The 110,220-nt window shown below is 50.6% G+C and overlaps 4 protein-coding genes and 1 long non-coding RNA gene across 9 annotated transcripts; 3 read left to right on the top strand and 2 right to left on the bottom strand.

Moving 5' to 3' along the window:
• Window positions 1-1,665: 1,665 nt before the first annotated feature.
• Window positions 1,666-31,861, bottom strand: LOC115637632. Of its 3 annotated transcripts, XR_003997312.1 has the most exons (8): window positions 31,731-31,861; window positions 31,097-31,314; window positions 28,955-29,091; window positions 28,275-28,356; window positions 27,677-27,857; window positions 9,263-9,433; window positions 6,993-7,173; window positions 1,666-3,833 (listed from the first exon to the last, which is right to left on the bottom strand). It is a non-coding gene; the product is annotated as an uncharacterized LOC115637632 (long non-coding RNA). The 3 variants fall into 3 exon arrangements; XR_003997310.1 differs by lacking the exon at window positions 28,275-28,356; XR_003997311.1 differs by lacking the exons at window positions 1,666-3,833; window positions 28,275-28,356 and adding an exon at window positions 5,984-6,612.
• Window positions 31,397-54,994, top strand: MFSD2A (major facilitator superfamily domain containing 2A). The gene is made up of 14 exons (XM_030539086.1): window positions 31,397-31,551; window positions 34,166-34,291; window positions 36,028-36,152; window positions 44,546-44,669; window positions 45,236-45,314; window positions 46,097-46,269; window positions 46,866-46,956; window positions 48,550-48,671; window positions 49,465-49,548; window positions 50,868-50,951; window positions 51,476-51,588; window positions 52,004-52,147; window positions 52,975-53,151; window positions 54,252-54,994. The coding sequence occupies exons 1-14, from the start codon at window positions 31,462-31,464 to the stop codon at window positions 54,304-54,306; spliced, it is 1,587 nt and encodes a 528-aa protein (XP_030394946.1). The 5' UTR covers window positions 31,397-31,461; the 3' UTR covers window positions 54,307-54,994.
• Window positions 54,995-68,882: 13,888 nt separating this feature from the next.
• Window positions 68,883-86,201, top strand: CAP1 (cyclase associated actin cytoskeleton regulatory protein 1). Of its 3 annotated transcripts, none has more exons than XM_030538876.1 (13): window positions 68,883-68,955; window positions 75,740-75,852; window positions 76,366-76,466; window positions 77,161-77,238; window positions 79,689-79,832; window positions 79,932-80,017; window positions 81,559-81,664; window positions 81,787-81,964; window positions 82,680-82,870; window positions 83,108-83,231; window positions 83,340-83,422; window positions 83,957-84,100; window positions 84,859-86,201. In XM_030538876.1, exons 2-13 carry the CDS (start codon window positions 75,750-75,752, stop codon window positions 84,940-84,942), a joined length of 1,422 nt encoding a protein of 473 aa, XP_030394736.1. In that variant the 5' UTR covers window positions 68,883-68,955; window positions 75,740-75,749; the 3' UTR covers window positions 84,943-86,201. The 3 variants fall into 3 exon arrangements, with proteins under 3 accessions (XP_030394736.1, XP_030394737.1, XP_030394738.1); XM_030538877.1 differs by having other exon boundaries at window positions 68,891-68,955; window positions 75,727-75,852; XM_030538878.1 differs by having other exon boundaries at window positions 68,896-68,958; window positions 75,738-75,852.
• A 1,302-nt stretch (window positions 86,202-87,503) lies between these two features.
• On the bottom strand, window positions 87,504-97,703 carry PPT1 (palmitoyl-protein thioesterase 1). The gene is made up of 9 exons (XM_030538970.1): window positions 97,595-97,703; window positions 95,051-95,160; window positions 93,425-93,552; window positions 92,889-92,959; window positions 91,580-91,682; window positions 91,385-91,475; window positions 90,550-90,648; window positions 89,583-89,654; window positions 87,504-88,085 (listed from the first exon to the last, which is right to left on the bottom strand). The coding sequence occupies exons 1-9, from the start codon at window positions 97,692-97,694 to the stop codon at window positions 87,963-87,965; spliced, it is 897 nt and encodes a 298-aa protein (XP_030394830.1). The 5' UTR covers window positions 97,695-97,703; the 3' UTR covers window positions 87,504-87,962.
• A 1,071-nt stretch (window positions 97,704-98,774) lies between these two features.
• On the top strand, window positions 98,775-107,285 carry LOC115637585 (sodium-dependent phosphate transport protein 3-like). Its single transcript, XM_030538971.1, is given in 12 exon segments — window positions 98,775-98,822; window positions 99,738-99,895; window positions 100,941-101,146; window positions 101,499-101,732; window positions 102,013-102,100; window positions 102,537-102,623; window positions 103,525-103,643; window positions 104,806-104,967; window positions 105,343-105,475; window positions 105,563-105,704; window positions 106,142-106,238; window positions 106,773-107,285. Coding segments are annotated over 12 exon segments (1,620 nt in total). The 5' UTR covers window positions 98,775-98,784; the 3' UTR covers window positions 106,929-107,285.
• The last annotated feature ends 2,935 nt before the right edge of the window (window positions 107,286-110,220 follow it).

The following is a 110,220-nucleotide window of genomic DNA, read 5'->3' on the forward strand; positions in this document are numbered from 1 at the left end:
TATAGCCAGCAAAGCCACCTGCAAGCCTAGCAGGGCGAAATCCATCCAGAAGGGTGACTGCTAGAATACAAAGGTCTAATTCAGGGGTCCCCAACCCACTGCCCTGACCCCCTGCCGCACCCCTCATCCCTCCTGCACCCCCCATCCCAATTCCCTGCCCTGAGCCCCTGCCACACCCCTCACTCCCCTGCACGCCACACCCCAACTCCCTGTCAAGCCCCTGCCGCACCCCGATCCCCTGCCATGACCCCATGCTGCACCCCTCACCCCCTGCACCCACACCCCAACTCCCTGCCCTGAGCTCCCTGCTGCACCCCAATCCCCTGCCCTGACCCCATGCTGCACCCCTCACCCCCTGCACCCCACACCCCAACTCCCTGCCCTGAGCTCCCTGCCACACCTCTCCTGCACCCCAATCCCCTGCCCTGACCCCATGCTGCACCCCTCACCCCCTGCAGCCCACACCCCAACTCCCTGCCTTGAGTTCCCTGCCACACCCCTCATACCCCCTGCACCCCACACCCCAATTCCCTGCCCTGAGCTCCCTGCCACACCCCTCCTGCACCCTGAGCCCCTGCCCTGAGCCCCTGCCACACCCCTCATCCCTCCTGCACCCCACACCCCAACTCCCTGCCCTGAGCCCCCTGCCGCATCCCTCCTGCACCCCAATCCCCTGCCCTGACCCCCTGCCGCACCCCTCATGCCTCCTGAACCCCACACCCCAACTCCCTGCCCTGAGCCCCTGCCATACCTCTCACTCCTCCTGCACCCCACACCCCAATTCCCTACCCTGAGCCCCTGCCATACCCCTCACCCCTCCTGCACCCCACATGCCAAATCCCTGCCCTGAGCCCCCTGCCGCACCCCTCCTGCACCCCAATCCCCTGCCCTGACCCCCTGCCGCACCCCTCATGCCTCCTGAACCCCACACCCCAACTCCCTGCCCTGAGCTCCTGCCGCACCCCTCCTGCACACCAACCCCCTGCCCTGACCCCCTGCCACACCCCTCCTACACCCCCTGGGGGCAGGGAGGGGGAGGAGTTGGGGTGGGGATTTCGGGGAAGGGGTTGGAATAGGGGCAGGGAAGGGGTGGGAATAGGGGCAGGAGTGGCGCCTCATGGAAGGGGTGGAGTGGGGGCAGACCCCCATCCCCTGACATCTAAATCAAGCAAAGGCATTTCTAAATGTAACTTTTGGCAGCTTATTAAAGCTGGCCAGACCGGCTGATGAGCGACCAAGGTGGGTGGGAGACCAAGACATTCTGACCTTCAACTGATCTTCTGATCATTTACCAGCTTTACATATCTGCATTCAATGTTTGTTTCTTTCAAGCCGTAAAATTAGCACTGGATGGTTTAAAGGGAAACCATCCATTTAATGGGTAGTCAGGAAAAACAAAAAAGAAGTGGAAAGTAGTTGCAAGTTTCACACCTGCCCCAAGTCCTCCTGGCCAATTTTTGTGGTTTTACAATCACACCATCCTGTTTTTAAATTGTTTTTTACTATCCCCTGTGACTGTGTGAAAGACCCAAACAAACTAGGGAAAGTAACTGACCAGACAGGGGAATACAGTAAAATTGACGGCATGCAAAGTGCTGTCAAATGTGCAAAGTAAACACACTGACCAAAATCACTATTCTGCAAAGATCATAGGGATTCCTCGGAACAACAGGAGTTAAATACTCAATCAGAAGTGTCATTTTTAATTTGACGGTGCCCGTTAAAATGGAAAGGACAAGCTCCGCTCTAATGCACCCAATTGTGTACAGCATAATCAAGGAAACCTCTTCCTTCTCACCAGCTGGGAGTCAGTTTACAACCCCATCACTTTCAAGGCCTGTAAAATCCAACTGGCAGTTCACCCCTGAGGAGAGCAAAGGCCGGGGGAGGAGAGATTTATTTACTATGTGCTGCCTCAGAAGAACACTAAAATAGTTGTGTGTCTAGGCGATAACTTAAGGGCTTCTCAGCAGACTGACAAAAGCCCTGGGGATGGCAGCAGCTCAAACCCAGCCTTCCAAGGCAGGGAGAATCATCTCAAGATCTATTTAGTGAATCATTGGCTGTCTTCACAGATGGGTAAACTGAGGCACAGTGAGGTCAAGGGCCCATCCACACTATACTTAACAGGTGGGTGAATGCTGCCCCCGGTATTTTCAAATATGCTTTTGAATCAAACCCCCCCCCCCCCCGCATTATCCAGGAGATGTTATTCACAATCCCTTCCACGCCTGCTTTCTGAACAGCCAGCTGCGCAGAGCATGGAGCCCAAGCTGATCTGTACGGAGTGAAAGCAAACAGTGATGCAACTATGGGCGATTCACGGACACCCTGCCAGCGGAGCTGATGGAACAGAAAAGGGAGAGAAGTGAATTCAAACTGTGCACACGGCAGGTAAGAGCAATTGCTGTGCACGGGATGGGTCGCTTCACACCCAGCCATTTCCCTGCTCTCCCAGGCCAAAAGCACAGAGCCAAAGAGATGTGACTACCCCCTTTGCAACAGGGACAGTGCCCCTGTGTGCTAATTATTATCATGCCTTTGGACGGCACTCGGATTCCTCACTGATGGGTGTAATATAAATTCCTAGGCGAACAGGCTACCGAAGCATCTGCAGTAATGATGGTAGGTGACTGATAGAGACCAACAATTCAAGAGATCCCTTAGCAAATAGGATGAGATCCTGAACAGCAGTTCTTCAACACCCCCCTACACACACACACACACCCCGCCAGACCGCCAGCACCCAGATAATTATTCAAAGAAGAGATACAGCCCTGAGACCACTGAGTATCCTTCATGCATAGGGCCAGGCATGTAAAGATACATGCAGTTATTTTGTGTGAAAGCAACAAAGGGTGGGGGGGGTGAAGTCTAACAAATAAACCTTTTAGTGGGTGTGTGGATGTGTGTGTGTGTGTCTCTCTCTCAGGGAAGATCCCAAGGGGTTTTAAATCCAGAGGTACATAATTTCTTTAGAAAAGAAAAATCTCCTGTGCACATTTAATTACTTGATATCTAGCTACCTATCCTGCCCCCATCACCAGAGTCTCATACCACCACCCTCCATTGCTCCTCTACCCTCTCCCTGAGAGAATAAAAGCAGGTTTTCCTCAGCAGATCTTCCTTCTGTTTCAAAAGGTTACATCAGCCAATCGAGAGGATGGAGACACAGGCAAATAGGGAGGATCGACTCCTCCAAGGAACAGACACCCCCACACCCACCAGCCCGCAAGTCGTCCATAGTCTGAACTGTGCTCCACCACAGCCAACAAGTGAGTTGATGAGAATCACGGTCTGAGTATGGACGGGACAATCTGGAAGCAGCAGACTGAAGGTTTAAACTTCATGGAGAAGTTGGTGGTTGTGAATCAGTCGCCCCACTCTTTGCAACAGTCCACACCAGCTACAGCACATGCTTTAACCATGCTCCCTGAACTGTGCTGAGAGCGAGACCTGGGCTACAACCAAGGCTTTGGCCCCATTGAAAACACCTTTCAATGCGGGTAGGTCCTGTCTGTGCTCCAAAATGGAAGCCGGCTGTGACCACGCCCACTGTCAACGCGGTGCCCAGGAACCATTCAGTGGCAGAGCCGTGGAGTTCCCACTCCCCGTGCAAGCTGAGCTGCCCACAAACGAACCCCAATGTACTGCAGACGGTGTACTCCCAGGATGCAGCGTGGTTCCTCCTGGAAGCTCCGAGAACACAGGGTCCAAGGGGTGGCCCGGGCAGGGACAGCCCTAATCCTCATGGTTTTTAGTGGTATCCGGGAAGAGCAGCTCAAGGACTCAAAAAGAAATCGAGGGCTGACAAGGTTAAGATTGTATTTCAACTGAATGGGAAGAACAAAAATACGGGGCCTTTCAGTCCCCCCAATATAAACACGCACACACGCCCGCCCAGCCCAAACACACACTCCAAGCTACACATACACACATGAACTATACAAATATCTCAATATTAAAGCTGGGCCGAACCAACCCATCCATCCGAGCCAACCCCCTTCCCCTCCAAACGTTGGGAGAACGCCTGGCTTCTGGCCCAAAGTTTGTAGCTTGTCACTGTGTGTGTAATGAGCTGAACTTTGGGGTCTCCACTCCCTCCCCCCACTTCTATTGTGCCTCTCATCCCAAAAGACCCCAAAGCGCTTTGCAACCTATGGACAGCACCGCTGAAATGCAGCCACCTCTGGGGAGGAGAGCTCCAAGTCAACAGGCACACAGCACCTTGTACAACGTTAGGCAGAGGGGAAATATTGATCCAGGCCCCCTGAATATTCCTCCCCTTATCCCCGTCTCTGCACACACAGACAGAACTAACAACTCAGCATCACTTTGACGCTCAGCTGTTTCAAAGCTCTTCCCTCGAACAGAAACCCGGCTCACAAGACTCCCCTGCACTGATCCCTTAGGATCTGGGGGGGTTCACAGCTGCCAAAGTCCCCGCTGATGACCCAGCCCAACCACAACCTCCTGGGCACAGAGGGTTGAGTCCTGGGCTTGTCCCATGAGGCCAAAATAGGACCCTCCTGCTGGGGTTCCCCTGGGCTGCAGGCCCATCTTGGAGTTTTGTGTCTCAGGATCTGTGGTGGGAGGGTGGGGAAGGAGGTCACATTGAGATGCAAATGGTAAATCTTTATGGCCAAATGCCTTCCCCAGGGCACAATAGGGGAAGCAAGGGCCCTGGAGCTACAGCCTTTGTCCGTTGGCATGCAGGGAGCAGACTGCTGGCTGCAGAAAAGGGAACCAACAATGGCACATGAAAGAAGAGGGGCTGTTCCCCTGACCCTCCCCCTGCCTCTCCCATCCATCAGGGGAAAAGAGCAGGAGACCAGAGGAATGTGGGGCTCAGGCCCTGCTGGAGACTCCCAGAGAGACAAGTGCAGGCCAGGGCCTGAGTGAGAGGACAGGGGCTCTGTCATTGCAGCTTGAACTGGGTCAGGCCAGGTCGGAGCCAGGCTAGACGGTGCCTGGGTCCACCAATCCAGCAGCCCTGGTTTCCCTTCCCTTTGCTGCCACAACTCCTGGGGGGGAGTGGGGGGTGTCCTATGGGAGAGGTTTGGCTTTCCTGCGGGAAGCGCTGGGCTCCATGCTGGGAAGGTGGCCACAAGAGGGCTGGGTGCTGCTGCCCAAGCAGAATCCCTGCATTACAAACTGTGGGGTGGGGGGGGGGGTTGGCAGTGCCAATGGCTCGGAGGGGAGGGGGGCACCAGGAGGCCAGCAGACCAAATCCATGAAGTTTCTGGATGACCTGATCCACAATGGAAACCAGCCCTCCGGTGCTACAGCCTGGCCTCACGTCCTGCTCAGCAGGGTGTGCTGCGTATGAAAGCAAAGATTATGTTGCCTTGGGACCCAAGCAGGACGACTGAACCCCTTCCACTTGGGCAGACACTTCCAGCTCAGCACCACTCCCCGATCTCCCTCCCACCACCCCCAACCTCCCCAGGACAGACCTCTCTGTCTCTCTGCCAAGGGAGGCAGCCCAGTCAGCAGCACCCAGATGTGTGCCACTCCGCCTGCCTGGTACCCTGCCTGAACCCCAGACATGGCTCCATTTACTGGCTATGGGGGCTCCAAAAGAGAACAGTTCGTGGGTGCAGCGAGACCCCATCCAGCACAGGCCGAGGGACAGCAAAGCCCCCCCCAGAGCCCTGCCTAGAGCAAAGGGGTAGGGGGGATGGAAACAGAAATGCGCAGGGCCCAGTTCGGCTCTGACCCATGTGGACAAGAACCAGGCGGGACGCCACGGCCACCAGCAGCGTTACACAGGGGCAAGGCAGAATCCGGCCTGATGTTCTTGCCAACCCCCTTGGCAGTCTCTGAGGCCCAGAGCCGCGCGAGAGCCGCAGGGAGGCTGCAGTCAGCACGGTCTCTAGGGGCAGCCGCATTAAACACCCTAACACAGAGTCAAGGAGATTACACCCGCCCCCCCCGCCCGCCCTGCCCCAACGCCCTAGCAAGACACACGAGCTCCGCGCCCACTGCGACAGACACTAGCCCAGGCAGACGTGTAGACTGACAAATAACAGAGGCCACTTAACGTCTGTCGCCCACTGCACCTTACAACCTTTGGGCCCCGTCCTGATCCCACCAGAGTCAATGGCTCAGGATCGGCCCCTCCATACAGACTGCTGCTGAGATGCAGCCAGTGGGCCCAGCATGGCTCTGCAGGGTTATCTACCTACTCAGCAGGATGAAGGGCGGAGATCCAGAGACTCCTCCAGCTTCTCCCGTGCAGCATCCGGTCCCTCACAGGGGCCTCTGAGAGCCTCACTCTCCCCTGTTGCTTCTGCCCAGCTGAGATTTAGCTCCACCAATTCGCCAGCCCCCTTTGCTGTTGCTTCTGCAGCTGTTTCTCCGGCGGCTCGGGTCTGGATTCCAGCCTTCCTGCCGGCAGCTGCCAGGGCAGCTGTGCGCACAGCTGTGCAGGGTTTGAGCAGCAAGTCAAATGGCTTCTTTATCCGGGAGTGGGGGAAAAAATCAATAGTGACCCAGAGGCATCTCAAGCAGCGGGAGGCAGATGGCGCTGGGCTCTGGGGCTGGGCAGATCGTGTAGAATAGAGCTTAGAGGTGCTTGTTCTAGGAGGTATCAGGCTGTTCCCGGCCATACTGGAGCAGAATAGGTTGTGTGTCAGTGAGGCCTACCAGGCTGAGTGAGCCCTTCCAGCCCAGCCTGGTAATGGACAGGGAATCAGGAGACCTGGATTCAGTTCTTAGCTCTGCTACTGCTTTGCTGGGTGACCTCAGTCAAGTTGCACGCCCGCCTGTGCCTCAGTTTCCCCCTCTGTGGAATGGGAATGATGGGGGAGGGATAGCTCAGTGGTTTGAGCATTGGCCTCCTAAACCCAGGGTTGTGAGTTCAATCCTTGAGGGGGCCATTTAGGGATCTGGGGCAAAAATCTGCCTGGGGATGGATCCTGCTTTGAGCAGGGGGGTGGACTAGATACCTCCTGAGATCCCTTCCAACCCTGATATTCTATGACACTGACCTCAGTTGTGAAGCAGGCTGCCTTGCGGATGAACAGTAGGAGCTAGAGGCACAGGGCAGGTGAAAGCAGAAGGCTTCAGGCTCACACAGGCCCCCAGACAACCCAGGCCACTGGTGTCAACTGTTGCCCAGTTCACTAGAACTGGCAGACTTGTGAGGGAGACTCACCACTGGCTGGTACCCTGTGGGAATGAGCAGACGTTACAACAGGAAGCAGACAGGTAGCAGCGACAGCCTAGAATAGCCACCTCAACACACCTGCATAAAACTCTTATCGGTGGAGAACATGAGGAGTGACAGTACAGGCTGGGGTCTGGTAGCTTGCCTGATGGCTAGGCAGTATTATATTATCCCATGCCTTGCTGGAGGATCTAAAGCACTTTGCAATCTCAGCCCTTCCAGTATCCCTGGAAGAGCATGAGTATGACCCACCTTATCGATGGAGAAACTGAGGCACAGAGTTCAGTGACTTGCCCGGATTCACAGAATAAATGACCCCAGGGGCTGGAAATAGAAGCCAGGAGTCCTGGCTCCCAGGTACCTCAGCTCCACAGGACAGAGCCTGTGCATCTAAAGATACAGACCGTCTACAAAAAGAGTGGATCCTGTTCATTTTATTTAAAAAAACCCAACAACATGCAAAATGCATTTGATTTCTTTTGTATTGCAATGCGACCTAACGCTTCGGAAGGTCTCACGGCCGCTTTGTACAGACAATCTGGCCTGCGGTATTTCAGCTCACCACACCTGTCTAGTTCCCCATGCTGCAGTCAGAAGGAGGAACTCTCTCTATAGATAGCAAGCGTCCTAGGAGCAGAGAGGAGAGCCACGCCTCTTGGCGGTGGGGCGGTGGGGGGGGTCTGTTCTTGGTATTATCATCGCTGGCTCTCTCTATGACTCTGGCTAAGTGTCTGCTCTGTGCCCTGCTTTACCCAGCTCCATTTTACCTTCCCCAGAAGCAAGGCTGAGGCAGAATTCAGCAGAAACCAGGTAGCTCAGTAGATAAGGGACTGGAATTCAATAGATGTGGGCTCTATTCCCGCGTCTGTTTCTAGCCTGCTCAGTGACCACGGTCAAGTCACTTCACCTCAATTTCCCCAGCTGTAAAATGGGGCTAATGCTACTTGCCATTCAGATCTCTGGCTGGAGAGTGTTACATGGGACAGATATTCTGGGTGAGGCTTTTGTAGCACTTTTTAGCCAAGGATAAGACCTATTATATCCAGAGAACAGAATTCCTATGAACACTCTTATTGTTCTGTTAGACATCATCATTATTTAAATGATGCAAAGGCTTGGGAACTAAGGGTGTGGAGGGTGCTGTAGCACCCCCAGGTTTTACATGGGGTCCTGGCCACAAGCCCCCCTCCCCAGCCACTGGCCCTGTGCCTGGGACTCTGCACCCAGCACCCCACTCCCGGATCCACGCCTGGGGCTCTGCTCCCGTGCCCCCGGCCCTGCGGCCCACTCCCTAGGTTCTGCTCCCTGGGCCCAGCCCCCCACTCCCAGGGCTCCGCTCTCAGCCCCACGGCTGGGACTCTACTCCCAGGATCCAAGTCACCAGCTCTCCAGTCCTGGCCTTGTGCCGGCCCCCAGCCTCAGCCCCCTTACCAGCCCCCCCTCCCCCCCCCCCGAGACACAACCCTGCTCCCAGCCCCAGCTCTGGGGGATGGGGGGGCCTCAGACGGGGTAAGGGGGGACATGAGGCAAAAAGTTAAAACTGTTTTCAGCACCTCAACCATTAAAAGTGTCCCAGTACCACTGAAATGATGTGAACTCTAATTGGATCTGTCTCTTCTGGACTGCCAGGCCTCCTCCCTCAGCACTCATCCTCTCTTTGGCCTTTTATTCCAGTTCTAAATCAAAATGCGGCTCTGCGCCTCCAAGTGATTCCGCAGAAACGCCTCTGGAGGGACCTGGGCTGCCTGTCTCTCAGGAACTCCCAATCACACCCGCTCTGCTTGCAAACAACACAATTCCTCCTCCACCCTGGAGAATCAAGCTGGATTCTGCTCGCCAAACCCTGGCTTGTTTACAGCTGATCGCCCCCTTCACGGACTGGGCAGGTGGAGCAGGTTTGCCCTGTGACAGGAACTTTGTCAGCAATTTGCTTCATGCTGCACAAAAAGAAATAGGCTCCTCCGAGGCCCGGATACTTTGACCCCAAACTCCCAATGAGAGTGTGGCACCTAAATATTTTTGAGGATCTGGCTCCAGTTCACGCTTATCTCCCTTGTTGGCTCGAAGGATCAAAGAGCAAGAAACACTCACCATAGTCACTGCAAGCAGGGGATGTGGCTCTGGATCCAGCCAGGTTGCGGGTTTGTTGGGAGGAAGGGATCACATTTGCTTACAACCCCACGTCCAGAGGTGAGCACTGATTCTGGGATGCCCCATTTCAGACATGGGGCCAGATTTTCAAAGAAGCTGAGTGTAGCGGAGCTGGTGGGGGAGGAACATCAATTACAGGTGAGGGAACTTGACTATCTGGCCCCTTGTACCTGACTGGCTGCGGACGGGGAGCCACAGGTCTTGGGCTGTGCCAAATGTCAGGCACTAAGGGTCCAGATCCGCCAAGATGGGAGTCAGGCACCTAAATATCTTCACGGCTCAGGGCCTGTGCCTCAGGTTGGCCTCCCCAAAGCAGAGGCCCATGCAAGCAGAGAGCGCACCTGCAAAGTTTAGCCCGGTTCACCTTGCATAGTAGGAAGTGGTTGCTGTTAATTCGTGTGCTTGGCCACTAGGGGGCGATGCAGGGTAAGAAGCTGCTCACTTCTGGTGCACACTGAGTTCACCAGGAGGTGCTTTTATTTGAAGCTTTCCAGGGTTAATGACAGGATGAGCCCCTCCCCGCCCCCAACAGCTGCTGAGCCATCCTATCTCCTGCCAGGCATGCTGCCTGTCAAGCGCTTTTGTGCCAGGGCTAAGCCCTGGCACCTCTAGGCTTGGCAGCCCGCAGCCCCGGCACTCGCTGCTTCAGTTAGGAGTGTAAACGAATTGCTTGAGCGCTGGCACCGGGCAGAGTGCTCATGATGACTATTACCAGGCGCTCCCCTGTGCAGGCACAAGGCAGGAAGTTGCTACCCTGCAGCCAGAGATGAGATGATTTATGATGTGCATTATTGTCACGCCCAGGACCCTGGCCAAGGACCAGGACCCCATGGTGCTAGGAGCTGGACAAACATTGATCTAAAAGATGGTCTCTGCCCCAGAGAGTTTACAGTCAAAGCCCGCCTGGAGGTGTGGGAGCTCCCAGGGGGAGCTCTTAACTACAGCATTAGTGTGAAATGTGAGTTGCCCCTGGGGCAGGGAGGCAGGATTTTGTTTACAAACAGAGGCAGGATGATTAAAATAAGGATCTGGAAGTCCAGCCTGTAAAACAGGAATCCCTGGGGGGAGGGAGGTTGTTTTAGAGAGAACGCAGGGGACTCAGGAATTATACAGCCAAGCCCTCTGAGCCAAGGTTGCATTCAGAAAAGGAGGAGATTTGGGGGTGTAGGTGAAAAGAAGGGTCCCAAACCAAGGGCAGGGCTAGCAGTGGGATAGAGATGTTCCCACCTACCTGTGGTACTTACGTGGTCCCATCACCCCATCAAGCTGAGCACCTCATAAGGTCTAACCTATTTCTCCCCACAGCCCCTCGCTAAGGTAAACCAGGAGTATTACCCCCATTGTCCTGGTGGGGCACTGAGGCCTACATAGCCAAGAGGGCCAGATTTTCAGTGGTATTTAGGCACCTAGTGGGATTTTCAAAAATGCTTAGAAGGTTCAGTGCTTTGTGAATCCCACTAGATGCCCAACTGCATCTTTGGGCGCCTAACAGGCTTTGAAATGCCATCCTTAAGGCACTGGCCTGAGGTCCGACAGAAAGTCTCTGGGGGGAGTAGAACCCAAGTCTCTCAGAGCTAGTTATCTGGAAAAAAAAATCCCTAGTGTTTTCAGGTGCCTAAGTAGCCCCTGGAATCATGGTTAAAGTTGCCCCCCTCCCGAAATCTGAAATAACGTCGCTGATTGAGGTGCTCTCTCTCCTGTTATGGTCAGGGCTATATTTCAAATCGCCTGGGTTTGAATACACCCCTCTTGGTGCTTTCTCCACCTCAGTTTAGCTGTGTACAATGAAAGCCCCTGGCTGTGGTTAAGAGTAGCCTAATGGGCTGACCATACGCTGGGGAGCCAGGAGATCCTTAATTCTAATCCTGGCTCCAACCCTTCTGGCGCCTCTAAGAAGTTATTTGGGCCTAGATTCTCAAAGATATTTAGGTGCCTAACTCCCTTTGAAATCAATTTTTGAGTTAGGCGCCAAAACATCTTTGAGGATCTGGGCCGTAGGCTACAATTATCAAGTTTCTACCACCTTTGGGTGCCTCAGGTCAGGACTACACAGCAAACCTCTGCTGGCATAGCTGCGTTGGTTGGGGTATGAAGAGGTGGGGTCCCTGACTGACACAGCTGGGCCAGTAGAAATCCCTAGTGTAGACGCAGTTAGACCACCAAAACTACAATTTTGCCAGTATATCTTATTCCACTTGGAGGGGCTGGAATACTGGCAAATAGTGGAAGCAGCCCAGTTTGGCTGGTATAAACTGCGTCCACACTGGAGTACTTGGCCAGTATAGTACACCAGGGTAGCTCTGCTGGCAAAACCTTCTAATTGTAGATCTGGCCTCAGATTTTGGGGGCTCGGCTTGTAACACCTTAGAGAGGCCTGATTTGCAGAAGTGCTTTGAACACCCGCAACTCCAGCTGGCGTCAATGGCAGTGGTCGGTGCTCCGTGCCTCTGAGAACTGGGTCCCTTGAGGGGGTCTCAAAAAGGGAGACACTAATGAGCAGCGGCCACTCTTGAAAATCTTGGCCCAAACCTCCTTGCTAGATTCATGCAGGTAAAAGACTCCGTATCACTCCCCCTACCTCCGACACACACACGTAACGAATACTAGCTTTTCCAAATGCAGAAACGATCATTTTAAGTGGCAACAGCAGCTATCCGGGGCTAGTTTTGAGTTGCTCGAGTTTATCATTTCTGCATTTTTAAGAGCGGGCGCTGTACTCTTTACTAGAAGCAATGACTCGTGTGTGCTGTCAGTAAACAAGGGGGATGTTTTAATGCTTTTAATGCCCCTGTGTGCACTAGTTGTTCCGTTAATACAGAGAGCCCGATAATGGAAGGCCGGATAAACAGAGTTCTACTGTATTTAACTCAAATGCCTAACAAATACTTGCTCTTTGGTAAAGATTCAAAGTCCTGCTCATCGTTTAAGGCCTGTGAAATCTCACGACCCACTTCTCTAGGTCCTCCGAGAACTTCACTTTCCTTCCCAGGTCCCCTTTAAATGAACCTTGTGGCCAGCGCCAGTAGCCGAGAGACTCTGGCTGAAAGCGAACCCAAGGAGTGGCCATGCTGCTTTCCGCAGCCCTGTTTGACCTGCTCCCTGAGCAGCCTTGAAAGGACATGACACTGAGCAGGAGTGTGACGCTGTGTGTGCATTCCCTGGGTCAGGCTTTGTGCTGCATGCTTCCCTTGCTGGGACGGGGGCCCGGGGTAAACAAACTCTCCAGGCTCATCCCAGGAATCCCGTCACCCGGCTTTGAAAAGGAAAACAGATTGGTGGGCAGGAAGCAGCATAACCTTTGGAAAGTTGCATGATGATGTGTCTGGAGAGATAAGGGACAATGACACAACAACGCACCACAAGGCCATGTGATCAGAGAAACACAGAAGGAGCCTGCTTAGGGTGCCGCTGACTGAAGGGAATGAGCTGCTCATTGTCGACCAGCTGCTATTTTAGGGGTCTGCCCAGCAGAATTATTCCAGGCCTAAACTGTACCGGGCACTGGTTACATACAGTTCTGTGAGCAACCTAACCTGTAGCTGATTCTGCTGGGGAGCCAGATTAGAGATGGGCTCAAATAACATCAAAAGAAAACCTCACCCCTGAACCTTTCCCTGACACTCCAGCTGACCTCAGGCCCAGGTTTAGTGTCCACCCTGCCAGGGCAATGAGGTAACCAGCCCCCGAGCGCTAAAAGACTTTGCTTAGGTACTAAACACTGGCTCAGAGGGACTGACAGCCCCACGTAGCCAGAGAATGGGATTGATTTTAGAGTCTTAGTTACTTGCATTGCCCTGGACTCAGAGCGTGACCCAATTGTGCTAGGAAGTGGTGCACAGATCCATCATAAATCATCAGAAGAGACGGGCCCTGCTCTGAAAAGCGGACAGCCTAACTAGCCCAAGAGAGGGAGAAGTGAAAGAACATCCCTATTTGGCCGATGAGGAATAGAAGCCCAGAGAGATTAAGGGATTTGCCCAAGGTCACAGAGTGGCAGAGGCAGGAACTGAATGCAGCTTCCTGACGCCCAGGCCTGGCCTGCACCATACAACCACCCTCTCTCTCAGCAATGTGCACCCCAGAACCTTTCCCTTGCAGGTGGTTCTAATCCAGCCCAGATCAGCACTAGCAGTGAATGAAAACCGCCCCCCCAAGCAGCCATGAGATGGTATCAGCCCAGGTGTGGTGTCAATTGGCAGGTGTGCTCATCTCCCCAGTGCCCCCAGAGCAGGGGAGTCAAGGAGCAGATGGGCGACAGAGACAGAAATATTCCCTCTCCTACTCCCCAGAGGAGGCTGCTGCCTCTTAGTGCTGTGATTCTGCCAGCATTGCAAGCACTGCACCCGGACAGGAGTCTGCAGCGCATGCTATTTACTTACTCCGGGGTTTGTCTTGTCCAGCACCCCACAGGCTCTGGGCAGAGGCTTTAGAAGTGCAGTTAATTATTAGCGCTATTGATGCTATCAGTTCTGCTTCCTTCATCCCCAGCACATCAAACACCTTGGGGACTGTGTGGAATAGTCCTCTGGGACTCCTTCCTCGGGGCGTGTCCCCCAGCCCAGAGTTGGGCAGGAGGAGCAGGCAGCTCTCCGAACACTTGTGCCAGGCAGTGGAATGCTTTGAAGGTGCTGAAGCATCCGCTGGGGACGACAGCTTACGGATCAAGCAGCCACTTCAAAGGAACCCGCCCCGGCCCCTCTTGCCCCAGCCTCTCAGAGCTCTTCCAAACCCCAGCCCAGAGAGCCTCCCACCCAGGGCAGTGAGGACCCCTTGCCTGTTTGCAGAGCACTCAGCAGCAGGCTTTGCAAACATTGGCTAATTGATCCTCCAGGTGTGATTCACCCCAGGCCACACAGCAAGACTGGGGCTGAGCCAGGCATGGAACCCAGAAGTCTTCACTTCCGGGGTGCCCGTCCGGGGTTGGCGGCTGTCCGGCAGGACACTGGCCTAGATACAATTGGCATGGAGATTCCTAGGGTCCTCAATGCCCGGCTTCTGCCTCTGCTGATTGATGGTCCAGGCAGGATTTGGGAGCAGCTCGCACAGCGCTTCCTCTCCAGCTCGCAGGCTGGGGTAGCGCAGGGCCAGTTCTTGGGACAGGTCTCTCCCCCTTCAGTAGCACTGGCATCTCTAAAAAGCGCAGCTAACCCAAGCGGGAGGTCGAGCCGTGTGACCAAGGTCAGCCAGGGGAAAGAGCCCCGGTACAGGCAACAAGGACAGAGCATGGAAAAGTGCTGGGAGGAGGAAGGAAGGGTCCGTCGTACCGGCCTCCAGGAGGCTCTGCACAAGCCCCCTCAACGCAGCTCAGTCCTGACTTGCCGCGTCCCTTGCTGCTCCCGCTGGGCCTTCCCTCTGCACCTGAGCCCTGCCCTGCAACCTGCTTGTCAGTATAGTCTGAGCCCCATGGGCAGCTCTGCTAGGGCCCCCGGAGCTGCAGCCCATCTGCTCTTCCAGGCCAGGGTGCACCCCGCCAGCTCTGCTGGCACTCCTGGGCTGGGGAAAGGCAGGGAGGCTGGAGGGCGTTAGCCTTGAGGATGCTAGGCTAGGACGAGCCCATTAAATCCATTTCATTCGGAGCTTTTTATGCCAGGGTTTGCACAGGAGGCGAGAGGTGGTTTCGTTAGCCCAGTGCCCAGCCAGGCCCCCGAGAGCGTGAACTCCCATATGTCTTCCCTGAGCTCTGAACATTTCCCGGTGCCCTTTGGAAGGCAGCTGAGAGCCTGGAGGGACTTTGGAGCTCCTACTTGGTACTGTACAATTCTCCTACTGCTGCCTCCATCACTTCCCTGACGTGCTGCTTCTCCTTGTGCCACTCACTCATCCCCTGTGCCAGGCCCTGTTTCCTCCCTGTGTCTCATTCATCTGCCCTGCCTGGCAGAGGGACTCTTTGGCCACTGTCCTTTTCGGGTCCTGTCCCACATCACAGCCTCACACGCTGGGATGGGAGTAGGGGCAGCTCCGGGTCCATGCATTCTTCTTCCCACCCTGATCGCAAGACCAGCTCTGGGGTCTCACCACTCTGTTAATGACGGTGACAGATGAAGCCAATTTCACAGGCTATGGAACACTTTCTTTTAGCTCCTGCCTGTCAGATCCGCCCCACAAAGCAGCACAAGCTCGGGCCATAAACCAGTTTCATGGCTACGTCACAGGCCCCAGCCCTGGTGTGCTTAAAGATAGGCTCAAAGCAGGACTCCAGAACTGACCCTTCAAACTCTGGGAAGTTTCAGATCCTGATCCAGCTTTATTGGGGGGGCACAAATCCCAGCACCCCCAAATATGGGCAAAGCTGGGATCTGTATTGGACCATGGCAGCCAAGGGCTGTTTTTAGGTAGATCGGGTAAAATACATGGAGCTGGAGTTGGGGGCAGCTGCCTCTAGCCCTGGTGCTGATTTAAAGCCAGCCCAGCTAGGTGGTGACTGTGGCAGGTATTTGGGGGACAGTGTGGAATCTATTTACATTGCTCGTAGGGGGCCCCCATTGCCACAGGGCCTGAGTGACTCGCTAACTCTGATAAATCTGTCACACGGCCCCTGCGAGGTGAGGAACTGTCTGGATCCCCATTCTACAGTGAGGAAACCCAGGTCCAGAAAAGTTTCACTGACATGCCCAAGGTCACACAGGGAGTCAGTGGCAGAGCCAGGAACTGTGCTCAGATCTCCTGATCCCCAGTCTGGTGCCCTAGCCAACCGCCCGGACAGGTAGGCCATTCCAGGTCTATTAAAGAGAGTGGGAGAGGGTGGCCTGCATTCCTTACATACAGCCTCCTCTGCCGGGGACATAGCTCCCCAGGCACAATGACCCAGGCAGCATGTTCTGGGAAGACCCCTGGGACTGCCGGGAAATAGCAGGTCCAACAAGCCAGGAGGAGAGAAAACTCTCTCCATTGCTATTGGATGTTAGTGGGGAGGGAGAAGGGGTCCATGACCAGCATGCCCAGGCCCTGGCTGGCACAGGAGATGATGCTTTGCCAGAAATAATTGCACCACAGGCTGAATTATTTACTCCGTCTCTAACTGCCCCTTCTGACATGATGTCCCAGAAAGGGGTCCTTAGCCACCAAAACAAACACTGCCCAGGACAAGTGCCGGGAACTCCAGAGGCAGCCGGACTTTAGCCCTTGGGTTAGGATGACCAAACATCCTGTTGTTATCTCACCACCACCTCCACCTCCCCAGGTCTAATTTTTCACACTTGCTCTTTGCTCACTCTACCTCGGGTAGACACGGTGGAACCTCTGTGCAGCCCACCCAGTGCCATTCTGCTGGCTGCTCCCAGCCTTACCTGGGAGGGGCTGGGACAGCAATCAGCATCAGCACGGCTTCCCCCCGACGCGCTTTCTACTTCCGCATGTTGAATCTCATCTTCCTGCCTCTTTCGGACAGTTTGAGGTCTGTTTAGACTGGAAGGGACCTGTGTTTACAGCACCGAGCACTCTGCCAAGGTGCCATAAACGTAACACTGAGAATCAACGTTATTCCGTTACCGAGAGCCCCAAGGCACTTCCTTAACTTCTGCTTTCAAGTATCAGAGTCAGACTCTGCTGCCCAACCAGTTGAGCAGCCAGGATGCAGGCGTATCAGCTGGATCACACCATCAATTGCTAGGGAGCAGCCAGCAGTGCTGCTTTCCCAAGCCAATCCGCCGCCTGGCCTAGCTGCGCCTCTTTTATTTTGTCCCAGAACTCTTTGCTCATTAAAGGGGCTGTCTGGGAATTTTCCGATGAAAGGTTTTTTTTCAATCAGAAAACGCCGATTCGTCGACACCAGAATTGTTTGCAGGAAAGGGTCAGGTCTGACGAATCTCCTGATTCCAAAAAAAAAAAAAAAAGTTTCATAATTGGCATTTTCTAAGTGAAATGTTTCTTTTTTTTCAGTTCAAAACAACTTTGTTTTGAAATTTTAGTTAATTTATATTAAAAAAAAAGGATTTTTTAAAAAAAAGGTTGAAATTGAAACAAAAAAGTTTTGCTCAGTCGGATGCAATTTTTCATCAGTTTGTGAAAATGTCGAGATTTTTTGACTTTTCATCCCTATCAGGGACAGGAAAATGTTTCAAAATCTTGCTCGTTCTCACAGGACAGAAAAACCATTTCCTGCCCAGCTCCACTCATTATTCACTTCCCCTGGCCTGGGCACCACCCAGCCCTCCAGGGCTGCCAACAGATCTGTCTGGTTTCACCTACCGTGAAACAGTTGCCTCACCTCTGCTTGTGCGCTGGACTGAGACTTCCTGAAACCAGCCTCCTTGACATAATCTGGAAGCAGAGGAAAGGCACCACAGGCAAGGGGATGGATGAAATAGACACAAATACACATGGGAGGCGCAGGGTCTTCAGACAGCAAATACTGCATAGACCCTCCACCCTGCAATTCCAGATGTACCCAAATGGGGTCTGGCCACTACCAGAGCCCCTAAGTGCTGGCACTCTCATCTGTCTCAGCCTACCAGCAGGCTAAACGCTAATCACAGATGCTGTTTGGTCTGGTGGTTCGTGCATAGGGCAGTGATCCAGCAAACCTGGGTTCTACACCCCGCTCTGCTATGGCGTGATCTTGGGCAAGCTGCTTTGCCTCTATGCAGCAGCTTCCTGGGCAGCACGGCTCAGTGGTCACGTCGCACTCCCTGCCAATACCTAATGATCCAATCAGTGGATCAAATTGGGTGATGAATCCTGGTCACGGGCCACCTGAGGCACGTTGCACATAGGCAAAGCAGCAGCAGGCTCCCCATTTGTGAGCTGGAGTTAATAACCGTAGAGGTCTGAGCTTCTCGGGGGAAAGCTACGCTGTGGCCCTGATTCAGGACAGCGCTTAGAGTTCAGCCTGTGTGTAAGTGCTTTCCCTGATCTAAGCTACAGCGCTAGTCATTCATCCTGCCTGAAGCGTGACAAGACTTTCCGTGCCAAAGACTTAGGAGAACAGGCTGTGCCTAACCCTAGGGGATGTGAGAAAGATGCCCCAGAGGGTCTCACATGACACCTGACGCTGGATCAGTGTGTTAACAAATGGAGACCGTGGCACATACCGCATCTGTCTTTGACAGGTACCTGCAGTTCCTGCCTGATCCATGCTTGGCAAGCCAATAACGTACTCTTGAACCGAGCTGTGTGCTATGGCAGCTTGGCCTTGGGACATGGCGGTGGGCAGGGAAGGGTGACCAGACAACAACTGTGAAAAAACGGGACAGGGGTGGGGGGTGTAATAGGCGCCTATATAAGCAAAAGTCCCAAAAAACAGGACTGTCCCTTTAAAAATGGGACATCTGGTAATCCTAGGGCAGGGGAGCGACTGGCTGTGCACCGTTTTCACAGGGCTCTGTGGGCTGGTCCATTAGGGTTGCTTTGCACCGTACTGATGGTGCAAAACACCTTAGAAGGCCGGGGGAGGATTCTCCCACCATATAGGAACCTTCCAGGGGTGTAGGGCCTGCGGCTGGAGGAAAGACGGGTGTCCCTGCCTCTGATGATCCTCAGCTCCTAGAAGGGTCCCTTGCAGGCAAAGGCAGCCGAGCCTTGAACAGAGAAGTCCTGAGGCAGCTCTACTTTGTGCCAGGGAGCAGCCTGGCACCCCAAGGTGCTAGGATTGGCCTAGAGGAGCAATCTTTGCACCCCCTCTGCTCCCTGCATCAAGTGCAGCCTGCCCCTGGGCTCAGCTCTGCTGTGGATAATGGGGCCCACCAAGAAACAGGCCCCCACTTCCGATGCAGAAAGCAGAATAAATGTCCACAGTGCGCAGAGCAGGGGAGGAGGGAGCCACCATTCAGTGGAATTGCATTTGTCATTTCCCCATCACCCCTGGCAAAGAGCCACAGCCCAAACTCATCCTGGCAGCACTTTGTCTGGCCTCTGAGCCCCTGCCCTATCTGTGTTTGGTATGGAGCCAATCCCCTCAGGGGAGCCAATCCCAGTCTGCCCCGTCTCCCTGGGTGGAGTCAGGAGGGTGGGGAAGCATCTAACTACAGGGCTGTAGAAAGACTAGTAGTGATCTTAACCCTTCCACAGCCACACTGGGCTGTGAACAAGCCTCATGCACCAAACCAACTCCTTCTCTGTCTTCAAATCCTCCCTTGCAGCACTGCGGCTTCCTTCTCTGTGAGTTCCTTCACTACCTCCAGCTCATGTCCTGGCTGCCTTGGGCCTGAGCCGAAAGAGCACCCTCCCCCAGTGTCGCCGACTCTCACGGTATTTGGGGTTTGTTTTCAAGCCCCAGCTCCTGGATGCATGTGATCGGATGGGACTCTCAGCTTTCAGTTCAAACCAAAAAGTTTCTAGGCTTCATAGTTGCAAAGAAAAGCTTGAGAATGGGACCCAAGTGTGACCCTAACTGTTCAGAAAGGAAAAGGAACCCACCATACCTTATTTGTGAGTCATGATTTTTGTCTCATGATTTTTTATTTCTTGTGATCGGCAAAACTGAGCCTTTGACTTATGGAGATAATCAGATCAGGGTCTGAATCCAAACTAAGTGACTGTCACCTGGCTTCATAATGGCTCAAGACCCCCAGCTCCTCTGAACTACAGGGGAAATTTTGGCTCCAGATCTGAACATGGGCCTACCGTTAGGCCTATTCCTATGTTCCCAGGAGAACAAACAGAGCAGGAAGGACCAGACCAGGGAACCATCAAGTTCAGTCTCCGAAGAAGCATCAGCACCAGCTGCTTCAGATTCAGGTCTGAAACCCCTTCAATAGGCATTTATGCAATTGCAGACCTAAGAGAGAATTATTTTCTAATCCCAGGCATTTAGAGGTTGTTTTATTTCCTGAAGCAGGGACGTTTCTATCCCTTTGTACATTAGATCTGATGCAGTTGCAAATACATTAACCTGAGGGGCTGCTTCTTTGCACGGTTGGTGCTCAGTATTAATAAATGAAGCTAAGAGCGCTATCATGAGCTGACGAATCTATGTGACGCGGGAATCGCAGGAGTACAATGAGTGCAAATAATATGAGTACCCTAACACAAGGGACATTTGGTCTTCCTGCAGCACCTTCCATCCAGTGCTCATGAAGTGCTGTGCAAACACTAGTCCCTCACTGCTCTCCAGTCTCATTATCACTGCTTTATAGATGGGGAAGCTGAGGCACAAACCAGTTACGGGACTTGTCCAAGGACACAAACCAAGATCTGTGCCAGAGCAGGATTGGAACTAAGGAGAGAAAGAGATGAGCCGCGGAGGCTAAGTGATTTGACTAAGGTCAGTACCAGAGCCAGGAAAAGAACCCAAGAGTCCTGTCCCCCACTCACTAGTTCTGACCACACACCTTTTTTGTCATATTTCCCATATTTATAGTGTCAATAGTGCCCTAGGCACTTAATAGAGAGGAATGAAGACCAGGTCCCTTCCCTGAAGACCTTGCAGTCTAAACACATCCCTTACAAAAACAGATTTCTACTTATGTGGAAAATTAAACGAGTTTTAAGCAAAGGTTGCTGATTGAAGTCTGTTCAGCAGTAACAGATCATGTCAATATATTCAGTAATGTGATTTGGGGTGACACAGGACCGTGGGTACGTACAGGAGTGCAGACATATAGGTGCTTGTACAGCAGGTGTATCGTTCTGATCATGTGTAGGTCTGTAGGTGCATAGACTCAAGGTGCAGCAATTGCACCTTTGACGGTGATCCTTTGAGATCCCACTCCCTAAGCAGGGTTGGGCAGGCTCATGACCTCTTTGGGAGCCCTCCAAGGAACACTCAGATGTGGCCAAGAGGGATGCTCATGGTTCGGAAGCTGGGGCTTTTCCCCTAGACTATACTCAAGGGGTATTTGTTGGTGATCTGCTTGGTGTTGTTCTGAGTCAATTTCAAACCCACCATGACACTAGAGTGCGCTGCATGAACAGAGACATGACGATCTTTTGGATCAGATGAAAAGCCAAGGTTCTGAACACATGGTCATCAAAGAACATGCGGCACTAGAAGGGGGGTGTGAGAGATCAGGTGCACTGACCAAATGCTGCTGCACATACCCTACATGCTTGAGCTGATGAATGAAAGGTCTTTCATTGGAAACGTTCTGATTTGCCACAACTGAAACTTGGGGGGAAAAGGGTCAGTTCTGACAAATTTTTTCACTCAATTTTTGGGGAATTTTTGGATTTGTCAAAATGGCACATTTTTACAATGAAAAATCCCAGTTTTCTGGTTCAAGATGACCTTTTGCTTCAAAGTATAAACTAATTGTAGTCAAAACAAACAAACAGTGGCTGAAATCAAAATGAAATGCTTCAAAATGATTGAAGCAAAACTTTTTGCTTGACCCAAACAATTTTTTTTTCTGATCACCAGTTCATGACAATTTTTGAGATTTCAACTTTTCATCACAAATCGGGGTTGGAAAATATTTTGATATCTCAACAAATATTGTGGAACAGGAAAACCATTTCCCACCCAGCTCTATTACATACTTCAAATTCACTCTTTTGTTTCAGGTCGATAAGAGATCTCTCTCCACTTGCTGTTCTAAACAGCTGCTGAGTGTGCTGTTAGACAACTGCTTTGCTTTACCCAGGAAGCAGCGAGTGAAGAATTAACGGGACACTGCCAGTATCAACTCCAGCACACAAAGGCAGGTCTAAAACTCCTTATTAACCCTCTCCCCTCACCAGACACAACATCATCATATTAAACCAAGATAACAACTTAGTACTGAGAGATAGGTACAACACTTCCTATTGGTGGAGGGGCTGTCTACACTGATCATTAAAGACCTTAGTGCTTTGGGATCCGTTGGAATGAAAGTGACAGAACTGGGAGCAGCTGCTGCTGTTTACATGTTTAAGTTTGTAGATGCAGAGATCTGGGGTTTTGTGGTTGCTGTCAAATGTTCCAGCTGCTTGGGTGTCACTAACGAATGGTGCAATCCAAGCCCAGTGAAGGTCGCAAAAGGCAGTTCAACTTCTTACACTTGTTTATAGTCTAGGGGAAGGGATAGCTCAGTGGTTTGAGCATTGGCCTGCTAAACCCAGGGTTGTGAGCTCAGTCCTTGAGGGGGCCACTTAGGGATCTGGGGCAAAAATCAGCACTTGGTCCTGCTAGTGAAGGCAGGGGGCTGGACTCAATGACTCTTCAAGGTCCAATCTAGGAGATAGATATATCTCCTATTATTATTTATATATGATTATAATTATTAAACATACAAAATGAGGTTTCCAACTGGGTGTTAATTTAATCTATTGTGAGGCCTGGGCCTCTCTAGTCATTCAGCCAGCTCCTCAAAGGCGCTTTCCCTATTCAAGCACTGGGAGCTAGGAGGCCATGAGCCGAGTCTGCTTCCCAGGCAATGAGAGGGCTGCAGAATTCTAACCTTGACCTCTTGCAGGAACGGTATAACCTCGTCGATACTGCTCCGGCCTATTGCACCATCCATCAGCAGAGCCCAGAGCAACGCTGATGAGTTAAGTTTCATAACCCGTGGGTTTTGGATCATCCTCTTTTCGCAGCCAGTGCCACTGAAGTACTGAGCTGATAAACTGCTTGCCCAAGGTCACACAGGAAATCTGTAGCTGGGCCAAGACTGGAGTTAAAGCACAAGTCAGCAGCTAACGCATGCTTCCTCTATCAACACAGCGCATGGAACTACAAGAGCGCAGGAGGTGGCGTCAGCAGAGGGAAAAGAAAGTTCAGAAGAATAAAGTAATTTACTTTTAACAGCACATTCTAGTCCCTGGACATTAGAATCGGACCCTAGAATGTCTGACTTCTCGTCCCGATTTCTTTTGCATGCCGTGCCTCGGTTTCGCCATCTGTAAAGTAGGGATGCTATCTACCTAACCATGAAGGACAGTGCGGCGAGGGTTAATTGCTCGGTGTTTGTAAAGTGCTCTGTACCAAAGCTTGGTCTAGTGCTCCTGACTCCGGAGCCAAGACTGGATGCTCTTTGGGGCAGCGACTGTCTCTGGGTGTCTCGATAGCACCCAGGACAACGGAGCCCTGCTCTTGGCTGGAGCTTGGAAATGCTACTGCAGTACAAAGCGCCTTGAGTTGGGTACACAAAATCAGTGGCTGCTTCTGCAAAGGTTGGCCGTGGTGTATGAAGCCCCCTGGGCATCCACCCATGGGGAGGAGCAAGATTTAGTCTCGCTTGGCATACTCTTGAGTTAGGGCAAGGGAGAGACGTTGCCTATGCCCATGGCTAATGCCAGGGAGAGCTCTTGGCCTATGCCCATGGTTAAGGGGGAGGAGGAGCACACAAGGCATACACCTATAGCATGGCTGTAGTTTGGGGGATATGCGGTGGGGTGTTGCTACCCCCAAAGTGCAAGCCTTGGGCAGGTGCGGAATTTGCCTCACACACACACAACCTCATTGGCCTGGTTGGAGCTGCCCCCCACCCCCAGCCTAGAAGTCAAACTACACCTATGACCTCCGGTTTTAGGCCACAGGGAATCCCAGCCTCACCCACCCATCCTACTGCTGGAGGGAGAGTCTTCATAGCACACTGCAAGCTGGCCAGATCTCAGCACACTTCCATTCCTACTCATCACCCAGCCAGCCCCAGAGTGTGGCCTTCTCCTCCACTCGACCCTTGGACTCTTTGGGGCTCCAGCACATTCCTAGAGGGTATTTTAGATCCCACAGGGAGGTCCTGAGGTCCCTCCCAAACCTGATATTCTCTGATCTGAGCCTTCAGGAGCTTGGCTTTGACCTACTGTGCATCTCTGACACACAAAGCCCAGGCTGGTCTTTGTCCCCACGCCCCCTCCAGCGCTACACTAACAAATCTTCAGCAAATCAGACGCTGGGATCTTTGGACTCTGGTGGCCTGAGCTGAGCAGAGTTTGATTATCATGGTTCAGCGTGGCAATGTTTATACCTCCTGACACAGGGTTAGGACGCAGCAGGAGCAGCCACACAAATACCTGGCTGGTTGATAAACAAACCGCAGCCCAATCTCACCGGAGATAAACCACGCGGTTCACTGCACACATGGGCATCTGGGACAGGTGGAAGGACAAAGGGCAGCATCCCCAAGCAGAGGAGGTCAGTGTGATAAGGTGAGCTCTGCAGTGGGTTCCCAGCAACTGTCTGCTGTCCCTCCCCAGCCCCTTTTGTCCGAACCATAAGCCATTCAGCACCAGCTAAACCTAAGCAAATTTTCTAGTGACAGGTGTCAGCATTGCATCTTCTCGCTCCCAGAGCCAGCACCAATCGGGACGGCTCAGGGGGTGGAGGGAGCTTTATGCCTCTGAACATCAGACCAGGGGGCTTCCAACTGCAGCCCAGGTACCACAGGAAGGGGGCAGTAGAAATGCTTCCTAAGAATGGGGCCCAATCTCAGACCAGTCCTGCAAATGCTACTGCATACAAATGACAACCATGCTTGGATAGTCCTGCAACAAGCAACCCAGCCCCTTCAGCCTAGGCAAGAGATCCTGACAGTGGGACAGGTGCTGGAACGAGGGTTTCCATGCTCCGAGCCTGCAGGCTGAAGGATCCTATCAGGAGGAGAAAGGAGCACATGGCCGGGTGGAGAGACAACATTCCCAGGTACAAAAGGAAAGGAAGGCGCTTGGAATCCTGTCCCAGCTATAGGGTGACCAGACAGCAAGTGTGAAAAATCAGGACACTTTTTTCGGGGTGTGGGATATGGTTGCGTATAGAACACAAAGCCCCTAATATTGGTACATCTGGTCACCCCAGATGGCAACTGCAATGGCCGGCCCCAGCTCATCCCAACCTGTGCCCCACACCACTGCAGTCTATCTTAGGGTCCTTTATCTACATTCAGACGGTCCATACACCCAAACACACACAGGCTCCAGACCCACACGTGCACCCACCCGTTCACACGTATTTGCACATACACAGCTGACCCTTCCAGACAGAAGACTCCGAAGAGTCTTTTTACCTCAAGCCCTTACCCTCTGATGGCAGCGGGGTCCTGGGAGACATGAGTTTGGTGGGTCTTAGCCCGGTTCTGAGAGGCCAAGCCCAGATTGCACCATCCCAGTTAGCATGCATGGCTCCCCTTGTTACATAACTCAGCAGAGAGACTCAACGTGCCATGAAGACAGAACTCCCCTCTCAGTCCTAGAGGGGTCTCTGCACAGCAGGGATGACGCACAGGAGGGGCTGTGTGAAGGAGTCTGCAATGCCCTGCCTGTGCCATCCCCGCTCCAGAGATGAAATGGAGACGTCAACCAGTCTGGCACAATCAGTATTAATATTGTGTCATTTCTACCTCAGTAACGCCTAGACCATTATACTAGACTGTACACGCACAAGAGATGCAGCCCTTGCCCTGCTGAGATTACAGTCTAAGGCCCTGATCCTGCAATGTAATGGGCCCACTTTGATCCATCATGGACCAGGGTCTGCTGGCAGCCATCACAGAGCAGATTCTAAGGCAGGACTGCCATTGGTGCCTTTCACAAGCACAGGAATTCTACCATCACCCTCCTGTAACATCCAACAAGCTTGGGGTCTTCCCCTGGCCTACTTCAGAGGCGCCTCTGGACACACGCGCACCCTTGCTGGTCAGTCAGTCCATCCGCCTCTAGGAAATGAGATCAGCATGGAAACTGAGCCAAGCTGGGTTTAAACCCTGGGAAATCACCAGGACAAGAGAGGGGACGTAATCCCCAATTGACTTGAAAAATAAATCCTTGACCCTCATTGAAACAAAAGCATATGTGTCTGGGGAGGGAGGAGTTTTCTTCCTAGCTGCATGCTTTCTATCAGCTGAGTTCTCACAACTCAGAAACTGTATCCGCGCTGGAATGCCGGGGGAGAGCTACGGCCGCTGTGCTAAGAAAGGCCATACAACGGCCGAGTTGTTTCCCAGCAGGGCCGCAACAATATGTGACGACAGTGCAGAGAACAGCAAGTTGTTAGGACCCCAGGCAGATTCTGGAAAGGAGCAGGGTGTGTGTCAAAACTCCTCCCCCCCACCCTTACATTTTGCTGAAAGGAAGTTTGATGCTGGTGCAGCACTGGCTGGGTGGGCAGGTGTTCCCATCAGGTGTGCTGAGGAGTCTCTTCGACCCATAGGGACAGGGGATGCAAGTCTAGAGGAAGGGTGCTGAGAAGGAGGAAGAACTGGAAGCTAGAGGGAGCACAGACCGCACGATGAGTGTCACTATCTTCTTCTGTCACTGAGGCAAACCTTGGACCTTCTTGTGGACTACAAAAGGGCTATTTTCTAAATGCACCAGAGTCTCCACTTGAAGCCTTGAGGGCCCGTGCTGCAGCAAGACAGCGGAGTGAGTTCGGGAGCTGCTCGCTGTCGGATCTGAGGAAGATCACAATGCAACGTGGCCAGATCTCAGCTCAAGGGAGTTAACAGGTTTTCTTTGCTCTTGTCACTGGGCACCTGTCACGGTGATTTCCGTCCTAGCATATTTACTCTTGGCTCCTCAGCCACAGGAATGAAGCTGATGGTTCCTAGATACGTTTGGTGACTCTAAGCCTCGTGATCTGCTGCATGCAGTAGTGACAAAGCGTGACACTCACCGGACTTGTGTTGGTTCCAGCAAGCTTAGTGGACAAAAGTTTGGCTGTGGCACTAAAGCTCGATTCTTATTCCTCATTAAGCACCTGGGCCCCATTCCTTTCCTTCTCTACCAGGCCCCTCCTCGGAGGTGATCCTCCAATATGCCTTCAGCTTCCTTCTCATCCCTCATATAGGGCCCAGCTCTTCCCAAAGCACAATTATCAACAGGCCCATCGATCTTTCCTTCCCTTCCACACAGGCCACTCCTACCTTTAACTAGCTCTCTGCAGGGCATGATAGTTCTGGCAGATTCCCAGCCAACCCAGAACTGAAGCTCTGTGCACCCCCTGTGCATTGCACCCTTCAGAGGCCCCTAGAGGTGGGATCTTCACCTGAAAGTAGGCTTGAAGGAACATGAGGCTCACTGGGGGGACGAAGGGGGTTTTATGCTGGGAAGGGCGTCAGAGGGTCCAGGGAAAGCCAGAAGCTTGCTGAACAGGTCAAGGGAAGGGTCAGAGCCCTGTGGAAAGTGAGGGAGAAGAGAGTCTTTCTTCAGACTAATTTAAACATTGTAAACATTGCAGGTTTTCCTGGCTTCAGTTCAGGGTCTGGGCAGAAGTTTGGGCTGGTTATGTTTCCTGAATTAGGACAGATGGATGCACGCGGTACCAACAAATGAAGAAGGCAATATTTCCATGAGGTTTGATCTCACTGAGGCCTAGGCTGTCATGACCCACCCAGCCCACGGGGAGACATTTCATCATGTGAAGCCATGTGAAAGCAGACCAGCCCAAGCCATGTGGGACATCAGCCCAAGCCATGTGGGACATCAGCCCAAGCCATGTGAAAGCATCTGCCTGCAGACCAGCCCTTTGAGAGGAGTGGAAATGAGATTAAACTCAGGTATACGTACCAAATGCCCCCACTGCCCGGGGTCTGCAGGGAAATCGGCATAAAAACAGGTTTCAGGCAGTGTTGTCTACTGGGTAAAGCACTGGACTGGGATTCAGGAGACCTCGGTTTTATTCCTGGTTCTGCCACTGGCCTGCTGGGTGACCTTTGGCAACTCATTTCAGCTCCGTGCCCCAGTTTCCCTATATGTAAAATATAGATGATGATATTGCCTTTGTCAGATCTACTGAGGAAAGGTGCTGTATAAAAAGCTGGGCATTAATTATTACATCCATTTTCACTTCCCTCTGAAACGGGCTGGCATTTCCTAGACTGCTAAATAGAACCCAGCCCACGTCATCCTGCGATGTCCCAGGTAACTGAAATCTCCCTGTCATTCATGCTTGTCACAGGGTGATGTGTTCTGAACTAGGACGTGGCAGGAGCATTTCATAGCAGAGAATTAAGAATTTGAACTACAGTATGTTCAGAACCCCTCCCCTTCCTGCCCCGTCTCTCCTTCTCCTGACGCCTCCCACAAAAAAGAATCCCACTTCTGCACGATGACCACAATAAAAGGCTTCACAGCAGTTAAAAGGAGAACTGCAAGTGAAACGTACAGGCTTTTTGAGGAAACTCTCCATGTTTTCTGGTGGAACATTCTGGTCACGTCTTGCAATTAGCACAAATTCAACAGAACAACTGCAGGGGAAGAGGGCACAGTCATTGGCTGACGTCAAGTGGAAATTCTAGCTTTGTAGAGCTAAAAGACAGAAAGATGAACCTCCCAGGAGCCACCTGCTTAACCTCGACAGGTGCTCAGAGCACGGAACGTTATCAGCGGTGGCAGAGCAGTAATGCCCAGGGATATTACAAAGTCACGTTCTCTCCCTTTCCCAGAAATGGTTCTCCAAATTCCTACGTACAATCGGGCTGCAGCCTCACTGAGCAGGAAAGAAGCAAAAACCAGATATCATGGATGTTTTAGGGGAAATATTCCTAAAGGAGTTAATGCTTAAAATCCCTAGTTTATGACATTTGGATTCTTCCGAGTAAAAAAGAAAGCCATGTAGACATAGCCAATGCATTCGTGAGATCTAGCATGAGTGTGTTGGCTGGTGGTTAGCGAAAGGGGCTAGAATCCAGGACTCCAGGGTTCTAGTCCCAGTTTGTGAGAGGAGGCATGGGATCTGGTGGTTAGAGAAGGGGGTAGATGGGGAGTCAGGAACTGCTAGCTTCTATCCCTGATTCTGCCACACTGATTCTATGTGAAAGTCACTTAACGCCTCATTTTACTCACCAGCAAAATGGGGATAATCCATTCCAAGCTCACATGGGAGGAGGAGTGAGCAGCTGTTAGGGTTGAGGATTGTAGAACACTTGGACCGATCAGAGGATCTCACCCTAGGCATTTCTCAGGCACCATCTGTGTGACATCTAAGCACCAAGGTCAGGAAGGAGAACTGCATTATTCCATATGCAAAGATCACCCACTCTCTAGCATGCCTTGTTTTAGCCTGATGAAGTTGGTTTTAGCCCACAAAAGCTTATGCCCAAATAAATTTGTTAGTGTCTAAGGTGCCACAAGGACTCCTCGTTGTTTTTGTTGACACATTAGCACATTACTTAATTTGCTGCTGTTGGTCTATTGGGAACCTCTCCAGACCTTGTGCTTCTGCCATGGTCACTGAAGGGAGGTTTGTGCAAAAAGGTGGATCATACACCAGACATTAAAGAAGGACTGGCTCATCGGACATGTGAAAAAGCTCTCAAATGCAACATGTGACTGCAGTGCTTGGTTGCCCATGGACGCAGTTCACTTGCTAAGACAGATACGATAGCTAAGCAGCTCGGGAGCAGAGCAGATAGGTCCCAACAGATGCTGCCTTGTCCCAGGAATTCCCTATTTGCTGCTATTCTACCTTCCACAGCCAGAAAGCATTTCTCATGGGGGCTGGAAAAAGCTGGCGGATTGGCAATAGGGTAAGAAAATCCTTAACTAGGTCACAGGTTTCAATCTGGCCAGGGTGAGCTGTGTTTGAAAGTCACTTGGCATGACAAGAGAAAGCTACAGGCAGATAGAACCTGCAAACTCTGAGTATTTTGGGTAGGCTGACCAGATAGCAAAGGAGTGGGGGGTAATAGGAGCCTATAGAAGAAAAAACCCTAAATCTCAGGACTGTCGCTATAAAATCAGGACATCTGGTCACCCTAATTTAGGGGCCTCTTCTCTGTATCCTTGAGGACTTTCAGGTTCCTCTAAAATCCACAGTTTCATGTGGAGTGATCGTCCTCAGAATCTGCTCTAACGCAAATTGTCCATCGGTATCAGACAGACAGTACAGTACCAAGAGAAAGCTCTCCTTAAAATTCCCACCCATCTCTGTTCCCTATGTCATATCATCTAACAGGTGTGGGGTCACCAGTACTTCCCGGTACAGGCATGAAACCCCTACCTAGCCCTGACGAGAGCAACTGCAGGTGAGACAACTATCATTGATACTAAATTAAACCACTCCAAACCAATCCATTATCACTGCTTCTGTTCCACCTGGGATCTCTAATACCCACCCAAACAATTGCACCTGGGCCCTTCCATTGAGCCAAACCATTACAGCAGATGCACAATGTGGAAAGAGCTGCTCTGGAGAGGAATATTTTTATTTATTTGTTTTAAAGCCAAGGAGTCTTACTAAAATGTGACACTTCATAGCAGTGCCCTGTCTTCAGACCCCTTGGAGACAGGTAAGTATTAATAGCCCCATTGTACAGATAAAAGGGAACAGTTAAGTGATATGCCCAAGGCTACCCACTGTATCAGTGGCAGAGAAGGGATTAGAACTCAGGACTGCCTAGCACTCAGTGCCATACTCAATCCTTTATATCTATATACAGGTACTTACGTGGCCCCATCACTGAGGTATCTGACTTTGTGGAATGTGCTGCTGTTATGATATCGGTTGTTAGATGCCCAGAGGCCTTTCCCTTTGGTTTGCCTAGAAATGTTAACTATCCATTTAAGATTAAGTCCAAGTTTCTGGATTTATCCAAACTTTCAATTCCATAGGATGCAACAGTGGTTAGAAGAACTGAAGGAGCCATTGTTTTCATCTGCATTCTGGGTCAGAAAGAAACATCCCCCCCCCATTAAAAGAAAGTTTGGAAGTTTTCAGAACTGTCTCCCCTCCCAGGGTCTCCTACCTGGCTGATTCCCTGTTCTGTTCATTCCCTCTGAAGCACCTAGCACGGGTCACTGTCAGAGGACAGGACGCTGGGTTACATGGACCAATGGTCTGACCCAGTATGGCCTTTCTTATAACAGGTGGCTGCAGATCCTGCTTCTCCTCTCACTTAGGTGCAAACTGGGAGAAACCGGGCTGAAGTTAGTGGTGTAAATGAAAGAAGAGTCAGTCCCTGGGCCTGCATGTATATTACAACTTACAAGCAGAGCTGTACTGATGTTACGGCACTTCCAAGAAGGGCCTGTTGTCAGCTGCTCATTTACCAAACAATCTGGGCTGCAGTTTCCCACGCCGAGTGCCTGCCTGGGGATGAATATTGGGGGGGTTGCGTTGCGTTGCGTTGAGTCTGTTTTATGTGGATCTCGCCAAGGGGAACGTGGGTTGGCTGGGCCCGGGAGGCCAGGCAGGGGGTGTGTCTCTGGAAAAGGGGAGGTGATAGGGAGAGAAATTAAATGCAACCACCCCTGCCTAGAAACGGCCCATTCATTCATCCTGCCGCTGCCTGGCTCCAGCTCCGCCCAGGCCCCACGCTTGGAAGCTCCCTTGCACCAACTTTCGCGGGACCATGGCCAAAGGCAAAGGGGCGGAAAGCGCTTCGTCCACCGGGCTGCTCCAGCCCAGCCTCCTGCAGCCGGCCGAGCTGCGGCACGCCAAGGTGCGGGGCGCGCGGTCCGGTCCGGTCCGGGCAGAGCGGGCTGGAGGGAGCGATGCGGAAGCGGGGAAGGGAATCGGGGCGGGGGGGAATGAAGTTCCTCTCCGGGAGGAAGGGCCCCGGGGGACACACTGAGCCGGCCATGGGGGGAGAGCCGGCCCGGAGGATGCGGCTGGACTTACCGGTGTGGAGCGCTCCCCGGCTGGGCTGGGGGCGCCGGGTCGGATCCGAGCTGGGTCGGAACCGTGGGGAAGGGGGCCGGCCGGGGGTGCGGGAAAGCCCCGCTCGCCCTTGGCCGCACCCGGCTGGCTGGAGCTCGGGGATCGGGCGCGCCCCTGGCTCCGTCCCAAGTTCATTCATCAGAGGCCCGGGCAAACTTTTCTTAAAGGAGCCGCGTCCTTTCTCCGCCGCCGGTTCCCCCCCTGGCTGGAGGTGGGCGGGGGTCCTGGGGGAGGCACCAGGTGATCCGAGACCCTCCCCGCCAAACCGCCTCGTGGGTAGGGGGGCTTCAGGGTTGCTTGAAAACGACCCCCCCCCCCCAGCTCACATACCTGGCTCGGCTCGGCTCGGCTCCAGAGCCCCTTTGGGCTTGGGGACGGGATCGGGGCTGCGCTGGGGCCTGAGGCTCTGATCGCTGCTGGCCCGGGCTCTGGGGCTTTGTTTGAATTAAGTTTCAGTCTCTGGACAAACTCCCGGGGGAAGAGTGGGGGGGGGCTATGTTATCACCCAGCCTCTGGGTGCACCAGGGACTGGTCTGATGGGCCCCTTACAAAATAAGTGTGAGGTGATTCCCTTTCACAGCCAGAGCTGGTGTGACACCGGCCTGCTCCTACCAGCCGGGAAGCCTAGCACTAAGCACTTTATAGACCACTTGTTATCTTCCCAGAGCTCTGCACACATCATCTAATCCTTGCAACAAACACCTCTGCAAAGTAGGTAAATACGATTCCCTTGATACAAAGGGGGAAACTGAGGCACCTGCCCAAGGCCACACAGTGAATCACCATCCCAGCCTTGCCTGCTTAGCCCTGCGGACAATAGACTGCCTAGCTAGGGGTGCCAACCCTCCAGAATTGTCCTTGTGTCTCCAGGAATGCGTCCAATTGGCAACTCCATGCTGACCAGGATTGTCTGATTGTTCACTTGTATTCCCTGTCTGTCTGTTTGTCTGTTGTATCTCAGTTGGAAGCCAGGCCGTTTTGTTCCAGGTTCGTACAGCACCAGGCGCGATGAGGCCCTGGTCCAATAATAAGCTGTCTGGTAACACAATTAATAATAATGATTCCCTCCCAACTGGCCTGCTAAGGCTATTGCCAGAGTCCATGTGGTGTGTCTGTGTTGTGTAAAGTGGCGAACTAGCAACTTCATCCCCAGGAAAATTGTCGATGCATCTTCTTTTGCTCCTTGCAATGCCACTTTCCCATGGGAGAACTCTGCATGTGCCATCAAAGCTCCTGGTTTTAATTTAACCCAAATGCCCCAGGGCTCTGTCTGCCCCCTCTGTATGTTTCGATGCAGCTGTCGCTCGAATTTGGTGATGGTATCAGTTTGCAGAATTAATTTTTGACATCACGCCTGTCCGTAGCTGGCCTGGTGGCTCTCTGCTTTGTTTGCATCTCCTCCCCAGGGGACCCCGCCCCATCTCTTAGTTAAGATCCATCATTCTGAGAAGGCCGCAAAAACTGACAGGGCAGGGAGCAGGTGCCCTGGTGTGACACTCCAGATTCTGAGGCTTTCATTGAGAGGCTGAGGAATTGCACACGCATCGTCTTTCCCTTTTGCCTGCAGATCATTGTAGGTTCAGAGGCTCTGCCAGATGTGAGAAGCAAATGGAAACTGCTCTGGCTTATTCTATGTGATGGGCAAAACCAGCCCCCTGGTAGCTGTAAATCTGGAGGCGCTGAGCCTGTATGTTCACTTAAACAAGCAGTTAAATACAGTACAGACTTCTGGAGTATGAGTAGTGGGAGAAATTATTTGGATGCTGCTCGACTCTCCCTTGTATTCCAAGGCCCCTATTTAAAGTTAAGGATCTGGCTAGTTGGAGTGGATTCTGGATTGTCATCTTCTGAGAGAGAGAGACGTGAGGATGAGGGAACAAAGAGCGTGGGATGGCAGTAGGATGGATGGCCTGCCGAGCTGAATTTAAGCAGGGGATCTGAGCAGTTTGTATTCAGTGCTAGCAGGGCCTTAAAAGCCACTGAATCAGGCTGTTGAAATCTGCTCTCTGTGCTTCCCTTCCTTGGCACGTTCAGTGAGAAGCACTGATTGTTGACCATGGAAGGCAGTAAGGTCTAGTGGTAAGAACAGGGGACCGCAAGTTAAATGAGCAGAGTTTGGACGAGCTGTATATTGTCCTGGATAAGTTGACACACATTCACCGTGTCCTCGACTGTCAAAGTGAAATGCGAGGGGCTGTTCCGTTCTTCACAAGCAAAGCGGAGACCTGTGGGCAAGCGGAGCTGGAGGGCTGTTTGTAATCTCTGATGTGGTCCTAGGTTGCAGGTGGATGTGGGGGAGCGATTGAGGGAGGGGGAAGCTCCCTACACTTGGTGGTTGTTGATCTGACTGTCTAGGGCCAGGCCTAATAAGCTGCTGCCTTTCATTTCTTTTGCAGAAGGAAAGTAAAGAGAAGCTATCTGTGTGCAGCAAACTGTGCTATGCTGTTGGTGGCGCTCCCTACCAGATCACTGGCTGCGCCCTGGGATTTTTCCTGCAGATCTACCTGCTGGATGTCGCACAGGTAATTCTTTCAGCCAGGCTGGCTTGCCTGGTGCTGAGTAACCAGCCTCAGGGTAATACCTGGGGGCTCTGGATGCAAGCATGAGATTCTCTTAATTCAAAACGCATCCATTGTGATCTAGTCATCTTACGTGGCTATTTTTACTCTGACTTGATCTCGGGACACGGGGCTTAGCACGCTTAGTCTCCTGTCAGCAGATGCACAGGATGGAGAGAGATGGGGAGCGAGGTTCCCTGATGGGTTTTTCTACTGGCCCAGCAGACTGAGGGTCCCCTCTATGTATAAAGCAGAGCAGGTGCTGGATTAGAGAGATGCCCCCAGGCTGTCTGGCTTATAGATGAGGCGCTTCCTTTCCTAGGAGGTGTAGCATTGGGGGTTGCAGGTATAGGGGCTTGCCATTGCCTTAATCAGCTGACTGCTGGGAGGCAGCTGATGGTGAAAGGTGGGATTTAAATACAGGGTGCTCTTGTGATAGGTGAGTTCAGAGCTGTGAGTCATATGGAGGGAAACTCTCTCCCCCCACCCCCCAGGGCTTTCCCACACAGTAACTTTCAGTGTTGTCTTAGAATGAGTCTCAGATTAGCTCTGCTCCCAGTGCTGTCCCCCTTTCAGATGGGCTTTTAGCAGGGAGGATTTCTGTCAAAATAAATAAAGGCACTTTTCAAACTTGGGTGCCTAGAGTGAGCAGCACGACCCCTCATTTTCACACTGAAGTAGCTTGATTGGGGGAATTAGTTGCAGAGTACAGAATTCTTACTGAATGCAAACAGAGTTGAGCGCCCTGGGGGGAAAGTGACCTGAAATTCAGGTGCCTACATATGGATTTAGGTGCCAAACTTCAAGCCAGAAAATTCTGCTCTGCATTTCTAAAATGTTAGCAAATTCTCCTCCAGAAAAAAGGACGCATGGATCAGATTGGAGCGATTTCTTCAGCGGGCTTAGAGCTGGATTCACAGTTGCTAGCATTGGGGGGCAATGTCTCCTGGGTTTTTACTCCCATTTTTGCCACCGATGTCCTGTGTGACCTTGTGCACCGCTCTGTGCCTCCATTTTCTCCATCTGTAAAATGGGATAATACTGACCCTCCTCTCTGAGTGTTAACATCTAATGACATCTGTTATGCGCATGCAAAGTAGGAGCATTGGGCCTAGATGCTCTTCTGTTTCTGGTGCTGAAGGAGGATCTGGTGCTGGGATTGGTATCTGCAGAGAGCTATATATCCTGATGGGATGGCGGGTGTGGGTTGGGAAGGAAGCTGTTGCTGGCCATGCTTGTGACATGTTCTGGATGTAGCTAGGATGGAAAGGTGATGGCTTCTCCTACATCCTTGTCTCCAAATGGGATTGTGGGCAGGCTTAAGCTGACACGGGACACTGGAGGTGTTTTGTTGGTGTCTGTTGCAATGAAATTGCCAAGAGTTTAGTGTGGAATGGGTAGGATGGGATGAACTGAAATCCTACTTCCAGCTGCAGGCTGCCTCTACCAGCCCCTAGGGTAGCCAACTCAAAGAGGGGGAGAAGGGTCAGATACTCCCCTTGCCTCTGAGCCACCCTGGAAACATGTGGAGGAGGGGCCCATGTGCACCTGCTCCATTCCCAAATGCTAAAGGTCGAGGCTAAGATCTTCAGGAAAAGCTATCAGCTGGGGGAAGGGGCTTTGACAGCCTCGGAGTCATGGGGTCTCTGGCTCCTTTCCAAGGCTCTCCAAGTGAATGCTGTCCTCTTTTTCTATAACAGCTGGACCCTTTTTATGCCTCCATCATCCTCTTTGTGGGTCGAGCGTGGGATGCTATCACCGACCCCATGGTGGGTTTCTTCATCACTAAAACCCCTTGGAGCCGCCTCGGACGCCTGATGCCCTGGTAAGGGAAGCTTGTTGGACCTTGGGATTTTGAGGTTGGGGCTCAGCAAGGACTAGCTTGGGTTCCCTCGAACACAACACCAGCAGGGCCCTTCCAGGTTGGCTTTAGGATCCTGGGGGCCTTCTAGAGAGTAGAGACTCGCACTGGCTACCCTGCATTTGCCTCTTGCGCCCCACTTGGAGGCTTCAAAGAAGGGTTAATGTTCTCCCCGTGTTACATGTGGGGAACCAGAAGTGCAGAAAAGGGAAGGAACTTGCCTGAGGTCTGAGTCTGAGCTGGGAATAGATCTCAAGTCTTTGCGGTGAGTGGAATGGAACACACGCTTGGCAGTCAGCAAAAGGCTGAGTAATCTGTAGATGGCTTATAAGTTGTGAAAGATGCCTGACTGATGAGAAGAGGCCCTGGGGACAAGGAGGGAAACTCTATTATCTGGGTCTTTGGCCTTTTTGCAGCCTCCAGATAGGTGAGGGGGAAACCTTGCAGTGTGGGAATCCATGAACCCAGCAATCAATAATTAATTGGGCCTCGCTCTCCCAGAAACGACTCTAGTTCTGCCGCTGTGCTGGAGGTGCCGTGCCGTGGTTATCGACCCATGTGCAGTTGTGTCGATGGAACTCCCTGGGGTGGGGCCGGGGGCAAGGACTGGCAGTTGTGCCAAGCTCTGAGCGATAAGAGAATGCGCTTCTGGTGGGCACGCTCCTGTGGGGGCTTCTTTGATGGATCTTCAGGGTGACTTTTCTCCCTCCCCCCCCCCCCGCCCCCCGCCAGATCCCTTGTTACAGAGGTGGCCACTCCTCCCAGTGCTCCTGGGAAGGGGTAGTCTGAGCACTCAGCCAGCTCTTGATAAGTCAGACCCTTGATTATTTGTGGATTGTGGTAGTGCCCAGAGGAGATGCCAGTCATGGACAGGGCTGCCCGGGGGGGGGGGGCAAGTGGGGCAATTTGCCCTGGGCCTCGCAGGGGCCCCCACTAGAATATAGTATTCTATAGTATTGCAACTTTTTTTTTTTATGGAAGGGGCCCCTGAAATTGCTTTGCCCCAGGCCCCCTGAATCCTCTGGGTGGCCCTGGTCATGGACCGGGATTCCATTGCGCTAGGCGCTGTATGAGCACAAGGGACGGGAGGGAAATGAGATACAGGGCTAGGGGGCAGATAGAGCTTCGTAAAGTTGGCTGCGAGGGAGGGGACACGTGTCTGTAGACTGGCATGTGAATCGTCAGGCTGAAGGCACAGTGTGTTCTTTTGTCACAGTACTGGGACACGTTGTCGTTGGGGTGGGAGGAGGGGGAGGTCCCTCTGGCTTGTGTATTGATATACACACACACTCTACAGCTGGCGAGACATATAAGCTGGTACGGCTGCTTTTATCTCCCCCTGCTCTGGCAGGATGGGGGGGGCGTCCCGATGAAGGAAACGTACAGAGTTCCACCCACTGCTCATGACCGTTCGGCTGCGCTAGCAGACCCGCATGTCTGATCCACACAGTATCTGAAAACCCTGCTAGAGATCAGAGGACACCGGGGCTGTTACCATTTTAGGAACTGAATTCATGTTGGCAGTGGTGGGGGATTTTCAAGAGCTGTAGCCTGTTCTGAATCCTCTTCTGAGATGCTTTTAGCTGTATGTTCTTCTCCATAGAGCTGGTTGGGGGTGGGGAGGAGTCTGGATAGGACATCAAAGATTATTCAAACCAACCTCACCCCCATCCCAGCATGCACTGGGCCTGAATCCCCTCTCATCTGTGTAAATCAGGAGTAACTCCACTAAAGGCAATGAAAACTGGTGCTGCAAAACCCATGTCACTGAGAATAGAAACAGGTCCTCCACTTGTCACTATGGGCTGCCCATTAGACCCTACTGTCTCCAGGGGACAGAGCTGCAGGGCTTTGCTCAACTACATGTGTTGCAGGGTGTCAGGCTTGGCTTTTTGTCCAGACAGGTTTCCTGGCAAATCTGCCCTATGTTGGGAATGAAGCAGTTGGAAGGTGAGAGCTGCCTATCTCCGGAGCAGCAGGTGACATTGCAGTATTGCCCATCCCGGCCATTCAGGATGGGGTGGTGTGTATGGCGGCGGGGGGTGCAGTCAAAACTGTTTCTGATGCACCTGTTACTTCTGCAGCCAGGGTCAGTGGGTTGCAGAAAGTCACGTGATTCACAGCTGATTCTGCAGGGGGGGGGGGGAAGCAGCAACTGGAGTCGGGGCCTGAGTTGGCAGCAGCAATACGTGTGCTCTCTCCTGGCTAGATGTTCTCGCTTTGCACTTCTCTGCCCGCCCCCTTTGGCGAGCGGGACTGTAGGCACTTGCACGGACAGGATACGTCCAAGAGAAGCAGGGTGGGGAGTGGACAGGAGCAGATGGCTCAGAGGACTGAGGCCATGTCTACATCTAAAATTTTGCAGCGCTGGTTGTTACAGCTGTATTAGTACAGCTGTATAGGGCCAGCGCTGCAGAGTGGCCACACTTACAGCAACCAGCGCTGCAAGTGGTGTTAGATGTGGCCACACTGCAGCGCTGTTGGGCGGCTTCAAGGGGGGTTCCGGGACGAGAGAGCAAACCGGGAAAGGAAACCAGCTTCGCCGCGGTTTGCTCTCTCGGTCCCGGAGCCAGCCAGCAAACCGCAGGGAAGGAGACCTGCTTGCTCGGGGTTCCGGGACCGAGAGAGCAAACCGGGAACGCCGCGGTTTGCTCTCTCGGTCCCGGAGCCAGCCAGCAAACCGCAGGGAAGGAGACCTGCTTGCTCGGGGTTCCGGGACCGAGAGAGCAAACCGGGAACGCCGCGGTTTGCTCTCTCGGTCCCGGAGCCACCCAGCAAACCGCAGGGAAGGAGACCTGCTTGCTCGGGGTTCCGGGACCGAGAGAGCAAACCGGGAAAGGAAACCAGCTTCGCCGCGGTTTGCTCTCTCGGTCCCGGAACCCCGAGCAAGCAGGTCTCCTTCCCTGCGGTTTGCTGGCTGGCTCCGGGACCGAGAGAGCAAACCGCGGCGTTCCCGGTTTGCTCTCTCGGTCCCGGAACCCCGAGCAAGCAGGTCTCCTTCCCTGCGGTTTGCTGGCTGGCTCCGGGACCGAGAGAGCAAACCGCGGCGTTCCCGGTTTGCTCTCTCGGTCCCGGAACCCCGAGCAAGCAGGTCTCCTTCCCTGCGGTTTGCTGGGTGGCTCCGGGACCGAGAGAGCAAACCGGGAAAGGAAACCAGCTTGATTACCAGAGGCTTCCTCCTTCCACGGAGGTCAAGAAAAGCGCTGGTAACTGTCTACATTGGATTACCAGCGCTGGATCACCAGCGCTGGATCCTCTACACCCGAGACAAAACGGGAGTACGGCCAGCGCTGCAAACAGGGAGTTGCAGCGCTGGTGGTGCCCTGCAGATGTGTACACCTTCAAAGTTGCAGCGCTGTAACTCCCTCACCAGCGCTGCAACTTTCTGATGTAGACAAGCCCTGAGATCATGGTGAGGGGAGACAGCACCTTTCCCCTCTAGGAGCCCAGGTTCTAGTCAGCTGAAAACCGTGGCTCATTGGTCTGTTGAATGAGCCGGTTCCCAACCTGATGTCATGCAGGCAGGTATCTACTCACAGAAAACAGCAGTACAGGTCGGCAGAGAAATTAGGACGATGTCCGGGGGCTTGATCTCCACCTGCTGCCTCTCTGGGTGAGCATGGAGGCACGTTAGCCATGCAGTGTTCAGAGGCTTGGCCTGCATCTGCCCTGTGGCTAAAGAGCGAACGTCCGTCTCCAGGGTAGTCGATCTAACTCTTGGCAGCATTGCTGGATGTCAAGTAGAGAATGTGGGTGGGGGTGGAAGAGATGGGGAGGTGGAAATTAGCGGGACTGGTCCTATTCCCACAGGCGGCGGTTGCATCCGTCTGCTCCCTGGGGTTCTAATGGAAAAACGTGGTGTCCTATTTTTGTTGATCTAAACCAGGCTTCACGCATAGACCAAAAATAGTTTCCCTCCCCACTGTGTGTGTTGTGAGGTCTTAGGAATTGGAGGAATGGCTGTGAGCAAGGAGCCAGCAGCTATCTGGGTGGGCTCCAAGGCAGAGCTGGCAGAGGGCTGTTCTTTAATAGCTCTGTATTTGAACATCTAGAAATGCTTGGAGTCCTCTGGTGTGCTCCAGTCTCGTGCCTTTAAGGCTGGGCTTGGGGAGGATGGTCACAGGGGACTTAATATTCACATTACACCGAACAATACTTGCACCCTTCAAATTGTACTGGGTCTTAGACCTTGCCATCCTGCCTCATTGCTACGGCAGGAGAGCAGCTAGTTGAACATGGTGGCTTCTATTCATGGCTTTTACACGTGTTTGCTCTGTGTCATTCGGCAAGTAGCTGGGTGCCCGACTGTGCCACCTTTTGGTGACCCTAAATAGCTAGAACTATAGACAGTCCCACTGACTTAAACGGGACTCCCTGTGCACAGGCAAGGGTGGCCCAGTTGGGGCCCTCTATCACTGTGTATCTCAATTTCCCTATCTGTAAAATAGGAACGATACTTAATTTTTCATCCGTATAGACCCGAAATCTCTGCCGGGTTAGTTTGTATAACTTGCTTTTAATGAGCCCTGATCACCCGTCAGCATCCTCTTATAACCTGCTTCATAAACAAGGCACATCTACCAAGGAATTTATTGGTGACTATTCTAAATATTACCCCCAGCTGTATCCTTTTAATCTGTGGAATCAGGTCCCCTTGGTATTCTGCTGAGTGTGGTGACAAGGGGCGGTGCTTGTGTCCCCAGAACCCAGGATAAAATTGTAAGCTATACAATGGCTTGATAGTTCACTTACCAAAATTAAAAAAAAAAAAGTCCCTCTCTGGTGCCCTCTTGTTATAATTTTGGTCTCTTAAACTTGGATTTCCCATACCTTGCTCTTCTTCTGGAGGAATTTTGGGCTCCCAGCACCGCCTTTATTTAAGAGGCCCTGTTGCAAACCTCAGTTGCAGATAACTCAAGATCCTGTGTCCTATCCCCAGACCGCAGCTAGGGAAATGATTCTGCTCACGCAGAGGAAACAGTTAAAGATTAAGGGCGGGGGCGGGGGGGTGCCGCTTTCAGAGGAACATGCCATCCCGACTTGGCCAATGGGGAGGCAGGGTGTGCGGCATAGCATGGTGGAGTCTGCTTCAGATGTCTCAGTTAATTGCCACAGTCCTGCTCAGGGGTTACTAGGAGTCAATCTCCTGGCTGGAAGCTGCAGCATGAGTGTTGGCTGTGGGGTGGGAGGCAGGGTGAACTGATCTACTGATTCCTTAGCTACCCAGCCCACGCACATGACTCTATTCCCAGATGCCCAAATGGGGGGGGGGGTAGTCTGCCCAGCAGGTATCCGAAATGTACCCTTGTTTGTAACTTTGCGGCACACCCCTGCTGCACTGCTTGGGTGCCCCCTCCACAGCAGGCCTGGGAATGTGTTTGCTCCCAGAGCTTCAGATCTGCGTAAAAGTTTATGGAAATTCTGAATGACTCAACGTGCGCAAGATGTGATGGGAGAGGAGTGGCTGCTGGGCTCTGTGCTTTCCACGGCTTCCTGGCCTCGTCATCACACTCTTGCCTGCTCTCCACCCCATGGAAATGACCGACGCAGGGGAAAATGTGAATGTCGGGTCATGTATTTCTCCCCATGTGGCTGCTGTACAGTGCACTTAGGTACAGTGTCTCACACCCTGGGAGTTTAAATTTAACTCCATGTCTTGCCATGTCAATCCAGAAAGGAAAGAGACCCTTTCTCCTCTCCATACCCCAGGAAAAAATAAATCCAGATCTTCTCTCAAACTCCTCTGGGATTGTAAACGCCACGAGGCAGGGACTGTCAGTCGGTAAGGGCAAAACCTGGCCCAGTGGGGCACTGAGTCTGATGGGGGGCTTCTAGACATTCCCGCAGCCTGCGTATTTCAGTCCATTTCCCCATGGAACTGACCTAGTCTTAGCTACAGCATTCAGGGTGGGAGTCGCTTTTCTCTAAAGAAGAAACTATTCCCTTTCTTCCCCCCCCCCACATTATTGGGGGGCCATTCAGACCTTCCCAGAAAAAATGGGATGGATTAAGGTACCAGATTCCTGGGGGATTCTGCTTGTCTCTCGCCTTGTGGGTTCTTGCTGATGGTGCTGTCACAGGGATGTCCTTCCTCTGAACCAGCTTCTCCCCTGCCCCTTCCCAATCCCCTGTGGGATACAGTGATACTGAATGGAAACTGGAAAGGCCTTATCTCTGTTACTGCCTGACCTCCAATGGGCCCCGGGAGCTGTCTGTCAGTCCCTGCGGTGGAGGTGACGTATGGGTGGGGGACAAACCACTCCCTTTGCGTGATTGTGAGGTGGGAGGACCCCCCACCCATGCCTTTCTCCTGATGTGGGGAATCTCCTTTGCTCTCTCTGGGTAGGTTTACACTGGAGGGATTTTTACCTCCATTTCCTTAGTCACCAATTAACATTCGCGCCCTTGTAAAGGCTGGATGCTCCCCAAGCACTTGGTCCCAGGGACAGCAATGTGTGTGACTCAACCGAGTGAAAAGGATAAAGCTTTGGGCTGGGGCTGGTGGGCCGTGCCCAGCCTCCGAGCTGCTGCAGTAGTGCTAGTCTGCTAAGCTGACTGCAGGGTAGAGGGGAGGATTTGGGCTCTAAAACCAGCTCCCGTCTCTTGTTCTGACTAGTGGTGAGTAAACCAGCTCCCTGGAGCTCTGCTGGCGGGTACTGTAGGTGTAGGGAGTCGCTCCCAGAGCCAGACGCAGGCTTCCTGCTTTCCAGTCCACGTCCACCTCCCTCTCTCCCCACTTCGGGCCAGATCAACGGAAGGAGCCGGCTAGTCTCTGGGGTCTGAAGATGAACTTTTCCTTTGCTAACCGATGTCTGTCTCTGCTTGGGGAGATGGGCCTCATCCTGGCCTCCCTCAGGCCGGAGGCTTGATTGGTGTGTAAAATATTCCGAGATCCTTGCAGCTCTGCCCTGCTAAGACAAGCCAGACTGCTTGCTGCTCAGCCGCCAGGCGGCTAGGATGTGGAGGGAAGGTTTGCTGCCCGAACTGGTTCCTCCACCCTTGCTCCTGCATGCTGGCTAGCCAGGAAGGAGAGAAGGCTGCCAAACAATCTTTTGCACCTCCTCCTGTGCAGAGCACTGCTCGACTTAGATGAGAGCCAGGGACAGAAGGAGAAAGTAAGAATGGAGATGGTGCCCTGTCCTTTCATCTTGTACAGACAGGATGGTTAGGGCAGGATCCAGGTCCCAAGGAGTTTCAGGGGCTCTCGGACACTGATCTGCCTCTGCTGGGAAACAGTCTCCCAGCTGCATGTGCTGTTTTGTAATGGCAGCATCTAGAGTCTTAACTGGGAGCAGGGCCTCGTTGTGGGCTACAAAAGTAGGTGATGGTCCCAGAGCGCTTACAATTTAAATCATTTAAACATGTTCTGTGGGAGCAGATGGGTTCTCAGCTCCTTGCTCTGCCCCATCCCTCACCCCGTTCCAGCCCCACATCATTTCACCTCCTCCAAATAGACAAACCATTGACCTGACATCCCCTCGGCTTGTTCGCCCAGCAGCCCCATGCTGCTCCAGGCAGGGGATTTGGTCTCTGAGATCAAAGCCTTTCTCCACAAACCTCAGTCAGTGCTTTATCTCTTGGCTCTCTTCTCTCTCCCCATCTCAAATGTTCTGTGTTTTAAATTGCCCTTTTGTGGAGAGGGCCATGGGGGCTGAGATCAGGATTGCAGCACACAGTTTAGAGCAAGTAGGGGCAAGATTTAAGACCAAGCTCTTCAGAGGAGCCTAAGGGATTTAGGTGCCCAGATCCCTTTGAAATTCAGTGACAGGTGCCTAATTGCACATTGAGTCATGAGCCAGCAGTCAGGAAGGGGCATCTGCCTAGGAGGTTGGGTCCTCAGCCACAGTTCAGTGTTAGGGCATCATGGGACCAGCATCCTCCCACAGGGCTCATGTGATGTGGCATTCAGCAGTCTCTGGCTTCGGGTTAACTTGGGGTAGGGAGGTGGCGGCAAGAGGAAAGCATCAGAGGACATGATCAGTCAGGCTGGAGGACCCTGTTAGAAGCACCCATGTCCCACTCTGCCTGAAAAGCTGCTCCTGTTTGATTAGATACAGAAATTCTTAAGGGCCAATCTTCTGCGTTTCTGAGTACCCACCCCCATTAAATGGACCAGTGGTCCAGCTACTAGACCATCTTGTCTCCAGTGGTGGTCAGTGAAGGGTACATCAAAGCGAACTCCCTGATGTGATGCGCCCAGTTGCACAATATTTTTCCCAAGGGCTGGAACTGCTTCTTGGATTGGCTTGTGTCCTGCAGCTTGAGGAGCAAGGCCCTTGTATCAGCCCAGCTGCTGTGAGGGTGAATGCTTGTCGCTGTTCATGCTGATATTTTTTCTCTCTCTCATTCCCCCAAAGGATCATCTTCTCCACTCCATTCGCTGTGATCTCCTACTTCCTGGTATGGTTTGTGCCAGACATATCGAGTGGCCAAGTGATGTGGTATCTTCTCTTCTACTGCATGTTCCAGACCCTTGTGACGGTGAGTCCACCCTCCATGCACACAGCTGGACTTTATTTTTTGGGGGGGGAGGGGGGAGAAGCCAACCTTTTCTCACCTGCCCGATGGAGCCAAGGAGTGGTGCCACAATGGCAGGGTTGGCACAAGCCACCCTGAAAGGAGTGAGCGGCTGAGAGCATCCATAAAGGCTGTCCTTGGACCACCAGTGTCATCTGGGTTTCCCGCTGTCCTGATTCTACAACTCACAGACGTGCCTCTGGCCATGGGGCCAGCTTGTTGGCTGATCTGCTGCAGGGATGGGAGAGGCGAGACAAGTCATAGCTCATCTCCTCCTCCCTCCAGCATTTTGGGGGACCCCTCCAAGGCCAGTCCTGGCTGGGGTGGAGCATTACAGAGGGGAGTGAGGATAGTCTGGACCTGGATGGAATTTCCTTCCCACAAAAGAATCTTCCAGCCCACTCAACCTATGGTCTGCTGTCAGCATCTCATTGTGGTCTATAGCATGAATTCCCTTGACCTCCATGAATGTCTGTGCCCGGAAGGGTTAACTTTCTCTCTCTTCCCATCTGCCCCGTTTCTCCTTGCAGTGTTTCCATGTTCCCTATTCAGCGCTCACGATGTTCATCAGCAGGGAGCAGAGCGAACGGGATTCCGCTACCGCCTATCGTAAGAGCCCTTCCCATCTCCCTTACCATTGCAGTGTCAGTGCTTTCCCACTCCCGCAGCTTCCGTGCAGCCACAGAAGTGCATAAGCTCTGGGGGTTTGGCTGCTGGTCGCTAGGAGGCAGCAGGTTTCTCCATTACATACCCTGTCCACGACATGTGCAGGCGTGTGTGTGGGGGGAGTGTCCCCTGCTGCTGCTGCGGGATGTGTGTAAGATCTGCAGGTGCACAGCCATATGTCAAAGCATGTTTGCACATGTACACATTAGCAATGAGGATCCTGTTCTGAAAGTCTTCCAAGCTCCCTGATCCTCTCTTGCATTGCAGCTCTCTCTGATCCCACTTATTAGACTAAAGGAACCCTTGGTTTAATATCCACGTCTAACCAGCCTCATGGCATGAGTCTGTCTGGAGGGGACTCTGCCTGCTGGTACAGTAGTTTGTCCGCTGGAGAGCACAGTGGCTAGCGCAGGAGACTGGGAATCTGGAGCTCTTGGGTTCTTGACATTGAGCTGCTGTGTGGCCTGGGGCAAATCCCTTCCCCTCTCTGTGCCTGTTTTCCCTCAATGGGGATACCTTCCTCCCATAGGCTTGGAGATCTGGAGAAGCAACTGCTCTCCTCTCTGGCTGGGTGGACACAGTGTGTTACTTGATGGCTTTAACGTTAGGAATGTGTAGACATCCAGATGTTTGCCTCTGGAGGAGCAGGCATTAGCAACCGCTCTCGTCACTCTGCTGGGCCAGGGTGTTGACGCGGTAATGACCCGCCTGGATCTTCCGTTCAGGTATGACGGTGGAGGTGCTGGGCACCGTGCTGGGCACGGCCATCCAGGGGCAGATCGTGGGCCAAGTGGACACGCCGTGCATTCAGGACTCCCGCCTCTTTGGTGTCACTAACTCCTCGGTGGCCATGGAGGAGGTGAACGTTACCCGTGATGCCGGCTCCATCACAGACACGGTAGGTCTCTGGCACCCTGACCCTGCTCATCCTTCCCCTGCTCAGGGACTCTCCTCTTTCATTGCAGCCTCTCCCGCGCTGCCTCAGCTGGACTCTGGAGGCAGGAAAGCCTGTGAAAATCATGTGCTGAGTCGCTTTGCCCTGCCTCCAGAGAAATCCTGCACCCTGAGGCTGGGTCCCACTAGCTGCTGCGTAACTAAGGAATTTAGGGGTACTTATCTCCATGTGACAGATATGGAGCTAAAATATAGCAGAGCCTCGTGGATCATTGGAACTGGATTCAGTTGCAGAAGCAAATCCAGGTGCCGGTAGGGTGCATGGTCCCTTTGTTTATGGTGAGAACTGGCTGCAGAGAGGGAAGTCGATTGTTCAGGGTCCCCTGGCATTATCGGAGGTAGAGCAGGGAGCTTTGTATGCAGCCCTATAGCACAGCATAGACTCTGCCCCACCCCAATCTGTAGCGAGAGCTCCGTCCGGTTCTGCTGGCGCACGCGTGACATGGGCTGCACCATTGTCTAGAGCTCCCCGAGAGTGGCTGGTAAGAAGGGGCCTGGTGGAGCAGCCTTGCTAACTGGACCTGCATCTGTCTTGCACAGAGAAACGCCTACATGATGGCAGCGGGAGTCATTGGTGGGATCTACATACTCTGCGCCATCGTCCTGTTTCTGGGTGTGCGGGAGAAGCGAGGTGAGTGTGGGAGGTGGAGGGAGTCCCTTGCATTGGCATTTGCAATGTCCAGAGTCTAGAAGGGCTTTCCAAGCAACAGACCAAGCTGGACTCTGTGCGTGGGTCATCTCGCCTGTTTCAGAGGGGCTAGAACAATGGATCCTTAGCCACAAGTCTTTCCCCTAATCATATGGGCAGAAAGCGGGGAACAAACATGGAAATTGGGGAAATTGCAGGAGATGGGAATTCCTATTACAAGCTGTCATCATCTGCTTTAGGCAAAGCTGCACCCCGGGTCATTCTCTGGCTTTAATCAGCCGGCCAGGAGCAGATGACAATTTTTTATACTGATCTCTTTAAATGGGCCCCTTTGTGAGCCAAGTGCCTTTGAACTGAAGTCACCCAGGCCATTCAAACCTGAGCCGTGTTTAGAAGGCACGTTCTTCAAACAGCCCCTCCCCTGCCAGGCACTCTCCCTGCTATGTTAACTGAACACACCCCACGCTGGCTCCCAACCCTGCTCTTAATTCAGATCTGGGAGGGAAGTTCAGCTCCATACGAACTGGGAACGCTGCCCTTCCTGCGCTGAACCAACATGTTCCAGTATGAAGAGCAGAGACCAGGGCGCTTGTTACGCAGATGAAGCCCTGGAGGGGGTAGGGTTCCATTCAAGGGCGTAGGCTGGGGAGGGGTGTACGGTGCGAATGCAAAGGATCCTGTCCTGGGCTTGATGGGGTCTTGCCTTGGTTTCTTCACCCAGTTCAATGCCTGGATCGCAACTCTCCCTGGGAGTTGAAGTACTTGCCCCTCCCACTCCTCTTTTCCTGGTTGGTGCTGTTGTCACCTGCTTATCTGCAAAACTAGGGCGAGTGGGAGTCCAGGTTAATGTAAACCAGGATAGGTATGGAGTAGGGGTGGGGGACACACAGCTTCAGAGACCCATTTCTTGTGTGTATACCTCCATGGAAAGATTGTGTCAGTGGCAAGGTGGCACGGCTCACTGGAGAATCTCAAAGGGATCCTGTTACTGCAGGAAACCATCTAGGAGAACTTGTCTTCCTGCCCAGTATTTACCCGTGTCAGTGTTTGTCAGCCAAAGCCAGGCAGCAAATGTCTGGCCTCCAATATGCTGGCTGGACTCGGGCTATTCCATAGCTGCGATAACAATGGCATTTATGGGATTTATATCTGAGCCCAGCTGGGTTTCATCCCACTCTCCCCACGCTTAACTGGACACCCTCACTGGAGCAGTGCTCTACTGATCATGGGACAAAGGGGAGCAGAGATCTGGGTACCAGGGACTTTAGAATTTTAATCCCACCTCTGCCACTGGCTTTCTGCATAGCCTTGGGTGAATCACTTAACTGGTCGGTGCCTCCATTTCCCTATCTCTAAAATGGGGACTTGCCTCACGGGAGTGGTGAGGATGGGATGTCTCATCGTACTTGGGAAGATCACTGTTATGGGGGTTAGCGAAGGCTGGCTAATACTGAATCTCAGGGGTGCCTTTTCAATACCCAGTGTACTGCAGTAATGGACCCCCTGACCATTATAGCATTGGGACCCATTATGCCAGGCTCCCTAATCACTTGCTGATCCTGCTCTGCTCCCCAGATGCCTCTGAGCTCCAGTCGGATGAACCCATCTCTTTCTTCCGGGGGCTGAAGCTGGTGATGAAACACGGTGCCTACATCAAGCTTATTGCTGGCTTCCTCTTCACCTCCCTCGCCTTCATGGTGAGGAACTGCCTGGGGAGGGACCATGGGGGAGGAAATGCATGACTGAGGACTGTCAGATGGACTTGTAGGATAGCAAGGGATGGGTGTGTGGGGGGTCAAATACTAGACATCTGCCCAAAGGCAGATAACATCAAGGCCTGTGGCATCCCCTGCAGCTGCCGAGGTGGGCCGTCCACCCTGATTGGAGGTGAAATATGTGCTTCTTTTCACGCTGCTGGTAAATGTGGGATTGTGCCTGCTCGCTCTTTTTCCTCTGCTCGGGGCTGACAGAATCCGTATTCCATCTTCCTCCTGTCTCCAGCATCCTTCTGCCATAGTGATCTGTCCCCTTCCCAGCATGATGCGAGTGCCAGTACCTGTCCTCCTGTGACCTAGGCCTGTTAGCCCTTCTTTGACCCTGCTGCTCTGCTGGCCTGGGTCATGTTTACAGATGTGTCCGGACAATCTTTGCCCAGAGGGGGAATTCCTGAGCTGATGTGTTGAGGGCAAAGGGTGTTGAAATCTTAGACCTGTCTGCTGAGCCCCCTTGGAAGGGGTGGGGGAATTTCCCTCCCCCTACAATACACTCAAGGCCTGCCTACAGCAGCGGCTGCATTTGTACAGCCCTGAGCACATCTGTGCACTGGGTCCAGCTAGACCACTTCAGCGTTTTCCCCGTGGGGTGGGTCTGGGGGCTGCAGGGAATCCCATTTCTCTGTGGGAGGCTGTTCAATGCATTTTCCCTCTGGAAGGGGGAATCTCCCTGTTCCGGTCTGCTCTGCTGACCTCCCATGTCTGTTTCCTTCCCCAGTTGCTGGAAGGGAACTTTGCCTTGTTTTGTACCTACACCCTGAGATTCCGCAACGAATTCCAGAACATCCTCCTGGCCATCATGGTACGTATCGAGTGTGTGAGTACGTGGCACCCCTTCCCCTGACCTGCCTGCCTGGGCTAGGCAAACTGTCAGCTCTTGGAGGTAGCAAGACTGACTGTACAGAGCTGAGCACAATGGGGCCCTGATCTCCCTTGGTCCCTAGACAATACAGTAATAAACATGAATAATAATAATAATTGCTGTCCCCTTCACCTGGCTATCTCCTCCTTTCTATACTCGGGAGCCCACCGGTTGGTGGGGGCGGAGACTTGACTGTAGTGGTCTGAGAGCCTGAAGCCGAGATGGGGAGCCCCAGGTGAGAAGCAGGGTGGTGAGGGGAGATCAGGGCTGTAAGAGCCTGGCATGTGGGGGAAGGTGAGTGGAGGTTGCCTCAGGAGTGAGGGGAGGGGTAACAAGTTACTTAACGTGGCTCCAGGAAAGACACGGCCAGTTGGCAAGAACAGCGAGTCCTTTGTCTGCATTTGAAGCCGACCATGAAAGAGGGGAGAATAAAAGCCATGCAGGCCCTTTGTCAAAACCCTGCCATTTTTTTTTCTTCTTTCCATGAGAGGGGGGAAAAAAAGAGCCCTGAGTGGTGGCTGCAGGGAGGCACTGAATGGAGGGAACAGAGCAGATTGTCTGGGAACCCTTTGCACGTTGATAGAATGGGGGAGGAGGCTGGGGGAGCATTGTGGCGTGAAACACTTTGCCCTGCCAGAAGGGCAGTGAAAGAAAGAAAACCCGCCCCTGCGTCTAAGGAAATGCAAGGGCTCGAAATCAATGGAAGCAAGAGACCAATCCCATAGCTTAATGCATCTCCCTGGCCCCACGAAGACCCAGTGCCTGGTCTAACCCAGGATGTTGGTCATGTCTGGCTGTAGCCTGTTGGGTCTCTTCTGTTCGAGGCTGGCTCCCTGCAAGGCAGGGGCTGTCTTGCTTCTGAGCAGCCTGGCAAAGTTGTCACAAATGTTCATCAGACCTGGTCCAGAATAGACTCTCTTACAACACTTGCCCTCTGAGGACGAGCTGATGGGCTTTGCAAGACTGCTTCTGTAAAGGCACTGAAGCGAGTCTAGGTGGGCTTTGAGAAGGTCCTTTAGAGCCAGAATGGTCATGTGGCTGGAGCCTTGTGTGGTTGAGTGAAACACCCGAGGGGGCTCCAAACCACAGGCAAAAGAGGGTCCAAATTCATCTGTCATGCATCCAAGCCTGACCTCAGGCTGACACCCCAACCAACTCCATTCCTGCTGCATTAGAGGTTAACACCTGTCTGGTGGACAAGGCATCTATGGAGACTGGTTGGCCTGAGTCATGTGTCTTTTCCCCTCTCTCTCTTGCAGCTCTCTGCCACCTTGTCTATCCCCCTCTGGCAATGGTTCCTCATGCGCTTTGGGAAGAAAACTGCTGTGTATGTTGGGATCTCGGTGAGTAAGTCTCCTGGGGTCACAGAGAGGGGCAGAGAGTGGTTTGTTGCTGTGTGCCTCATAGGGGATCCTAGCAAGTGGAGGTGAGGAAAGACCAGAGCAGGGGATCTAAACCTCATCCCTCTAGGTAGCGGTTCCAAATAGGGTCAGGAGTGATCAGAAGTTACCACCATCACCTGACGTTCATTCACTGGCCTCTCTCTACTTCTTAGTGGTGTCACAAAGGGCACTTCTTGGTAGTCACAGCAGAGAGTCCAAGGACAGTCTGGGCCATGGAGACTGAATTATCCTCTGAGCCTGGGAAGTGGGCCCTCCAGGGCAGGGTGTTGGTGGGACAGCGTTAAAGAGGTTGCGTTACTGCTGCCTATGCTGCGGGTAGATCCTACCCTATCAGCCAGCACCTCCAAGTGCTGAAACTCACATGAGAGGGAAGATGGGGGAGGCCAATGGGTGAGGTGAGAGGGAAGATGGGGGAGGCTGCCCGGCGGGTGAGGTGACACCTCTCTTCTTTCCTGGCTCCGCAGTCTGCCATCCCCTTCCTCATCATGGTTGTCGTTCTGGAGAGTAACTTGATCGTCACCTACGTTGTGGCCATTGCAGCTGGGATCAGTGTTGCTGCTGCCTTCCTCTTGCCATGGTGAGTGTGAGGGCTCCAGGCTCAGGCAACCACAGAACTACGATCCCGCATTCTCGATCGCTGCTAGGCTGGTAGACACCTGTTGATGCACAAGCTGTGACGTCTGGGCTGATGTCTCTAGCGCTGGGCGTCGGATCCAGGATGAGGAGATTCCTGAGGTCCTGAGCCTTCTCTTGTCAGTACGCAGGGCATTGTGGGCCTTTTCAGTATGAAGGTGAACCCACAATCTATGGCCTTTTCCCAGGTCTCTGCCCCTCTGTACCATTATTGGAGCGGAAGTAACTAGAAGTCTGTAATTTGCGGGTGGGGACCTCCCATGTCTCTGCTTTGGAAGGGGAAGTGTGGGCTCCACTGAAGACTTGAAGGTCTCATTAGCCTCTGTCTGAGGCTCACACACTCTCCTCTCTTGTCTCAGGTCCATGCTGCCAGATGTCATAGACGACTTCAACCTCCAACACCCAGACTCCCGTGGCCATGAAGCTATTTTCTTCTCCTTTTATGTCTTCTTCACCAAGTTTGCCTCCGGTGTGTCTTTGGGGATCTCCACACTCAGCTTGGAGTGAGTCCTTCCAGCACATCGAGCCTGGAGGCAGGGAGGCTTGTTAGGAGAGCTGGTAGCTGAAAGGGAGAAGGAAGGCTTCTCTCAGATCCTGCAGTCTGGAGCTTCTCCATTTTTAGCTACAAGACCATGAAGGGAATTGGGATTAGATGTCCAGAGGCTGGCACTGAAGGCAGCTCCAGGCGCATCTCCCCTGCAGCTTTTGTGCTAGGAGGGAGGCTCGTTCCAAGTTCGCAGTGAATAAGCACTAAAAGGAGAAATCTTAGGAACTGGCCTTTCTCTGTGGTAGTGAATTGAAGTGCTACCTCTTGCTGTGCCAGCCCCTTGGCCAGAGCATGTCCCAGCTTTTGATTGATTTTTCTCCTCCCAACACCCCCATGAAGCAGGGCAGTGCTATTGTCCCTCTCTTACAGGCAGGGACCTGAAGCACAGATCGGCTAAGTGACTTGCTCAAAGTCACACAGGATGTCTGTGGTGAAACGAGCTCAACCTAAGCCCCAGGCTGACACTCTCATCTCTGGGCTGGCTTTCCTCCATTGCTCCATCAGGGGGATGGAACAGACTGCATAGCTGTGAGCTTCTAGACCATGATGGCTGTTGGCTTTGGGGCTGGAGGAGGAGATGCTCCTTGCTAGATGGAGGAGGGTTGATGTGATGCTAAAGCAGCGAATGCTGGCTCAGCAGTAATTTCCCTGGGAATCCTGATCTATCTCATGGCCGTTCTTCCCGAGAGGTACCTCTGGAGAGCTAGGACTGAGCTGGTGTGGAGAGAGGAGGTTGGTAATAGCCTCAGCATTTCCCTTGCTTGACAGTTCCTGTTCTCTTAGCTTTGCAGGCTATAAGACCCGGGGCTGCTCCCAGCCCGAGGAGGTGAAATTCACACTGAAGATGCTGGTATCGGCAGCCCCAGTGGGGCTGATCCTGCTGGGCCTGCTCCTGTTCAAGCTGTACCCCATCGACGAGGACAAGCGAAGGGAAAACAAGAAGGCCCTACAGAATTTAAGGTAAGGGCTGGCACGGTCCTCTCTGTGCTGCGGGGGAAGGACTGCGCTCGTTGGGTTGAGCAAGTTCCAGAAGAGAGTGATGGGGAAGGACAACAGTTCTCACTAGTACCCTGACCAGCTGCAGTGCTGGGAGAAGCTGCCCTGGCTTTGCAGGTGGCTAGTCCTTCAGCCCATAGGAGGCTGACAATCTCTCCCATGAGGATACGTACTTCCAGCTAGCCTCAGCACACCTGCAGCCCTAACGCACCACCTGCCCTTTGACGGGTGGCTGTGAGACCCTGCCACACTGCTCAGTGGCACCACCCAGCAGGTAGCATCTGAGGGCTGCAGGGTCGTAAGATGCCAGGGGCATAGCGTATCGCTAGAGGTGGAGCAGGACTCCCCCAGCCGCAGCGTTGCCTCGGGTACATTGCTGTGGGATGATAAAGTGCTGCAACGAACATAAATACACGTGGAGTGCTGTGCATTGCCGGTTTCCGTGGCTGCAGCGGTGCTGTTGCCTGGCTTTCTGCTACGGGAGCGGGCGGTTTCTGCTGCTTCCCCCAGGCCCGGCTCAGGGCTACATTTACTGATTTGGTGGAGCCTGAGAGAAGTTGGGGGGGGGGGGGGGGGGAGATTTGGCATTACAGCTGGGCCTGGGAAATGAAGCCTTTCGTTAGAAGGCCACTATTTCAATCTGCTCCAGAACAGTGTTGAGAAAGCTGTTGAGCGTTTCACAACCATTCAGTGGCCTCTGTTACACGGGGGTCGGGCCTCCATCCAGTTCCTAGTGGAAGGAAAGATGTCCACCTAGCAGAAATGGCTCTTCTGTCACGCTGCTAGTAATCTGGGCAGAGAGGCCAGCGGCTGAATGGGGCTGGAGAGGGGAACGTATAGTTCACTCCAGAGCCCAGAGACATTGGCAGCAAATGGGGAAACTGACCCGATTGTTCCCATCCTGCAGCGAAGAGGAGGGCTCCCTTCCCCATAACAATCCCTCGCTAATCTGCTCTGGCTCACTGGCCCTCGCTTTCGAGCCCAGGGCACTTTCTGCCTTGGGATACCAGCTGGAGGGAGGGGGGCCATTCCTGTCTGATGCCCACCAATCCTTTCCTTCCCAGGGAGGAGGAAAACAGCAGCGACTCGGACTCTACGGAACTCGCCAGCATCGTGTGACCCCGGCTCCCCTCCATTTACTGTTTACACACTGGGCGTCTTCGGGACCTGGACGGGGTCGCTGTCGAGTAACCCCATTACCCAGAACTCCTAGAGATGCTGGTGACGTGCTACACGGGGCTTTGTGGAACATCTGTGGTGAAAGTTACATGGGATCTGCAGGCACTGGTCTCGGGCCATCCATGGGACCCACAGAGTGCCGGTAGTGTACGTTACACAGGATCTATTCAGCACTGCACTGATGTGCCTCTTAACGAACAAACACTACGCCAGCCTGGCCCCCGCAGCGCTGTCTGCAGAACACAGCAGCCTGGTCCAGGAAGCTATTCCGCGTAACACACAGGAGACTTGTGCGTACTGTCTGCCTCTCACACACTGATTTGCCTGGTACTGCAGGCACTGAATATGGCACAGATCCTTGCAGTATTGTCTCTGGATCACTCATGGACCCGTGTGGGGCTGGTAGTGTACATTACCCTGTTAATGTGAATGAGATGAAGATTAACTCACCTGTACTATCTGTAAAATAAGGACACTAATGTAGAAAGAGCTGTTTTTTATAAAAGTCTAATTAAATAACTTAATGATGTAAATAGAAATTATGTTTTCCCTGTTTGTATATGTCTGTATGGAAACCAAGCTGGAACTATTAATATTAATTTACATAAAAGTGGGGAAATGTCACCTGGATTGATGTGATAGATTTTTTTTTCTCCCCCCCCACAGTGGCTATTGTCCTTGCAAGGACACAAGGTAGCAGAGAGTCAGAGAGTGCCAGCTCTGCTTTCCATGCAGGGCACATTGGCACCCTTCCTGTCTAGCTGGAAGACTGATTCCAGGGCAGAAATGTCAGTGAACTGGATGTATTCTCAGTTCCCTCCCAGCAGAACTGGAATCCTTTTAGATTCCCAATTCCACAGACCTGAGTCCCTCTCCTCTACTCACCCTGTAGGACTGACTTTCAGTCACAGACTCAAGGCACTGGAATGCCTTAATCCCTGGCACTTTCAGTGAGCTGTACATACACTTAACCCTTTCCCTCCTCTCTGCTCAGCACCCACACTAGAAGAACCCAACAAAACTCCAGTTCTTTTCCTCTAAAAATCAATTGGGCGGGGGGGAGATGAAATAAAGAAACTAGTTGCTGAGATTCTGAGATTCTCAAGCCCGGACTGAAAAGGGGAGAGGTGGCTGGGGACCAACAAAAAGCCACCACCACTTTTCCGTGACACTTAACAGGTAGGTGGGCCAGGCCTTGCTAGAACCTCCACCAGGCAGGTGAGGTTTCTAAACCCTTGGTTTGGGGCGGGGGCGTGAGACCCAGGGAAGGGTCCGTGCCTCACCCAAGGCCGAGGGTAGGATCTGAATGAACAGCAATAAAGCTGGAAGCCTCGGGCCTGATAAAGATGCAGGCTCTTAATGAGGGACAAGCCAGGTGAAATGCAGTCAAGGCAAAGGAATGTGATTCAGCTCCTTGGAGGAGAAGAGAGGACAGCTGGTACAGTGGGTGCAGGAGACAGAATTCAGCCTGGGCTAATACCTGCAAAGCAAGTGGGAAGGAAGGGACCCAAGAGGCTGAACTTTTGCTATTCCAGGGCATGGTGCAAGAGCTCTTTAGGGCAGGGGCTGTCTTCTCTTTTCAGTAAGGACTCTGCACATTTTGGGCACCGTGTGAATAGTGTACAGATGGCAAGAAATGCGGGAAGGTGCAGAGACTGAATCCAGAGGGATCGGTGTGGTAGGAAGGGGTGAATGACTCCTGCCCTAAAATATAGAACAAAGTGAAGTGCTGTAATGAGGATTGGGTTTATAAATAGAAAAGGGGATTATGTCTTCAATGGGAATGCTCAACAGGCCCCTGCTTAGGCCAAGAATGCGGGTGAGTACAAAGGGAACATCTAGCAGAAGAGAGCAGCCAGCACAGAGGCTTTTGTCAGTCAAGCAGCAGTGCCCAGGCTGCAGACCAGGACACAGGGGCTGCTCAGATGACATCTATTGAGAATTGGAGGCTGATAAGATGACAGTTGAGGAGGTGCTGTGTGTGCAAGTCCAGACATAGGCGGCAACTGAGGCTGGGTGGCAGCGCTGGGGAATGCTGCCTTGTTTTGCAGCCAGAGGCTGATAAAAACCTCTGGGCTACTAAGCAAAATGGGGCTTAACCATTCATTAGAAGAGAGCTGCTTGCAGGAGACAAGCAGAGCTGGAGATGGGGGGGGGGGAGGGAGGATGTCTGCTCTGAGAACAGGGGGGTAGGGAATGGGCTCAAAAAGGGCTGGGCCATGGGGGACTCTGGAGAAATGACTTTTAGGCCCAGACGAATGCCCAGGAGCAACAGCTATCAAAGGCAGCCTTAGAAATGGCTTTGGGGCCTAGAGGAGCTGGGGGAGCTACCATCCTGCTCCCCTGGAAGCCTGTCTTCACAATGGCAGGGACCCCCTGATTTCATCTCCCCACCCCTGGCCCAGCTTGGCTGAGGTAAGATTCACTTAGTCTGTCTCTTTAATGACTGGCCACTCTTGTGCCCTGCTTTGAACGCAGGGTAAAGCACAAATTCATTCACACCCCCTGCTCTGTGGTTCCGATACTTCTCCTGGGCCAGGGAGTTATTTGCTGCACTAAGATGTCAAATAGAAGCTAGATTTCTTCCCCATTTTCCTCCTTAGCAACCATCTACTCCACCCCAGTTTCCTTACAGGTCTCTCACCACCTGCCAGCCAGGCCATGGGCTGCTGGTTGCCAATGGCTCCCAGGGAAAAAGAACAAGCATTTAACGATGCCTGAGTTTACACAGAGTTTTCTGTTGCAAAAGTTTAGCGTGGCCACATCTGGGGCCCCACGTGGCCTGCAACACCAGTCATGCCTCAAACACCCATGGGGCAGTAAAGGAGTTAATATGAAATTCTCCCTCTTTAAAAGCAAAAGTCTGAAGGGGATCATAGTAACAGGCTGTTCCCTGCCCAAGCCCATATGGCTCCCACACACAAACACTCTAGAAAGGATGGGGAGGGCAGAGAAGGAGCACAGGGTGTTTGGAGAGAGAAACAAGTATAGTGGCAGTTTCAGACTGGCCCTATGCAGCCCCTTTCTTTGTCTTGAGGCTGATGCCTGGCATGCTGCTCGTTATCTATAGTAATATGCAACGTGCTAATGAGGAAATCCAAAGCAACACTGATAGGCTTGATATGTTATCTCTCAGCAGAAGGTCAGTTGCAGCTCAAAAACTTTTCAAACAATCATCAAGCACCCCCACAGCATCCCTTTGTGCTAGGTTAATTAGAGATTACTTCACCCAGCACCAAAGTGCAACCATATCTGGGGTGGAACACTTTAACAGCATTGCCAACCCCCAAGCATTCAAAAATCACAAAATTGGCTTAAAAATCATGAGGGGTTTTTTTATTAAAAAAAAATTTATTTTTTTTTTTTGCTTTTGGGTTTCTTAGCCTTTAGGGCCATACTCAAGCCATGTTTTCAAGCTGTTACCTGCAACCATGAGGGATAGAAATCTTTTTTTAAACGAAAGCTGAGATTCTCACAATTGCATGCCTCCAGGAGCTGGGGCTTTAAGAAAAGCACCAAATATCAATGTAAGACTTTAAGATTGGAGGTGAAAACTGCTCTATCTTGTTGAAACTACAAAGGGGAATGACTCATCCCAAAAGAGGGGACTGAGACAAGAAGTTGAAGCTTGAACGAAGGCCTACCGACTTGCGGAAACTAGCCAGAGTAGCTCCCCCTGTGGACACTTCTTCTGGAATATGCATGCCTTTTTCTGACTGATCCTAATGGGTGGTTTTTCTCAGCAGAAGGGTGAGTTCTGACAGCAGTCTGGAGGAGGTAACAGGCAGATCTCGGACTGCGTCAGTGTTAGCTTATTCCATTGCTGTAGCTCATCGCTAGTGTCACGCCATCATCGGTTGCCAAGGGAGGGGGGAGGAACTGTAGTGTAGCCAAGCCGTTAGTGTTTAACCACTCTGTTGTCTAACCCTACTGCAATGAACGGCAGCCGCAGAGTCTGCTAGTGTAGGGAAAGCCACAGAAAGAGGAGACAGAAGATGAAAGTGCCAGGGTATCCCTAAGATTCGCAGCCAGAGCTGGTGCCTTAAGAAATTAGTAGCCAAGCGCCTACAAGGGCTGGTTAGAAGCCAGATGATTCAAACCAGGTGACAGGAGCCCACAATGCACAACCCATCACCATTATCAGCACCTACCTAGCCCACTTGTCGGCTCAGCAGCAGCCCAGAACTACAGACCTTGGAGACCGAACTAACCTCCCCGCACCTTAGATCAGCATCAAGACTCATTGGCAAGGTGCTGTGTGGAAGCCTGGCCTTCTGCTGCCTTTACTGTACTTGTCTACAGGGCTTTTCACTGCACAATCTCCTTTAAAGCGAGAGATGTGCTGATGCTATTTAGCACCGACATGCTCACAAGGTGCAGTATGTTCAGAAACAAATTGCGGCAGGGTTAGGCACGATTCGTCTGTCTTCAGGCAAGGCTGACCACAGGGAAGGCTACCGAAAAGTAAAATGCTTGATGCTTTTTTGACTGCTCTGCGCTATTGTCCGTCTCAGCCACGCTCGCAATGATCTCCCGGTTGCCAGGGCTGGCCTGGTTTTGGATGAGTCTAAACAGATACCAAAACTTCCAACAGCATCTCGCAGGTGGAGAAGCAATTAAATGAACGGTGAGTTTAAAAAAACCAAAACAAACCCCAGAGAGCAAAAGCCTCTTACTCAGTTAAAAAATGACCAGTTGAACTATTGAAGAATTGTACCACCTGCTGGAGCAATGGGAAATGGCATCTGGGTGTATGTGTGTTGCAAAGCTTCATGTAAAATTAACTACAACGTGGGGCGGGACTGAGCTGTCTACTGACCAGGACTCTCTGTCCAAGCTGCCCAGTGGAATGTCACGGTCTGAGCAGTTTGCAGTGGTGTTGCAGCCACACTGGTCCCAGGATATTAGAGAGGCAAGGTGGGGGAGATAGTAGCTTTTACTGGATCAACTTCTTTTGGGGAGAAACAAGCTTTTGAGCTCTTCTTTGGGCCTCCATGTAGCACGAAAGCCTGTCCCATTCACCAACAGAAGGCAGGCCAGTGACAGCTATTACCTCCCCCACCTTGCCAGCCTGACAAGTGTTTCAGAAACCCTTCCTGCTTGTGCTGCTTTTCTTGCCTTATTGATAGTGATGTAGGAAGGCCTCCTTGGGCGATCTGCAGTGAAATCCAACAATGCCCCCCCGGAACGCCAATGGACTGGGGAGGAGAGTAACTTAGGAGGCCTAGGAGGGGAGCACAAGCCATTCACTTCTAGGTTGCCGGGCGGTTGATTCTAGTCTAGTTCAGTGGTGACCCTGGGGAGAGGATAAGAGACAACCAATCTCTATGTAACACATCAGCCATGTTGCTTAATACACTAGTAGGCTTAGGCCCAGATTCTCAATGGTATTTAGGTGCCTAATGCCCATAACGGGAGTCAGAGGATGTGAGCCTCAGATACTAGTGATGAGGGCGGTATAAGGACCGGGACAGAAGAGAAGTTACTGCCTACTGGGTGGTCAGTGGCCATAGTGACAGGAGTCAATGACAAGGGCTTGGTCCAGTTAGAAGTCCAGGGCCGATGTCACAAACACTCCCATCCCAACTGGCACTAATTCGCACTCTCGCTGGCAGTGTCAGAAGGGGCTGCGCTCTTCCTTTACGTCCAGGAGCCGGTCCCTGATGGTTGAGGCACATTGGCAAGGCGAGGAAACCTGCACCAGCACTGCCCATGTGCCGTACGCCCCGTAGGTTTAGCTTTGGGCTCCAGGACTGTCCATCTGGAACCATTAAAGTGAGTTAAAAATCTCAAGAGCAAAAATCCATCTGGGGAAGGTTTACATCCCCTGATATCTCAAATGATACTGAAATCAAGAGTGGTCATGATGTTAGATGTAGCCACATGCCACGGCTTGGCAGTTTCCAGTCATTGCTAATGAAAAAGAAACACCGGAATGTAAATAGAGGTGCCTCTTAGACAGGGGTGGGCAAATTTTCTGCCTGAGGGACGCATCTGGGTATGAAAATTGTATGGTGGGCCATGAATGCTCAATGGGGGAGGGGGATTCTATGGGATGTAGCCTGGGAGGGGCTCTATAAGGGATGTTACCAAGGTGGGGGGAGGGGGGTCTACAAGGTGGTACCGGGGACTCCTAGGGGCCCTGCCAGCAGTGACATGAAGGCTGTGAAACCAGGCACCGTCTCAGGCAGAGGCACCCTAATTCGAATGGGTGCGGCCTCTGGGCGGTTTCGAGGCTCTCAAGGCTGGCGCCATAGGAGACCGGGAGGGGATTGGGCATGCTGCCGCATGGGGAGGCGGGGGCTGCCACAGAGGTGCGGGTTTCCAATCCTGCAAACAGCGCAGTGAAGTCGCACCTGCACAGCACGGCTCTGCGTGCCAGAAGATGGTGCTCATCAAGGGAATTGTGAGTCGGGTGCTGGGGAGTGCCAGGCGGGTGGAACGAGGCAAGCCCCACCAACCCCGCTCACCAGTGGGAGCTCAAGGGCCGGATAAAACCATCTGAAGGGCCATAGTTTGCCCATCCCTGCTCTGAGATGATAGTCTGGGGTGGTGACTGGAGGTAGAAGACAGTCTGTTCTGGATGCAGCTCAGAATAAATTCCTTGTTAACTTTTGGCTGGTTGGAGTGAGAGTCAGGCCTGTTAGCACATCAGACCATGTCAATAAGGGTCTGGCTACACTGCAGCTGGGAGTGCACCTCCCAGCGTGGGACCTGGGTAGTCAGACAAGTGCTTGGGCCATTTGACCATGATTTGGTCATACATATGTTTGAAAAGGTTTCTTAGAGCAGATCTAAATTGCAGCTGGGAGCATGCCTCCCAGCCGGCATCCACGCTGCTATTTTTAGTGCGCTAGGTGGAACAGAGCTATCACTTCTCTCTACCTGGGCTGGGAGGCTTGTATGACCAAACCATGGTCAAATGACCTCCACACGTGACTTGGAGTAATACATTCCCCAATTCTAGGTCCAACTCTTACCCTGTGGGGTATTCTGGGTAAGTCAATCACCCTGGGTCATTTTCCCTATCTGCAAATGTGGCGCCTACTTCAGTGCCTGTTGAGAGGATTAGCTACTGTTTGTGAAGTGCTCTAGGGTGAAGACGTAATGGAATACTGCACTTACTACAAGCCAATAAAGTGCTTTGAAGGTGTGATAAGGGCTATTGCTTTAGCAAGGCCCTATCCACAATAAACTCAAGTTAGTTACAATTATATTGGAAAATGCTCTGTCAGGCCCAGTTCTGCTCCCAGTATGAGCAGAGCTTTTAACGTGACATTACCTAACAACTAGGTTTTTCCAAGACAAAGGAGCAACTGATAGTTAGCCAAGATACTAGTCAAGGCAGAAAGGATATAGCAGAAATAGGAGAGGTGTGGAGAAGAGCAATTACAATGATTAGAGGCATGGGGGAGGGGCTGCCAGATGAGGATAACTAACTAACCCAAGGAGGCTTTGGTTCAGAGCAGAGACAAGCAAGTGGAAATGTAAGAAAGATGCACACAATAGAGAATGGTGACAAGAGCTCCTACTCCTCCTGCCCTATTGTAGCAGTAAAAGAGGGATGCTCAGTGACATTAAAATGCAAGCAATTTAAAGGGAATAAAAGGAAACTCATTTTTAAAATACAATCTCAGATTAATCTGTGGGTCAACCTTGCTGCTGCAGGATATTATTGACTTTAGCAGGACTGTAAAAGGGTATGGATAAGAGCTGTATCCACAAGCACGATGGCTAGGATAGAAATGATCATCTATCCTGATGCTTCAGAACATGTGATGATAACCAGCTACGGTCAGGAAGAAATCTCCCCCTCCCCAAAATGGGATAGAACAGGGATAATGCAACAACTAGCTAGCTGCAATACAGGGAAGGGGATTCACTGTCTCCAAAACTTTGGGCATTAGCCAATGCAGGAGATAGGATATTGCACTACATGGGCTATTGGTCTGGTCTGTTGGCACTGAGATACTCTGGTGAGGGATAAATTGGTTTAGATCAGACCAGTTAGACAGACAGACAGACAGATAAATATGGGTGGTGAATAGGTGGCAATTCCTGTTTTTAGGGAACAGCCAGGGAACTATTAAAAGGCTAAGATTTACCACGTAGAAACTAGCCTTTGTTCCACCCTTATTATTCATTGGTAGTAGCAATTCTTGGGTGGCTGCACAGAGTGAACCGGAGTCAGTGGACCCACCAGTCATAAGCAAAAGTTACTGCAAGCCATTAACACCAATCTGCAGTAATCATCCAGTGTCCACTCACTCCAAAGTACCTGAAAGCCAGCTTCCCATACCCTCTCTCAGGGCCGTCCTTAGGCATAGGCAACATAGGCAGCTGCGTAGGGCACCTGAAAATTTGGGGCACCACTGGGTCTTAGTGTCCACCCTCTTCTTTTCCTATCCCTGTTCTGACCCTTCCTGCGGCTCCCACAGATGGCTGCTCTAGCCTGGTGAGTCTTCCTTGGGAGGGAATCTAGCAGTTAAAAGTGAAAAAACCTCCAGCCTGCCAGACCTATTAGCACAACATTGAAACTGTTAAAGAGATATTCAAGGGGTAATAAAGCCATTTAACAGGCATTTGCCAACCCCAAGGTATATACTGACAGGTTTCAGGCCATGTCTACATCTAAAATTTTGCAGCGCTGGTTGTTACAGCTGTATTAGTACAGCTGTATAGGGCCAGCGCTGCAGAGTGGCCACACTTACAGCAACCAGCGCTGCAAGTGGTGTTAGATGTGGCCACACTGCAGCGCTGTTGGGCGGCTTCAAGGGGGGTTCCGGGACGAGAGAGCAAACCGGGAAAGGAAACCAGCTTCGCCGCGGTTTGCTCTCTCGGTCCCGGAGCCAGCCAGCAAACCGCAGGGAAGGAGACCTGCTTGCTCGGGGTTCCGGGACCGAGAGAGCAAACCGGGAACGCCGCGGTTTGCTCTCTCGGTCCCGGAGCCACCCAGCAAACCGCAGGGAAGGAGACCTGCTTGCTCGGGGTTCCGGGACCGAGAGAGCAAACCGGGAACGCCGCGGTTTGCTCTCTCGGTCCCGGAGCCAGCCAGCAAACCGCAGGGAAGGAGACCTGCTTGCTCGGGGTTCCGGGACCGAGAGAGCAAACCGGGAACGCCGCGGTTTGCTCTCTCGGTCCCGGAGCCACCCAGCAAACCGCAGGGAAGGAGACCTGCTTGCTCGGGGTTCCGGGACCGAGAGAGCAAACCGCGGCGAAGCTGGTTTCCTTTCCCGGTTTGCTCTCTCGGTCCCGGAACCCCGAGCAAGCAGGTCTCCTTCCCCGCGGTTTGCTGGCTGGCTCCGGGACCGAGAGAGCAAACCGCGGCGTTCCCGGTTTGCTCTCTCGGTCCCGGAACCCCGAGCAAGCAGGTCTCCTTCCCTGCGGTTTGCTGGCTGGCTCCGGGAACGCGAGAGCAAACCGCGGCGAAGCTGGTCTCCTTTCCCGGTTTGCTCTCTCGGTCCCGGAACCCCGAGCAAGCAGGTCTCCTTCCCTGCGGTTTGCTGGGTGGCTCCGGGACCGAGAGAGCAAACCGGGAAAGGAAACCAGCTTGATTACCAGAGGCTTCCTCCTTCCACGGAGGTCAAGAAAAGCGCTGGTAACTGTCTACATTGGATTACCAGCGCTGGATCACCAGCGCTGGATCCTCTACACCCGAGACAAAACGGGAGTACGGCCAGCGCTGCAAACAGGGAGTTGCAGCGCTGGTGGTGCCCTGCAGATGTGTAACCTTCAAAGTTGCAGCGCTGTAACTCCCTCACCAGCGCTGCAACTTTCTGATGTAGACAAGCCCTCAGAGTGGAAGTCCTGTTAGTCTGTATCAGCAAAAAAAAGGACAGAGTCCTTGTGTCACCTCAAAGACTAACAAATTATTTGGGCATAAGCTTTTGTGGACTAGAACCCATTTCATTAGATGTCCACGAAAGCTTATGCCCAAATAAATTTTTATACCGTCAGTTTCTGACTTTACTGACAAAAACAGTTGTGCATTAATGTAATATTTACACAGAACATGTCAATCTACAGGACCTTAGTTTAAAATTTGCTTTAAAAATATTTCATTAGTGAGCTGGTGAAGATTATAAAATCACATTTCTAAAAAATGCTTGCATAGAGTTTTAGATGCACAATCATCTTTAGCCTTAAATGTGCGGATCTTCACACAGAGTTTTTTAAATAAATCCTTCAAAAGACATCCCTTATCTAAAATACACATTTTAATTACTATAGTTAAAAAATAAGTGCTTCCAAGTCTTCCTGTCCTTTCTGTCCATCCCTTCACCACCTCTCCCCCCACTCCCCACTGAAGAGAGCCCTTAAAGGGACAACAGTCCTTTCCTTCCAGATAGCTGGACAAAGAGTTCCCTTTCTTTACTTCTGACTATCCGACAAACTAGTTTTAAAAGAACCCTCCAGCAAAATCAGTACCTAAGTAAGACAAAATCCTTGTTATACCTAAAATCTTTGGAAACATATTTTTTTAAAGTTGGTGAAATTTCATAACCATGTCTCTTGTTATGGAGATCACACAAAGTAAATTACTGTTCCCTTTTTCTAAAAGCAATGAACATTGTTATTAACATACTAAACCTCTCTGATTAATTTAAAAGAATGTCTTTGTTTCAGTGAGTTAAATATATGGTAATCTGGAATGCTGGCTTAAGATTTGAGTACATTTAAAATATAAATTCAACTTGGAAATACTGATGAAGAAAATGTAAAACAGAGAAGAGCTGCATCATGTATTCCATTATATGTAATGTTGTATTCAACAGGACATCTGACTCACCCTTACTATGAAGTTTTTGCAAATAAATCTCTGGCAAACTTCAGGGCATATCAAAAAACCTGTGACTGACATTTTTTATTCCCAAATTTTAGTGCTTTTAATTAGGTACTTTCTTCATGTCCATTCTGCATGAGGGAGAGTGCATGGAAGTCTCTGCTGGGAACTGTGATTCTCCGCCACCATGAGGCAGGCTGGGCATCTCATTATCCTTTGCTGTCAAGTCCCTCCTCCCCCTCCCCCACCAGGCTGTGAGCTTGGGCTGCCATCCGGCACAGGGGCACCAGTTTAATAATACTGCGTAGGGCCCCATAAATCCTAAGAAAGCAGCAAAGAATCCTGTGGCACCTTATAGACTAACAGACGTTTTGGAGCATGAGCTTTCGTGGGTGAATACCCACTTCCTCAGAGGACGGCCCTGCCCATACCTCTCCTTGCGCCACGTGCCTTACCTGGCTCCTCTTTTCCAGTTCCTTTCTTTCCCATCCCTGGTGCTTCTTCTACAGGAGCTGCTTGCTGGGTGGTAGGGGATCTGTGCTGCCAGGGCAATCTCCTCGGTCTTCACATCAGAAGCATGGCTGCCCCTTAGCTAAAATTTTCTTCTGTCCTTTGCTGCTCTGACAAACCACCCTGCTCAACTCTAGAAGTGGCAGAACTTCAGTGCTTGGAGGGAAGAATTCCTAGTTCTATAATTCGCAAAATGCTTTGAAAAGAGAACCCCTATGGAAATGTAAGTTATTAATTATTATTATTATTGGAGGCTCTCATCTTCCAGTTCCTATTTGTGTCAGGCTAATTGGTCCCCTATGGCAATGCCTTACTACTCTGCAAACAGAGGAGGGATAAGCAGCAAGGAGCAGATAAACAAAGAGAAGGTTTTAGTGCAAACATCTTCAGTCCTTAAAGGTGGGGAAAGAGAAGTAGAGAAAATGCATCAGACAGCAGCAGGGTCATCCCCGTGTAGAAGGCTTTAAAAAAAAAAAAAAGGGTGTGAAGTGAGCTGTGCAAGGTGGCTTGCACAACAGCTCTGGAGAGAACACCTCTTTATTCATCAGACAGGTACAGTGTGGGCAGCTGCAGTGAAAACTTACCCGCTCACCCCCATGGACCTCAACTCTGACTGCAAAGGAAAACCTCTAGGGATGAGAGAGGAGTTCAAATTCCATGTCCCGATCAGGCTTCAAACTTTCTGCCAACAAGGGACCCCAGACATGCCAGATAGGGTGACCAGACAGTAAGTGTGAAAAATCAGGACAGGGGTGGGGGGTAATAGGACCCTATATAAGAAAAAGCCCCAAAAATCAGGACTGTCCCTATAAAATCGGGACATCTGGTCACCCTCGTGCCAGATGTGATGGGGCTGTGTGGAATATGAACCGCTGTCCCACTAGAATCAGGACTGAGTCCCTGCCCCAACTCATTTCACGTTGCTGCCAAACAGAAACAGGTTTTGGTCTCTACTGAGCTGGGCTAGATTTAAAATGGCAACCTAGAGAAAGGCTCTGATCCTCATTATCACTCCCCAGGGTTGTCAGTTCAGGAAGTCAGTCTGAAATACATCACTAGGTGTCGGTATAATCACATTGACAGGACACACATACTGTCAATCCCTTAATTCCTAGGAATAAAACAAATCTAACCCCCTTGCTTCCCCCACCCCCACTCAAGCATTCTGGAGGCCGAGCACTGATGTCCAGTCCAATTTAGGAGCTCCGAGCGAGCATTACGGCTGCTCCTGTTCAGTTTCCACTCTGCTGGGAGGCTACTGCACCAGACGTTACCATCTATGGTAACAAAGAGCAGAGGACAGGAAGCAGTGGTAAAGTCAGCAGATCTCACTGGGTTTTCTCCTCCTTCCCCTCCCATCAATGTGTCCCAGTGGTGGTGTAGACACTGGATATTTTCCCCCTCATGCACAAGAATGAGGCTTAAAAAACAGTTCCATCTCCTCCTCTAAAGCCTTGACTTGAAGAAGCAGCTGGGAATGTATAGCAGAAGGGCAATGCTCAGACAGCACAGTTTGCAGGGGATGAGTAGGGTAAACTCCCCTGTTCTATTCCTGATTCATTATATGATTTCACTTGACCTCTCTGACTCAGTTTCCCCATCTCTAAAGCAAGGATAGCTATTTATCCTCCCTTGGAGATCCTCAGCTGAAAATTGTTCTAGAAATTCCATGTGTGATTAATTACAATAGTGCCACTAGCATGCATAGCCCTTTACAGCTACAAGAATAAAGGAGACTTGGAGGGAGTACAGGGGCTGCCTCCTTCTGGAAATTATTTCACAATTATCAGACATTTGGTGAAATGCAATGCATTCCAAAGGCCACAAGTATTTGCTCATCAGAACTATAATTATAAGCAAGCAGTAAAAGGCATCTCTGGCAGGGAAGAGTTAAGTTACACCCAGAGAAGGGGAATGAACCCCAGGGACAAGCAACCCCCCATACTTTCCCCCCACCATCAGTGTGGGGGAGCAGAGGCTCATTAAGATAACACATATGATAATAAAGAGCTTCTCTGGGTTTCCTACCACTATCCCTGAATTTGCTTCAGACTAAGCTCAGCTCACTGGCTGACTTTCACTTGTCTAGATCCCTGAGTTCCACCTGTAATATGACTTGCTGCTTTTGGCCTGAGATAGGTTAGGAAATGATGTCCCTCCCCAGGCACAGGTGGTTGGGAGACATCTTTTGTCATGATCATCAAGTGTCTTTCTAGGTATTTCTTAGCACAGCTGGGCCTGTCCCTGCACCCTGAAGAGATGCCCCAAGCAAGGGTGCAGCTAACTGGACAGCAAACTCTTCAGCAACTGTCTCTTATACTATGTTTGTACAGCATACAGCGCAATACGGCCCCAATCTCAGTTTGCACCTAGGCACTACCATAAGTACGATGGAGAGGGGGGACCTATGCTGTTCCTTCCACAGCCTTCCAGGGGCCATCCTTCAGTTTCTCCCCCTGACTCTAAACTAGCAGTTTTCCCTAGGAGCCTCCCTAGGCAGGGGCATCCCCTCCCCCAGTTCCAAACATCTCTGCCTGAAGGTCCCCAGCCTAAGACCCCCTCTCCCTGCTCAGACTCCATGGCTGCGGGCAGCTGGGCCAATTTGCAGCTCAGACCCCATCCCCTGGAAGGTCCCATGCTATAGCCCCCCAGCTCAGACCCCATCCCCTGGGGGGCCACAGCCTGTAACCCCCCCACCTCAGACCCCATCCTCTGGGGGTCCTATGCTATAGCCCCCCAGCTCAGACCCCATCCCCTGGGGAGCCACAGCCTGTAACCCCCCCACCTCAGACCCCATCCTCTGGGGGTCCTATGCTATAGCCCCCCAGCTCAGACCCCACCCCCTGGGGGGCCCCAACCTGTAGCCTCCCCCAGCTCAGACCCCACCCCCTGGAAGGTCCCATGCTATAGCCCCCCCAGCTCAAACCTCACCCTCTGGGGGTCCCACACTATAGCCCCCCAGCTCAGACCCCACCCCCTGGGGGGCCCCAGCCTGCAGCTCCCCTAGGTCACAAACCACTCTCTAGATGTCCCACGCTATAGCCCCACCCCATGGGGGCTTAGCCTATAAACCCCACCCCCTCCTCCTTGATTGGGCGCGGTAACCCCACCGACCACGCCCCGTCTCATTAGCCAATCCCGAGCCGCCTTCCCAGAGAGGGGCGTGGCACTCCTCCGGCCCGCCCCCGTGCGTAGTTCCGGTGAGGCCGGAGGCCGGAAGTGGCGGGCGGGGCGGCGCGGGGGCTGCTGGGCGGTGTCTCCAGGCGGAAGCGGAGGGAGCCGCGAGCGGAGCTGAGGTGAGTGAGGGAGCGGCGGGGCTGGGGGGACCCGCCCGGCAGCGGCCGCTGGAAGCAAGGGGCAGCCGGGAGCCCCCGATGCCCGGCCTGGCCTCGCGGGGGTCAAAGCCCCCCAGCCTGGGGCACTCGGCTGCCCTGGCTCAGGCAGGGGCCGGCCTCGGGCACCCCGCTGTCCTGCCCTGCAGCTGGGGCAGCCTTGCCCGGGGGGGCTCCATGGGGCGTGCCTGAGAGTGGGTGTGGGAGCAGCCCCCCCGGTCCATGCCGGGGAGGGGGAGATACCTGAGGGTGTGTGGGGGAGGGTGCCTGGGTGTGGGAGTGGGAGCAGCCCCACCCCCCCGGTCCATGCCGGGGAGGGGGAGATGCCTGAGGGTGAATGGGGGAGGGTGCCTGGGTGTGGGAGTGGGAGCAGCCCCCCCGGTCCATGCCGGGGAGGGGGAGATGCCTGAGGGTGAATGGGGGAGGGTGCCTGGGTGTGGGCGTGGGAGCAGCCCCCCGGTCCATGCCGGGGAGGGGGAGATGCCTGAGGGTGTGTGGGAGTGGGGCTGTCCCTCAGGCCTCTGTGGGTGTGGGAACCGGGCTGCGCCCAGGTCCATGGCAGGGGGAAGGTGTCTGAGGGGGTGTGGGAGCGCCCCCCCCCCAGCTCCATGTGAGGAGAGGAGACAAGGAAATCAGGACTTTCTGTCCCAAACCAAATAACCCTCTCTGAGGTGCTTCTCTGAGCAGATTCTTCTAGCCACACGTTAAGAATTGATGAAGTTTCATTGGGAATATCATCTAAGGGGAAATACTTCTGTTTAGTCATCACATGAGCTGCATTCTCGGGATAAAGGGGTTTGCATGGAAGTGGGAGAGCAATTGTGTATGTGAAATCTGCTACTCTAGAAACAAACCAAAGTTAAACAGGGTCACTTAACTATTCAATAAGCAATAAATATTCATAAATGCGCTTCTCTTGCTATGGTCAGTTTAATAAAGACTCTTACTTACAGATGTCATCCATTAAGTTGGGAAAAGAGGTTTGAGCTTCTCAGACAACTTCCTGCCCTAACGGTTGGCAGTAAGCAACACTTCTGTTGTCAATAAAATAAACTGAGCTTAACAGGAAGAGTGCATCCTTTTGACTGTTACTGAAATAACAGTCCAAATACTTCACAGGGGAGTTGTTAAACTCGTGTGTATTCATAAAGCATTTTTCAGTCCTCAGATGGAAGGCTTACTATACCAGTGTAAAGTGCTGTACAGCTCTAACAACATAGGTCTGATTTTTACCTTTTAGCACTGTTCTATGAATTGAAGTAGGAGTACATGTAAATAATGGTGAAAATCTTGTGTGAAATCTGGCTCAAAATCTATAAAGTGGTGATCCCACCCTGCCCTCCTAAGCTTGATTTCACTGTAGTTCTTCTGAGTGCCAGTTCTTCACAGTTGACCTATAGTCATTAAACTAAAAGCTGGGCAATTCACATGGCTATTCTTTCTGCGGATGTGTAATGTGATAGATTGACTTATTAGAAGGCAAACCAGAGGTGTAGACTAAAGAGATTGGCATCTCCTGAATTACTTATTCAGACACCAGAGGTGAACTTTAAGCACTGGGTCCAAATTCCAACTACAGTACTGCATATGTCTTTTAATAATGCAGTGCCGAAAGATTTTTCCTTTAACAAGGACAGGCTAGCTACATCCAAACCACTGGTACCTCTCTACATCACTCTGATGTTCCCTTTCTTCTTGTTCTCTGTACTGCTGTCTTCTCCTCTCACCCTTCCATTTCACAGTGAAATTGATATAATCTTAGTTTTAACTTTCCTGATCAAAATGCAACAGAGCATCATGTCTTCACTATGCTGCTGCACTGTCACATAAAATTGGAGCAGTGTCTCTTCTGTGCTAAAACACAGGATTTGTCATGCCAGCTTCTGGTACCATGCTAGAAGTTGCCAACCTCTGGATTAGAGACACATGAGAGTGAAGGATTGGATTGTAGGATTCCAAATTAACCTTGGAAAAGCACTCTTTCCTGTTGTAACAAATGTTAACATTCTTCTCTGGAAAAATCAAATGGGAGAAAAGTTAAAATGGATCTTTGTGTGATCTTGAGGTCTCTAGAATACTTCTTAGCTTCTAAGGAGCCCTTCGTGTCCATGGTTTATCAGCTTTAGACAAAGCAATCTCTGCCCAATGAAGCATATTTGGAACTCCTTCAGTCCTGGATCCATGACACATAACTTAGTACAGTCTCAAACTAGCTTAAATGTTGAGGTTCCAAATTATTTGTAGGATTAGGTGTAGGTTACATACTTTGATTTTAAAAAGAGGAAATCTGTGCTAGACTATTCACCCTGACAGGAAATGTAGCAAGGTACTTGACAAGTGCAAATCTTGTATGCCAGGTAATTCTAATGAACAGAGTCCCTTCACTCTATTAACACAACTTTAAAAAATATATATATGGAGCTATACTTACCTCATAGAACTGGAAGGGACCCTGAAAGGTCATTGAGTCCAGCCCCCGGCTTTCACTAGCAGGACCAAGTACTGATTTTGCCCCAGTCCCTAAGTGGCCCCCTCAAGGATTGAACTGACAACCCTGGTTTTAGCAGGCCAGTGCTCAAACCACTGAGCTATGCCTCCCTCCCACTCAGTTTATTTGGAGCTTTTTATCCAGGTAAAACTTCTAGTGACTTCAGTGAATGTTGTTACTCGGGAGTGCTGAATAAGTGGTTGACTTTATCTCTTGTATCTAACAGAATATCACGGGATAGCTTTCTAAATCAGAAATAAAAAGTTGTTGTTCTGAGATATTGGCCCTAAATATCTTCATTTCAGGACCAATGTCAAAAAGTATTTAGACTAGAGAACCTTGTGTCTTGGCAGCCATCAGGGACTAGCAGTAGCAGTGTATTCACTGCTAGCCCTGGCAACTCCCAAGATGTGTCAGACCCTAAATCAGTCACTCTGATTACAGTTTTGCTCTCCTTCAAGTAAAGCCTGACTCAAATGGTGTACTGAACAGCTAGATAGAAACAGATACTTAAGCTCTTTTTTTTTTTTTTTTTTAGATACAAATCTCAGAAGTAGTATGAAATCTCTGAGCAGGTCCACTGAGAGTGTCAACTTAAAGTCTTGTATTTTCTCAACTTAATTGTCCCATTTTAGCTCCTAGGGACTGTGGAAACAGGAAGTACTCATAATGCTGTTGGCAACATGAGGCTCACAACTTCTCATACTTTACAAAAAGTGAATCTGAACAGAGGTGCACATCTAACTCTAAGCTGTGGGAGGACTAGTGAGAGGTTATAAAACTAACATTCAGTTATACTGAAGAATGATTTAAACTGGATGACAACAAAATTAAAGTCTCATATCTTGACCTGCCAAGCTAGAAGTACTTCCCCAAACCAATACAGATTATATCCAGACCTGTTAACTTTACTAAGCACTGGTCTTGGTCTGGTTATCAGAGAGACTGTCAATTCCTGACTGACGTGTCCGAAAATAGAAAACTCCCTCCAGCTCAGTATTGTTTTCCTTGGATTAATTAGCAGTTACACCTCATATTGTTTTGAGTCCTGTACAAGGCAGATTGCTAGGTATAGCTGGAAGGCCTATGTCTGTGCCAGTGTGTGTTTACCTTCAGGCCCTGAGAAAATTATCTTAATTAATGTTGGCAAGTAGCTTAAAACCAAAAATATTTTCAGATACTCTGGAGGTAGATTGATCTCTCAGCTGGAGTAAAATGCATGGAGGTTCAACATGAGTTCTTAACTGGCCTGCTTATAGAGCTGAAACTAGTTATAGTTGGTTCTTGAAGACTTGACTTGTAACTATTAACAGAAAAACAACATCTGAAAAACTTTCCATGTAAACAAGACGTAAACCTAAATTCTGGAATATTGCTCCAATGTTGGAGTCTTCTCTGAACTTCAAACTCTTGGTTATCCAAAGGGCTAGCCTTGATGTTTGACTTAAGATTTCAGTTCGGAAAGACTTTGAAGTTATCCAGGACACACAGATTGCAGTGGACAAAAATGATCTCTAACGTCTCAATTTACCAGTCCCTGTTACAGATAGTGGAATCTCAGTTATTTGTTTGTATCTCGTTGCATTAAAGAACTTTAGCAAACCAAGTTAATCTATAAATCGTGGATTCTATCATTGCAGTTTGTTTCAGCAGTTCATGTTATATTAGATGACTGCCCAACCAGTGCAATAGCATGGTCTTTTTTCCCTCACAGACTTCTGGTGTCTGGTTTGCAGATTCTATTCTTACCAAAATCAGTATGATTCTTGTCTGTATAATGAGATGTGTCTTCATTTAAATAGCACCCTTGATGCTGTTTACATCTGGAGGGTAGAAGAGAGTGTGCGGTGAGGAGAGTGAGCTATGCTAGGTAGTTCTGGTGAAGGCTGGCAGAAGTGTAGCAGGCTCCTTCTGGAGTTCACATGGCCAGCAATTATCACTTGGTGTAGTGGCAGCAGAATCAAAATGATTACTTTATAAGCTGTGTCCTAATGCGGAGAGTACCCATGTCTATCGCAACTAGAAGATGAAATTAATTCACCATCTGTTATATGATGCTTGGTTCACAGAAGTGACCTCAAATGCCATGCCTGTAGGGTTTTCCTGACACGGGCTACAAGCTGCCCGAGAAGATTCTGACAGCTCGGTAATGGGAATGAGGGAGTCCATCTGAAGTTCTGGGGGAACTTTAGTAACATCGCTCTGGTTTCAGGAGCTCACCTGGGAGGGGTGTTGTGCATTCTGCTGTGTACAGGCCTGCAACATGTTGAATTCCTCAGGGTTGGAAACAGCCCTCCATCTGGGCTCGTTCATGTTATCCATAATCCCTATCTGAAATGCAGCTGGAGACTCACGGTAACGGGTCTGATCAGATTAGAGCCCCATATGGACTGGGGTGGGGATCAGTGGTGCAGAATGGCAGCTTTGTCTGCTTGCTGTTCTGTAAACCTGAGATTCATTTGGAAACATGCTTCATTAAAACATGTGGAATTTGCTTCCCTGAGTTTCTGGAGTGCAGCATCCACAACTGATGGCAGGTTTGGGGGGGTTATTTTTGTTCCTTCTGGAATACAGGGTGGGAGGGGAGGGGTCAAGAGCTGCAGCTTCTTTGTATAGAGTGGGATTCATGTGTACCTGGGGTCTCCTGCTGAGGTGGAGCACTGAGATCCTGTGCTTGGTATCCCGCATCCTAGGAAATAGAAGAGAGTGAATCACTAATGTAGGCGGCATGATCAAACATCACACATGTGCCTCAAACTTCTCTAAACTCTTTCTTGCTGTAACTTCCCTAATAGCTGCTGATCACCTTTCTATAGTGAACTAGAGGAGATGTTGTTCCAAGGAGGAAATTGCTCTCTTCCTTTCTGAAGTTGAGTAAACATGCTGGGGTGGAACATTGCATCAGACCCTCCCCTGCACTCCACCCCCATCCCATCCTCCTTTCTCCCGTGTTTTGCTGATTCTTCATACGAACGGAGGGATGAAAGTGACCTTGTTTTTCCTAGTGACATCACTGTTCCTTGTGACTAATGCTGGATCTGGCCTGCATCATCCATGGGACAGGGGAAAATAAACATTTTATAGCACAGCTTGGGAGGCTTGCAAACAAAAAGCAAAATTGGTTAAAATCCAAGTCTGATGTACGAGGCGGATCTATTCTCAGCTTTTTAAATATAGCCGAACAAGTCTAGTTTCCCTTTTGAGTATGCTGGCGTCAGGGACTGAAGGTGAAATTCTTCTTGTTAAAGTTCTGAACTCTGGAGGCCGTCTGCAATAAAAGGAAGTTGTGTGTTCAGGCTGCAATCGTGATTCATGCTTCAAAATGTCTTAATGTATGGTGATAAGATGGAAGCGTGTGGCTGGCTGGTTGCTGACCCCTCCCTGCGGTCTCTTTGCGTTAGTGTTCAGAGGGTGAATTCTGAAGCGCTCTGGTGCTGAGCAGGGCAGGAAAGTTTTATTATACTTCTCCAAATGAGAAGCTTAAATGACTTATGTGCCTAAATCGCCCTGGTCCATCGCTGGGAGACTAGTTCCCTCAGTATAGATAGAAAGTATTAACAGGGGACACATTGTTTTAGAAGCAGCTTCACATTCTTCTCTTGTGCAGCTGCTTGTCTTGGCATGTGCCAGAGCATGTCTTGGTTTAGCATGCTAATTCCGTGGGTTGACACATTGCTGGAGTCTTGGAATTCAGGGGTGGGTGTGGCCACCTCAAATATATTTGCAGAATCAAAACCACCAAATCTTATCTGCAATTAACTCTTTCTAGCGAAGCCATTATACATGTAGAAAAAGAACCAACCCTTTGATAGCAATCATACAAGAAGTCAGTCATGGTCATAATCAGAGCTGTGATCACTTTTTCTATAGTCTATAAAATTCTCTGCAGGGTCTTGCACCTCACCTACCGCCATGTTATCTGAGCACTTAAAACAAAATATCTAGAAGTTCTCCTTATCAGTCTAGCATGGATGTGCTATGAATTACTATGCAGTGGACACTATTTGGTCATTATGGATTGGCCAATGGAGCCCTCTGATGGGTTCTGGCAGCTGAGCTATCAGAAGAGTTATCTGAACAATGGGTAAGCGTGCTACGGAGTCTAAAATGCCTAAACTGTATGATGTGAGGCTAGAATAAGATTCCCCGTCTGATTGGGGAATGACTAACTTTCAGAATGCTAAGTAAGCCCATCAGACTATTGAGCATTCCGTTGATGATGTGTGCGAGGAGCTAATTTTGAGTAGTCTGTCTCTGCAGGTGGTGAGCAATGACAGATATGCAAAGCCTGGTTGAGCGGTTGGAGAAGGCTGTGGGTCGCTTGGAAGCTGTGTCCCAAAGCCCTGGCATGTATGGAGATGGCCCTTCCAAAGGTAGGGACCCTCTGCTGCAAATCCCTGTATCGATACGGAACACATTGTATGGTTGATGTTGATTATACTGGACACTGAAAGTACCGATTCTGGAAGGCAGATGCTCTGCAGAGCAAGCTGGTGTTGTGTAAGCCTGAATAGCTGTACCAGGAGGGGAAGTGAGTTTCACGCAGATAACATGCTGACCTACACACAAATGCAGGAGGGGCCTGTGGTTACTGTACTGTTAAAACCAGAGCTTCCTGCGGGTGCAGTACTTCCCTTGTCTCCTTACAGCCAAGCTACTTCTTTCTTACACAAAGGTACATTTAGACCAACATCCATCTGCATGCTTGAGGATCAGCAGCAGCCGCCGCCATATATACGCTCTGACTTGCACAATCCTACTCACAAAGTGCTCTGCAAAACTTCAGTGTAAGGAGGGTGGCAGCATTTGCTGAAAATACTCCCGAATACTTCTAGTCTGAGTCCATCTGCTACCCCTTAACGCTGTGCTCTGTTCTGTTTCTGCAGGAATAGTTGAGTATGTGCAAGCTTTCGACGCTCTCCTGGCTGGTCCAGTAGCAGAATATATGAAGATCAGCAAAGATATTGGTGGTGACGTTCAGAAACATGTAAGGATTTAGCTTCCTTTTCCCATGTTGTAAATATATGGTAGACCACTACTCTAGACTTTTAAGGGCTGTTCCCCACTCCCTAGAGCAAAACACTGATCTTAGAGGCTTCAACACAGATGGAGATCCCTGGATCACCCACGGGAGATCTCCATCTACCCACTTAGATGGATACACAATAGAGAGGAACAGAACTGCCCAGTTTCAGCATTGGTAAATTCTTGTCTATCCTGACTCATCAATTTCTATTGAACGTCCCTCCAAGAACAGAGAGAGATTAAAACCAGACCAGATGGCCCAGAATCAGCAGTCTTCACAACCAAACCATGCAAGGGAGGCCAAAAAGATGAACTGGTCCCTGTAAATACTCCTGATATCTACATGTGGTTACATTGTTCTGTCTAGCTATGTTCTGTGGCCCCATTACTGTAGTATTTGACCACCTCACAATCTAGTATATATTTATCTTTTCAATGCCCCATTAGGTAGGGAAGCACTATTATCCGCATGTTACAAATGGGAAACTAAAACCATGAGAGGCCAAGTGACTTGCCCAAGGTCACTCAGGACATCTGTGATGGAGCAGGGAATTGAACTCACATCTCCTGAAACCCAGGCTAGTACACTGACCACTGGAGCTTCCTTTTTGTCTGTGTAAACAATATGTAACTGTTTTTCCCCCCTTCCTTATAAGGCTGAAATGGTCCATTCAGGCCTGATGACTGAGAGGGTTCTCCTGGTGACAGCATCACAATGTCAGCAGCCATCAGGGGTAAGTCTAGAGAATCCTAACACAGGTCACTTAGAGCTGCACAGGTCTTGGCTAATTGGAAGGAAAACAGCAAAAGCTGAGGAATGTGGGCCCTTAAAATTGCTCCTCAAGAAACCTATCTGGAGTGGAGGTGACTCCTTCGTCCATGAGTTCACACTCTTCTAATCAGAATAGCGTATGCAGAGTCTAGTTCCAGAAACTGATTCAAGACTCACTGAAACTAATAGAAAATGCTGAGTGTTTTATGGATTTGCCGTAACTACCTAAGCTCGTACAATGCACAGGTGGCTCCTTCTCATACCTGACAGCTGGTACTTGGCTCGTGTTTCACTTGGCATCAGTACTAGATGCAGTTAAGCCACGAATTACAGAATAGAACCTGTGAGATGGTAGCAGCCCTGGGAATCGGAGCAGACAATACTTAGCATAATACAGTATTTGTAAGTCCTCAAAGCACTACACAAGGATTCTTACCTGGGTAGCATAGATGTCTGGCTCGATGCTGTGATACCCGAATAATGGCTAGAGTCTTAAGGTCAGTTTTCCTTAGTAAGCAGATCAACAATTCCCCCCATGCTGCAGCTTCTCTGCCTGGGAGGGGAGTCTGATCCTGCATGCATTGGTTTTCTTCTACTTATACTTCGACTTCTCTAGTGATATGTTATGCGCCTTTGCCTGTCCTTGCAATGTTCCAGTGGGAGAACTACCACCTCTGCTCATGCTACTTCAGGATGTCAGGATTTCTGTGCTGCTTCCCCTATCACTGCAAAGTAGAGTATCACAGTTCAGCTTCAGGGTTCTACTTCCCTCTTAAACCAGACTGCCTAGGACACAGAAGTCTGCCTAGAAGGCCTTCAGCTTTCTGTAAAGGACGTCTAGTCAATTCTGGAGCAGGCATGCCCTTGTTTCAGATCCGAAATTCTTGAATTCTCTAAAGCTTGTTTACTCAAGCATACCCTTACCCAATCATGGCTCTCAGTCGGAGCTTCCCAAACCATAGTGAGGAGTACTTGCTGGTGGGCCGAGAGAGCTAGCTTTCCTCCTTTCCATCTGCAACTGAGCAGATGGGAAAGAACCACCAAATGAAGAGTGCAAACAGACTCTTCTTAAAGACACAACACTCTTTGCACTTAAAGAGCTTAAAAAAAAATCTGACTATATTCTACTCCGTATATATCGCTGCTGACCCAGTGAGAGGTATGATCACTAATGGAAAGGAGGTTGTCCATGAGACCATCTCTGATATGGTTCATGCCATTAAAGCTTGTCCTGTAGTTGAGTGGACCAACCAAATGACCTGGGAAAGCTGCTTCTGAGCAACTGATCTCCTATGTCCAAATCTCTGAATAGACACCGCAGAGCAAGACACTTTGTGGATATTTAAGTGTTGTGACAGACCCAGACCAGTGGGATACAGGAGTCCGGTAGAGGGCAAATATACTGGTCACTGGATGAGTAGTTTTCTGTTCCCTGAGTGACTAGACCAGGGGCTGCACTAGAGTAATCAGGAACCTGCTAGAACCAATTAAGGCAGACAGGCTGATTAGATCACCTGCAGCCAATCAAGGCACCTGGGTTTAAAAAGCTCACTCAGTCAGACGAGGAGGAGACAGAGGAGAGGAAGTGTGTGTGAGGAGCTGGGAGCAAGAGGCCCAAGGAGCTGAGAGTAAGAGGGTGTGCTGCTGTAGGATTGAGGAGTACAAGCGTTATCAGACACCAGGAGGAAGGTTCTGTGGTGAGGATAAAGAAGGTGTTTGGAGGAGGCCTTGGGGAAGTAGCCCAGGGAGTTGTAGCTGTCATGCAGCTGTTACAGGAGGCACTATAGACAGCTGCAATCCACAGGGCCCTGGGCTGGAACCTGGAGTAGAGGGTGGGCCCGGGTTCCCCCCAAACCTCCCAACTCCTGATCAGACACAGGAGAAGTTGATCCAGACTGTGGGAAAGATCACTGAGGTGAGCAAATCTGCCAATAAGCACAGGCCCCACCAAGGTAGAGGAGGAACTTTGTCACAGCGTAAAAAAAAAATTGAATTGAATTCACAGAAGTCCAGCTCTTTTTCTCTTTAACTCACCCTGTCAAGTTTAGATACTGGAGCAACTTGGTTTGTAATGAACCTGTAACGTGTGCCCAAAAACCAAGACAGAAAAGCAATTTGAAAAGCATCTGAATACTACAGAACCTCTAAAAGGCTAGTCCCGTCTTCATTATTGATGAGACTTGTCTCAAAGTGCCTCTTGGCTTCTGCATTAGTCACAATTTCTGGCATGCTTCCATAGCACTAGTCCAAAGCAAAACTCTGACTTCACTACAGGAGGAGCGTGGAGAGGGCTGTAACTGGAACACTGGCAATACAAAGCTTGTACAAGAGCTGTAGCTTAGGCTTGTGCTAACTGGATTCCATCTAAGAATGGCTGTCTCTGTTTGCCACCCGTCCCCTTCTGTGTTGCAGAATAACTTCTCAACGCTACTGAAACCCATTTCAGAGCGAATCCAGGTGGTGCAGAACTTCCGGGAGAAAAATCGTGGCAGCAAACTGTTCAATCACCTATCAGCTGTCAGTGAGAGCATCCCGGCACTGGGCTGGGTGGCTATGGTAAGGACTACAGTGGGTCCTTGGGGTGGGGTGGGGGTGGGAGAGGCTGGGACTGCTGTTGCAACAGGCCCTGGTTCTAATATGTTGTGTCTTCTCTAGGCCCCAAAGCCTGGCCCCTATGTGAAGGAAATGATGGATGCGGCCATGTTTTATACCAACCGGGTCCTCAAGGAATACAAGGAAGTGTAGGTTCAGCTTCACTCTGCAAAGCGGGAGGGATGCAGACAGCTGAATACTGAAATTTCAGTTTCTTGATCTAACTGTGGAGAGGCATGTGGCCCCCCTAGCACACAGTCCTGAAGGATTAAGATAATGAAATACCTTGGTTCCAGAGATCAGCATCTGCTGTGCTGCTCTGGTATTGCACCTTACTAATGCACCGTTTAAGATGAGAGAACCCTGCCTGCTTCAGCCAAGTCACTTCAAGTTAAACAATACTTAGTTCTTATGTACGAGCGTTTCATTAGTAGACCACAAAGTGTTTCACAGTCTTGAACGTAGTTATCCTCCCAACGCCCCTGTGCGGCCGTGCTATTATCCCTACTGTACAGATGGGGGAACTGAGGCAGAGACTAAGTGACTTGCCAGAGGTCACACATGCTGTCTGTAGCAGAGCAGTGAATTGAAGCTGTCTCCCCCAAGTCCTAGCTAGTGCCCTAGCCCCCCTTCATTGGTCTCCAGAATGTGGAAATCAGACAGCTGTGAACAAAGCCCTAATGCAGGCTGAACCATCAAGAAAGATGACCCCTCCAAGACATCTCTGAAGCCTTGCCTAGTAAACTTAATACCACTCCATTCCTTTAGCAGTGGCAGGGTGTGTTTAATACACCTCAGCATCAGAAACAGCTACATTCCCATAAATATATTGACTTTGACAGGTTTTCTTAGATTTATGATATTGGGCAAATCAATGGGAGCAAGGGCATTGGCATCCCTTGTGTATCCACTCCATCCAGTAACCCTCCTGGCTTTTTTCCCCCTACGCAGTAAGCAGGGCCGTAGCAACAAAGAACGTGGCCCCCTCTGAACATATGTCCGGGGCCCCTTACAATGCAGAAACGATAAAAAACTAAACAACTAAATTAATAACATTTATCTGCCGACCGCCATTATGAACGCAAATACACATTCTTTGAATGGGTCCAACTAAAATTCGAAACTGACCAACAGACAACTGATGTAGCCAATAGCATTATGATGGATCATAATGACTTCACGGTTTTGTCAGTAAAACCGACATGGATTGTGCAATAGCGTCAATAAATGTCACTTACCTAGTTATACCTTACATTTTTTTTTGCCACTTTTAGGGGCCCCCTTCCTTGCGGGGCCCCCTCCGGTCGGAGGGTGCTCGCTACGCCTCTGGCAGTAAGACATCTTTCCAATATGTTATGCCAATTGAGCATCACCCAGCAGGGTTTAGTTTTTTACAAGTGTTTTGTTCTGCAGTCTGTGGACCTCTGACTAGGTGTGGAGGGCTAGCATTCAGCAGTAACTGGCTTACTGACCCGAACGCCCCATGGTCTAATTGCGCACAGTAGCCCTCAGGGCTGGGGGTTGTAGCCGTTTGCTCCCTCCTTGCATTGGTGCTGCTACTCAGCTCCAAATAATATTTGCAAGCTAGGGGACAGGGAAATGTAAGGATGCAGTTACAGCCACATGGCTTCAGATCTTTCCTAGATAATCACTTGCACTAATTAGCTTGTCTTGATCTTTGTCCCCTTAGAGATAAGAAACATGTGGACTGGGTGAAAGCTTATCTGAGTATCTGGGCAGAGCTGCAGACATACATCAAAGAGTATCACACCACTGGGCTGACCTGGAGCAAAACGGTGAGTGCTGACTGTATGTTGGCAATCAATACTTCCTAACCTAGGGACTCTAATGTTACCGGGGACTGTTGCAGCAAGTAGCAATTGCACAAGTTTAACTCCCTCTCGGGCATCTCTTACAGGGTCCTATAGCAAAAGAGGTGGGCAATGTACCTGCAGCACCCCCAACTGGTGCTGCTCCTCCACCACCGGGTCCTCCCCCTCCTCCTGCTCCAGGCCCCACAAACTCCAGTTCAGATGACTCTGTTTCCCGCTCAGCGCTGTTTGCCCAGATCAATCAGGGAGAAGGCATTACCTCTGGTAAGCAAACTGGGCAACTGAAGGCTGGTGGTGGGCAGCCATTTGGCTGGGTCAACAAAAGAAAACATTCTAGCTAAAGTCTGCATGGGGTTCTGGGTCACTTATCTGCAAACCCTAAAAAGCTACCTCTAGGATCCAGGAAGAGTTCTCTTACTTAATAGCATTCCCAGGATGAATGGGCTTGGACTGCTCAGACCATCAGATATACAAAAGAGCATGGTTAGGATATTGTGGTTTAAAAACTAGCTCGGGGGGCGGAGGGGGGAGAGGAGACTTTTGCATGTGCAAACCTGCACACAAATTACCATTTGCTTGTTCAGTAACCCAGTGAAATGTGGGTGAACCAAAGCTCATGAAAACTTGGTCCTAGATTTACATCTTCCCTACAGAGAGTGGAACAGCTGTGGAATTCTGGCTCTAGTTCTAAACATAACACTTCAAATCTAGCTCTCAATCTCGTATCATTAAATGCTAAAAGCACTTACCTTTCCTCCAGGTCCCTTTCTTCATAGCAATCTTTCATGTTGCCCAGTTCAATGTAGATTATAAAGTCTTGAAGCAGAGAACTTGTTTTATGGATCCTCAAAGAGTTCAGCAGACTGCTACTGTAATAGCTGCTGACTTCTGGTACTTGTTAAACATGGATCTTGCACACCTAGTAACTTAGCATTATCCAACCAAATGATGTCTGGAGTAACAATGGTTTCTCTTGTAGCCCTGAAACATGTTTCAGATGATATGAAGACTCACAAGAACCCAGGGCTGAAGAATCAAGGTGGCCCTATCCGAACAGGACCCAAACCATTCACCGCTCCCAAACCCACCTGTGCAGCTAACCCACCCAAAAAATCATCCCCAAAGAAGGAACCGGCAATGCTAGAGCTGGAGGGCAAGAAGTGGAGAGTGGTGAGTGTCCATGTGACAGCCCAGACTGGCTGCTAAAGTGATGGAAATTCAATAGCAGAAGATGGCCCACAAACATCTTTCCTCTGAAATAACTAGAAGGTGTCAGCTTGAAGGAACAAGCCCTCTCTGCAGCCTTGTGAACTCTTCAGAGGAGAGAAGGTGACATGACACCTCCACACTTCACTCTGTAGCTCTTTAGGGAAACGAGCGTAACTGGTATTTGTCACCCCTTTTCAGGAAAACCAGGAGAAGGCCTCCAACCTGGTGATCAGTGACACAGAGCTGAAGCAGGTAGCATATATTTACAATTGCACGGACAGTACACTTCAAATCAAGGGCAAAATCAATTCCATCACAGTGGGTAAGTGCTGTGGTCCAAGTGGGCTGGCCTTCTGTATGCAGGCACCTCAAAGGGCTGGATCTGGAGTGGGGTTGTAGCACTATGAGCTCTTTTCTTTCTCCCCTGCAGATAACTGTAAGAAGCTAGGTCTGGTGTTTGATGATGTGGTGGGCATCGTGGAGATCATAAACTGCAGGGACATTAAAGTTCAGGTAACTACCCACAACCCTCCTTGTGACTCTGACTGTATAGAACTCTGCCCTGCGTTATGCGATGGTGCCTCTACAGGTTCACTTTGCAGGACACAATCCAATGAACCAATCTCTAGAAAACACATCAAACTCCTTCCATGCAGGGGCTTTCAAAGAGCACTGGATCAAGTTGTCTAAACAGGGTTGCAGAATGGAAAGCAAACTCCTCATACTGAGCATAGATTCTGGATGGATTATCCACCCTAAGGAAGGCTGTGTAATCCAGTAGCTAAAGCAAGGGGCTGAGGGTAGGGGTCTGTTCTAGTTTCTATCCCAACATTTGATTTGTGGTGATGGGCAAATTGCTCAACCTCCATTAGTCTTTTGTCTGACCTTCCGTGGAACAAAGTTAATACTTGCTTCCCTCCAGAGATATGGTAGAGTTCAGTGTAGAAGACTTAATCCCTGGAGATAATATAAAGCAATGAACTATAGTGGTTCCCTGGGATAAGTGGATGCTACTGTAACCACCTCCCGCTGCGTTTTCCTCACTAGGTAATGGGTAAAGTGCCAACAATTTCCATCAACAAGACAGATGGATGCCACGTGTATCTGAGCAAGAGCTCCCTAGACTGTGAGATTGTCAGTGCCAAGTCTTCAGAGATGAATGTCCTCATCCCCACAGAGAGTGGTGACTTCGTAAGTGTTTCCTCTTCCCGAAATGAGTGGAGAGCTGTAAGGGGCGGAGTGAACAGAGGGGCAGGGCTTGTTCAATGGCAGGAATCAGAGCGATTAAGAAGCACGGCATCGCTTCAGTTCACATTTTGTTCCATTGTCTTACTGAGACAAAAACTCACCCTTCCCAGGGAAGGATGTTCATTGAAGGACCTGCCAATAGAGCCCTTCTCTGGTAGCTAGATACTGCCCCAGATTCCACCCTTTACACAATGGATTCTTGAAACCCATCAAACTTAAGATGTAGGTGTCTTCCCTTGATCTGTCTTCTCTGAAGCCAAATTCACTAGCTCCTAATCAGATGGTGCTCGCTATGAAAACACTGTTGTTGGAAGTAACCCTTGACCCTCCTAGGTCCAATGAGGAATGAAATGTGGCTATGGTAACAAAGTGTGATACTAACTTTAGACTTCTTCAGTTTAATCTTGTAGAAAAAGCTGTGACTTGCTAAATATAGCAGATCTACTCGCCAAACCAGTTCTTGGTCTTTATTTGGATTTCAAAACAAATTTTGTCCGTCCTTTCTGCCCGTGTCCCAAATGACATGTCTGCAGTGCTCAAAACACTACAGAGCAATATGGAAACGAGGGGTAGTAGCTTCCTAGCGCAGTACAAATGATTCTTTATCTGCCGCTAGGTTTGTCAGGCTAGGCGGGACAGGAGTAGTCTCTAGTCTTTCATATAAACCAGACTTTTCACTACAGATTTCTTTCACCCTCCAGAACGAGTTCCCTGTCCCTGAACAGTTCAAGTCCCTGTGGAATGGGCAGAAGCTGGTTACCAGCGTGACGGAAATTGCTGGCTAAGCAGAATGGCATTGGGACTTGTGCCTCCCCTTGCCCTGGCTGTGGGACAAATCTGCTTTCAGACGATTCTCTTAGATTTCCTGTACCTTTCTGCTCTCAAACTACTTCTCTGTCTTCTACCTGAGAGACACAGCTACCTGCCTTCACTGAATTACCTCAGGCTGGGATTTGGTGTAGGGTGGCGGGTCAATTGTTCTTCTGCATCTATCAGCAGGAAGGTGCATCATCCCCCTCTTGTCAGATCTAACCTCACCAATCAATCATGTCTGACTTCTGGCAAACTTCAGAGCCAGGATGGGTGGTTGGCTTTCAGATTGTTCCATGGGTTTGGTATTGTGTTATCTTCAGACAAATTATTCATGTGAGAAAGGAATGTTGTCCCTCTTTGAATTGACATAATGGTGTCCTTATCAGGGTCCATAGTTCCCAGCTTGGTAAGTTGAGCTGGCAGGTGTGTTTCAGGAAGGTACTGGGAGCTGCTACTAACTCAGCTATGTGTACTAATCAGTCAGTGGCATTACAAGATGTGGGGAATGGCTTTGCTGGACCAAAGGCTGAGGACTGGGCGTGTAGCATTCCACCTTGAGTTTCCCTTTCAATGCTCCTATTTGCTGTGTAATTCTCTTTGTGCCATGATGGGGAGCTTTGCAGTAAACAGGTGCCACGGAAGACTGCATTGGAGTAAATGATCTACTCTGCTGTCTGTCCAGGGTTAGAAGCTGAAGTGTCCACTTTCCAAGGGGTTCCTTCTAAGCAGCTGAACTCAAGTTCAGTCTTCCAAGACAGTTCTGAACCTGTCTCTCCTTCCTAGCGAGGGATGCTTCTTCATTCCAAATTCAGTATTTGTTTTGTAAACGAGAGTTCGACTAAGTCAGTCTCATTGTTCATCCTCACTCATGCTTAGTTACTATAGAATGTGAAACTGTTCTCAGCCTTTCCCCTGCTGCTTGGCTCTTTACTCTGCTGGAGGCTTGCAGCCTCTTTTCCAGGGTCTGCATTGACCCTAAAGGGAGCTGCACATGCTTGACCTTCATGTTTCCCTGTCTCTGGTGACATCTGCATATCTGACTACATTTCCTCTGTACGTTGTCAATGTTTTTTCTCTAAGATGAAACTCACAAAATATGCAATTTTTTTTTTATTTTGAGACTGTCCAGTAACTTGTACTCATCTTCTCCTGAGGCTTGTGGAAAAAACTTTTCTTATGTACTTAAAATTATATGGAAGATAGAATAAAGTTCATGCCAACCTGCTCATTACACTAGCCCTTGTTTGCTGTTCAGAAGGGATATACTGGAGTGCAGCTAGGAAACTTCTTGTTGCTAAAAACATCCCTCAGGTTGCTGAGAATGCGGATTGACGCCCCCACTGCCACCCCCTGCTGCTCAATGGGCTCTATATTAGTGGATAGATCAGAATTGTGTGTGGGTGCAAAGCTTATTGCAGGACCAGACACTAAGTGGAAAGCACTAACACTCCTAGCACTACTTTCCTTTTTTCAAATTCATGCTGCTAGCTCCCTGGCTGAGGAAGGGAATCTGTCACTGGCAGGGCAGTAAGAGAGGTTATTAGTTCATTAGGTAGCTGTAAAACATTCTTTATTAAAGAGAATCAACATTGAACCAGTGCACAACAGTAGCTAGTCAGCTGACAACTATCAAAAAGCTTTTAATAATCATTGAAAACTTAATCCCATGAGAACCCACTCTCTCCCATGAGCCAGCACCCCTTCCCCCAGCTGTAATGCTATCTTTCCCCCTATTTCTACAAACATGTGTCCTTAAATCTAAGTAGTGGTCCTCATTCTATGGGCCTTACTTAAACTAGTTATGCTTGTTAGTATTAACCTAAGTATCCTGACAGAAGGACAGGAATATGGTTAGAACGGATACTACCCAGTCTCAAATGGCTCAGCTGTTAAACTATACGAGTGGTTTTCAAACTTTGGGTCATGACCCAGTACTGAGGTGCCTTGCTCAGCACCCAGGGACCCTGGCAGCCAGCCAGTAAAAATTAGCATTCCCTACCTGTTCTGAGTCTGACACCACGCTGCACCCCGGAAGCAGCCAGAAGCAGGTCAGCTCTTAAGCGGGGGGGCCACAGGGCTCTGTGGGCTGCCCTCACCCTGAGCACCAGCTCTGAACTCCCAGTGGCCGGGAACCGGCCAATGGGAGCTGGGGCTGCAGGCAAGAGCTCTGTGGAGCTGCTTGCATGCCTCCACCTAGGAGCCAGACCTGCTGCTGGCTGCTTTCAGGGCACAACACAGTCCATGGTGCCAGGACAGACAGGAAGCCTGCCTCTGCACCCTAACTGTGCCACTGACCAGGAGCTGCCAGAGGTAAACCCACACCTCAATCTCCTGCCCCAGCCCTGAGCCCCCCCTAAACCCATATCCCCACCCCAGAGACTGTACCCGGAGCCCTGACCCACTCCTGCACTCTCAACTCCCTGCCCCAGCGAAGCCCCCTCCCATACCCTGAACCCCTCATTCCCAACCCACAGGCTGCACCCCTCTTCCCCAGCCTTGAGCCCCTTCCTGCATCCTGAGCCCCTCATCCCCAGCTCTGTTGGGTCACAGGCATAGACAATTTTCTTCAACTGGGTCACCAGAAAAGAAGTTTGAAAACCACTGAACTATGCTCCAGCAAGTGATTGGTGCACTTACATTAGCTTCTCTGAAAACCATACAAAACTTACTAACAGAGATACCTAGTCTGGGTTGAGACCATATGCTGCACCATAATAGCATATTAAATTTAAACCTACTAAAATTTAATCCGTGCCATTTCTAATGCACTTTGACAACAGCCAGCAGACTAGTATGCCCTTAAATACCTGGTTAGCCCTCATACCATGCTGCAGCATGGGGGACGTACTGTTATGCAGTAAGTGGCAGCTTAGTTAGCTACAGCAATTGGATCCAAGTTAGAACTTGACAGGGTGACTTCCTCAGCCTTGTATCAGGAGCTTGGTCTGAAGGAAGTTGCCGTCTCTTGTCAGGCTGCTGACACACATTGACTTCAGTGTAGCAAGGGGATGATGTTTGTATAAAACCACTCTTCAGAAAAGTGAAGGTGATCTCCTGCCACAGACAGGAATACCAGCTTTCCTGCCTTGTCCATCTGCTGCAGCCCCAGCAGATCCTACAAGAGAAGACGACCAGCATGAAAGTAGGCTACCAAAGATGCTTAAATAACTTTAAGCATGGAGACTTAGGTGGTGGTTTGCAGTGTTGTAGCCATGTTAGTCATTGTCTACAGTGTGGATCCCACCGTATCTTGCATTAGGATCTATTCTTTACTATTTTCTCACTTCCAGGCGTTGATTATTTACAAGAGTTCCCCTTCTCTCTTTCTGGAATTCAAGTGCTGTCCCTGCCCCTCCCCCATCGTTACGAAGCAGGGGAGCCCTTTACTATAGTCTGCAATAGAACAGACCAATGTTTTGTTGAGAATAGGTGTGGGTCAGTTACAACAGCCCTTGGAGTTCAGGCTATATGGAAATAGCCCTTTTCTTTGCGTGGGGGAATTACATGGCATATGCAATGGTGCATGTGCTGCTGTGAGAAGCATGAGCTTTCAACAGCTTATTTAAAAAGGAGGGAACTGTATAAGTGCAATGAAAGCTGAACTAGGACAGGCCCCAGGAAACAGGTCTTCCCCACCTCAAAACTACCTGCTAGGCTGAGGATGCAGTGCTGTGTTTTATCAAGGGCACTCACAACATTCCCTGCATCCTGCTGTGAAGGCCATGGGCCAGGTTCATGGGTTGCTGCAGTGAAGCATTCATTCCTTTCCCTCACTTAAAAGGGATCTCGCACCCAAAGGGAGAGGCAACCTAGCTGGCCAATGTGTACATGAGGCTGTGATCAGCTGGTAGTGTGTGTTCCACTTTTAGATAGGTTTTTAACTTCACTGAAGTTACTCCTGATTTAGAGCAGTGTAAACAAGATCAGCATTAAGCACATTGCACATATTGGTAGCCTAGCAGTTTTAAGATGGTGTATGTAGGCTGAAGAAATTGTGCAAGCCATACAAAGTGAAATATGAATACCAGGGACTCTCTTAAAAAAATAAATAAATAAATAAACCCTTATCTTGTGCAACCTAGCTTGTTCCAAAGGCTTAACTTTGCTCTGGAGAAGTACTTTTCAGCTAAGTTCTCTCCAGCAGAGACTGGAGGAGAAAGGCTAGGTCAGGGTGCTGGCCTATGGTTCAGAAGGCTGGAGTTCAATTCCCTGCTCTGACACAGATTTCTGTGGGACCCTGAGGTACTGAGGCTCCTCAGTTCCCTTATCTGTTCAATGGGGAAAAAAGTGTGTATCTTGTGGCTAATCAGCAGATCCAACTTTTTCCTTTCATGGGAACTAAGTTCAGATACAAAATACAATCTCTTTTATGAGAGATAGAGAAGCTAGATGGTGGAACCCTGCCAAGATTCCTGGGGAGAGCTTAAGCTACTTACAGTGGAGACATAGGGTTGCCAGCCCTCCATGATTGTCCTGGAGTCTCCAGGAATTAAAGATTAATTTTTAATTAAAGACAAGATGTCATGTGATGAAACCGCTAGGAATATGTCCAACCAAAACTGGCAACCATATGGAGACAGCAGATTCTTCCATAGAAGATCCAGCTCTTTACCTTTGTGTACAGCGAGGTCTCCTGCAGGGGGATGGTTTCCTTGGCTTGCCCACTTCTATAATATCCAAACCACTATAGAAGAAAAACAAGGAGACAACAGAGCTGTTGTAGAAACAAGCTTATTCTGCATCTCACCACTGAGGCCTGTTCCTCTGACTGAGGAAGAGATGGAGCTCCTTGCCTCCACCCATGACTTCTTCAGACTGAATAAACCCCAGAGAGCCCTGCTATCAAAGGGCAGGACAGAAACTTTAACGTCTGAAGAACCCTTGATTTACAAAACCAGTTAAAAAGTTTGAGTGCCAATACTGTCCTTACCTAGCATCTCATAGATAACTGCAACTCTTCAGAGCACGAAATGCTCATCCTTAGGCTTACACTGCCAACATAAATCAGGTACTGTCCATTCCAACCACCACCTTGTGTCTGACCCCTAAACAAATACTATTTTTTCAGAGCCATGGTAGGGTGAAGTTTAAAGGTGCTAGAACAAGGTTCACTGCAACCCTCATCTGTGCTTAATCTGATACAAGGAAGTCTGAATCTAGACCATGATGTATTTGAGCAACTACCCTCCCACCACAGCTATCCAAGGCTGTTATTGCTAGTCAAGTTGTCTGATCTCTACACAGTGGTTCTAACAGATCTGGATCATCACAGGGACTTTTTGGTGCAAGGATCCTGTCTGAAGAATTTCTCTCCCTGAGGATGTCTGCCAGAAACCTACAAGTTTGGAGCATCTTGACTGCACTAAGACCATTTTCCCTTCCCTTTTCTGATTTTCTTTTGCCCAATTTATTTGTGAAACTGGCTGGACCTACATTAGTGGACCCAGTTTTGGTTACTGCATCCTGGATTTGTATTCAAAGTTGGGCACCATTCAGAAAACTAGACAACGACAAAGACATTAGCAAGTGAAAGCTCCCGCCTCACTGCCTTATCCCAAGCACCTGGAGGAGTTGCTCACCTCTGAGGCTGGAGGGTCTACCATCGAGTCATTGAGAAATTTCACCATCACAAACTTTTTCAAAGCCATCAAGTTTTTCTTGTAGGTCTCGTTGATGCCCTGGGAAAGATGTCAGAACAAAAACAATGGAATCTTATCAGAAATAAGGCAGTCTGGAGTCTCACTTAGATAACGGCAGCCACAACTTTGTCAAACACATGACACGCTTGTCACACATTGAAGCTGGGTTGTTGCTCTCAGCATGCCAGGCTCCTGACCCAGCCACCGCAGTGCCTGCCTCCCTCTCCGTCAGGGAAAGGGCAGCCCATGATCTCAGCTTGGTCTAGGGCTAATCAGGACAGATGCACAAGACAATGCTAGAAATGCATGACTAGAAATGCGTGACTGGGAATCAGGAACCCCCACATTCTAATCCCAGCACTGACACCAACTTCCTATGATGATGTCACTTATCCAATTTCACAGATGGGGAACCCTCCCACCCCCACCTCACAGGGAGTTTGTGGGGATTAACTGTTTACTTCAATCTGCTTTGAAAATGAAGTTATACAAATCTTGATTCTTATTACACAGAAGGCAGCGGTCACCACTCTGCTGCCATGCTGTGGAGCAGCTATTGTGCAGAGCGCCACAAGTAAAAATATCTGCAAGAGCACTGGGAACTGTACCAGGCACACCGGGACAAAGGGTGCTACCTTTTGGCCATCCCTACACCACAAGGGAAAGAACCACCAAAGAGTTAAACCTGAAAGACCCCAGCCATGAAAACAATGAAGGGAAGCCATCCCAAATCACAAGCCAGGCTCAGAGCTGTAAGCATAGCATCTGCCCATACCTTCTCCTGATTGATGTCAGCCAGGAAGATGCTGTTTTTCTGGTATTCTTCCTCCTTCACAGGGTCATGCCAGTATTCTGCCTGCACTAGGCTGGATGAGAGAGAGAATAAAGCTCACACTGGAAGCACACAGGCCAAAGGAGCATCTCACCTCAGCCTTTGCAGTCTGCGTAGTCCCCCGCCGAACATACTCACCGCTCCTGAACCACCTTCGTGTACACGCCAAGGTCCAGCATCTTTCGGAGCCAGTCACAGATGCGGGACTTCTCCCCGGGACAGCGTGGAAAGCCAAACACACCTGGGGCAGCAAGATGTGCATCTCTATTCAGTGGTCAGTACTGAAAGCCACTGAATTGCAACCACAAATGAAGAACCACCTCCTTCTGACACAGCAACTGGAATTACTCCAAGGAATCCAGCTGTCTCTAATCCCATTACAGACAGCCTGCCCGCAAGGCACTATTACATGGAGAGAACTGAGAATATTCCTTAGCTGACCAGCAGAGGGCATCATTATGGAGAAGATGGTCATAGAGATAAATGGAGAGGCCTCCTAGCTCTTTAGTGATCTGAAGCCGCACTATTGTTCCTGGCAGCATAGTCTCTACAATTGTGCATAGTGCACTAAACTGAGACTCATACCATGGGGCTTCCAGCAGTTCCCAGATAGCTCAGTGGTTTGAGCATTGGCCTGCTAAACCCAGGGTTGTGAACTCAATCCTTGAGGGGGCCATTTAGGGGTCTGGGGTTTGGACTAGATGACCTCCTGAGGTCCCTTCCAACCCTGAGATTCTATGATTACTCCTGCCTTCGAGCTCTCACTGGCAGGAGTTTTCCTTGGTATTTAGCCATTTTCCTGTCTTGAATTTCATCCCTTTATCACTCATTTGACCTCGAGCCACCCTGAATAATAATTCTCCCTCCATGGAGTTTAATACTTCAAAAGCTGATAGCTTCAGGTCCCTGTCACCCAGTCACAATTTGGCCAATCTAAATAAGTTTAGTTTTGTGGCAGCTCTTACACCAGCTCAGGCTATTGTTCTCTGCAGTCCAGTATCTGCTCCAACAATAGCCAATCGATGATGCTTCTGACTTAGGTAGAAGGGAGCTACCTGGCTAATTGGATAGTCACATACATTGGGAAGATTCTTTCCTGACCCCTGAAGTGGCCAGTTTGCATCCTGAAGAATGACATTTGTCTGTCCCTATTTTAGCTTAGAACTACTTTAATTGGTTCGTGGATAGACATTAATTCTGACTCAAGATCAGCCCAGAACACAACAAGCACTTGCCTAGTGATCAGATCCAATCAGAAGACATGCAAAAGTATCCAGTTATTTTATTTCAAATGAAAGTAGGTCAAAAAGAGGCTCTGTAGGGGGCTTTTGGGGGCAGGAGAAGAGGGATTGTTTTATCCCACCAGCCGCTCCCTCTCCATTTGCTATATGTAGGTTTAGGAAGCAGGGATGACATAGAGGACTCTAGAAACCAAAGAGGGAGTTACCTTGGTGCTGCCCCCCAATGGAAATCAAATTGAACATTGGAGGAGAAGGACATCTCTGTGCCACCGCCCTCCTGGGGAAAAGAGAAAGGGTTTAGCTTCCCCCTCCTATACAGATGCTAGGCTGCTTGTATATAGCACTTTAAATAACCGTATTCAAGCTCTGTCTGCGACCAGCTTTAAATTACTTACTTAGGGACTTTTGAAATGTTATCCAAAGTCCCATCAATGGGACTTACGTGCTTTTGAAAATATTACCCTTAATGGCTCTGTGCCTCGGTTTCCCATCTGAAGAAATCTTATCTGTGTTACAAAGGTGTTGTGAAGGTTAGTTTATAATTGTACAGTTCTTAGACTCATAAAAATAAAGTATTTTAAAATAAATGTAATCTTCATGCCCAGAGAATACTTATTTACATTTTATTTTGAACCCTATGGGAAGGTGTTAGGGGGAGAGGGAGATTCCCACCTGAACTTCTGTAACCTAAAACATTTGCCCAAAAATAAATAAATTAAACTAAATCCAACTGAAAACTTACAGGAACTGGCCTCCCTGGGAGAATCCCATAGAATTGTATCCTCCTTGCAAGTTAGGGTCCTTAGCGAGTTTGTCACAAACCAGCATCACTTGTTTGTTCACATTCATGAAGTAGCTGTTCTCCATATCCTGGGGAATAAGCCAGAGGAACAGATGGGCAAATTATCTTTGCAATGGGCTAATACATTAATTTTAATCTTCTTGTTCTTCATAGGGACTAAGATTTCTCCTTAAATTCCATGAGTTCTAGGTAGGCCCCAATTTTATGAGACTCCCTTTGTGAACTCCCAGCCCAACCGTAAGTTGTCATATTTCCCCTGCCTGTTCTAAAGTTTGGATCCTCCCTGGACTTCCACAAAGCCAAGGCTTACCTGCACCCTTTATAAATCCAGGTAACAAGACATGTCACCCATTATTGTGATAGCTATTACTAGAACTACACTAGCTAGTAACGTAAGCCTCTTGGCCATACATAGCACAGTCAACAATACAGGTGTGCAGAAGCCAGGCTATATCTTTGTAACACTAGTAAAATACAATATAAAAATGAATTTAAATAAAAACACGCGCTTAGCTTAACACACAGGAAGAGATGAATATCTCCCTTAAAAAGCATGGGACCTCATCACATAGCTAATAGCTGTAGAGCAGGGGTGGGCAAACTTTGGGTATAGAAATTGTATGGCGGGTCATGAATGCTCACGAAATTGGGGCTGGGGTGGGGCCAGAAATGAGGAGTTCAAGGTGTCGGAGGAGGCTCTAGGCTGGGGCAGAGGGTGTAGGGGGTGAGGGCTCTGGTTGGGTGTGCAGGTTCTGGGCTAAGGCTGGGGATGCGGAGTCTGGGATGCAGGAGAGTGCTCCAGGCTGGGACCGAGGGGTTTGGAAGGCAGGAGGGGGCTCAGGGTTGGGGCGTGGAGGGGTGGCTCAGGGGTACAGGCTGCTCCCAGAAGCAACAATATGTCCCCTCTCCAGCTCTTACACAGAGGCATGGCCAGGCGGCTCTGCTGCGCATTGCCCTAGCTGCAGGTGCTGCCTCTGCAGCTCCCATTGGCCACGGTTCCCGGACAATGGGAGCTGCAGGGGCAGCAGTTGGGGCAGCAGTTGGGGCGAGGGCAGCATGTGGAGCGGAGTCCCCTGGCTGTCCCTATACATAGGAGTTGGAGGGAGCACATGCCATTGCTTCTGGGAGCCGCGCAGAGTGGCCCCAACCCTGCTCCCCAGCTGGAGCAGGGCAAGCCCCAGACCCCATTCCCCAGCAGGAACTCAAGGGCCGGATTAAAACATCTGGCAGGTTGGATGCGGCTGCAGGCCATAGTTTGCCCACCCCTACTGTAGAGATTTCAAAACACTAATCAGTGGATTTGGATATGAATCCAATTTGAATCAGGGATTTGTCACATCCCTAGTTTTCTTCAACATGTGATTAACTAGACTCAATCAGTTTGTCCAAGACAAAGACGTTTGATACAGTAAAAAGGTAATAGTGAAAGCTCTGCCTGTGTCTTTATGGATCTTTGTCAAAAGCAGAGACTAAATTATTTACAGCACCTTTAAGGGTCCACAGTGATCACTAACCAGTAATACTCAATGAAAGCAGAAGCTTTACATAAGATAACTGTGACTTTACCTCTACCACATTGTTTCCAATCTGTAGCGACAGAACGTAAATTCCTGGTATCTTGTTTTCCACCATTTTTTTAATGTATCCTAAGCTTCCAGGGTTACAGCAGCTGTCACCTGCAAAAAGAACAAAGGAAATTTTCATCAAATATCATAAAACTATCACACACTGGATAGCTGAGGTGCTGAATACCAAACTTCCAACCTCACCAGGGAAAGCAGCATGCATTTTTTCAAGTATCAAAGCAGCAAAGTTTCACACTTATTAAACAAAGCCTCCTCTGTAAATGAACCATTTGAATGCACTTCCTGGTTCCAGCCCACGGTGGCCTCCTTTCACTTTCTTGCTAATAAGTTCACGATATTGATTTAGACTATCCAAATATTAAAGCCAGCACGGACGCTGAATTCTTACCCAGCCTTCCAGGTGTTTCCCTTATGCCCATCCTTATGGAAATTCTTTGCTGCAATGCTTTCCATTTTGACTGAACAACAGTCTATACACGATCCTACAGAGGTTCAAGACCCTGCTCCCACAGGAATATCTTATTTGTGGTATCTTTGGCCCAGACACTTCCAGAGGCATAGTCTAGTGGTCCACGCTTAGGCCTGGGAGCTAGGAACTCCTACATATAAATTGAGTGTGGCAGAATTCAGTTTTTATATATATAATTTTGACCAATGTCATTGTTTATTTTTAAACTTTTTATCCATTTAAATGTTCACAATTGTACAAAATTATGGGGGGTGGCGTGTAGACAACTGGAGCGGGTCAATCAGTTAATGACAGACATTGAGATTGTAAAGTTAAAGCTTTATTACCATTAAAACCAAGTTGTCAACATGTCAAAATATACCAGGTAAATACCCTTAAATCTCTAACAAGTTCCAAAGCAGCATTTTTCTTACTTTATCTGTAAATTTTAGTTCTCATTTATGGAAATATTTTTTCGTCAGTTTTCATGCATACAGTGAAATAGGTGTCTACCAACACTTATCAATACAAATCTAATCCTTCCAAACCTAATTTCTGTCCAGGCTCTTACAGTGCCTTTCTTTAAGGCCTTGAGCAAGGCTCTCTGTGCCCAAGTCTCCCTGTAAACAGGGCTAATATCTAGACAAGGATGTTATGAGGAATACTTACTGTTCATAAAAGTAATAAGCATTATTACTATTATTAGGCTGAACGATCCTTTACAATGCTTATCTCCAGTAATAAGAAAAAACGCAGGCAACATGATCAAATGGAGAGGGCATTGGACTGGGAATCTGGCTTCCCCAGCTCTACCGGAGACCTGCCTCAGTTCTGCCGTCTGAAAAGTGGGGATAATTCTATTTGTAAATGAGCTATCAAAGTGTTTATTTGAATTCCTGCCCATGCTACAAAACATAACCACGTTAAAACTGTTGTGAAACTGCAGGCAAAAGGAAAGCACATGACAATGTTACTAGATCACAACCATGTTTAAATGTTATTCATAATGTAGACAGGACCTAAAATAGAAGCTAACTGAGTAGGGAACTCTCCCAAAGGGTGCTGGGCATCAGAGTAGTTCAACTCTTTAGAGGCCACCTTGATCCTTCATTCACAGTCCAACTTCCCACACATCTCTCACTACTTTACTTTCTTCCATCCCCCATTTCACAAGCAAAGGGTGTTGCCTGCACTGTGGTATCGCCCTCCTGGCAGTTAAATGAGAGTCCCATGATGAATGTGGGGGTGTTTTTTCTATTCCAGACAATCTGAAATGTGGCCAAAAGTGAAGTCACTAGGGCAGAGCGCACAGCTGCGTGTTTGAACCTGTGCGCACACTGGCTAATAACCTGCTTTCCACCCTCCCCATGTAAGAGCGGAGATCCCATGATCTCTCAAGGCAAGTATGCTCTGCACCAGGGGTAGGCAACCTATGGCGCAGGTGCCGAAGGCAGTACGCAAGCTGATTTTCAGCAGCACTCACACTGCCCGGGTCCTGGCCACTGGTCCGGGGGCTCTGCATTTTAATTTTATTTTAAATGAAGCTTCTTAAACATTTAAAAAACCTTATTTACTTTACTTACAACAATAGTTTAGGTATATATTTTAGACTTATAGAAAGAGACCTTCTTACAATTATTACTGGCACACGAAACCTTAAATCGGAGTGAATCAATGAAGACTGCACAGCACTTCCGAAAGGCTGCCGACCCCTGCTCTGCACACAGGCACCGTCTCTAAACCAGCAGCTGGGATCAGGGAAGCGAGAGATGCAGCAGGGAAGCAGTAAAAAGCACCGCGGAGAATTACATCGGCTGCCCTGCACAGGAGGCTCGCGGTGCACGGAAACACCGCTTCCGCCCCCAACTTCCTCTCGGGGGGCGGGGAGGCTGGTCAGACAAGGCCCCCAGGCCCTCCCTTTGCAGTCCTGGGGCTGAGCCCCAGCCTGACCCCCCCCACCCCTGCAGCCCTTGGGGGGGCAGCAACAGACCTACAACCCGCCCTCAGCCCTGCAGCGCCCCCCCCCTGCGCCGGGGGGGGGGGTAGCACCGGCCTCGCGGCCGCCCCAGCGCTCACCCATCCCGTGCCACATGACCAGGGGCACCGGGCCCGAGCAGCGCCCGCCGGCCAGCAGGCAGGTGAGCAGCGCCACCGGCACCAGCCTGAGCGTCGCCATCTTGGATTGTCACATGACCCGGCAGCAGGTGGGCGGGGCAGCTGGGAGGAGGCGGGTTGTGGAGGGGCGCCCTGGACTGAGGGGGGAGGGGGAGATGATAGAGCCGTGGGGGAGGCGGGGGCTGCAGAGGTCACAGGGGATCATGGGAGGAAAGGGGAGATGATGGAGCCATGGGGGAGGGGCTGCAGGGGCAATGGGGTAATAGAGCCTTGGGAGGAGGGAGTGCAGAGGTCACAGGGGATCATGGGAGGAAAGGGGAGATGATGGAGCCATGGGGGAGGGGCTGCAGGGGCAGTGGGGTAATAGAGCCTTGGGGGGAGGGGGTGCAGAGGTCACAGGGGATCATGGGAGGAAAGGGGAGATGATGGAGCCATGGGGGAGGGGCTGCAGGGGCAATGGAGGTGAGTCAGAGGGTGATAGAGCCATGAGGGGAGGGGGCTGCAGGGGCAGTGGGGACCAGTGGGGTAATAGAGCCATGGGGGGAGGGGGGTGCAGAGATCACAGGGGATCATGGGGGGAAAGGGGAGATGATGGAGCCATGGGGGAGGGGCTGCAGGGGCAATGGGGGTGAGTCAGAGGGTGATAGAGCCATAGGCGAAGGGGGCTGCAGGAGCAGTGAGGTGATAGATCCGAGGGGGGTGCAGAGGTCACAGGGGATCATGGGGGGAAAGGGGAGATGATGGAGCCATGGGGGAGGGGCTGCAGGGGCAATGGGGGTCAGAGGGTGATAGAGCCATGAGGGGGCCAGTGGGGTAATAGAGCCATGGGGGGGTGCAGAGGTCACGGGATCATGGGGGGAAAGGGGAGATGATGGGGACATGGGGGACATGGGGGAGGGTCTGCAGGGATGGAGGGGCAATGGGGGTGAGAGGGTAATAGAGCCATGGGGGGGCTACAGGGGTAGTGAGAGCCAGTGAGGTGATAGAGACATAGGGGAAGGGGGGGCTGCAGAAGTCACCGGGGATGATATGGGGAGATGGGGCATGATAGAGCCATGGAGAGAGGGGGCTGCGGTAACCATGGGGGCAGGGGCTGACCTCAGTGTGATTTGACAGCAAGATAAGGGAAAGTGCCTTTGGATTTCAGAGTGATGTATCACCAGGAGAAGAGGGGCAGGCCAGTACCAGGGTGAATAGACACATACCCACACCCCCGAGACTGTTCAGCCCCTCCCCAAGGGAGGGCACATACAGATGAGTAAAAAAAACGTTGAGAGATTGCTGGGATTCCAGCCCTAATGCAGACCAGGCCCCTCGTCCCGTTGCATGTCCCTGTCCAACCCCAATACTATCTCCCCTTCTGTAAGAGTCTGAATCCCCTATTGATTTAGACACGTTTATTAAAAATGCCTCTCCCTGGCTGCCAGTGCCCTGCAAACCCATTAGAAACTCGCTATCAGCCAGTCATCTGCAAGAGGGAGCTTCTTGTGCATCATGGGGGGGTAGCTCAGTGGTTTGAGCATTGGCCTGCTAAACCCAGGGTTGTGAGTTCAATCATTGAGGGGGCCATTTGGGGAATTGGGGTAAAAATCTGGGGATTTGTCCTGCTTTGAGCAGCAGGTTGGACTAGATGACCTCCTGAGATCCCTTCTGACCCTGATATTCTATCTCTGTATCAAAGAATGTTTTGGCTTGGCAGCTGCCCTCTGGAACAAGCATTAGTTTACAGTATACAGAGTGAGGGTAGATTGTGGGTGCAGGGGGAGGCTATTCTCTGAACAGTGAGGAATATCTCCAGTAAGGAATAGCATCCAGCCATGCTGAAAATAGGGCTCTCCATCCCATTGGGAGGCTGTGATGATCAAAGGCAAAAATAGGAAGAACCACACAAGACTGGGCCTAAAAGTTTTTATATCATTGTAAATCACATTGTTCTTAAAATGTGTCCCATTTGCACTAGATGGGTAGTATTCATATTCCACAATCCTGCAGCGGTCCCACGATGGGGCTGATTGCATTGTAGGAAGAACTACAGGAGGTTTGTAGAGAGGAGATGGTCCCCGTGCTTTTGGTTCACTAATGTCTAAAACTCTTCATGTTCCAGAAGTTGTGGAGACGCTCCCGGGAGGAGGACTAGGTGTCAGCTTTGCTTACAGGAGAGAATGCAGCAAAGCGCTGAGAACGCCGAGGCAGAGGACTGCCCAGAGTCAGATCAGGAAGATGCTGCCCCTCTGCTCAACCAGCAGTTGTCACTTGGGAAAGGTAAATCTACTCGAGGGTAACGAGAGGTGTGATATAGTGCTCTGAACATGAGACTGGGACCCAGGAACTTCCAAGTTCTAATTCTGGCTCTGACTCTTGGGCAAGTCACTTCCCCTCTGTATGCCTCAGTTTCCCCCCTGTATAATGGGGATGATAAAGCTCAGCATCCTCCCAAGGGGCTTGTGAGGATTAATTAGTGCTGGTAAAGTGGATTATAGTGTGGGAGGGACCCTCTCCTGAAAGGACACAGTTCCCTCTGTGGTCAGGAATGTGTGTGCTCCCTCCTGAGCTGCTCTTGGGTTTCTTCAGGAGCTGGGTAGATAAAGTAGGGATGCCAGATCAGTGCCAAACGGAAAAGAGGATGGCTGAGACTTGGACCCTGAAGTAATTCTCCACTTCAACAAGAGTCCTGGCCCTGACCTGGCCAGCCTGCTCTGGAGACAGCAAAGGGGAAATTCTCTCCCACCTCCCTAGGTGGGGGATATGTGTGTAATGATGCTGGGTGACTGCAGAGCGAGCTTTCAGGAGATTTGGTCTGGACAGAGATGCCCTGGAGTAAAGCTGTGTTGGGCAGTGGCGTCTGGACGGTCCTGTCCAAGGTGTAAGACTCTGAGGAGGATGGTTTGTGGTTGAAATAAGACTGTTGGTGCTACCTGGAGACATAGGCCCGGGAAGTAGGGGTGCTTAGGTTTTGCTCTGCTGCTGGCCCGGGGTCCCACTTGGCCACCAGCCCCAGGGTCCGGGCTACTGGCCCCACACCCGAGGCTCTGCACCCACCCTTAGCTGTGGCTCCAACCTTCACATTCTTACCCTGTCCATGACCCCCCGCCTCCCAGAACCACAGCCCTGCTCCCAGCCCCAGCTGTAGGAGGCAGTGAGGGCGTGGATAGGCATAAGAGGGGTGCGGCTCAGCACCCCACTCCAAAAACTGTTCCAGCGCCACTGCCTGGAGATCCCTCACAGCCAGGGGTGAGGGGGCACCTCTAGGGTTAGTCTGCAGCCCACCTGACCGTCTGTGGCTTGTTATGATTGTTCTCCATCCCAGGCCTCTGTTCAGCTCGCTACAGCCTGGCTCTCATCCTGCACTTCTCTCTCTTCATGGTGTATTCGCTGCGGGTCAATCTCAGTATCGCCATCGTAGCCATAACGAACTGCACCAACCTGGGCAGCCTGCCTAATATCTCCACGGACGTGTGTCCCAGTCGCTCCCACGCTCAGCCCAACAGCTCCCACCGAGAATTCGCCCAAGAAGTAAGTGTAAAGGCAGGGCCAGATCCTTTCACCAGCAACTTGGCTCTACCCCTTGGCTTTGTGCTATGGACCAACTCGGCAGCAATGAGGTGCTGTTTAGAGAGGAGCTTTGGGGCTGTATCCATTGCACACGTGCTTAAATGAAGGCGCTATTGTAATTAGGAGAGCGCTGGTCACCTGACTGGTGACAGGTCTGTGCATACAAACCATTTACCCCTTCCTGGAGGTGTCCAGGCCTGTGAGAATAGTTCTCCCTTGGGCTGGGTTTTAAAGCTGCTGCAGTGTCCCCCTCAAGGGACATGCCTCGGTTTTGTCTCCCCTTTTTGATGCAAGCACGTTCTGTCTCCTCCAGGCCCCCATGTACAACTGGAGCACTAAGACCCAGCGCGTCATCCTCAGTGCCTTCTTCTATGGCTACCTCTTCACCCAGCTCCTCGGCGGATACTGGTCAGGAATGTTTGGAGGGAAGCTAGTGTTGGGCTGCGGGCTGCTCTCGACCTCGGCACTCACCCTTCTCGCGCCGTTGGCAGCTAGCCTGGGAGCAGTGTACCTCATTGGGCTGCAGGCAGTGCTGGGCATGGCAGAGGTAGGGCCTTCCCTTTCAAGCTTGTGACTCTCAGCGGCTTGTGGGTTTATGTGTGCCGCACCCTCTGGGTGCATGGCATTGCAGAAGAAGTTAACAAGTCAGGACTCCGCCCCAAAGAGCTTACAAGCAAGAGATGATGACAAACCAAAGTAGGGGGAAATGGTGGAGCAAGGGTCCTAGCAGTGAAAGATCATGAGGTCTGCTAATACTTTCCCCAGGTATTGCTCTCAGAGCTCCCACTCCCCTCTGTGCTCACGCACTCCTGTGTTTTCCTTGGCAGGGGGTAATATTTCCAGCCCAATACACGCTTTGGGCAAAATGGGCTCCCCCCTTGGAATGCAGCAGGCTCATGAACCTCACTGGAGCTGGTAAGGGATAGTGACGCTCTTCGCTGCCAAACCAACTTTCCCTGTAGTCCCAGCCCCCCACCCTCCTGTGTAAAGGAGAGCTCTCCTGATGCCGGCTTTTCTTCTGCCACACTCCAGACAAGCGGCTCCACTTACAAGCTGGAGAAACTTTGAGGTTCTAGACCAAAGGTCCTTCGTGAAGAAACGTTGGCTGCACATCCCTCTCTACTGCTATATCTCCCTTTCCTACACAGTATTCCACTCTCCTCCTCCTTTATCTCCTCTTCCTTTATCCTCTCTACCTTCTTCTCCACCCTGTCTTCTCAGTTCTGGCTTGATAGGGCAGGAAGAGTTACTATAGGATAGTGTGGGGTGAGCACTGGGAAGCCCAGGTCATCTTCTGTGGCCACCACTGTATCACCCCCTCGCTCTGAACTCCTCTTCATCTGCTCCTAAGGATGCACTTTTGGGACCTTCATCACCTTCCCTGCGGCTAGGATCATCTGCCAGTACCTAGGGTGGCCTTATATCTTCTTCATCTTCAGTGAGTAGCTGTGGTTTCCATTGTAGCAGATTCATTGGCAAGTTAAGCCACACAAGAGCGAAGCATATGAAAGTTTTCTCAATGCGAGGAGTCGGGGCTCTCAATCCAGTTCCTAATATAGAAATATCCCCCTTCAGAGAGACCACCATCGCTATCAGCATCTCCAGCCAGAAGGGCTGGACTTCTCTCTTTCTCCTTCAGCTCATGGTGGAGGTCTGTTGGCTGGGTGGTGTGGAGAAGGCTCATGTTGCTGCTACCCGAGTTGTGTCTACTCTATGGATGAGAGCTCTCAGGGCTGTCGGGCTGGCATCTTTCATTTTAAACAATAAGAGTAGAGGCATCAATAAGGTACAAAAATGTTAGTCGGCAGAGCCCCTCAAGCTGCCTTGAACAGGAAGGAGTGTTCCACCACCTCAGTGGTCTCTGCTCTCTGTCTATGGTGTTTGCAATGCACCATCACTGTCATATTGAGGGGTCTGTGGCTGGGCAGATTTCCCACTCCCCCCTCAACACAGCACATAAATATAGAGGGGCAGTGCCCCAAATTCACACCCTGTCCAGTACTTCTTTCATTTTCACACTAAGGAAAGCCAGCCATGAACTACAGCCTGAGCTGTTTGGTGTTAAGGCAAAAACTCCTGCCTCAACTGTCTAATTCCTCCTTCCCCCAAGAGGTGGAAAACAAACCCTTTTATACCGTGGATTGACATTAAAGGGCCCCACCTGGTCTGTCTGCCAGCATGAGTCAGCAGAACAAACCTGCCCCTCCCTTCAAGACCTTCACACCTAAGTCTGTCACAGAGCTGCAGTGTCTTGCCTGCCCATCTCTGTTGGTATCTACCTGCCTGTGCTGCCATAAGATCCGAGACAGGAGCTATTGAACTGTTCCCCTTCTCCATAGGTGGCATTGGCTGCGTTTGATGTGTGTTCTGGTTCCTTCTTGTCTATGAAGATCCTGCACATCACCCTCGTATTAGTGCTGGCGAGAAGGAGTACGTTGTGTCATCACTGGCCAACCAGGTTCTTTGAAAGCCTTTTAACTCTGACCTAGTTTTCCCTGTATTCCCACCTTTGAACAGAGCTTGGGACAATGGGACCGTCTCCAAGTGAGCCCGTCTTCAGGGTTCCGCTGGGTGTGTTATTTACAGAGCCGTGCAAATGTCTGTGACAGAAGAGGGCCCTACGCCACGGAGCTTACAGATTAGTTCAGACACAAACATAAAGGATACATCAGAGAAGAGATCAATGGGAATGGACCAAAGTCAGGGCCAGGGAGGAGATTGGCCTGCCTGTGGTTCATGAAACGTGTATTTTAAGGAGGAATTTTTCAAAGCCAAAGGAAGTCTCTTGGCATATGAACTGGGGGAGGCAGCTCCATGTGATGGGAAACTGGAAGCCATGTGGGAGGAGATGGAGCTTGGGAGAAACAGAAGGAGCAGTGGGAGGAGTCAGAGGCAATAGGAGATGTAGGCCGGGGCTGGATTGTGTGGGAAGTCTGAGGTAAGGGCAAGGAGCTTGAATTTGAGGCAGAGGGGTCTGAGGAGGAGGGTGATGGTAAGAACTATAGGAGGAAGGTTCCCTAAGCCGTGGTGTTTTGGACTGAGTGCCAGAGTGCGCCCTGGAAGGGGAGGCTGCACAGGTGAGCTGAGAGATGCCCAAGGCATGGCTAGAGTGTCAGCTGCCGGAATGAAAAGGGAAGGTTGCATCCTTGAGGAAAAGGCACAAGGATTTGTCAGGGAGCTGGATGTGAGGGGAGAAGAGGGCAGAGAGGGTCAAGGGAGCCGTAGGATGAGCTGGATCACGAACTGTCACAGGAGGGGAATGGGTCTCAGAGGAAGGACGAGAAGTTTTAATATATTGAGCAAAATTCAGCCCTGACATTAGCCTGTACAACTCTACCGACTGCACCTGGAGCCCAGCGTTCTTACGTGAGCATGGTGCTCGGCCTGTTGGACTTGAGGTGTCTGTGGCAGGTCTGAGAAATGTCAGATATGAGAGTGCACAACTGGGAGAGTTGAGGGGTTACAGGGGGATCCAGGAGTCAACACAGAGCAGGGAGCTAAAACTCTGGGAGGAGGTGGCGAGGCCAGGGAGAGAATAGACCACCTGCCTATGGGACATTGACAGAGCCAGGAGGAAAAGGAGCCCGCAAAAGAGGCACTAACTGGTGCGGTTATTCAAGGGCAGCTCTCACGGACGCTCCCTTCCACTCCTGGCCGTGATGAAATCACTGCCTCTTTGGGCCATCGCAGTCACCTATTTCTGCACTGACTGGCTGTTCTACATGCTGCTGATGTCAATGCCGATGTACATGAACGACGTGCTCCACTTTGACATCAGAGAGGTGAGCTCTGCCGTGGTGCCCCATCGCTCACCGCCGGGCCGGTCTGTCTCCTGAATGGGGACATCCACAGGGGTAAAGGTTAATGCTAACCAATTCCAGAAGGCCTCTTAAACCTCAGGCTTCAGGACTTAGGCCAGTTTCTGACTGCTAGGGGTGGGGAGGTTCCTTTCACGTTCCTCCAAAGCAGCTGGTTGGTGCTAGCCGCTGTCAGAGACAGGATACGGGGCTAGATGAACCTCAGGTCCAATCCAGTCTGGCAGTCCCTACGATCCTGACATTTCCAGCCCCCCTCAGCACATCCAGCCAGATCTGGTGTTGGTGGGGTCCCTCTCGCTGCTCTGTGCAGAATGGCGAGTCTCACCCTTCACTGTACAGAATGGGCTTCTCTCTGCACTTCCTTACATGGGGAACTGGCTGGGTACCATCGTGTCGGGGCTGCTGGCAGACTTCCTCCTGTCCAAGCACGTGTTCAACACAGCAACGGTTCGGAAGCTCTTCTCGGTGCTCGGTAAGGACAGATGCCTCCTGCCTCCAGGTTCTTTCAACAAACCTTCGCCTGGTCAGCCACATAACCCACGTCCCCTTCTCTCTCTAGGGATGATGCTCCCAGCCGTCTCCCGGGTGGCCGTGTCCTACGTCGGCTGCGATTACACAGCAGCCGTGGTCTTTCTGACGTTGTCCATGACTGTAATCAGCATGTGCGGGGCCGGCTTCTACATTAACCAGATCGACATTGCTCCCAGCTGAGACCACCAGACCTTTCTTCTATCTCCTGCTCCGATTGGCTCCAGGACCCAGCATGTAGGGCCATATCATGTCCATCACCTCAGCCCTCAGCTACTTCAGCTGCCTTTTGCTTCTTCTCTCCTGGATCTTCTGCAGCTGGTGGCATCTGAAGCCAGACAGGCAATACCAAGGCACAGAAGAGCAGGCTCAGAGCCAATTACAGCAGTGGGTAAAGGCTCTTACTGTCTGTCAAGAGGGCAGGCAGTGACCATGATGAGAAGCCACTGCTAGCTGGTGGACTCCGTTACATGTGTAACAAGTTTATTCCGGTGGCACCTGCTCTCTTTGAAGCTCTCCAGGAGGTTGGGGGAGAGGGAATTGAAACTTAATTTTCTCTCTTCTTGCAAGTCCCTCTTTGCCTTGCTCAGGAGATTTTCTCTTCCCTTCTCCCCAGATACGCTGGGTTTCCGCTGGGAGTCACAAACATCTTTGGAACAGTCTTAGGAATAATTGCTCCCACTGCAGTTGGATTCCTCACCAGCCAGGTAATTCAGGGCTTCTCTGGATGGCTGTATTGGAGGCTCTTTCTCCTACCACAAAAATATTCAGAAAAGAAAGTGGAGCTGAATAGAGCAAATTGGCCCAAGAATGGTTTCTGTGCACTGAATCAAAACATACCCCTGGCTAAGCTCTTGAAACCCCAGGAGACTGGCTTCAGGTGGGGACTAACAACTCACATGTGCTAGGCAGCATCCACATTGCCAAATGTGTCCAACAAGTATCTAAGTCGTGGAGAAGAAGCTCTTATGATCCAAGAAGTAGGGACTCCTCCCATCATGGGCTTCCAACCTGGATCTACTTACAGATGGCAGGGGGGCGGGAGACTGCTGGAGAATGGAACAATAGGGACAGCTTGATACCAGTGATGACAGAGCTGCTTGAATTCAGCGTAGCAAGCAAGGAATTCCCAAGCAGAATCTGAGGAGTTACATCTACAGCTAGACAGAGAACTGGTACAGCAAGTCTTTAGCTGAATGAAAGCCTCAAGTGTTCTCCTGTGGCAATGAGAGGGAACGGAGATACTAATTACCTCTTGTTTGGTACCTCCCCAAACTGGCTGGAGGAATGTCTTCTTCGTGTCAGCGGCCCTCAATCTCTTTGGCCTGCTGTTCTATGTAACCTTTGGCAGTGGAACTATCCAGGACTGGGCTAGAGAGGACACTGCTCTCCAATGAAATGCCAAGGCACGCTGCCAGGAGAAGAATATGTAACCAAGGCAGGAGGTGGAAAACAGCCTAGTGAACATAGATTAGTCAAGTAATCCCACTTCTCATTCCAGCACTGGACACCCAAATAACAGGAGCAATTTGTTTTCCCAACCTGCCTACCCAGCACTTGAATTCTGGGCCCTTTTCTCACGTCCTTCCTCAGCCTTCGCTTGTCCCAAAGCACCATTGAAATGCATGTGTGCACAATAAATTTGGGAGGTAGTATGTCCTAGTGGATAAATCAGTGGCTTGCAGATCAGACCTAGGTTCTGTTCTCAGCTCTGCCTCTGGCCTGCTGAGTGATCTTGGGGAAGTTACTGTCCCTCTCTGTGCCTCAGTTACTCCCATCTGTAAAATGGGGCTAATGACACTACCCTCCTCTGTAGAGTGCTTTGAGATCAGTTGATGAAAAGTGCTGGGTATCATTAGGCATGATGATTATGCTCACTGTAATTGGTATATATGGGCGCCTGAGTTCCAGCCTAGGGGAGGGTGAAGGCTTTGGCTTCAGGCTCTGGCCAGGTTAATAGGGAATGTACAGAAATGAAGTATTTTAGAGTGTGACTAGTCATAATGGGCCATCCAGCGGAAGAGGTGGAGTTGAGGAGCGTTCATGTATTTGACCACAAATTAGATGGTCCTCTGCAATCTAGCAGGCCCTGGCTAAGGACATTATGCAGTACTGGAATAACAGCTGCTAGGTCCTTGTTCAGTGATTATACCAGCTGGGCTTGTCCAGCCAATCTGTAACAGCTACAAGTGGTTGTAGCAGGGGGAATGCCCCTTTAAGGGTTCGGGGATGGGGGGCAAGTCAGCCCTCTTCAGTTCTAGGTGTGGGAGGGACTTAAAAGGAGGAAAGCCTAGCAGCTGATCTCTGGGACTGACTGGGGCCTGCCAGAGGCCCTTAGCTGGAAGGTGGACCAGGAGCTGGGGCTAGACTGGCTGTTCCTGCTGGGACCCCACCTATAAAAAGCCAAATATTCTTTTGCTGTTTTTTTTTGATGAAGCCAAAGGGGCTTGGTAGGAAGGCCGGGTCACATCTACAGCAGGAGCAGGCCAAAGACCTTGTGGGGAAATCAAGGCAAAGTCATGCCCCACTACCTCAGGAGGGGTGCTCTGCAATGGTGAGTCTTGTCCAGGGGACTCTTATGTGTTTATAGTAGGAGCCTGTCTTCTGCTAAATGAAGCACTCCTGGATTAGCTGCCTACATTTTGCAGTGGATAAGGGGAGGGGAGGGGGGAGGCAGAAATGTTGATAACCCTGCCCCTAGAAGGGAGAATACATGACAGTGTGTCAAAAGGTCAGGCCTAGCTCATTTAGCTGATCGCTGCAGAAAACGAGTATCTCGTTTACCCGTGCCTTACTCTGAGAACACTGCCTCATACACTGCCTTTAGACCTGGTCTGAAGCTTTATCTCTGCTTTTTCTAGACTTGCTTAGCCCAGCGCAGTTGAGTGATGGCTTGTAGCAAAAGCTGCGGTTTAAGATTCATCGGGAAGTTATAATTAGATTGGCGCTGGGGTAAACGACCGAATTTCCCTTTTCAAACGAGCTGCTTTTGGTTTTTGAAACCAAGTAGGGAATGTCAATTTAAAAAAAATAAAAACCAGAAGAGAATGCAAAGGCTTCACTTGTTCCCCTCCATGGAGGCATTTGAGTAGGTGTCTAGGCTGCTCAGGGCATGAGTGAGCTTGGAGGTTTCTTCTAGTTTTACAATCCCTTTGCTGGAGTTCCAGCCAAATGTAGGTTTAGCCCTCTGGCTTGGAATTCTGACTTCTAGTTTCTGTAGTTCGGACGTGAGCTCTGGAAATAAAGTTCAGATTTTATTTATACCAGAAATGGTTAGACAGATTGTCGTGGAAATGTTTTATTCACACCAAAAAGGTCAGGAAACCCCACACGTCCAGCCCAAACCCCAGCGTGAAAGTCCCATTCCCCCTGGATGCTCTTCCAGTGTGTTGGTTTTTTACTACTCGTGAGCCAGTCCTGGATAAGCGAGGCCAGACACTGAGCTGTGATCAGACAGCTTTGGGCACTCGCTGTTATTGGTACCTCTGAGCAAGCTGGCAAGTGGAGAAGTAGCAGGAGAATTCACTTCTTCGTAGCCTTCGCTGCCGACTTTGTGACCTTGGCAGGATCACCAGCCTTCTTGACAGCCCTGTCTGCCTCACGTCCTGAACAGTAAAGCGACCTGCCAGAAGAGGAACGCCGTTAGACTGGACGGGCGTTCTATGTCATGCACAGCAGGGTTTGGAATAACAGCTTGAAGTAAGTGTTTTGCTATCCATGCTATGGAAACTTTGAGGCTTGAGGGGGCCATCTGAAAAGCTATTTGCAGAAGTAGATGGAGAAATGATTCCTTACTGCAGTGTTTCCCAAACTTGGGACGTTGCTTGTGTAGGAAAAGCCCCTGGCAGGTCCGGCCGATCGTGGCTCCCACTGGCCGCGGTTTGCTGCTCTAGGCCAGTGGGAGCTGCTGGAAGCAATGTGGGCCGAGGGACGTACTGGCCGCCGCTTCCAGCAGCTCCCATTGGCCTGGAGCAGCGAAACCTGCGGACACAGCAAGTAAACAAACCGGGCCGGCCCGCCAGGGGCTTTCCCTACACAAGCAGTGTCCCTAGTTTAGGAAACACTGCCTGACTAGTTACCTTCCCCCTGCACTAGAAACAGGAAATCTTTGCATTCCTACAGCTACATACTAGTATTAAAGTCTTTAAAAAGAGAAAATGATCAAGAGATTTTTACCAAGAGGTGAGTACGCTGAGAAACTCTCCACACACGTGGGTTTGCCAGGAGTCATCGGAACGAAGGCAGCATCTCCAGACTTGGAGTTATAGTCACATCATGATTGAGTTGTGGTTAAATTCATATTTCAGTGCCATCCTCCAAATGGGGATGTGGCTGCATCCAGCCCTCCCTGCTCTTCTGCACTGAGAGGACCTGAGCCTTCTCCAGATCTTTATTCGTGCAAATAGTCCGTTGGCTTCCTGGGATCGGGATAGTGCCTGGACACTGGATCTAATTGTTGTTGTTGTAGGATGTATTGGGTACATGAGCCCACAGTGTGGGAGGACCACATTTATGTTTAAATAAAATAAACAAGTAGTAAAAATCAGGATCATCTTGTTTGTTTTAAATCCCTTTCCCCTGATCTTGGATAGGGCCTCTAGCTGCCACCTTAAAACCAACAACAGATCTAGGATCATGGGAGAAATAACTGCCTGGGCGATTGGGAATGGAGATTGACATTGTGCATAG

The sequence above is a fragment of the Gopherus evgoodei genome, chromosome 20, assembly GCF_007399415.2.
Source record: "Gopherus evgoodei ecotype Sinaloan lineage chromosome 20, rGopEvg1_v1.p, whole genome shotgun sequence".
Classification (NCBI taxonomy): Eukaryota; Metazoa; Chordata; order Testudines; family Testudinidae; genus Gopherus; species Gopherus evgoodei.

What these genes read in the sequence shown, in the direction of transcription:
- PPT1 (XM_030538970.1), bottom strand. Translation starts at nt 97,694, where the DNA reads ATGGCGACGCTCAGGCTGGTGCCGGTGGCGCTGCTCACCTGCCTGCTG. An exon ending in ACGAAGGTGGTTCAGGAGCG is followed by an intron (nt 91,476 to 91,579) that starts GTGAGTATGTTC and finishes TCTCTCATCCAG; the next exon opens with CCTAGTGCAGGCAGAATACT. An exon ending in TAGACCCTCCAGCCTCAGAG is followed by an intron (nt 89,655 to 90,549) that starts GTGAGCAACTCC and finishes TTTCTTCTATAG; the next exon opens with TGGTTTGGATATTATAGAAG.
- CAP1 (XM_030538876.1), top strand. Translation starts at nt 75,750, where the DNA reads ATGACAGATATGCAAAGCCTGGTTGAGCGGTTGGAGAAGGCTGTGGGT. An exon ending in GGCTGACCTGGAGCAAAACG is followed by an intron (nt 81,665 to 81,786) that starts GTGAGTGCTGAC and finishes CATCTCTTACAG; the next exon opens with GGTCCTATAGCAAAAGAGGT. An exon ending in AATCAATTCCATCACAGTGG is followed by an intron (nt 83,232 to 83,339) that starts GTAAGTGCTGTG and finishes TCTCCCCTGCAG; the next exon opens with ATAACTGTAAGAAGCTAGGT.
- MFSD2A (XM_030539086.1), top strand. Translation starts at nt 31,462, where the DNA reads ATGGCCAAAGGCAAAGGGGCGGAAAGCGCTTCGTCCACCGGGCTGCTC. An exon ending in GGATTCCGCTACCGCCTATC is followed by an intron (nt 45,315 to 46,096) that starts GTAAGAGCCCTT and finishes TCTTCCGTTCAG; the next exon opens with GTATGACGGTGGAGGTGCTG. An exon ending in CTGTGTATGTTGGGATCTCG is followed by an intron (nt 50,952 to 51,475) that starts GTGAGTAAGTCT and finishes CTGGCTCCGCAG; the next exon opens with TCTGCCATCCCCTTCCTCAT.